Source organism: Rattus rattus, chromosome 13, assembly GCF_011064425.1.
Source record: "Rattus rattus isolate New Zealand chromosome 13, Rrattus_CSIRO_v1, whole genome shotgun sequence".
NCBI lineage: Eukaryota > Metazoa > Chordata > Mammalia > Rodentia > Muridae > Rattus > Rattus rattus.
The window spans coordinates 24,061,156-24,178,655 of NC_046166.1; the positions used below are offsets into that span (position 1 = coordinate 24,061,156).

The 117,500-nt window shown below is 44.7% G+C and overlaps 2 protein-coding genes and 2 pseudogenes across 2 annotated transcripts; 3 read left to right on the forward strand and 1 right to left on the reverse strand.

Moving 5' to 3' along the window:
• Positions 1-57,149: 57,149 nt before the first annotated feature.
• On the forward strand, positions 57,150-66,485 carry Apela (apelin receptor early endogenous ligand). Its single transcript, XM_032918810.1, has 3 exons — positions 57,150-57,461; positions 58,748-58,837; positions 65,915-66,485. The coding sequence occupies exons 1-2, from the start codon at positions 57,386-57,388 to the stop codon at positions 58,834-58,836; spliced, it is 165 nt and encodes a 54-aa protein (XP_032774701.1). The 5' UTR covers positions 57,150-57,385; the 3' UTR covers position 58,837; positions 65,915-66,485.
• An 8,718-nt stretch (positions 66,486-75,203) lies between these two features.
• Positions 75,204-76,276, forward strand: LOC116914984 (annotated as a pseudogene).
• A 10,946-nt stretch (positions 76,277-87,222) lies between these two features.
• Positions 87,223-88,577, forward strand: LOC116914985 (annotated as a pseudogene).
• A 2,966-nt stretch (positions 88,578-91,543) lies between these two features.
• Positions 91,544-111,269, reverse strand: Tmem192 (transmembrane protein 192). Its single transcript, XM_032919163.1, has 6 exons — positions 111,137-111,269; positions 102,828-102,974; positions 99,566-99,830; positions 96,034-96,168; positions 94,739-94,841; positions 91,544-91,874 (listed from the first exon to the last, which is right to left on the reverse strand). The coding sequence occupies exons 1-6, from the start codon at positions 111,161-111,163 to the stop codon at positions 91,751-91,753; spliced, it is 801 nt and encodes a 266-aa protein (XP_032775054.1). The 5' UTR covers positions 111,164-111,269; the 3' UTR covers positions 91,544-91,750.
• Positions 111,270-117,500: the final 6,231 nt, after the last annotated feature.

Consider the following 117,500-nt stretch of genomic DNA (forward strand, 5'->3'; position numbering starts at 1 on the left):
AAAAAAACGAAACCAAACCAAAGGCCATCACACATCACGGGATGATTCTGTTTCGTTCCATTATAGATAGATAAACCATAGAGATTGACCGGCAGCTGCCAAGCAGAAAGGTTAACTTCTGAGATAGCAGGGGAGTTTGGGGTGAATGTCTTGTTCACATCCTGAAGCTAATGATGAACTCTTCACTGTACATGTTGTAAGGACTCACTTGAACCCTTCTACCACAAAACCAGCTTGACCTTATAAAACAAGTAAGTTAAAAAGTGTTTTTCAAGCACATAAACACTGTCTTAGAGCATTATAAGAATGAATTCTGAGGGTTGAGATGTCCGGCATCAAGGGAACACTATCTAATCCCACATTTTTGGTGAATTCTCATATCAATTTCAAATAAATTCACATGAAATGGCAAACATATAAGCAGAGGGCCAATGAGATGCGTCAGCATGTAGGGTCCACTAAGACTTGACAGACAGTGTTTGATGTGGGACCAACACGGTGGAGCAAAGGACCAACTCCATGAGTTGAACTTCTGACCTCTACACTTGAGAGCTGGAGGGAGGTGCCCGTACACTCATGCACAACCCATACAAGTGAACGTGTGTGTGTGTGTGTGTGTGTGTGTGTGTGTGTATGTGTGTGTGTGTGTGTGTGTGTGTATGTGTGTGTGTGTGTGCGTGCATGTATATACATATATGTGTGCATGAATATACATGTGTGTGCATGAATATATATATATGTGTGCATGTATATAGTATATGTGTACATGTATATACATATGTGTGTCTGTGTCTGTGTGTGTGCATGTATATACATATATGTGTACATGTATATACGTGTGTGTGTGCATGAATATATGTGTGTACATGAATATACATATGTGTGCATGTATATACATATGTGTGTGTGTGTGTGCATGTATATACATATATGTGTGTGTGTATGTGGTCTAGTGGGTTTTATCTGTGAACAACGTTTGCTGAATTTATCTTTGAACAAACACAGATACAGTTATCATAAATATATAATTGGAGTTTCTACTCCGTCTTAGATCATTAGGTTCCCAGATAAAAGACACAAAAAACCTTTCTGTTTATGAAGTAGAGCTGCGATATCAACCTCTCACCTCTCAGTTCTTAGTCTCTCCTATAATAACTCCGAGTTATAATTTGCTATGTTCCATCTGGGCTGCTTTAACTCCAATTGGCCGAGTCCTCATGACCAAATTTTCATGACTCACTTACCCCATGGCATTTCTCCTCTCTCCACCTCCTCTCTCTTCTCCTCTCCTGGTCTTACTCTGACCAAGTCCAGGAACCAAAATTCTGCCTACATCTCTTCTGCCCAGCTACGGGCTGTAGGCATCTTGATTCAACCAACAGCTTTAGAATTAAGGGCGTGATTACACAGCATCACTTGGGGTATGCGAGGATTTCCCGTGTCCCTGGGGCAACCAGATCTCGGGGACAGTATTCAGCACTGCATTCTATTTATTGCATCAGAGTATCAGTACATAGAAGGTTTCTCTGTGTAGCCCTGGCTGTCCTCTGTAGACCAGGCTGGCCTTCAACTCAGAGATCCACCCACCTCTACCTCCCAAGTACTGGGTTAAAGGTTTGTGCCACCCCAGAGGGGGATCTTATAGCAAACATGTCAATGAAATAAATTTAGAGAGGTCTTTTTGTTTCATTTTGGGTTGTTTTTTCAAGACAGGATTTTTCTGTGTAGCCCTGGACTGTCCTGGAACTCACTCTGTAGACCAAGCTGGTCTCAAACCCCAAGATGCCGGTCTCTGCTTCCTGAATGTTGGGATCAAAGGTGTAAACCACCACTGCCCAACAAGTTTATAGATTTCCATTTGAAAAAGAATTCATCCCTTGAATACTTTAGGAAGTCAGTATGTATAGACATTTTCTTTTTATTTATATGAACCTACTCAGAAAAACTTCAAAACTTCACATTGGAGAAGCCACGTTCTTGACTTTAGGTTAGCCAGGACATATGCTTTAACATTGAGGAAAGACCTGGGTTCCCCTCCCAGAATCAAAAACACGAGTTTTTAAAAATTAACTCTCAAAGTACAGCTTTAGTGGCAGGAATAAGTAGGATTTCAGACATGACTTCCCCTAGATCATCCATAGTAAACCCTTCTGCCCACAGTCTGCTAACAGGCAAAACATGGTGGCCCTAAAATCAAGCAGGGAGTGCCACGCTAGCTACAAAGAGAGCTGGGGTCAGGAGAGCAGCTGGGAAATAGGCCTAAGACTGTAGGAGCTGTAACCAGGCAGGACTTTCTCAATGTTCCCGGAGAGAGGTAAGATATATGGCTGGTGGACAAAAGACATTCCGAGCTAGACACCAAGACCACCAGCCTTTGAGTCACAGACTGACTAACGTCTCCTTTCTCAAGCTCTGCCCACGCTTCAGAACAATGAACAATTTTATCTTTGGCAAATAAAATCATTAAAATACCACTGGATCTTGGTATTTTTGTCAAACATGTTACATGTCCAGAGAAAGTACTCCTTTTGACTCAGAAAACACCATTCGCTGAGCATATGAAAGCTTTTGAAACGTAGCTTAATGACTGTAAAGGGGAAGTTAGATACTTGATAACGAATTTCATAGGAACAGCAAACAGCTACGAGGCCAAAGGACAGAGGATTAAAGCTTGGGCAGACTAGAGGAGGCTGCTTCGAGTAAGATCTGTGAGTGTTTCCCTTCCCGGAGGACTGCTGAGAGGGGTGTGCCGTGGCCGACTTCACTGGATTGATGGTGTGTATCTTTGGAGTCCTGTGTTTTTAAGCAAGGCACAAAATGAAGCCATCTCTGCTACCATCGGCCGTTCTATAGACATTGCCTGTCTGGGGGCTTTTGACTTGTTTTTACTTCTCTGTATATTACAAATATCTTTTTAATTTTTTTGAGACGATGCCTCACAATGTAGCTCTGGCTGGCCTGGAACTCATGGAAATCTGCCTCCCAAGTGCTGGGTTGAAATGCATGCACCACTATGTCTGGCATAAATTTTTACTTAGTTTTGATTGTGTGAGTGTGCATGTGTGCATGCATGTGCAGATGCGCATGTGTGCATGCATGCGCAGGTGCACACATACCACAATGACAGTGTGAGGTTGGAGGACAGGTATCGGGAGCTTCCTCCTTCTTCCTTCCTTGCTAAGGTAGGTCTATCTTCTTGTTTCTGCCTGCTGTGGTAACCCACCACATCTGTGTTAACAGTTTACCTCTTCCAGGGCCAGCCATCTTGCTGGCCTTCGAAAGCTAGTTTGCTGGAGTGGCACACTCCCTTAATCCCAGCACTGTGGGGAGGCAGAGGCAGGGGGATCTCCTGAGTTTGAGGCCAGCCCGATGTACAAAGTGAGTTCCAGGACAGCCAAGGCTACACAGAAAACCTGTCTTGAAAAACAAAAGAGAGGGGTTGGAGAGATGGCTCAGTGGTTAAGAGGAACTGACTGTTCCTTCAGAAGTCCTGAGTTCAATTCCCAGCAACTACATAGCGGCTCACAATCACTTATAATGAGATCTGATGTCTTCTTCTGGTTGTCTGAAGACAGCTACAGCATATTCAAATACATAAAATAAATAAAATGTTTTTTTTTTTAAAGAGAGAGCAGAGAGGAAAGAAGAAAGGAAATATATAATACCATAGTAAACTGGAATTAAAGCTACTAGTCCCTAGACAACCCTAGGGAAGATACTAAATAGAGTGCCAAGATTTTTGTAACTACCAAGAAGTGTTAAAGCATGAGTTCAAGCCAGATGTAGTATGGGGACAAGTAGAACCTTATCACCAGAAGAAAAACTGGCAAGGTTGAGCGATTAAAGAACCCTAGGCGGGTTTGGGGATTTAAGCGCAGTGGTAGCGCTTGCCTAGCAAACGCATAAGGTCCTGGGTTGGTCCCCAGCTCGAAAAAAAAAAAAAAAAAAAAAAAAAAAAAAAAAACCCTGGCAATTCTTATAATTGAGGACAGTAGGTGTTTGAATCTGCTCCCGGTCTGGGTTTTGTTCTGGAGTATGTGCCAACAACACCCTACATAAGGACCCTGACAACTAGTCATGTCGCATAAAGCCCAGAGTTCTCCATGCAAACAAGGTATCTAGGTGGGCCTCGAGGGTTTAGCCAATAAGCTTCCCTTTCTGGACTTTCTTTCTTGCTAAAGGTATTTAATCTCTGGTCCACCTTGTATGCACCATTTTCATCATGAATAAACAGTTTGGACCAGCAAGGACTGTTTCTCTTATCAAGAACCACCAAGGAGGAAAGCCTTGAGTCACACTGCCTAAGTGTCCAACAGAAGGCCCCTCCAGATTCACTCCTCAAGGTCTCTAGCACAGTGTCTGGGTGCCCAGGAGTTTGGGGACCCAACCTCAGTCTCAGCCTGTGCTGTTTCTCACTCGGGCTGGGATCTCCATCCTAGGCTGTCTTCTGCCTCCCCTGAGGGGTGTCAGCATTCCTCCAGCTGGCTGGGAGGATGGGACGTAGCCTAACTTCCCTGCATTTCCTGCCTGAGCAGTTCCGAGATCACACACCCCAGTTGTGAGGCAAAACTTGGAACCACACAGGCATGTGTGCTCTCATAAAATAAATGAATAAAATGAAATTTAAATAAAGAAAAAAAAAAACTAGCCAGGCATAGCATGCCTTTAATCCCAGCACTCAGAGGCAGAGGCAGGCAAATTTCTGTATGTTTGAGGCAAGCCTGGTCTAAAAAGCAAATTCCAGGACAGCCAGGGCTACACAGAGAAACCCTGTCTCAAAAAAACATAAATAAATGGGCAAATAAATAAATACTATATTTAGAGACTGGAGGGATGGCTTAGCCAATGAAAGCACTTGCTGCTCTTGCAGAGAACCCAGGTTCAGGTCCCAGGATCTACATGGCCACTCACAACCATTTGTATCTCCAGTGCCAGGGGATACGATACATGCCCTGTATCGTCCTCTGAGGGCACTGAATACACATGGTGCACAGATACACAAGAGGCACAACACTTGTACTTGTAAAGTATGAATAAATAAATGCTGTAGGACCACAGTCTTTCCCCAAACACACACACATACACTCACACACGTGCACACATTCCTTTGTTTTCCTGTATACTAAACCCATAGCCAATTTATAAAAGAATTAATAAAACCACAAAAACTAATTCCAACAAGCTGCTGCTGATGGGAAAAAAAATTACAAACCAAATACTAGTGTCTAGTCCTAAACTGAATGGTCGTGCATCTATCATTCCAGCTGTTAAGAGATCTAGGCAGGAAAATTACATTGAGTTCTAGGCCAGTTCCGAACTACAACATGAGATGCTTTTATTTATTAAAAAAAAAAAAAAAAAAAAAAAAAAAAAAAAAAAAAAAAGCAATGGACAGGAAGTGTGATGGAAATTATCAAGACAAATTGTTTACATGTATAAAAATAAGGATAATCTGGTGGAAATGCTTTTTTTTATTTTTTTAAAGATGTTTTTTAAATAGGCAAGTACTCTACCATGAACATGCATGTGCCTGGGTGAATTTCTGTGTGCCATGTATGTGGTAGGAACCAATGGAGATCAAAAGAGAGCATCAGAGGCCTCTGATGGACTGGTTGTAAGCTGCCAGGTTCAGCTGGGAGCTGAGCCTGGGTCCTCGCAATAATCAGTAAGAGTTCTTAACTGATGAGCCATCTCTCCAGCTCTCACCAAGTAGCCCTAGCCAGCCTGAAACTCACTACGTAGACCAGGTTAACCTCAAACCCAGAGATCCAGCTGTCTCTACCTCACAAACGCTTGGATTAAAGACAGCACCGCCAGGCCAAGGCAGAAAGAGTTTTACAAATTGGTTTGCTTGGCCAGGTGTGGTGCATACTCCCAGCACTTGGGAGACGCAGGCAGCAGGACCTGGAGTTTACGGTCATTCCCAGCTGTACAGTAAGTACCAGACTAGCCTGGGCTACCTGAAACGCTGTGTCAGCAACAACAAAAATGATAATTTTAGGATTTCTCCCAAACATCTGCATGGGGCTGGGGAGACGGCTCAGCAGTTGAGAGGACCTGGGTTCTCTTCCCTGTGCACGCACTTTATAACTTTAGCTCCAGGGTCTCCCATACCTTCTTGTGCCTCCTTAGGCAACAGCAGACAAATGGTACACAGACACGCATTCAGGCAAAACACTCATACACATAAAAATAAATAAATAAATATGAGATGCCATATGACTGAAACTACAATCTGAAATCTGAACTCTTATGAGCTAAATAAACGCTTTGCCTGGCATTATGCTGAATGACTCTATATTTAAAAGTTCTTTTTAAAAGGATTGCTCTTCAAGTAATAACACAAATTCTAAAATTAAATTATTTACACGTTTTTACAGATTGCAAAATCCCTGTTAAAGTAATCTAATAAATGGTGCCATATGAGTAACTTTCTTTAAGCAACTCCACATGAACTTGTAAATTCTTAAGGCTACAAATGAAGTTAATTAGCATCGATTTTGACTCTCATTACTCTCGTAACCATGGTTTCTGAGAAACAAAAGAAAACCTCAATGAGAACAAAGTCAAACTTTAACAAGAAAAATAAAATGCCTAGGGCTAGCATTGTCCAGTTAAATAAGAAATAACTTTATTCATTTGTTTGGAGTGAGTGTGTGTGTGTGTGTGTCTATGGGTGGGTGTGTGTATATGTGTGTGTGTGTGTGTATGTATGTGGGTGTGTGAGTGTGGATGTGGATGTGGGTCTAAGTGTGTGTGTGTGTGGATGTGGATGTGGGTCTAAGTGTGTGTATGTGTGGATGTGGATGTGGGTGTAAGTGTGTGTGTGTGTGATGTGGATGTGTGTCTAAGTGTGTGTGTGTGTGTGGATGTGGATGTGGGTGTGTGTGTGTGTGTGTGTGTGTGTGTGGGTGTGGGTGTGGGTGGGTGTGGGTGTGTGTGGGTGGGTGTATGTGTGTGTGTGTGTGGGTGGGTGAGTGGGTGGGTGGGTGTGTGTGCATCTGTGCTAGCTTGGAGCTTATTATGTAGCTTAGGCTGGCCTCAAACTCATAAAAGTCCTGTTGCCTCATTGGCCTCAGTGCTGGGATTGCTCACCAAATGCACGCAGTCCAGGGATTCACCACCATAGCCCCACTCTGTCCTCTTCCTCCGTCAAGGGATAAAACCACATTGTAACCAGGGCCTCCAATAACTAAAGGCAGTTTCTACTTTTTTTCTCAGTAGTTAACTTTGTTTGTTTGTTTGTTTGTTTGTTACAGATGAGGACCTCCACCTAAAGGAAAAGAAAAGGAAAAGAAAAGAGTTTAAAAAGAAAAAATGCTCAGAGGAAGAACACAGAATTGAAACAATGTAACCATGACCCCGGCCACCTGTGAATGCACAGAGGCTCCCCTCAGAATGCCTGCTGGGATTGCTCAAGGCCCCCAAGACCAAGGACATTAAAACAGTCTTCAGATCATAATCACTAGGACTCAACACGGGGAACCGGGCTTCCTACTTTCTTTTTGACATCCTTGTCCCAAGATATTTATAATGCCGATTATGAGCGCTTGCTGTAATAAAAAGGAATACAGTTGAAGTAAAATCTTTCAAGAAAGAGAAAATATATGTATTATAATCTAACTAGAGACAAGAACAGTCTCAGTGGTAGAGTACTTGCCCAGCATGCTTAAGACTCTGAGTTTGATCTCCAGCTCTGACCAAAAATAAAAAGGAGGGGGTACATAAATAAATAAATAGATGGGGTGCTGGTGAGATGGTTCAGTGGTTAAGAGCACTGGCTGTTCTTCCAGAGGTCCTGAGTTCAACTCCTAATAACCACATGGTGGCTCACAACCATCTATAAAGGGATCTGATACCTTCTTCTGGCCTGCAGCTGCTGTACATGCAGAACACTCACACACTTGAATGAATGAATGAATGAATGAATGAATGAACAATGATCTTTTAAAATTACGTACATATGTATGTATCTGTATGCACATATGTTCACATGAGTGCAGGTGCCCACAAAGGCCAGACCCCCACAGCCAGAATCACAGGAAGCCGAGTCACCAGGATGTTGAGACCTGAACTCAGGTCCTCTGCAACACAAACGCCCTTAACTACTGAGCCACCGTGCCAGCTCCAAGAACAAGACTTTGAAACTGCTTTCCTTTCAGCTGGATATGCACAATGTGATTCATAAGCTACAATTCTTCCGTTGTAAAACTAAAATCAACTATGTCACTGCTGCTTCTGTAAGAAAGACTTCATTATAGAACTTACTAAGGACTTCTGAAATAAATACTAAAGACAAGACTATATTTTCTCAGCCCAAATGTAGAAATTTGAAGTGTCCCTATCAAATAGAAACATTATCATTGCTTCAAAAATTTTAAGGCCTAAAGTGATAAAGTTCACAGACTTAAGGGTCCTTGAGCAGAGGCTTTTTAAGTGTTTATTACATTTCTTTCCTTACTTATTTTGCATGCATGTGTGCATGCACGTGACTCAATTTGTGTATGGAGATCAGAGAACAGATTGCAGGAATGGGAGACTGAACTCAGGTCGGCAGCTTCGTGGCAGACGCCTCTAGCTGCGGTCCCGTCTCAGCTCCCACAGATGAGCTTCTGCGAAGCAAAGTGAGTAAGCATGTAAGGGGACCTGACATTCTTTACCCTTCTACTTCCTAAGATTTCAATCTCTATGTTTATCATGACGGTGGATATTAAGTCCTTACAACTGGTGGATATTAAGTGTTGGCATTATCACAGAGACAGAAAGAAGGCGTGAGATTGCCAACCATGGCCAACTCTCCTGAAGTGAGACTCACACACTCACACATATAGGTCTCCATGGCTGGCCACAGAGTCCCAGCCGTGTGAGACCCACTCACTGGGTCCCTCTCTGCTCTGTGCTTCCTGTACTCAGACAAGATTTAATACAAATGGAACCCTACCCTATGTTGATAGACATAGAACTATGGACCGACTATTTAGCAGACTTAACCAATTAGTTCTCAGGTCAGAATGCCAAAAAGTTCAACGTACTTGCTACATAGAAAAGGTGGGGGGGATATTACATTTTTTTAAGACACCCAGAAAGTAGAACAGTGGTGCATGCCCATAACCCCAGCATTCAGAAAGAGGAGGCAGAAGGATCAGGAATTCAAATTCACCTTTAATACATAAGGAGTTTGAGGCTAGCAGTGGTGACAAGAGACTCTCAAATAACAAACAGAGCAGACAAGCAGAGATAAGTCTGGGTCTTTTCCACCTTTTCTGACTGCTACAGGATTAATTCTCTTCATTTCGATGTTCCCCCTGAAAGACCAGGATAGGAGAGACCTTGGCAGGGTTCTTAAATAAGAGATAGCATGGTATCCTATGCTGGGGACAAGTGCAGCTGAACAAGACTTTAAGACTGCCTGTGTTGGAAGGCCTTGACGTCCCCTTTAAGTCCACCAGGTATGATGATCTGGCAAGCAGAATGACCTAAAACACTGGCCACTGACCAGTCCACTCCCATCACCTTATCTTACTTCATACTGTGTCGACTGGAATGGGAGGTACTTGGCAATTCATGAAGAGCATCGTCAGGATAGATTTGGAGAGAGATGTGAGAAGAGGTCTTTCTAACATTCTATGGGATGACACCTAAAACCTTGGGCTAAAGCTGGCCATGGTGGAACATGCTTTAGATGTGGCAGCAGGAAGAACAGAAGAGCAAGGTCATCATCTTCAGCCATGGGGGAAGTTAGAGGACAACCTGGATTAAACACCATACACACGCGAGTGTACGCGCACACACACACACACACCACACACACACACACACACACACACACACACACACACGAAAAACTCAAATAAAACCATGCAATGGGGTTTGGTGTTTACTGCAACTCTCAGGCCTTAGGGAGTCTACATCACAAATTTACTTATAAACATGAAGATCCAGTACATGTGTTTTTTCCCTGTGTGAGGGAATATTCGAAATAGGAATCCTCTTTGAATTTAATCACTATTAATAAAAACAAAGTTCTCCTGACTTCAGAGCAACATTCAAATGGCCAAGTACTAAACCATGAAACTGTGGCTCGGTTGGGCTACCACTGCCCCGGGGTGGAGCTCTTCTTACTGTCTCCATCCTGTGAAGCATTTAAGAGGCAGTAAACAAAAGCTAAGAGTTGGAGAAATATGATGGCCAGGCATTGTATTTAAACAGGGGCCTCTCTCATGTCCACGCAGAGAGCAAGCATCAAAGACAGAAAAATGTTTGCACAGATAAGGGAAAGATCCACCAGGACAATGAGACCACAAGATAGGAAAGAGCCAGGGACTCTAGAGTAGGTGTCGTGTTCCCAGTAGGTAAACACTTTATTTGTGCTTTACAATAGACAGAAAAGCATTCTACTGTGTGCTCTGCTCATTCCTCACTCTCGGTGATTTAACTGAGTAAAGGCGAGCTTGCCCTAAATTTGGGAAGAGAGGTCAGAAGCAGAATTTACAGGTTAGCCTTTTTCCTAGAAGCCTTTGCATGCCAGGTATCTGTGACCTAATGAAACACTGAAATATGCGGAGTCCTCCATACTGACTCTTCAGTGTCCACTGGAACACCATGTGCAACGGTGACAACGGAAGCAAGTTTGAAGGAGAGTGAAACTGCCTATTCCTTGTTTGTGTTACCTGAACACAGAAAAAGAGGAAACTCCATGGGCTGTCAAAATGGCTCAGCAGGTAAAGGGGCTTGCCGCCAAACCTAATGACTTGAGTCTGATCCAGAAAGAGCAACGTGGTGAAGAGAACTGACACACATGCAAGCTGTCTTCTGACTGACACATGACCACACACACACACACACACACACACACAATATTCCAGTCCCCTACTCTCATCAGAATGCCACATGAGCTCCCTGAATTTCTACAGTGAGGTCATCCTCATTTGTATCTGTCTCCTGGAATTTCTGTTTCTTCTGAAGTATTCTTTGCTTACTTATGTAGGTTCTCAAAGATTCCCCCTCCCAAGATTCCTCCTACATTGATAGCAGCCAAATGTGGACTCAAGAACCAGAGAGCAAATACAAACCACCTTGTTGTTGTTTTGAGACAGGAGAGGATCTCTTTACATAGCTCTGGATGTACTGGAACTCACTATGTAGACCAGGCTAGCCTTAAACTCAGATCTGCCTCTGCCTCCTCGGTGTTGAGATTAAAGATCATTATTGCCATACCTGGCTACATACTATGTTTAAAAGGTAGAACAATAGTGAACTCAATAAAGTTTAATTCCAGAAAACAATGCATCACGTTTGCTCATGTCAATGAAAACTTCCATGTACTGTGCTGCACTGTTGATTTGGTCTATACGTGCCTAATGTCCTTTGCAAAACTGTGTCTTACAGAAGGCAAGGTTTTACTCCCTGAAACAGCATTTAGTTCCTTGATGTCTAAAAAATATGCAGTTAAGATTAGCTAATTGATAGACTTAGTATCTGTCTCAAAAGACCCTCCTCCTCTCCCTCCTCCTCCTCCTCTCCCTCCTCCTTCTCCTCCTCTCTCTTCCTCCTTCTCCTCCTCTCCCTCCTCCTCCTCCTCTCCTTCCTCCTCCTCACCAATTAGTTGTTTTTGCTGCGTTGAGGCTGGGAAGAGAAGGAAAAGGAGGAGGTAGTGGAGGAGGAGGGAGAGGAGGAGGAGGGGGAGGAGGAGGAAGAGGGTCTTTTGAGACAGATACTAAATCTATTAATTAGTTAATCTTAACTGCATACTTATTAGACATGTAATCATGCTGGATTTCAACTTCAATGTGCCTAAGGATGAGCCCTCAAACTTCTGAGCCTCCTTTCTCCACCAATCCTGGTACAGGGGCCGCTTAAATACCTGGTTCTCTAGGTTACATTCAATGTTTATCACATTTTATTTTAGAATTTGAGGAAAATCAGATTACATTCATCTTTGTTATAACTTTACCCATTAAAGTTGTACTGCTCCCAGCAATGGGCCAGAAATTGTGCAGTGCAACCTAAGGGGCATGGACAGGATAGCCTTATAGAGTGCTGATCTTTTGGGGAAATGCTTCGTAAACACATAACACACTGTGGTAAGTATATATAATGGCAAAAGTACAGTGAACCTGGGAGGATCTGGGAAAGTTCAGAGAACAGAGTAGAAAAACATGATCAGAAAATGTTCTACTAGAAATAACAACTCAGACATACATACAACACACACATGCACATGCATACACACACACACACACACACACACACACACACACACACGACATTCTCCTGTCATTTTTTTCTTCAGGCCTTCATACTAGCTAAATGCACTGGGTATGATTATCAACCAAAATAAAGGGAATGATATTATTTTTTTTAAAAAAAGATTTTAAAGTGGCTTAATTTTTTTTTTTACAAAGGTTGGTTTTATGTTTGTGTGCATGTATGTGTGTGTTTATCTGCAAGTGGGTATACGTGAGTGAGGTACCCTTGGAGTCCACAAGAGGGAGCTATGTCCTCGAAACCTGGAGTTACAGGTAGTTGTGAACCCCCTGACATGGGTGCTGGGAACTGACTCAGGTTCTCTTCAAGAACAGCAACCTCTGTTAGCCACTGAGTCTCCCTGCAGCCCTCCTTCCTGTCCTCTCCCACCCCCCCCCCCCCCCCCCCACCCCGCTCTTCCTTTCCTCTAGCCTTGGGTCAAGAAAGCTTTTAACAGATAACTTTAAGACACATTTTGAATAAAAGTTGAGGAAAGACTGGATGACCCTGGGCTATTCTGGAAGGAAATAGAACGAGTTTTCCTGTCAACTCGCCTGTCTACAGCCTGGAGCCCTTCCCATACAGGAAGCCTAGTGTTGTAAACTGAGCGATGACTAAACTCACAGCCCTGACAGCCATAGAAAATGCCCTTCAACACTGAAAACATTCTCTTGTGCTGGGATGAAAACACGCAGCACGGGTGCTTTGCTTTTGTTGTGATTTGTTGTGGTTTACGTGATGTAACTCAGCTGCAGCCATGCGGAAAACACATTTCAACATCCTGCAGATCCAGTTGTTCAGGCTCTCTCCATGGTGTCCTTCCTTCAGTTCTAAGTTGGATGGCAACACTCTCTATTGCCTCAAAGAAAGCTTCGGTGTCTCAGAAATGGGTGGGGGTCTGGGAGTGATCTGTTTTGTTTAGATTTTCAAGACAGGGTTTCTCTGTGTAGCCCTGGCTATCCTGGAACTCACTCTGCAGACTAGGCTGGTCTCAAATTCAGTGATCCACCCATCTGCCCATGAGTCCCCAGAGATTAAAGACACGTGCCACCATACCTGGTCTAACAATGGTAATTTTTATTAAGTATCCAATGTATCACCTTTAGTATTAAGTCTTCTGTGACCTATTTACACAAGGAAGTGTTGTGGTCTGCCCTGGAGTTATCTGTATTTTGATGCTAATTCCACGGCCCCAAGGACAGCTGCCTTGTCACTACTCAGGAATCAGGTGACTTCACCAGAACCTTCTCCCCACTGAATTTGTAAAGTACAGGTGAGGGGCAGGTACAGGACAGAAGGAGGCTTGTCATTGGAGGAGAAGGAAGGATGGGCGGGAGAGAAGTTTGAAGGAAGAGGAAGAGAGTGGAACGGAAAGGAGGAAGAGACAGGAGGGACAGAGAGAGAAGCCATGGCAGATGATATTAAGATTCTGCTCTGTGTACTTACAGGTTGTTATTAATGTTCCTAAGGGATGGATGGTGCTGGGCTTTGTATGTTTAGGTGGGCAATTATATCTTATCAGTTGGCTCAAAGATTATTGTGTTGTGTGTCCTTTTATGTGAGGGTTTGAGTGTAGGAAAGTGTGCGGTGGCTGGAGACACGGCTGCCGCCACGCAGTTGGGATGTGTTTCCGCCAAGATATCTAGCAGATACCTTGGGGCACTGCCGTGTCAGACCTACTGAGGTAAAAGACAACCATACTTTTTTTATTTTTTATATTTTTACAACAACAAGGAAGTTTAAATCAATATTGAAAACACCTGAATTAATTAATCCTAATTTCTTGATATATTTTGTTGCATATAAAAAAAGTGTCTTAGTCAGGGTTTCTATTCCTGCACAAAACATCTGACCAAGAAGCAAGTTGGGGAAGAAAGGGTTTATTCAGCTTACACTTCCATATTACTGTTCATCACCAAAAGAAGTCAGGACTCAAGCAAATCAGGAAGCAGGAGCTGAAGCAGAGGCCATGAAGAGATGTTACTCACTGGCTTGCTTCCCCTGGTTTGCTCAGCTTTCTTAAAGAACCCAGGACGACCTGCCCAGGGAATGGCATGACCCACAACAGGCTGGGCCCTCCCCACTTGATCACTAATTGAGAAAATGTCTTATAGCTGGATTTCATGGAGGCATTTCCTCAAGGGAGGCTCCTTTCTCTGCAATAACTCCAGCTTGTGTCAAGTTGACACACAGCCAACACCAAGTTTCAGTTAATATTTTCTATGTTTTGAGTTGGATACTGATGGCTCACACCTGTAGTACCAGAACTCAAGAAGCAGAGGCAGGCAGAGCTCTGTGAGTTCAAAGTCAGCCTGATCCCTCAGAGCAAATTTTAGGACAATGAAACACAGAGAAACCCCATTTCAAAACACCAAAAAAGGAAAAGAATATTTTTTCTTCTTTTTCCAGTTTTCCTAAGATGAATTATATTTTGTCCCTTCAACACTACTGATTATAAGGGTCATATTAAAAATCAAGCAACAGCAAGGGAAGATGACTCATACCTTTAATCCCAGCACTCAGGAAGCAGAGGCAGTATCATAGTTAGGGTTTTACTGCTGTGAACAGGCACCATGACCAAGGCAACTCTTATAAGAACATTTAATTGGGGCTGGCTTACAGGTTTAGGGGTTCAGTCCATTATGATCAAGGTAGGAACATGGCAGAGTCCAGGCAGGCATGGTGCAGTAGGAGCTGAGAGTTCTACCTCTTCATCTGAAGGCCCCTAGGAGAAGACTGGCTTCTAGGCAGCTAGGATGAAGGTCTTAAAGCTCAAGCCCACAGTGACACCCCCACTTCAACAAGGTCACACCTACTCCAACAAGGCCACATCACCAAATAATGCTTTCTACTCCTTGGGTTAAGCATACTCAAACCACCACAGGTAGATCTCTGTGAGTTTGAGGCCAGCCTAGTCTACAATAGGGAGATCTGTCTCAAAAAACAAAACTATAACAGGAAAACTAGCTTTATTCCACACACCAAAATAAGCCATGATCTCTCCTTATATTTAGCCTTCCTCCATTCCTTTATCTTTTCACATACTTTTTAAAATGCAAAGAGTTTTAGAGACCTAATCCATCCACTTTTCTTGCCTCTTCTGTCACCATCTGTCTTAGTGAGGATTTCCATCTCGGCATAAAGAGACACCACGAACAAGGAAACTCTTATAAAGGACAACGTTTAATTGGCTTACAGGTTCAGAGGTTCATCCATTGTCATCTAGACGGGAGCATGGCAGTGTTCAGACTGGCATGCTGCAGGAGGAGCTGAGTTCTACATCTTCACCTGAAGGCAGCTAGGAGAGGACTGACTCCCACATGGCTAGGAGAAGGTCTCGAAGCCCACCCCTAACACACTTCTTCCAACAAGGCCAAACCTACTCCAACAAGGCCACACCTAATACTGCCACTCCCTCGGCCAAGCATATTCAAACCAACACATTCCACTCCCTCGCTCCCATGGGCTTGTTCAAACACAAGTCTGTGGGACCATGGCTAAACATAGCATAATGCAAAATACACTTAGTTCAACTTCAAAAGTTCCATGGTCTATCACAGTCTCATCAATGTTAGCAAAGGTCACAGTCTCGTGTTTCTGCAGTTCTGGTCCTTCCTTCTTAGTAATGCCTTCTGCTTAGCCTTTTTCTACCATTCGCCTCTGTCTGGCCTTTTGTACTTCCGGTCTCTGGAGTTGACCCCTCACTGGTAGAGTAATAGAGGGCCATCTCTCATGAGGACAGCTGAGGAGCCTCCCCTCTGTGGTCCGCATGTCCGCACCGACTCTCTTCCCTTTGCTGGTTGCCATGGAACCCGAGTGACCTTTTCAAAACATCTGCTCCTGGGTCTAGAGAACCGGTTCAGAGGTTCAGAGCACTTGTGTCTTTCAGAGAATTCAGTCCTTAACATTCACATGGTGGTTCACAGCCATCTGTAATTCAGGTCCCCAGGGATTCCTGGTCCTTTTCTGTCCTTTGCAGGCATCAGGCATACACAAGAGACACGGACATAGAATCAGGCAAGACAGTCAAACATCTAAAACAAAAGTAAATCTTTCTCTTTTTCATCTGCTCAGTAAACACCTAACTTCCTGTCACCCCATCTACCCCTCCTACACTCCATATCCTACCAGGTACCCTTCTGCCTCGATGGTCAAGTTAGAATCCCTGAAAGTCACCAACAAGACCCTGAAAAAAATCTGATACCTAAGAGATTGCCACACACATCTCAGGCTGGGCTCCTCTTCCCAGGCTTGGCCACACTGACCTTCAAATCCCTTACTCGGCACCAGGCCTGTCCTGTAATACTCTGGAGGACAGCTAAGAATACAGCCCAGAAGAGCATTTATAATTTTATAATACTAGAGGGATAGTGGTTGCCCTGTATTATTTAATTGTTTGTTTCATAACACAATTGCACATGTGTTTGTTTTGCTTTAGAGGTGTGTGTGTGTGTGTGTGTGTGTGTGTGTGTGTGTGTGTGTGTGTTTCCCTACATGTATGGTAGGATGCCCATGGAAGTTAGAAGGTGTCATAGTTTGAATATTCTTGGCCCAGGGAGTGTCACTATTTGGAGGTGTGGCCCTGTTGGAGTAGGTGCGTCAATGCGAGTATGGGCTTTAAAACCCCCATCCTAGCTGCCCGGAAGTCAATACTTTTCTAGCAGTCTTTCTATGAAGACATAGAACTCTCAGCTCCTCCTGCACCATGCCTGCCTGGACACTGCCATGCTCCCACCTTGATGATAATGGACTGAACCTTGGAACCTGGAAGCCAGCTCCCGTTAAGCTTTGTCCTTCTAAGAGTTGCCTTGGTCATGGTGTCTCTTCACAGCAGTAACTGTGTCTAACTGAGACAGAAGGGGTATGTGAGAATCCCCTGTAACTGTAGTTGTACAAGACTGTGAACCACCATACAAGTGCTAGGAGCTGAGCCCAGCTCCTCTCACCGAGATCCGTAAGTGCTCTTAACTGCGAGCCGTCTCTCCAGTCCTATTACAGTTTCTTAACATGAACTCTGCAAACACTAAGGCCCTGGGAAATGGCTCGGTCAGCAGAGCACTGTAGTTCAGGCACGGGACCTAGGTTCCATCCTCAGCACACGGGCCAAGGGCTGCTCCAGTGGCCACACTGGCAATCTCAGTGCTGGGAGGATGGAGACAGGAGGATTCTGTGACATTGCTGGCCAGCCGGGCTACTCCAACCAGGGTGCAGCAGGCCAAAAGAGGTGCACAGCATCTCCAAAGAAAATAACCAAGGCTGTCCTTTGGCTACACACCCACGCACTGTTTACACAGGCATGCGTGCACACAGGCGTTCAAGGAAAAGGTGGGAAGGCTGGGGTAGGCTGCTGTACGTATGGCTCATGCTTTCTTATCCCTGAAATGTTCGTGTCTACTTGGGTGACTCAGCTCTTTAATTTTTTTTTCACATTTTCATATTTGTATGGGATATGTGTGTCTGTGTTATGTATATGTTACAAAACGTAAACATTTAATCAATACAGAGCAACCGCTATCCCTCTAGTATTACAAGTTCTCTTCTGGGCTGTATTCCTAGAGAGCATGGGTACATGCCCTAACACATGCATGGAGGTCAGAGGTTATCTTTCCAGGGACCTAACTCAGTCCATTAGGCATCTGGGCAAGTACTTCTACCTGAAGAGCTATCTCAACAAGCCTGGTTTCTTTTTTCTTTCTTTAAATTGTTTTGTTTGGTTCTTGTTTTGGTGTGGGGGACCAGCTCTTTCGGCTCTTACCATGTAGTCCTGGATGGCTTTGAACTTACTGTTTAGCTCAGACCAGCCTAGAACACATGCTGATTCTCCTGTCAGCCTCCAAGTACTGGGATTGTAAGTGTGGGCTCACACCCAGCACTGATTCATTTGGAGCTCTTTTCCATAGACTCCGACGCTCTATGCTTTTAATACAACTCTAGTAGATTTGGGGTGATTTTCTGCAGTCCTGTGGTTTGAACCTAGGGCCATGTCCTCCATATCTCCTCCACCACTCCACCATCCCCTGCTGATAAGAACTCCAGCTGACAAGTCTGTCTTCACTTTTCTTCCTCTCCCCTCCCCGCTTCTCTCTCATATAATCTCACCCGACCCCAGCTGGCCTAGAACTCCTATGTAACTGAGACGAGACTTGAACTCCTCCTGCTCCTTGGATCTCGATCCCCAAGAACTGAGCTCACAGGTCTGTGTCTCCAGGCCCAGGGTGGCCCTTACCTCTGCCGCTTCGCAGATGCTCTCCGTGAAGCGCATTTGAAGCCCAATTGTACTCAACAATCCTGTATTCGGTTCTGCTTCTGAAAGCGTGAGATGAGACCCACTTTGGAGGAGAGCAAAGCCGAAGCTCATGGGCAGGCTCTCTCTAACGTGCGGTTCTCATGAACCTCTTTATGATCAAAGGAAGCAGAAGCATGAAGGCAGACAGGGGAGCAGCTAAGTGGGGGGAGCCTGGCCCCCAAGTGTGGGGGGACTTATCGGAACCTCACCTTGTGAGACCATCCTGAATGAGTAGTTAAATGGCTCCCAAAGAGGAAACAGACCTTGAATTATCTGAAGAAACCAAGACCACCATTAACCTGAGCTTTGATGATCTGGTGTGCTACTGGGTAGGGAGCAGAACAGAGATGGGGGCAGGGGAGATCTTTTTCTCTCTTCCTGAAGAATGAGGGCCTGAAGCTTTTCCAAGAGCTAAGGCATTGCAGAAGGCCCTCTGATGTCTTATCAGTGTTTACTCGCCTCTGTTGGTTAATGGTGGTCACAGGGAGGACGGCCAGATAAACTCTCACCATTGTTTCAGTGTCTCTAAGGGAAGCGGCAGGAGGTCTGAGAATGTAGGTCAAAAGACATCTAAGTGATTGGACAGAGACAGTATACAGAGGCTACGGAGACCAAAAGTCACTCCGTGTACGTATTAATTGAGAGTTTCTGAGGAGTGCTTTGGGGTCAAAGGATCGTATCAAATAATGAACTCTATAGCAAAATATTCACCTTCATTTTGTTTTGCTGATGGAATAACCGTCATGATTTATTTCCTCTTTTAAATCATGGTAAGTATGATGATACTGAACATTGGAAAGCAGGGTCTTCTGGATCTAGAAACACATTCTCCTCTGACTTTGATATCAGATGTATGGGCTGTGAAGATGCTCCAGTGTGAATAGTGCCTGTACCAGGAGATGCTCAAGTGCTACTGGGTTACCCTCCTTTCAAAGCTCACTGAGAAAAGTCTTTCTTTCCAATCCCAGTGATTTCTTTTTAAATTCTAGACTTTGGAGGTTTATCAAAGAAAACAGTAGTGTTCTTTTTTACTCTTTTGAAAGTGAATCTAACCAGGTGTGAGAGCTCAGACTCTAATTACAGAACTCTGGAGACAGAAGCTGGAGAATGGCCACAGGCTGAAGACCATTGTGAGCTACACTATTGAATTCTGGGCCAGCCAGAGCTAAATAATATCTAGCCTGGCCTTGGGAGAGGAAAAAACAGCAGATACCCTACCTCAACCAAGATGGAAAGTAAGAAGGAATATCCACGATTGCCATGAGACCGCCACACATGTGCCTTCACATACACATGTACACATGTGTGCCCACACACACACACACACACACACACACACACACACACACACACACACAAAGATCAAAGATTAGTAAACTTTAGCTCAGTGAAGGAAAGCTTCAGACTAAGTATTTCAGACGATTATGGGGAAGAAAAATCTAAAACATTGAACTTTACATTTTACTTAGATGTTTAGTGGTTTGAATAAAAAAAAATGTAAGCCATTTTGTTATTTGTTTGTTCTTCCAGAAAGGGTTTCTCTGTGTAGCCCTGGTTATCCTGGAAATCCTTCTGTAGTAAAAGAAACTCAGAGATAGTCCTGCCTCCAGAATGCTGGGAATGAAGGCGTGTACTACCACATCCAGGTAAAACTCTGGTATATTAATAAAGCAAAAATATATACAAACATATAATTTAATCTGGAAAACAATTTCCAGAGTATTTCCTAGTTTGGTTTATGGTTTATTACATAAAAAAAAAAAATCTTGTACAAGATCCTGGATTCAATCCCCAGTACTAGATAGATGATAGATAGATAGATAGATAGATAGATAGATAGATAGATAGATAGATAGATAGATAACATTTTATTTCCAAAGCCAGGTTCTCTAGCAGGAGGACTACAAATTCAAAACCACCAGGGGTAACATAGTGGGATATACACATCTTAAAATAAAAATAAAAATAAAAATGAATCTTGTGGTTTGCCCTGAAGTTATCTGTATTATGATGCTAATTCCACTGCCCCAAGGACAGCTGCCTAGTCACATACTCGGGAATCAGGTGACTTCACCAGAACCTTCTCCCCATTGAATCTGTAAAGTACAGGTGAGGGGCAAGTACAGGATAGAAGGAGGCCTGTCATTGGAAGAGAAGGAAGGTGGGTGGGAGAGAAGTTTGAAGGAAGAGGAGGAGAGTAGAGGAGAGAGGGAGAGATGGAGACAGGGTGAGAAGCCATGACAGGTGATGTTAAGATTCTGCTCCTGTAGGGTTGGGGATTTAGCTCAGTGGTAGAGCGCTTGCCTAGCAAGCACAAGGTCCTGGGTTCGGTCCCCAGCTCCGAAAAAAAGAAAAGCAAAAAAAAAAAAAAAAAAAAAAAAAAAAAAAAAGATTCTGCTCCTGTGTATTACAGGTTATTAATGTTCCTAAGGGATGGAGGTACCGGGCTTTGTATGTTTAAGTGGGCAATTATACCTTACCAATTAGGTCAAAGGTTATTGTGTTATGTGTTCTCTTATGTGACAGTTTGAGTGTAGGAAAGTATGTGGTGGCAAGAGACAGTGGGCCGCCGCGGAGTTGGGATCTAGCAGATATCTTGGAGCACCATGGTGCTGAACCTAGCAGGATAAAAGACAACCGACACTTTTATTATTTTTATATTTTTACAACAGAATCTTGTTTTATAGGTTTGTATATCTTGAGTTTTACAAAGAAAGATGGTGATTATAACAGGGAAATCTTGTTTTCACTTACTCAATAACTCAATACATACTAGTAGTTTCAGAAAATGGAGTCGGCAAATGTCATAGCTTCCATGATGTCCTAACTTATTACTTCCGTTGTATACTGACAGACTAACAGAGTTCTGGGCTCAATATTCTGCCCTGTGATAAAAGTGAAATACTAATGAATACGGCACTCTGTGCACTATGCTTTAAGCTCACAGAAGGCATGAATCATGTTTGAACCCATCACAGCAACAATTCCCACATGACATCTAACAGTGTTTGAAAAACAGTAGTTCTCCAACTTAGCAATACTTTTTTTTTGTTTTTTTATTGGCTCTTGTGTGTATGTGTCTGTGTGTGTGTGTGTGTGCACATGTGTGTATGTGTGTGTCTGTGTGTCTGTGTGTATGTGTGTGTGTGCGTATGTGTGTGTGTGCGTGTGTGTGCATGTATATGTGAATGCAAGTGCTTAAGCTATGGCTGTTTGTGGGGATATAGTTCCCTTCTACTATATAAGTCTCAAAGCTCACACTAGGGTCCTCAGGGTTGGTAGTGAGCACCTTTAGCTCCTGGATATCTCACCAGCTCATAGCACTATTAACACTATTTGCATTGTCAGGAGACCTTCACAAGTTGCTGGGCCTCTCGATTCATCTCTGAATCCACCTATTAGAGTTTGGTTTGCGGGAGGTGATATATTATGATGCACCAAATCTTACGGAAGTAAGTAAAGGGGTAAGGGTAGCTGAAACATTTCTCCCAAGATTAGGTTTAAAATTTTGAGAAGAAGAACTCAGTCCAGAGTAGAGGTAAAACTGATATGAAAATTGAGTCATGAAGATAGATTATTTGTTGATTATCCAGAAGACCTCCCAGGGCCCCATGGAGACAAAGAAAAACAAGAATGACTCTAATACTTTTAGGGGCCTAATGTCTTAGCAGAGGCTGCATCACAATCTAAAGATATAAAATATTCTAGGGGTGTAACTCAGCTGGGGGAGTGCTAACCTGGCTTGCACAAACCCCTGGGTTGATCCCCAGTGACACATAAAAACAAGGCAAGGTTATCCTCAGCTACATAGCAAGTTTGGGGCTAGCTGGGGCTACATGAGACCTTGTGTCAGAAAGAAACAAGAAAGGAAGGAGGGAAGGAAGGCAGGAGGGAGGAAGACTGGTTGATTTTAAGGTGTACAATACTTCTTATAGAGACTACAGAGATGCTTTCATGCTTAAGAGCCCAAAACCCAAATATAGTTCCCAGCAGCCATGTCAGGCAGTGTACAAACATGTCACAAACTCCAGCTCCAGGGCTCTGGTATCCTCTGACCTTCCCCTGGGTATCTTTACTTGCACACATGGACACCCACATAGAAACATACCTGCTCAGAAATACAAAATAAATCCTCTTCGTAATCTTTGGCTAAGAGCTCTTGTTCTTGCAGAGGCCCTGGGTGCCATGCCCAGTGCCACATGGTGACTCCCAACAATCTACAGTTCCAGTCCAGGGGACCTGAGAGACGCTCATGAGCACAGGCAATGACAGCGAAGCACAGATAGACACGCGGGCAAAATGCCCACACACATCAATAAAATAAACCAGTCTTTTCTCACTCTTTTTTTTAAAAAAACACATTTATTTATTTATGTATTTATTTATTTATGTATTTGAGTACACTGTGTCTTCAGACACATCAGTAAAGGGCATTAGATACCATCACAGATGGTTGCGAGCCACCATATGATTGCTGGGAATTGAACTCAGGACCTCTGGAAGAGCATTAAGTGCTCTTAACCCATGAGCCATCTCTCTAGCCCTCTTTCTCAGTCTCTCTCAGACTCTTTCTGTCTCCTTCCTCTCTCTCTCTCTCTCTCTCTCTCTCTCTCTCTCTCAATCTTTAAAATACTTGTTATGAAAGTGGCCATTTCCCTATGTGCTGTTTGGGGAAACCCCAACGATTGTTCTTCTGTCTGGGAAAGCATCCTTTTCTAGAACGTTAACTCAGGTTGAGGATAGACCCCAAGGTCAGCCCCCAGCCCTGCCAAAACAAAGCAATAAAACACAGACTGTGACCAGTCTCAAGCCTCTCTTTCTAATATTGTACTTCAACAGCAGCATTTATGTTTTCAGCTGTTATCACAATCCCAAAATTCAAGAAGTCTGAAAATCATGCTTCATCTTCCTTCATGAGACATGGGAATCTGAAAGAGTAGTAAGATCTGACTTGAAGCCATTCACAGTCTCTCCTCAGCTGGAGGACTACTAGAACTCTAACATCAACGTGGTCAGCAGGGCGGTGTGCAGTTAAGAATCTTGAGTCCACACCAACTCTGCTGCTGTCTTTAAGACCACAGACCTATCTTTGCTTCTTCCTTCCAAGAAAGCACAGAGACCTCAACTCACAGGTATCCCTGATATGGTCTTAAAGTTTAAATCCCGAGCGACAGGCACACAAAAAAAGATGTGTAAATGGTCACGTCATCAGTTCCGTCTCAGGAACTGTCTTGATAGTCTCCCTGTAGCCTCTAGGCAAATTGAGTCTCAATGATGGTTTTGTTATTTAAATTCACCATTTTTATTTAAAAATAAATAAATGAATACAATTTGATCGGACTGCGTATGTTCTAATTTATGATTTTTTTTTCTTCTTCAGAACTATTCCTTCATTCCACTGTTAAACAGACTTTCTTCCATTTATATCATCGGCTGTCTGTATGCATCGTAGATAAACAAAGGGATTTCTGAGGATCATACAGATGCAAACAAAATAAGCCCCTTTCCTCCTTCCCATACAGTCAGAGCAACAGGGAGATCGTACTTCTAAAACTGGGAGAGAGAGAAGCATGTCAAAGCACTGTGTAAGCAAAGCCTGCAGCTAACAAGCCTAGGTGCAATACCAGTCTTAGTCACATTTAACGTATTTAACTGGCAGGACTGGGCTGGACCCCGGGAGTATTATTTAACAAGCTAAGGTGCCTTTCAACGGCCAAATTGCAGGTCACGTGACAGGAAGAGAAGGGAGCAATGAGCCTCTGTAACTACTTTGCAAACCATTGGAACTCGGTTTTATTGAAGCTGTGATCACTCAGCCTCACAGGACATGACCACAGTTCTGTTTACTTTGGGTTGCTTTCCTGCTTTCTCCTCAGTGCTCTTCTTCTTCTTTAAAAATCTCTTTTCATTTTACTCAGTGTCGTCTAGACAGTAAGAGCAAGATGGTTGGCCTCTGAACGCCTCTCAGTCGAAAATCACTGCAGTAGTCTCACAGCCGGAATGCTGTCAAGGGAAATTTACCCAGAGAGTTTGGGAAGAATGAGAAAGAAAGAAAGAAAGAAAGAAAGAAAGAAAGAAAGAAAGAAAGAAAGAAAGAAAGAAAGGAAGGAAGGAAGGAAGGAAGGAAGGAAGGAAGGAAGGAAGGAAGGAAGGAAGGAAGGAAGGAAGGCAGGCAAACAAGAAAGAAAAAGAAGATCTACCACCTTAGCCAGAAAAAAAGCGCTGGGGATATGGCCGAGAGGTACCCAGCATATGTGAGGCCCAAGGTTCAATCCTTAGTTCTATAAGTAAGTGAATAAATAAATAAATAAACAAACAAACAAATCTTTAATTGAGCTATTGAGATGGTTCAGTTGATAAGAACAGACGGTTGCGCACCCCAGCATCCATATCCGAGCAGCTCATAACAGCCTATAAAATTCCAGGTCCAGGGGGATCCCAGATGAGATATTTTCCATTACCTGCACTCACATGATATACACATAATTAAAACTACGTCTTTTAAAGCATGGAGGCAGATGTAGCTGCTACTAACAAGAATTGCATTTACGTCACTCAGGAGGCATCACTGCTGTGTTGGAGGGACAAGGAATGCACAAAATCACGCCAGGCAACGCAGATTTCCTAGGGGACTGGGTAGATACAAAAGGCTGCCTCTGAGCAGGGACAGAAAGAGGCACAGGGCATGGAGGCTTGGGCTTTATAAAGGGTATGGCACACCAAGCATAGGGCCAATATGCGATCGTGGTGACAGTGTGGTCGTTGGCACTAAATCACTGAAGGCAGGCCTGGAATGTGTGTGGTTCCCCACTTACCAACAACTGTCATAAGCCTATGATAGAAAACTAAGTCTTTCTGCCTCCTCAGTGCCACATTAAAAGTCTGTGCCACCTTACCAGGCCCAGAAAACAAAGTCGTGAGAACAGATTGGTTTTGCTCCTTGCCTTGCAGTCATTTTTTACATTGGGCAGTTTTTATACATGGGAGGGAAAGCAACTTTTTGACTGAGCAAGAATTACCTTTATTTCAACATCCACTGGACCTCACCTGATCGAACTACGGTCCATGCTGGGGTTGATGGACCAAACAACCATCTTGCTCTAATTACACAAGACAGGAATGTGACTGTGGTGTCCCCACCAGAAAACTATATCCCCAAGCCCTATTAGTGTTCCTTGGGTAACCTATGTGCATAGCTGTCAGCCTACAGTTGGGCAGAGGCCACTCAGTGTTTTGAAGAATCATGGCATGGGATCCACAAAGCAGAACAGAGAGAAAAGTCTAAACGGCAAGAACAAGATTAAAGTGATTAGCCTGTGTGTCAGCTCTGCCAAGATGATCTCTAACAACCATTTTAGAGGCACTGTGCTTTGTTTTGTCTTTAGGATTTATTTATTTATTATGAGTGCTCTATCTGCATGTACACCTCCATGCCAGATCATATTATAGAGTTGTGACTCACAACGTTACTGCTGGGAATTGAACTCAGGACCTCTAGGAAGAGCAGCCAGTGCTCTTAACCACTGAGCCATCTCTCCAGACCCAAATGCACTGTCTTTGTTCTCCCCCAAATCAATGTAAGTCAAGTTACAAATTCCTATTATCTGCAGGGGCTTTTTTCATTTTTTTTTTTTTTTAAATCCACATTGGCTTCAGTCTACAGGAAACACTCTGACTTGCAGCCCAAGTGACAAGCAGGAAAAACCATGAGTTTTTTTACTAAAAACATCTTGGTCCTACATTATGCAGGGAAGGGAAATCTTATGACTTCATGAGAGGGAGGCAGGGCTGAGGAAGTTTTAGCCTGTCGTTTAAACATCTGGGAATCCACATAGAAATCTTCTTAAGTTGGGAAGTCACATTTCCCTTTGCTCCTTTGGCAACTGTAATATTTACTTAGAGCGCATTGTCCACACATGGCCAGGCTTACATTATTTTCTTCTCACAAACTTAGAACTGCATATTCTGTAAGCCATATATATAGCTATGCCCTTATTAGGATGGCCAGGGTGAGCTAGAGTTGCAATGCAGCTAACTGCACTATTCAGCCTGATATGCAAATGAGGGTTCCATGTATTCTCTCTCATCCCCGTCCCTTTCTGGCTACTCAGAGAGGCTTACTCCAAGAGCCTACATTTTAGCTTTTCTTCTTTTCACCCCTTAAATGACAACCCTGCCTAAAACCGTCAAAAAAAATTACTTTGTTTTTATTGTTTGTTTGTTTTTCAGAATAAGCAGGGCAAGCAATGAATAGCACCAAACTTCTGGGCACCAACTGGCCATGCGTTTCTCATTTGGCCTGAGCTGCTTTGACAAAGCGCTCCTGGGTGTGGGGTGGGCCGGTGTGAGGAATCTCATCAATGGACTTGAGGGATTGATTAAGCATTCTCTCTGCCCTGTGATGCATCTTTTATTAGCCTTCCTGACGTTTCCTTGGTCAATCTTCTCGTTGTATCTCTCTGTGTACCTTTGAGAGCTAATCTGCATTTTACAAGCCCACTTCTTGTTCAAGGAGAACATAAAAAGGAGTTTTGTGTTTTTGTGCAGGGTTGGTGATAGAATTGGGGATGGGAATGGAATCTATTGAGGGTTTAGATTTCCCTCCCCTCTCACCTTCCCTCCTCAGGATGGGAAAAGCCAAAAGCTGTGGCTGGAAGTGAATCTCTTGCTCTCCCAGTGCTCCACAAGCAGAACTTTTCATTCAGGCCAAACACTGAACGGAGCTTCAGGAGTCATGTGGAAGAGTTGGGGGAAGGATGGAAGGACCAGAGAGAACGGGACTCCATAGGAAAAGCCACAGAGTCAACTAACCTGGACCCTTAGGGCCTCCCAGACCCTGAACCAACCAAAGATCGAATAAAGGCTGACCCTAGGCCCCTGGGCACACATGTAGCAGATGAACAGCTTGGTCTTCAAACGGGTCCCCCAACAACTGGAGCAGAGCTGTCCCTGAATCTGTATCCTGCCAGCCTGTGGATCCAGTTACCTTGGCTGGGCCATCTTATATGGCCTCAGTGGGAGAGGATAACAAGGGAGGGGGATACCTACAGAGGGGCTTCCCCTTCTCAAAGAAGTGGAAGGAGGAGTGGGGGGAAATCTGCAGGGGGTACCTGGAGGTGAGGAGGAGCTGATAATGGGGTATAAAGTGAATAAATTTAATAAAAATGTAAAAAAAAAAAAAAAAAAAAAAGACAAAGACCCTCCAGGGTGGCAAAGGGTTAAGCCCACAGCTCTACACATCACAACATATCTCTTCAGGAAGCCTAGAGATGCCACTGTGCCAGCTTAGAATGCTCAAGAACCAGGAAAGTTTTTTTCCTAAACACCGAAAGGGGCTCGATTTATTATGGAATGACACAAATCGGAGCTAGAAGCAATACTTCACAGGAGGATAGTTCAAATTGACTAATTAAAAAAAAATAACTATTTAAAATCTGTCCTTTTTAAAATTTAAAGAAAATGCATTTTTAAAGGTAAATCTATCCAGTCAGCCTTTGGGGGTTGATCTGCTTTGTTTTGTCTGTCTGTCGGTCTCCTTTTTGAGACAACATCTTGGCCTGAATGCGTTGTGGAGCCCAAGTCTCCCTCAAACTCACACTCTTCCAGCCTCGGCCTCCCAAGTGCTGGCCCCACAGCCATGCACCACCAGCCCAAGCGCTCAAAACAGCTTTGAGCCGCCAGCCCAATCCCTGACTGCGAAACAAGTGCACCTTATCTAAACGCAAAACTGAATTTAAAAACCCACCTACCCTGAAAACTAGAAACTTGCACTGTTCGGTGAAATAAAGGGTTAACTCAAGATCTAAAGAACGGAGGCAAAAAATTCCAGACCCGCTAAGTCTTACCTCCCACAGGATAAAATTTAATAGCAAACAAATCGTGTCATTTAAAAAATACTTCTTTCCTGCAGAGAGTTGCAAATTCACTTCCTACAGGCCTTTGTTTTGCTCCTTTTATCATGCTACCCTATGCTAACGGGTCCCAAAGCCAGGACCGGTGTTCTGCATTTCAGAAGGGTTCTCTGAACGCTAGTTAAAATGCCTGTGTGAACTGCAGTCTTGAGAATTCTGAGTTCCCTGGTCACAGCCTCAGTGCTGAAGTTCACTTGAGAATTCACATAGGAGGAGAGAGCAAGCCAGTGATTACTTTATTTCCTTAGAAAGGTAAATGTGTTTTTTTTTCTTTAGTATTTTTTAAAGATCTATTGATTTATTTAATTTATATGAGTACACTATAGCTGTTTTCAGACACACCAGAAAGAGGCATCAGATCCCATTACAGATGGTCGTGAGCCACCATGTGGTTTGCTGGGAATTGAACTCAGGACCTCTGGAAGAACAATCTGCTCCCAACTGCTGAGCCATCTCTCCAGCCCTAGTATTTTTTTAAAGCATGCTGTTCTTGGATCATTTAGCTGACAGCCACTAAATGAATAAAATTAGTTTTCTCTTTTCCAGTAAAGTTTACTTTGGATGACAAGACATAGAATCTGGTCATGATCTCACTGTATAGACTGTCCTGGAGTTTACTGCGTATGCTTTATACCTTACACCTGGGCTCCCTGTCTATACCACCATTCCTCAGGGCCCATTTGAAGCACTGAATGCTGATCTGTTTAGTGGACTTATAGACCCTGTAAGAAAAGCTAAAAATCACAGATCTATAATGTTGTCCTGGTGGGAGATCTCCCTCTAACTTTAAGACTCAGAAGTTTCTGTAGGATTTCTTGAGAGTGAAGATACTAACTGAGACCATTAACTCTGACAAAGTGTGGCTTCCAAAGCAGACGTGCAGGTGGCTGGTCTGTGTGAGACTAAATCTAAGCACGCCCGGGATTTACTAGCCTGGGGATGCAGTTCAGTTGGTAAAGTTGGTCACGGTGTAAAGGAGACCCTGAGTTTAGCTCCCACATCACATAAACTGGAGATGTTGGCAGATGTCCACAATCCCAGCATTTAGGAGGTAGAAGCAAGAAGATCAGAAATTTGAGGTCATCCTCAGATACATAGCTTGTTCAAGGCCATCCCAGGATGCACAAGATCCTGCCACAGAAAAGGATTTCCTTCCTTTGGATGTCACTTCTCTTTCCCTTGATTGAAATGGCTGGTGGGATCATGACTTTCCACATGAAGGACCAGACTACCATTCCTACCTAGGACCCAAACTGTCACTACCTACGGACAACCAACCAAGTATCTATACTCATTCCAATACATGAGGGTGAGTTGAGGATATGGATCAATTGGTAGAATGTTTGCTAGCATGTACAAAACCCTAGGTTGGAATGCCCAACACACCACAAAGAGCACGGTGGCATACACATGCAAATCCCAGCACTCAGTGGTAGAGGAAGTTGGTTCCTAAGTTCAAGTGTGAATGAGTTTGAGGCCAGCCTGGACTACAGGAGCCCCTGTCATAAGAAGGTCAAGCAAACTAACAACAGAAAGATATAGATACATGATAGGCTAGAACCAAATTCTGAATCTGCTCTGTGGGTAGAGAGAGGGCAAAAAGGTGGCAGAGCAGTAACTGCTCCTCCAGAGGACCTGGGTTCAATTCCTAGAACCCACATGGCAGCCCACAACCATCTATAATTCCAATTCCAAGAGATCTGATGCCTTCTTGTAGCCTCCTGGAACACTGAATGTATGAGGTGCATGAACATTCATGCAGACAAAGCACCCATACACGTAAAATAATAAAAACAAAACTTCTGAAACAATCTTCTCTTAGATGTTTTTTCTTGGTTTCCCCAAGGCAGGGTTTCTTTGTGTAGCCCACACTATCCTGGAACTCATTCTGTAGACCAGGCTGGCCTTGAACTCACATAGATGCAACTGCTTCTCTCTGCCTCCTGAGTGCTGGGATTAAAGGTGTGCAATACTTCCTGGCTATCAGCTAGGGTTTTACTGCTGTGAAGAGACACCATGAACATGGCAACTCTTATAAAGGAAAACACTGAATTGGGGATGGCATACAGGTTCAGAGACTTAGTGCATTATTCTTGGTGGGACACATGGTGGCAGGCAGGCAGACATGGTGCTGCAGACATAGCTGGGAATTCTACATCCGGCTCCAAAGGCAGAAAGAACAAAGAGTGATACCTCAAAGCCCACCTCCTATGACACACTTCCTTCAACAAGGCCACACCTCCTAATAATGGCCCTCCCTGTGAGCCTAAGGGAGCCTTCTTCATTCAGACCACAACAGATCTGTTTGACAGGATTGAGCTCACAAGGCTATTTCCTAAACCGGGTGCTGATTCTCAGAAACTCCTTTCCTTTATTCACGTGTGTGTGGTATTGCTGTTAGTGAGAAAGGCTCTCCCTATAGTCCTGTCTGCCCTCCAACTCATAATGGTGAGGAAGCTGGCCAATTTACGGCACTAGTACGTTCTCAGTGTTCCAAGTACTGGGATTGCAGGTGTGGGTCACTGCATTCAGCTTGAGTCACTTTCAGTATTGACCCCCCTGATAGTCTCAATGGCTCTGTCACACAGGAACCAAGCATGGTCACTCCTGCCTTTAATCCAGCACATAGAGGCAGAAGCAGGCAGATCTCTGGGAATTTGAAGTCAGCCACATCTGTGGAGTGAGTTCCAGGACAGCCAGGGCCACATAAAGAAAGCAGGTCTCAAGAAAAGAAAAAAACAAAGTTATCATCCCCAATGACAAGGACTTTTTGAGAAAAGAGGATGTGGAGGGTGTAGTCCAGGTAGCTGAGACTCACAGAGCTGAAGCCAGGAATCTGAGAGACAGCGTCAGCCATTCAAGGGTTGTCTTGAGTCGTATGTGCTGAGCATGAAAACTACTGCTAAAGACTAGACATTTCAAGATTCTGGACGCCATCAATTGATCAGATAAGGATTAGGTGGCAGGGCTGAGCTAGAGCTTGGATGGTGGCCTGCTCACCCAGCCTACAGGAAGCCCTAGACACATAAACAGGTGTTGAGTGCATGCCTAGAATCTCAACACTCAGTGGTTGAAGGCAGGGGAGTCGGAGGCTCGAAGTCATCCTCTACAACATATCCAGTTACAGATCAGGTGGGGGACACTTGACATTTGCCAAAGGCCAGTGAAAACAAGAGGAAAAAGTAAAAATGAGTGGGAAGGGACTGAAGAGCAGTCCTGGCAGATGGATCCCAGCGGGGAAGGGCGAGAGCATCTGTCATGAAGGCAGAAATAGCAGGAAGACAGGGATCCAGAGCCGAGATGAAGGCACGCATGACTGTGTAGAAAGACCGGGTTTTGCTTTGCAGGTTGCTAGGAGTCCAAAGGATTTTTTAAAGTATTAAAGTGGCGTGTTAGGTTGAGTTGCGTTCTAATCAACCCAAGATGAATTTAATTTAAAACATAAATCACACACACTCCCTTTTGTTATTTTTTTAATAGTACCCAAACTATTCAGTGTCGAGGTAAATTTCTTTCGAATGACATATTACATGTTTTTAGAAATTCTTTGATTAGATGTGGTTGCAAGTGTATCTATAATCCGAGCACTCTGGAAGCTGAGGCAGGAGGATCATGAGCTCAAGGCCAGCCTGGTCTATATAGCAATAACATCAAAAAGCCAAAGAAACGGGGTGGGTGGAGGAAGGGAGGAAAGAAGAAAGATTTTTGAGTGGAATAATGAACTTTGTCTCAGGAAAGAATCTATCTGTTGTCTCCATACCATGACACCATCATCAGAAAATATAATTTTGGGGTTGGGGATTTAGCTCAGTGGTTAGAGCGCTTGCCTAGGAAGCACAAGTCCCTGGGTTTGGACCCCAGCTCCAAAAAAAAAAAAAAAAAAAAAGAACCAAAAAGAAAAAAAGAAAGAAAATATGATTTTTATTCTTTATGATTTTGTATAAGAAAGAAATAGCACCTCACTGCTGTTTTAAGTTGTGTTTACTGAACGTTTAATGGGGACATACTTTTTCACACATAATTTCTCATAGCTATTGTCCTACGTTCCTTACTTCACTGTTAGGGATGTTTTATTAGAGTTGAAAATAAAGTTACGACACGATGTCTTAAAACCTCAACTTTAAGTCAAACTTTGAGTCGTTCCTTGACTATTTCATTATCAGCCCAGACTGAAAACTCTAAGCTTTTAAATCCATGCATAGATTTCTTTCTATGCAGCACGGCCAGGAAGAAGCCTACAGAACTCAGTCACAGGAGGGTGGGAGGGGAAACTCCCTTCTGCATGCAGTGTTAAGTCTCACAGGGAGTCTGTCCTGCGATGTCTCATTAGCCAATTATTCCAACACATACCGTCTGCTGGCATGCTGTGGGGAGCCTTTGTGTGTACCAGGTACAAACATCATTTGTGAGTTTTAATCTTGGAGAAAGGCACTGTACACACATTAAACACAATACTGAAGGGAAAGAGAAAGGAATTGGGGCGAAACACACCAATTTTGGGTTCTCTGCAACTTAGCTCTGGTTTAGTCTTCAAAGATATTAAAACGCTGGTTCTAATTAAATGCCTATCTAAACATCTCACAAGCCCTAGAATGGAGGGGAAAGCATAATGTTATTTTACTGCAATATAGGAAGGAACAAACTTTGTCTTAGAAGGACTAGACAGAGAATGTTTCAAACTTTGTTGCAAATGATTCTACTTTGCTGTCATACTAAGAAAAACAGAAACAAAAACAAAACAACAACAAAAACAAAAAAAAAAACCCCATGGCTATGTTCTAGCAAAATTATATTAAAAGCCTCTAAAGAATTGTACTTTCAAAGAGTTTCCACATGTGGGAGCTGGATGGCTCAGTGGTTAAGAGCACTGACTGCTCTCTCTTCCGTAGGACCCAGGTTCAATTCCCAGCTTCCGCATGGTAGCTCACAACACTGAAACACTAAGACCTGATGCATTCACACAGATATACATGCAGGCAAAGCAGCAATGCACATAAAATAAAGATGGGTGGGTGAGTGGGTGGGTGGATGGATGGATGGATGGATGGATGAATGGATGGATAGATAGATATCCAATAAAAAAAGGAAAATAGATAGATAGATCGATCAATAGATGGATGGGTGGGTGGATGGATGGATGGATGGATAGATAGATAGATAGATAGATAGATAGATAGATAGATAGATATCTAGATAGATAGATAGATAAAATTTTCACATGTAACAAGATTCTATTCTTATTTTAATTTCTTTCAAGTACTAGGAATTGAGCCTAGAATCTCATGCATGCTAAAAACACATACCTGACCGAGGAACCACATCTCAGTCCTTTAATGACTTTCCACCATATAAAAGGAGCAATCAAGGCTAGAGATGACTCAGTGGGTAAAGGTGCTTGCCTCCAAGCCTGAAGGTCAGAGTTCAACTCCCAGAATTTATCCTGTGGTTTCCACACAGATGGACTGTGGCCTACGGGGACACACAAAACAAAAAGAAATGAAAGCAAAAGTTATTCTCAGCACTTTGATTGCACAAAAACGAGCCCCGGGCTGGTGCCTGCAGTCTGATGTAACAGGCTGCCTATTTATTTTTTAAATAAATCAGCATTTCTGGGGGGCTTTGAAGGTGAACAGCTCATCCTGTTCCCAGACTGAAGACATAATCCTACAAACCACACAGAGGACAAACTACAAAGAGCAGATGACCTCTAGTGCCTCTGAGTTAAAGGTGGCGCTGAATTCAAGTATTCTAGCAATCCAGTAGACTCCACTGATTTCAAAAGACAATGACGGAATCGTCATCTGGAGTGGCCATGGTGTATCCCTGTAGTCATCCTAATACAACATCGGTCACCACAAGCTCAGACCAGCTTGAGCTGTACAAAGAGTTCAACATTAACTACAAAGTAAGTCCTTGTCCCAAGAAAGAAAAAAAAGGGCTAAGAAAGTTTTGTCTACGTACGTCAGTGCTTGGCAGAAAGATGAATGTTCATGGATAAGGCCCAGGAGGGGAGCTCATAACTGTCCTATGAGCAGCACCATAAGATATGATAATGGCGGCAAATTACTGCAACTCTCTAGACTCACGGCTCCTCCTCTGTAAGATAAGGCCATTAAGTTAGGGTGAACCTGAGCGTCCTGTCAGCTGTGAGACTTCATCAAGTCTATTTAGTTACAGCATCCAGCCAGCCCATAATCTTAGAATTGATGGGCCCCGAATGTGGAGTAGATTTCCGAATGACTCCTGACGGTTGCTCTGCCCTTCACTAATGTGTCCTAGCTTGTGTGCATCCACACACATAAAATAAATAAAGTGTAAAATAGTATAAAATAAAGTATAAATTATATAAGATAAAGTACATATTTTATAGTATAAAATATATAAAATAAAGGTTATTTCTACGCCTCTGATCCCTATATATTTTTTAAAATATTTATTGTGTGTGTGACAGGAAGCCATGAATGTGTCAGAGCGCATCTGTGACATAGGAGGACAACGGGAGGGCATCATTTCACTCCTCTCAGCATAAGGAACGGAACTCTGGTCCTTAGGTTCTGCGGCAAACGCCCTCCCCACAGAGCTTGTTGGCCCATGATCCCCATATTTAGAAAGAAAGAAATCTAAGTCGAGTGTGGTATTGCACGCCTGTAATTGCAGGCAGCAGAAGGAAGGTCATATAAACAAACAAACACAAAGCCAGGCGTGGTGGCACACATTTTTAACCCTAGTTCCTCAGAGGCAAAAGTGAGTTCCAGGCCAGCCAGGGCTACAGAACGAGACCCCCGACTCAAAATTATAATAATAAGATTAATAAGTATCCATGGTCAGGTGTGGCCGTACTTTTGGGACGTGGGAGGTACAGGCAGGCTTTACGGGTGCAAGGAGAGACAGGTCAGCATAGTGAGTGCCGGCCAGGGCTACAAAGTGAAACCCTACCTCAAAATACAAGAACACGAAGGGAACTGGAGGAGGGCAAAGACTGTAGGCTCTTTCATCGTAGATGTGAGATGGATATGAAACAGGGATAGGGGAAGTGTGAAGGGTCACTCTCTTTATTCCTTTTTCCCAGGCTCGTAATAGTTTTCACTTTCATTTTTGTACTTTATGTGAAATTGGACATCTCTTTTATATTTCTTTCTCTTTTCCCCCTCTCCCTCCTTTCTTCCTCCCACCCTCTACCTCCCGTGAGTATTTTGTTCCCCCTTCTAAGAAAGACTGAGCATCCACACTTTGATCTTCCTTCTTGAGCTTCATGTGGTCTGTGAATTGTTTCTTAGGTAATCCAAGCTTTTGGGCTAATATCCACTTATCAGTGAGTGGAAACCATGTGTGTTCTTTTGTGATTGGGTTACCTCACTCAGGGTGATATTTTCTAGTTCCACCCACTTGCCTAAGAATTTCATGACGTCATTGTTTTTAATAGATTTTTTTTAAGCATGTGCACGCATTCATGCATATATGTCCGTCCATCTCTGTAGGAGTTTGTACGTGAGTGCAGTGCCTGTGGAGGTCAGCATCATTAGATCCCCTGGAGCAGGAGTTACAGGCAGTGGTAAGCCGCCCAATGTGGGTGCTGAGATCTGAACTCATCCTCTACAAGAGCAGTACACACCCAACTACTGAGCCATCATCTTTCTAGCCTCCAGCATGAGAAATTCTGAGGTCTCTAGTTTTTGTAAGACAAGACCATGATGCCATCAAACAAGGCAAACCATCTGAGGAAAACATTGCTGACCTATTGTAAATCAGGCTCAGAAGAGAGACTCTGCATTTGCCCCAGAAAATATGAAGTAGACCATATATTACATCATTCATGACTATAGACAATTTTATCATGAACGACAATATAAACCAGGTATGGTCTTGTAATCTAGCATTTGGGATTCGGAGGCAGAGAGATTACTGAGAATCTGAGATCAGTCTGGGCTCAGAGTGGGACTGTCTCAACAGCGGAAACAAGAAGCTCAGACTAGGAGGGCAGCTCAGTTGGTAAAATGCTTGTCTAGCATGTGTGAAGCCCTGGGCTAGACCCCTAACACTGCATTAATTGGATGATGATGTCACACACATGTAACCCTAGCACACAGGAGGTAAAGGCAGGAGCATCACAAGTTCAAGGTCATCCCTGGCTACACAGAGAATCAGAGCCACGCTAGGATGCATGAGACCCTGGCTGGAAAGGACAGAAAGAAAAGAGCAGGTACAGAAATATTGGGGATGAGTTCAGCACAGCTTGCTGGTCTCTTCAGTTTCTCAGTGACTATCTCTACTTTATGAATGGGAAAACAGCAAAAGAAAAGAATTAAAGGGAAGGTAGTTCAATGAGTAAAACATACACATACACATGCACATACATGCGCATGCATGCACACACATGTATACATGTGTACACATGCACACATGTGCACACACATGCATGTACACACAGATGCATGCACGCATGTACACACACATACATATGCACTCATGCATGCACATATACACACACTCACACACTAAAGATAGATACCCAGAACCCATGTAAAACTAGATACAAGAGCGAGTGCTCCCTGCATGCCCTGTGTAGGGATAAGCAGGTGAACAAGATGAGAGGCAGAGAGAGAATCCCTAACCCTGTGGCTGCCCACCCAGGCATTCACAGTGGCCAAGAAAAAACCCTGATTCAAACAATGTGGAAAGTGAGGACCAAGGCCTGGTGTTATCCCTAACCTCCACATGCATTCAACAGCATGTAAACATCCTAACTCCTAAAAAAAACCACACACATACCACACACAAACACACATGCAAGCGCGTAGACACACACACACAGACACACACAGACACACACACACACACACACACACACACACACACCTATATAAATCGTATACACAGAGGGACAAAAATAAAAGTTTTTAAAGCAAGCCTAAGAATGAGTAAGTCATTTAACAGTTAATCACTGTGGACCACAGTCTTTGGTTTCCAGACTATAATTTTAAATGCTTTCCTAAAGAAAGAATTCATCATGCTAAATATCTACCATGTTTTACTGCGTAAGCTGCACTTAGATTATTTTTATTACATACTAAAACATGTTTTATGAGAAAATGATAAAAGTATATATAATAAATTTGTATTCTTACCATCCAAAAATCAAATATTACTAAAATTTTGTATATATTTCTCCAGATATAAGCATACTCCCTGTATATAATTTATGTATATTGTGATCTTCAACAAAATGAGTTTATGTTTTGTAACCTACTTTGGTTGTTTTGTTTGTTTGTTTGTTTGTTTGTTTGTGTTTGTTTGCTTGTTTGAGACAGGATTTCTCTGTGTAGCCCTAGTTGTCCTGGGATTCTCTCTATAAACCAAGCTGGCCTTGAACTCAGAGATCCATCTGCTTCTGCCTTCTGAATGCTTGGATTAAAGGTTAGTGCCAGGCCCTAATTTATATACACACACACACACACACACACACACACACACACACACACACACACACTGTTGAAAAATAGAAACAGATTAATGGCTAAGCAAACAAACAAGAAATCATCTCTAAACAGGATGGAATTGAGGACCAATACCCTATGTTGTCCTCTCACCTCCCCACACACAAAAGCTGTTGGCCTTCAAAGCCAAAGAGATGAGTCACCAACTCACACCTCCACACTTCTAACTTCAAGTTTGCGTGTATGAGGCAGCAGAACTCCCATCCATAAAGATGTGTGTGAGACACAATCACAAGATGTGTGTGAGACACAATCACAAGATTTTGCCCATTTCCCCCTCCACTGAATATTACTGCCACTGTGACACAGAACAAAGGATTCTCCCCAGGCCGTGAGAAGCCCACGGTTCTCACTCCTCCCTTGACTCCTATTTGAAATATTCGCCATAAAGTAATTCAAATGAACTGACAGCTAAACAGAAGACACCTGGGAACAACTGCCCAAAAGAGCTGTTGTTAACCTCATCTAAACATAAGTAAACAGAGCAAATAACAGCTTGAAATATTTAGTTTAACCCTCCATGAACGCTCCGGATGTGAGACTCGTTTGTGCTGTAATTACCTCCCATCTCCTAGGCACGAATTCATCACTTCAAACATTTCCCAGTAGAGCAGCCCTCCCTTCCATTCATCTCAGAACGGTTGAAAGAAAGAAAGAAAGAAGAAAGAAAGAAAGAAAGAAAGAAAGAAAGAAAGAAAGAAAGAAAGAAAGAAAGAAAGAAAGAAAGAAAGAAAGAAAGAAAAAGAAAGAAAGAAACAAACTATGGCTTCCGGAACTTTGTGCAACCATCTATAAAGACCGGCTTGCAATTTTTCCAACCGTTTATCTCCACTCCCACCTCTTCTAATATAAGAGAATTGTGTCTTTCAAATGCAAACCAGGTATACAAATCCTAAGATTTGAACTCCGTTCTTAATGTGGATGCTGAAACCAGGGAGAAATTTCAACGTTTTACTTTGGAATGTGGCTTAGCAGAGGCTGCAAGGCATTAAAGGCAGTGCAGAGCTCAGCACCTGTTCGGGAACGCTTAATGAGAAGCAGAAGGGAGTCCTTCAGCCGTGAATTCGGGCAATTTTAAATTATTACCAGTAATGGGCCTGAAAGCCATTATAATGAAAAGTATGGGGTTCCGTACCCTGGAATTTATCTCATAGCAACTCCACGGAGAGGCTGGAGGTTTGGCTGCCTCAGCAAAAAGGACCAGGAGTCCACAACTGCCTTTTACCGCAGTAGCCAATCAGGGAGGACACAGCCAACACAGGGAGATGCTTCCTCCTCCGTTCAGTCATGGTCTTCACATGTGAGAGGCAAACTAAAGGCAGGCACAGTGGCAAACACCTGTAATGCAGGCACTCAGGAGATAACTCGGGAGTTCAAGACTCTCCTTGGCTATATTCAAGTTCTAGGCAAGACTGGGCTTAGTGAGACTCCATCTCAAAGGCCAATCAAGCAAAGATTCCAATTCAGGCTTCAAAGTGGTAGTGCACACCTGTAATCTCAGCACTCGAGAGCTGAGGCAGAAGATCAGAAGTTCAAGGACAGCCTGGGATATGTAGGTAACATCCTGTCTCAAAACAAGGGGCTGGAGAGATGATCGGCAGGCAGTTAAGAAACCTTTCTGCTCTTCCAGAGGACCTTGGCTTGATTCACTGCACTCTAATGGCTGGGTGTCTTAGTTAGGGTTTCTATTGCTATAATCAAGCACCATGACCAAAAGGCAGGTTAGGGAGTTAAGGGTTTATTTGACTTATACTTCCACAGCACTGTTTATCACTGAAGGAAGTCAGGGCAGGAACTCAAACAGAGCAGGAACCTGGAGGCAGGAGATGATGCAGACGCCATGGAGGGTGCTGCTTACTGGCTTGCTCCACATGGTTTTGCTCAGCCTGCTTCTCAAAGAACCCAGGACCCCTAGAATGGCACCACCTACCAGGTCCTCCTCTATTGATCACTAATTGAGAAAATGCCTTACAGCTTGATCTCTCAGAGATCTTTCCTCAATGGAAACTTCTTCTCTGATGACTCTAGCTTTTAAGTTGGCAAAAAACCAGCCAGTGCCATTTACAACTGCCTTTAACTCCAGTTCCAAAGGATCCAATACCCTTCTCTGACCTTATTGGATGGACACACACACACACACACACACACACACACACACACACACACACACAAAATAAAATAGATGTTTTTTAAAGTCTCATCAAAAAGATGTTATCTCTCTGTATTTTATGACTTTAGCAACAGCAACAAAATAACACACAAGTTAATTTAAAAAATCCTATCTACTGTCTATGGCAAATGTAGGAACTGAGACTGTGCTTAACAGTGAAATCCCGGCTAGACTGAGAAGGGAGACATAATCCCTATCTCTACTGAAGGAACCAGGAACCCTCTCCTGGGAGCAGAGGGTAGAGGAGAGAGGTCTCTGCTGACTTTCAGAAAGCATTTGCTAAGCCCCCACACATGTCCTTCTGGGAGAGAGCATACAGAACAATATCGAGTTCACCTTTACAAAGTGTGGAGTCAGTTAAGGACCTCAGAACTCCTGAAAAAGGAAGTCACCCATTCTGTTCAGTCACCTTAACTGTCCTCCTTCCACTCTCTCCTCTCACCTTACACCAGGCAGGCGAATCGAGGAGGAGGAAATGAGCTGAGAGCCCTGTAAGCGAGACTCAAGAATTCTTGCACCCTGCGAGACAGCAGCTATGGAACTGGCAAAACATTCAGCCACCACAAAGTCTGATGCCCTGAATTTGATTCCTGTGTCTACCGGGTACAAGGAGACAACTGATTCCTGTAACTTGTCTTCAACCTCCACAGAAACACTACACACTCACATATTTCAACTAATTTATTTTTAAAAATCCCTCTCATGTTCAGTCGTTCACCCATCAGCCATTGTCTCAATTTTAATATTTCTAAAGATTCATTCTCATTATTTTTACTTATGAGTGTGAATGTCTGTGTGGGGGTTGTGCATGAGTGTAGACACCTGATGAGGCCACAAAAGAACATCACATCCTCCAGAGTTTCAGGCTGCTGTGAGTCACCTAACTTGGGTGCTAGGAACTGAACTCAGGTCCTCTGGAAGAACAGAATGAGCTCTTAACCACAAAGCCATCTTTCTGACTCTCAACCCTATTTTCTTCCAGAACAGGGGATTGAGTTTTGGGCCTTGAGCGTGCCAGGCAAGTGCTCCCTTAGCCCTTCAGTCTGAATTCGAGTGTAGTAGACAGACCACTAGGAAACAAAGCAAGCATTCAGCTCATAGGCCTGGTCCCTGAGTATTCTGTGTACCCTCTCAGCCTGCTTCAACCCCTTCCTGACACACCATATACTCACTCACACAGGAAACATTTAATTCCTGAGGTGGAGTTAAAATTTGCACCCAAATCTTTCTGATTACAGATCTTAGGACTCTTAATCACTACATTATACTGTCTCCCCTGAAATAAAATGGGATAGCCACGAATCAAAATTAATGAGAAGAGGAGACGGGAAATAGAAATGAGAAATGCATGCAGAACTAACCAAATTCTTCTCAAACAGGCAAATTCCATTCCCATGTGAAACATGTGGCTGGCGTTTCCGGCTGCATACACAAAACGTCGCTGTAAATGAGTCAAGAAAAAACGTTTTCTGTGCTACATGTGTCCCAGCGTCAGGGTGATTATGTTATCGCCTGGGACCGGCTGCTGCCGATCACTGGAGGAGGTAGGGATTCCAGTGCTCTTTTATTTTATTTTATTTTTCCACCGGAAAATACAGTTCGGCCTTCTCACAGGAAACAAGTACTTCTTGATTTAGTGGGCTAACTGTAAATATGCAATGTACAAAGAAAGAGAGAGATACAGGCATGAGCCACTTGGGGAAAGATCTATTATTATCTGCATTCCAAAGTGGGAAAGTGCTGCCCTTTAAAGGATAGTTACGGGGCATGGCAAGAATAATTCCATTTGATGGGGGTGAGGGCTATCATCATCCAAGAAAGCACAGGAGGCTTCATATCTGTCTTATATCAAGCGAGGTGCTCTCAGACTCATCATTAATGTCCATCCGATCAAATGGAAAAGTTTAGGAGACAAAATAAAAAGATGGATAAATGCGTTTGGGTAGTGTAAAATCATGACGTTTAATACATTTAAATAAGTATGATCTGCTGTCTGGTTTTGTGTCAACTTGACGCAAGCTGCAGTCATCAGAGACGAAGGAGTGTCAATAGAGAAAATGCGACTGTAAGACCAGGCTGTAGGCAGGTGAGTAATTGATGTGGGACTGGTCCTGGGTTCTATAAGGAAGCGGACTGAACAAGCCATGAGGAGCAAGCCAGTCAGCAGCATCCTCCATGGTGCCTGCAGCAACTCCTGCCTCCAGGCTCCCATCCTGCTTGAGTTCCTGCCCCCACTGCTTCTGAGAACTGTTACATGGAATTTTGAGTGAAATAAACCCTATCCTCCCCAAGTTGCTTTTGATCATGGTATTTCATGACAACAGCAGTAATCCTAACTTAGACATCCAGCTCTCTCAAAATGTCTGGTACTAAAATAGCATCATTAGCCTTAATCCCAGTGCTTGGAAGGCAGAATCAGGAAGATTTCTGTGAGTTCAAGGCCAGGTCTACAGAACTAGTTGACAACTTGATCTACACAAAGAATCTTAAAAGAAACAAAACAAACAGAACAAAACAACTCAAACAAAAAGAACGTAGTAGCTAAAAGAAGTATAAAATTATTTGTTGTGTTGTTAATATTTTTGTTGGCACTGTGTGACAACAGCCAAATCTGTTTCAAGATATTTTATTCTGTGATATATATATATATATATATATATATTCATAATGAAATTCATTCTTTTGTACTCTATTTTTTTAAATAAAAAATATTTAAACCAGGTGTAATGGCTATTCTCAGTTGTCAACCTGACTGTATCTGGACTGAACTACAATTCCAAAATGGAGGGCACACCTGTGATACCCATCTTGAGGCAGGAAGACAACAGTATTGGTCCTGATGCTGAGGCTAGAAGACACAGACTTTTGATCCAGATGTTGAAGCAGGGTAACACATGCCTTTAAACCAGATCTTGGGACACATCTTTAACCTGGACCATACCTTCTGCTGGAGGCCTATATAAGGACAATTGAAGATGGACAGTTCATTCTCCGCCTGCTTGTCTTCACATTTCCAGCACACCCATTCCTTCGTTGGTGTTGAACTCTACTTCTTTGGAATTTCAGCTTATATAGAAAAGTCAGTTGAGACACTCAGCCTTGTGTGACTGAGCGACTACTAGATTCTTGGACTTTTCCATTCACAGTTGCCACCGTTGGGTTAGTTGGTCTGCACCCTGTAAGTCATTCCAATAAATTCCATATAAATGATTGATAGATGGTAGATAGATAGATAGATAGATAGATAGATAGATAGATAGACGATAGATTGTTCTATAAGTTCTGTAACTCTAGAGAACCAGGCCTAATACACCCAGTATGGAAATACATGCCTTTAATCCCAGCAATTGGAGGTGGAAGCAGGAGAATCAGGAGCTCCTAGGCAACATATACAGTAACCTTGAGGCCTGCCTGGGCTACATGGGACCCTGTATCAAAATAAAGAACAAAGGAGAAGAAAAAAGAAAAGAAGAAACAAGGTAACGTCTTGCTCAGTTAGGAAAGTGCTTTCTTAGCATGCGTGAAGTCTGGGTTGCCCCTAATCCCACCCCCTGCATTTACATTTGTTTCAGATCACATGTATTGAAAAATAGAAACAGCTTTCCTGCTGAATAACACAGTGTGGGGTTGAATAAGTCTGGGAGACTCTTACTCAATGATATGGTTCAATTCACGACCTTTATCTCTGTGCACCAGCGAAAACTAAGAAGTTGAACCCTGATCTTGAGCTGTGTGTGGGGACTATTTTTCAATCAGCTAGAGAGCATTAGCTGTGCTTATTAGCTTGCTGGCTTGCTTGTTTAAGACACATCTTAATGTGTAGCACTGGCTGGCTTGGAACTCAGAGCCAGCTTGCCTCTGCTTCTCTAGTTCTGGGATTAAAGGCATGACAAGGTTTGTCAGAGTGTCTTAAGGCTGGGTATTATGGGATAAAATGTAGCCAGACTCCCACTCTTAGGCCAATAGCCCTCCATACAAAATGTCAGCTCAACAAGCAACACGAGCATCAGAACAGGGGCGGAGGGACATCCATTCATTACAGATGGGGGCAGCAAGAGAGCAAAGAAAGGAAAGGACACTCCAAAATGTTGATAACAGTATCTATCCCAAAGGAGGTGGCCATTATTTCATTCTTTCCCACACCTACATTTTATGAGTCTAGTGTCTAAAAATATGGAGTGAGTACAGAAAGATTTATGGTTTGAACCAGGCATGGTGGCACATGTCTGCAACTCCGGCATTTGAGAGGTTCAGGCAAGAAAATCTGGATTTTTTAAAATTGCATGTGTGTGTGTGTGTGTGTGTGTGTGTGTGTGTGTGTGTGTGTGTGTGTAAGGCTGTTTACATGCCACAGCGCACATGCAGAGATCAGAAGCTCTCTCTTTCTGCATTGTGGGTCCTGGGGAATGAACTCAGGTTGTGAGCCTTAGCACACACTCCATACACAATGCTCTACACGCAATGGAGCATCTCACCAGCCAGAGATCGGGAGCTCCACATTTACCTGGGCTACATGAGGTCCTCATGTAGCATCTCAAGTAAACAAAAGCAAAGAAACAACAATCTGTGGGTCAAATACTCAAATGTAAAGAAAACCACTTAGATGATGGTGATCGTTCCCACTGCGCAGACAAGTCACTGTCATACTCAAGTCACTGTTGAACACCACATGTTTAATTCGTCCACTGATTTAGACAATGTCAAGAAAGTACAGGCAGTTTTGGCAACACAGAATAATAAGTGAACTACAGTAGTTCCTGTGGGGTTAGAGCCACAGCTCAGTGGTTAAGAGCACGATCAACCTTCCACCAAAGTTTGGTTCCCAGAACCCACATGGAGGCTCAAAACCGCTGGTAACCCAGTAGATCACCAGATGGACACGCACGTGGTGCCTATCCATACATAAGTACCCATAGGCAAAGCAAACAGGCAAAACACTCACACAGTTAACCATAAGGAAACAATTGTTTCTTTAAAAACAGTTCCTGGCGTTTAAACTTTAAGTTTTCTTAAAAGGTTAACGTTTTAAAGAAAACAAAAAGAATACAAACCACAACAAATTAACAATGTGTTTATTGTAATTGGAATCACACTTGGAATCACAGCATAGACTGGAGGGCCTGTCTCAGGTTCAAAGACAACCTGGGCTGCATAGGAAGATTACCCCCACCCCCTACCCCAAAATTAAGATTGTGATCATGGAAAGAATATTGTTGTAAAGTTTTATTTACTTTATATCTGTGCATGTTTTGCCTGCATGGATGTCTGTGTACCCTGTGCATGCCTGGTGCCCACAGAGGTCTGAGGTGTTGGATCCCTTGGAACTGGAGCTATAGATGGTTCAGAGCCACCATGTGGGTGCTTGGAATCAAACTCGGGTCCTCTTCTATGCCGTGCCATCTGTCCTGCCTCTGGAAAGGAGTTTTTTTAATGTTTGGATTTTAAATATCTCTACAAAAGCCCCTATTTCTGTTAGATGTGGGTGCATTCACTCAGCTGCCTTGTTTACTTGTTTATCCAATTCTTAGAGCCAGTATAGTCCACAGTCCCATTTAATTCCCTATAAACATCCACACCGACAGCCTTAGGACAAAGACATTCAATGCCCTGATGCTGCAGGCTTCAATCAACCACAAAATTAGGCCCTTGCACAACTCCAAAAAGGGCATTCTTCACAGGCACGGACGGCCGCTCGCCTGGGAGAAGGCCTAGCATGCTTTGGGTTCAAAGTGCACCTTAAAAAGTATAGCAACACTCTCTCAGCTGTTTTTTTTTTTTTTTCTTTATCTTTTATGTCTTCCTTTTAAGAGACACCAATCTCAGGCAGGCCAGGGGTGGAAACAGAGGCAGGCAGATTTCTGTGAGTTCTAGGCCAGCCTGGTCTACAGTGCAAGTTTCATGACATAGAAAAACTCTCTAAGTAAAGAAATAAGCAAACGAACAATTGAATAAACGAAGGGACAAGAAGGTGGAAAAGAGACACACAGACAGACAGAATCTGAGACAGTTGTAGTGGTGGTTTACCCCTATATTCTCAGGATTTGGGAGACCAGGAATTCAAGGGTCAGAGCCAATTGGTTACATGAGACCAGAGAGAGACAAACACAGAGTGTGTGCGGAGGTAGGGGAAGGTAGTTAGGGAGACAGACAGAGAGACAGCCTGGGGTAATGAGGTGTGAGAACCGAATGGTCCTTTCCAGGAGATCTCTGCTCTTACTCTAAAGCTTCCTCAGAGGTCTCTGCTTAGCCTCTCCTTTCCCCTGTAGACCAGGCCCCACCCCCTGTTGTATGGGAATTGCATTTGCAAAGTAGGTCTTCCCCAAAGCAAACAAATAAAGAATCTGTTAGATTCCTTCATCCCAGCTTCTGGTCCAGCTCGCCCTTTGTCTTCCTTCCCCTTCTCCTCTGTCCTCAGCAACCCTTGTTCCCCACTTTACTCTTTGCCTTTTGTAATGCATAGATGGCTGCTGACCGGAGACATCACTTGTCTCTTAGTCTTTGTCTGCCTCTTTCTCAACGGATCCGCTTCTTCCGGAAACAGCAGATGGTCAGTGAGAAGAGCCATCCTCAGCTTTCGTGCAGAGACAGGGCAGGCTGACCAAAGCTAGAAGTCCTGAACCGTCACTGCAATGGCAGGAGTAATCGGATCCTGCCTTGGGGGCTTTTACAAAGAACTTCATTCCCAGGTAGTGTTCGGCTTTCGGTGAGCAAAGAAAAGCCAGAGCGCACACTTGCCATTGTGGACCCGAATGACCCTTTGATACCTCAGTGCACCAGGCTGAAGCTTTAAACTTGGTTTGTTATAAAGTAACTGGATGTTTAAAATAACATACAGGATAGTATCCTAACCTCACCGCGCAGTTTCTCTCCCTTCCTTCCTTCCTTCCTTCCTTCCTTCCTTCCTTCCTTCTTCTTTCCTTCCTTCCATCCATTGTCTTTTCAGGTAGGGGTTCACTGTGTAACCCTGGATGGTCTTGAACTCACAGAGCTCTGCCTGTTTCAACAACACGTGTACAAACTCAAAAGCAAAAACATTCGTAAACACATACACAATATGGCAGCAAAATGCTCCTACCACCTAATATATTTTATTTACCACCTAATAAATTTTATTTTTAAAAGATTTATTTTAGGGACAAAAAAAAAGATTTATTTTACATTTGTATGGGGGCCTATATTTGTGAGTGTGGGGTCCCCGGAAGCCAGAAGATAGAATCCCCTGGGGCTATAGTCAGGTGGCTCTGAGTCACCTGAGAGAGATGCTAGGACGGAACTCCAGTTCTCTGGAAGGGCATTCTTAACCGGAGTGTAATCTCTCCTGCCTCACACCCAAATATACTCGAGACAGGAAGCTTTGGCATACTCAGTTTTTCCTCACAAAACATAGCAAAATTCTTGTATCGACTAAGTGCTCATTTCACATTTGTTGAATGAATTTGGGGGACTCTCAAAAATTTTCAGCTGGGTTTTTTGAGACAGGGAGTCACTGTATAGCTATCCTGGAACTCAGTGTGTAGACCAGGCTGGTTTTAACTCCCGCTGACCTGCCTGCTTGCGCTTCCTATATAATATATAATATAATAATATATAATATATGATATATAATATATTATAAACTTAATATGTGTGTGTGTGCGCGCACACGCGTGTACGAATGCAGGGGCCCACAGAGTCTAGGGTATCTGAATCCCCTGGAACTGGAGTCGTAAGTGGTTCTGAGCTGCCTGGTATGGATGCTAAGAACTTTGAACTCAGGTCCTCTGAGAGGACTATGTACTCTTGAGCACTGAGTCATGTCTCTAGCCCCTCAAATAATGCAAAGGTTAGGGTGTCAAGATATCGTGGTCCATGCTTTAATCCCATCACTTGGGAGGCAGGGGCAGCAGATGTAAGTTCTAGTCTGTATATTGAATTAGTTAGCCCATATATCGAATCCCAGGCTAGCCAAGGCTAAATAGTAAGACCTGATCTCATGAGGCCCTGTCTCAAAAACGGGAAAGGATAAATCATAGAGTTTTGTAATCCCTTCCATGCAATTTTTTTTTTTCTTTTTTTTTTTTTTTTTTTTTTCCGGAGCTGGGGACCAAACCCAGGGCCTTGTGCTTGCTAGGGCAGCGCTCTACCACTGAGCTAAATCCCCAACCCTGCATGCAATTTTAAAATGTTTTATTTATGTGTATGTATGTATGTATGTATGTATGTATGTATGTATGTATGTATGGTTGCCATGGTGTGGGTCCCTCTGAGGCCAGAAAAAGACATGAGATCCTATGGAGCTGGAGTTACAGATGGTTGTGAGTCTCCTAATGTGGAGGCCAGGAATCGAACTCAGATCCCTGGAAGTGCAACCAGCTCTGTTAACCTCAGAGCCATCTCCTGCCCTCCCTGGCTTTTTAAATGAAGAGCGCAATTCGGAAAAACAATTTGCATTTTCTCTTTTGACTACAACCAAATGCCTTAGTGACAGAAGCCAGGACAAGAAAATCACAGCTCCTTAAGCCCTAAGGTCACAGTGTGGCATGGATTATGTCACACCTAGCTGCTTTCAATTTGTCTCAAACTGAACCTCCAAGCTTAAGATTCACACAGAGGTTCTTTCTGTTATCTGCCTAGAGCTAAACACTCAGACCTTCAGACTCTAGAGTTAAACAAAGATGAGAATTCCACATATCGTAAAGCCACTAAAGAATTTTGACAGTTTCTTAGGAGTTTTATATCATGTGCAATTATGTAATTTATATCATATAATTTATATCATTTCATGATAATTATTGCCTAGGAGTGACTGAGGTTTATGATGAAAAATTCCTGAGACTGTTTTTGATTAAAAACAGAAAAAAAAGCCCATGAGTAAAGTTATAAGCAGGAAGGATGAGGGTAGGCCCAAATATGTCTGACTGTAGCGGACTTTCTTCTAGTCGGCAAGTTCATACTGCATGTGTGTGTTGCATGTGCATGTACGTAGCATGTATATGTGTGTATGTGTGGAAGCCAGAGGACAACCCTCCTCAAACACACATCATCTTAACTTTTGAGATAAGGCCTGAAATTCTCTACCACAGGCAAACCGACAAGCAAACCCCAGGGAGTCTTTGTATCTCCACTCCTTTACCCATGGGATCGCAAGCGCACGCTGCTGTGCCCAGTGTTCTACAGGGGTCCTGGGAACCCAAACTCACCCCCCACATTTGCCCAACAAGCCTTTGACCAAGTAAGCCATCTCCACAGACACACCAGAATGACTTTAAATCTAATTTGTTCCTCACTAGAATATTGTGTACAGATTCCTAATCTTGCTTACACTGTATCATTGTAACAAAAAGATCTTGGTTAGCCCTTCTAGCTCAGTTGGCTTGATGTGAATCACTCGGAGTGTCTCACAGATGTTACAATTATTATTTTTATATGTGACAAAGTGGGGAGTCTATTATACCCATGGACCACATTGTTCTTGTCAGGTTTGCCAGATATATGAGGCTTAGAAAGATAGTCATATTCTCAAAAGTGTGTCCTTTCTTTTTGGCATTATGGGTTCTTGAGAAAATATATGTTTTGGCTCAGATCTTAACTTGATGCTGCATTTATGTTCAGTGATGTTTTTTCAACCAGCACATGTGCCCAAGAAGATCCTGGGAAAATTTTTGAGCAAGTATTGTACTGAGTAAATGTTTTTACCACACTCAATACTCTAATTTTATATATTTTATGATATCTCCAACATGTCTAATTTGCCATTTCCTCTAAGCAGGGAGGATGCCAATTTTGATTACACAAGTTTTCAAGGTTTCCATTTCTTATTTTTTTATTCTACCCTCTCTCAGCGTGGGCATCCTCATTGGTGCTAGTTTGGAACCCAAGAATGTCAGTAGAAAATTAAGATCAGTTGGAGGCCTGGTTAAATGGCTCAGTGAGCAAAGGGGCTTGTTGCACAGGCCTGGCAAACTGAGAACCAAGTCCACACTTGTCCTCTGACCACCACAAATGCCCATGGGCCCACACATCATGAACCAGACACAAAACAACCATGATGGTGGTGGTGGTGGTGGTGGTGGTGGTGGTGATGATGATGATGATGATGATGATACAAGAATTGATAAAACCTGAGAGAAACTACTGACCATCATTGGTGTATACATGCGCAAGCACGTCTGCCCAGACATGAGCCAATACCCTCAGCCTTAATTTCTGCCTCTGTTGCCTGGTGTTCTCAGTGTTTATGGTTGAATGCCTCTTTCTCCTCCTCTTCCTCCTCCTTTCCCTCCAAGTGTTTCTTCAAGTTTGCAGAATTTTCCACAGCAAACTATCTCTCACTGTCCTGGAACTCATTATGTAAGCATACTGGCTTCAACCTCACAGAAATCCCCCTGCTTCTGTCTCCTAAGATTAAGTAAGGCATATGAAAATTTATCCATCTCAGTATCGTTTTTCCTATAAGGACAGATATCACATTGGATTTAAGAGTCACCCTACTGCTGTGTGGTCTCAGTGTTAATTATACCTGCAAAGATCCCCTGGGGATGTAGCTAAGTGGTAGACCTAGCATGTACAAGGCCCTAGCTTGTACCTAGCATGTACAAGGCCCTAAATTCTATCCTGAGTGCCACCCAAACAAGCAACGACTCCATTTTCAAATAAGGTCACACTCTGTGTTTTTTAATTGTTTATGAGAAAAACAATTAATTAGGGCTGACTCATAGGCTTAGAGTTTAATCCATTATTATCATGGCAGGAAGTATGGTGGCATACTGGTGGACCAGCAGGCAGCAAGAAGAGAAAGACAGTGGGCCTGGCTTGAGCATTTGAAACCTCGAAGCGCACCCTCCAGTGACACACCTACTCCAACAAGGCCACACCTCCTCATAGTGCCACTCTCTGGAGACCCAAGATTTAAACACGAGTCTATGGGAGCCATTCCTATTCCTCATCACACTCTGAGTTCTAAAGATTTATTTTTTTACTTCATGTATGAGCACACTGTCACAGTCTTCAGACACACCAGAAGAGGACATAGGATCCCATTATAGAGGGTTGTGAGCCACCATGTGGTTGCTGGGAATTGAACTCGGGACCTCTGGAAGAGCAGTCAGTGCTCTTAATCGCGGAGCCATCTCTCCAGCCCCACACTCTGAGTTCTAGAGTGACATAAATTTTGAAGGAACTCTACTGAACTTTATTCAAGAAATAGATTGTTAATGTATCCTTAAGAACAGTATTCTTTGAGGTTATCCTTCCTGTATACAATGACTTTTAGTTCTTTCATTGCCTTGTCTTACCCTGTCCTTCTCCCATGGAAACCTTTCTTGTTCCTGGCTAGTTCTCATCCTGCCTCCCTGCCTATGTCTGACTGGTGAGTTTAACTAGGGTTGCCGGATGAGATGGGGAATCGGGGATACTTGCTGGAGCACGGACAACCTCTAAGAAGCTACACCACTGAACTAAGTGGTACCCTTTTCCTCAGCCACCATTAACTGGCAATAGTCCCTCAGGGAGGGGCGGGACCCCAGTAGGCCTTCTCCCTTCCATGATGAGATGTTGAGGGACACCTTGTGTGGATAACCACAGTTGTGGTGAGTTCGCGAGCTTATCAGTCATGTTATGTCCAGAGGACACTATTTGACGGCCTCTCCTCCAGCCTTTGTTACCTTTCCAGCCCCTTTCCACTGTATTCCTAAGTCATGGGGTTGGGGTGATAGCATACCACCCGGCAGTCACATTCTCCATACTTCCTTCACTGATGACTCTGTCGGAACTCTACACTCCATTGCAACTGAAGCTTCTCTGCTATCCTCTGACAAAGACTGAGAGTTGCATTACGCTAGGGGTAGATAAAAATCTAGATAACCGTTTGGATATCTTTTTTTTTTAAAGGGAGGATCTATACATAGCTATCGAGCCTGGAAATCCTATGTGGTAAAGAACAGCCTTGAATTCTTTCTCCCTTTTAGCACTGGAATTAAAGGTATGCTCTACACATCCAAGAAATACCCTCATTTTTATGATCTTTTTTTGTGTTTTTTAAGATAAGGTTTCTTTGTGCCCTAGTTGTCTTGGAGCTGGCTCTGCTGTCCAGGCTGGTCTCAAACTCACAGAGATGGCCTGCCTCTGCCTCCCAAATCCTGGGATGAAAGGTGGGTGCCCCCATGCCCATCGGACCCTTATTTTTATAATGGCTTCAGTAAGCTACTTTTAAAGTAGGAACTAGAATTTGCACCTTAAAGAAGAAAATAGAGCAAAATGGCTGGAAACTCAGATCATGGAATTGACCCCTATCCACTCTTCCTCCTTAGCTATCAATTCCTTCATCAAGTAAGGGGTAGATCCCACGAAGTAACTCATGGAATATATTTAGCACAGTGTGTCCCCAGGGGGACAGTGCTTTTGGCTCACCTGCTGGAGGCTGGCCTGTGTGGGGACTAGCGTGGAATTCGCCATTTCATACGGCTGGGAGCTGTGCAGGGCCACACGCACCATTCCGACTCCTCCTTCCTGACAGCATTTCTCCACCCCTGATTGCTCAATGCCAAGATGAAAGATGCATTGCCATACATCCAGGCAAACGCTGGTCACATGACATTGTTCCTCAGTGCCTGGCTTTTCGGAGGTCCACCAATTCTATACTCGTGTGCTATTGTATGTGTACAAATAACTGCTGAAGGCAAGCATAGTTAGACCCATTTTTCTTTTCTCTTTTGGGTTTCCTAAACAGTGTTTCTCTGGGTAACCTGGCTGTCTTGGAACTTGCCCTGTAGACCAGGCTGGCCTCCAACTCAGAGATCTGCATGCCTCTACCTCCCAAGGGCTAGGATTAAAGGATTACACCACCACTACCAGCACCAGCACCACCAGCACCACCAGCACCAGCACCAGCACCACCACCACCACCACCACCACCACCACCACCACCACCACCAAGCACTGCAATTTTTCAGAAATACTTTAAACTATATAAACAAATGTCTACCACCTCACAAGTTTAGTCTATTCCTTCGCCAAACCTTTATAACTCTACCAACAGAAATTCCAAGTATTTAGCTAGGCAGAGTGGTACAGACTTGTAATCCCAGCACACAAGAGATGCAGGTAGGAGAATCAGGAGATAAAAACATTGTAAACTGGAATCTACAGTGTCTTTGCAACCCCTTGTCTCCAAATAACAGCAACAAAACACAAGCCAGTATTTTTATCTGTATTTGTGTGGCAGTTTGTTGTTATTTAATCAATTTTAACACTTATATACTCATTTAGTGTGTGTGTGTGTGTGTGTGTGTGTGTATGAGTGTGTGTAAGAGAGAGAGACAGAGAGAGACAGAGAGGTGAGCACACGAGAGCACACAATTGCTACTGTGTGCTTTTGGACGTCAAAGGATAAGGTTCAAGAATTCTCTCCTTTTGCGTCATGGATCCTGGGGATGAAACTCAGGCTGTCAGGCTTGGCAGCAAGCCTTTACCACTAAGGCACCTCAGAGACTTCATTGCCATTTGTGAGGCAGTGGTCAATAGTCTTGGAGGCTACAGAGGACAGAGGACAACTAGGGCTTTATTGAAGTCCACCAAGAGAAAACTATTTCTTCCTTTCCTGGTCAAAACAACAGAACCCACCCCTGTCCCTGGGTAACCCATGCCGTTCTGACTAGCTCCAAAGATTGGAACATTATATCCCATTATTATTTCCTTCCTTGGGACTTAGTACATCTGTCAACCATCAGGCCAAAGGGCTACACCCCAGGAAAGTTGATTCACCTAAAGCCATACTAAGGAAACAGAAATGGGAGGAATAGTTATTTCCTCAATGAGATATACACTATCCTTCCAGCACCCGCTCCCCTACACTTGTTCGAAGAGCTGTCACGTAAAGTGCCACCATCCACCGCTCTGAGTCACTCACTATGGCCTTGAACTTAGAAAGATGCAACTGCCCCTTCTTTTCTTTCATTACTTTTTTTCTAACCTACTTTGGAACCTGATACTGCTTCCTGTGACACTCGGGGCTCCTTTGCTCGACCCAATCATCTGCTATGGGGCTGCACACAAATGTCATGTTCTCTCTCTCTCTCTCTCTCTCTCTCTCTCTCTCTCTCTGTCTCTCTCTCTGTCTCTCTGTCTCTCTCTCTCTATCTGTGTTGTGTGTGTATGTGTGTGTATGTGTGTGTGTCTCTGTGTGTGTGTGTCTCTGTGTGTGTGTATCTGTGTGTGTATGTGTGTGTCTGTGTGTGTGTCTGTGTGTCTGTGTGTGTATGTCTGTGTGTGTGTGTGTTCCTCTTCTGGGCATCTTCCAAGATTTACATCTTGCCTGTCTTGTCCTTTTGTCCCCCCTATACGCAAATAAAACGATCCTTGAGCTTCCCTTCATCAATTCTGCTGTAAAATTCTTTTATTAACCAGGCTAAGAATTCATGAAAGGGAACCTCAGTTTCTCCAGAAAGAACAGGGTCTCTCTATAATCCAAGCTGGCCTGGAATGCCCTCTGTAGGCTAGAATGGCTTCCAACTCATTAATATCTGCCTGGGCTCTGTCTCCCCTGTTGGACTTAAAGGTAGTGCCCCACATATGGAATTTCTCTTAAACCAACACTTGCTGTGTAGTTTAGGCCATTATTTCAACTATAAAAAACTCTGCACTAGGCTGAAGAGACAGCTCAGTAGTTAAGAGTACTCTTCCTGAAGGCCTGAATTGTGCTCTCTGCACCAGTGTCAGGGTAACCAACTGCCTGTAACTTGAACTACAGGTGATACAACGCCCTCTTCTCAGCTTCTTGGACACACACACACATACACACACAGCATACAGACAGACAGACAGACAGACACACAGACAGCACACATAGAGAGCATACATACATAAAGACAGACAGACACAGCATACATAGCATAAATACAGACACACACACACACACACACACACACACACACACACATGCAATTCTTTGTTTTTTGTTTTGTTTTTGAGACAGCATGTCTCTGTGTAATCTTAGCTGTGTCCTGGAACTCCAGGCTGGCCTCATACTCTCAGATCCACCTGACTCTGCCTCCTGAGTGCTGGGATTAAAGGCATGTGCTACCACACCTTAAAAGGTGTGCCTTAAAGTTTCTTAAAAAAAAAAAACCAAAAAAAAACAAACAAAAAAAAACAAAAAAAAATAAGCAAACAAAACAACCCAACAACAATAAATATGAAATAGGACTGGAGAAGTGTCTCAGCAGTTAGAGCAGGAGCTGATCTGTCAGAGGACCTGAGTTCATTCTGGTACACACACACACACACATACACACACACAGGCACACACACACACATACATATATACACACACACAGGCACACACATACATACACACACAGGCACACACACACATACATATATACACACACACAGGCACACACATACATATACACACACATACAAACACACACATACACACACACACACACACACACACACACACACACACACACACACACACACACACACAAACACACACACACACACACACACACACACAAAAACACACACACACACACACACACACATATATACACACACACAGGTACACACACACACACACACACACACACACACACACACACACACACACGGGCCTGTAACTACATCTCTAGGGGCCTGATGTCCACTTCTGAACTCTGGGAGCACTGCATACAGTGCTCAGACATACATACAGGCAAATAAATAAATAAAACCTATCTTTTACTATCTATTTATCTATTTATTCTACCTATCTATTTATCTACCCACCTAACTATCTTCTATCATCTAATTTTGAGACAGGGTCATTCTGTTATGCAGCCTTGGCTATACTGGTACTCACTCTATAGACCAGGCTGGCCTGGAACTCACAGAGATCTGCCTGCCTGTGACTTTTGAGTGTTGGGATTAAAGATAGGTGCCACCACACTTGACTTTAAATAATTTTTTAAAAGACATTTTAGAGAATTTTTTAAAATTCTATATAATCTTCAATAACTGGTCAGATATGGAATTTTACAGACTGATTTGTAAAATCAAAATAATTTTCGCATTTCAAACCTTAAGAAGTCCAAGGTTGTGTGTGACCACCATCTGACTTTAAAGATGCCCAATGGAACAAAATTCCTGACAATTCACAATCACTTACAAGTGCTCTCTGGTCTACTTATATTTCAACTTATATTTCTACTTATATTTCAAATTGTAACTACATTTCCTTCTGAGTTAGAATTACAGTAATTCTCATTACGACAGCTTTTAATTACAGGTAAGAAAGCCCTTAGGAGGTATGGGTGGGCGAGCAAGACAAAAACTAGACTGCTTTTGCTTCTTCTGACTGTTGGAGGTGAACGGCAACGTTCTTGCTCCATCTATAATCCGGTCCCCGTGCCGGTGATGGTTACCTGACACTCCACCATTGCAAGTTTACAGCAGAGCGCTGATGTTATGTCTGTGGCTTGCCCGAACTGCTTTTTGAAAACTCTCGGATGCTCGCAGATGAAAATGATCTCTCCATCACTTTTTACATTGTGCATAAACGAAAACATAAACACTTTACAGATTTACTTCTGAACATTCTAAACTCCAAGAATCTCTGGAGATGGGAACCCACACGCATTAAGCCATTTGGAGATTTAATATAAATCGGCACTGCTTTGTAGTAGCTTTGGCAGAGAGGAAGTGCTCCAACACAGAGACCATACAGTTGGGAATCTTAAGTTAGGGCTCCAGCATTCCTTCTGCAAGAGGACAAAAGGGAGACTTCCCGTCCTTACCACTGGTTTCGGCATGTGGGACCAATATGGGCAATGCAAAGTTTAAACAGATGCAGTGCAGGGGAGAGGAGGCAGGCAGTGCCTTATTTTACATATTTCTTCACAAACAGATTGAATTGGAATCTCTCTCCTTAGAGCTTTGCGGAGGAAACTTCCCGCTGAAGTTACTGCGAGCCTGAATGGTCCATTTCACCAATATTTGCTTATGGAAATAAGGGGGAGTGGCAGGGGAGCCGCGGAGCGGAATGGAGGCGGGGCTTGCGGCTCCGGAGCTCTGGCCGCAGCCCCGCGCACCAGTAACCTTGTCTGATGTGATCATTAACCTTTTCAGGAAAAAGCAGCTGGCAGCCCTCTGAGGTCTGGCCATAGGATGTGGGGTGAGCCGGACAGATACTGCCCAGGCGCTTTACAGACAATTTCTTTACTTGGAGAGCTATTGTTCACTTGCGTGTAAAAAGAAAAACAGCAAAAAAGGAAAAGAAGAAAAGAAAAAACAAAAGGAAAGAAAAAAGAAAAGAAAAAAGATGAGATTCCAGTCCTTTTTTTGGGTATTTTTTATCTTTGCGATGAGTCTCCTTTTTATCACGGAAGAGAAATCAGGTAGGTCTCTGAAATAATTGCTTAGGGTAACTTGTTTGCCTGTTTGTGCTTCTGTGTTTCTAAGTGTGACTGTTTAACCTGAGGACGATTTAGGTATACTTAAAGTTACTGAGGGAAATATATAGGATTTCTGAAGTACATTAGCTATCTCATTGTGGGATACTATTTGGGCATTTTCTTCTAAGTGGCTACATTTTGAAATATTGTTATATATTTTACAATTATTTTTCTAAGAAAATAATTTTCAAAACTATTGTCCATTCATACAAGTAAATAGACCTGAGAATGTGGGTCTACTAAGAAACCTAGATTTTTAGGTACAATGCAAAATCTAAATAGGTTTATCAAGAGAGCATGCATGTTGCTGATTGGAGGAGGGCATTGTAAATTGAGGTAGCCAAAATCATGATGTAAGAATGTGAAATGATAAAACTGGTCCACTGGTTGCCTGCAATCTCTGGTTATTTAACTACACAGGACAAGGTTTTATTTGTTTGTTTATTATTGTTTGTTTTTTATCATTATGACATTTAAGGCAAAGACATAAAATGTATGTATGGTCAAATTTTTAAAAAAAAAATTTTTTTAAAGGACTGTGTCTGCTCTAAGTTTTTTGACAGATAAAGCTGCAGAATCCAGTGTCAACCAAAAGATGACAACAGTCACATCCAAGGGTGTCAGTAGGGACCAGATAAAATGTTCCTTTGGTTAGATGAAGATGGTGTATCTTGGCTGGAAAGTGAACGGCTGCTTTTAATTAGGACTTTGATTGCTCTGAGGTTATTCAAATGGTTCCTTTTACGTATGTAGGAGGAAAAACAGCTACAAGGTAGCCAGTCCTCCTTTGCTGCAATAGCAATGGCTACTCAATCCAAACATCGGATCTCTAGTTGTCTAAAATACAGAATATCCTGGGCAATGTTCTTGTAAAAGAACTGCCATTGATTCCCTAAAGAAGCGAACGGATGTGGTGAATCAAACAAGTCCAGGAGGCTGTCACCGCCGAGGTCTAATGCCGACACGGGTGTTAGGGATGTACCTGTGTGTGTTAGGGATGTACCTGTGTGTCTGTATCCCCGTGATTTGTTTACAGTTTAATCCCAGATGCAAGAATAACAAACAACCTCAGAAACTTTTGCTGTGCAGATGGTGCCACGCTCTGCAGATACAGTGATAGTCCTCCTCCCTCTTCCTCCCTCCTCCCCCCTCCTCCCCCTCCCCTCCTTCTCCTCCTCCACCCCCCCTTCTTCTTCTTCCCTAATTGACCTTATTTCTCTTTTCTTCAGTTAATTTTCCCAGAAGAAGAAAACTATACAGACACAACTGCTTTCGCCGGAGATGCATTTCACTTCATTCTCGAGTGCCCTTCCCATAAGGTATTTTTGGATAGACCCCACCCCCACCCCCACCCCCACCCCCACTCCCACCCCCAACCCTGTGCCCCAGCGCCCCGCCCCGTGCTCTCACATAGGTAGTCCTAGTTTGTGACAGAATCATGACTTACAGTAATGTAAAAGTGTAAGAGCTGCACGCATCACATATGGAAGGGTGAAAGGAAGAAAAGGGGCTAGATTGATAGTGGGAGGACGCTGGCGGCTGTCGATCCGAACGACAGCTATATGAAACCAATACACTGTGCATGATTTCAAGAAAACCAAGCTGTGGGGTGGGGTGGAGGATGTAAGCATAAAAGTCTCCCTACACATGGATTTAGAGAACACTGGCTAGAACAAGCACGTATCCTATTTAGAGCAGTGTGGGCTTGAAAGCATTTGGAGATTTTTAACCCGACCTCTTGACAATGACAGGACAACCTTAATTCTTCAAGCTTAATGTACAGAATCAACTTAATAATATCAACAGCTGGACGGCTTTTCAGACTTGTTCACAGCGATAGACTGGATGGTTGCATCTTTCAGAAGAATTTTGCTCACCCCCTCTGTGTCTCACACTAAAAGGCTGGCGATTTCTCCAGCATACCTCCAGCAGTCACAGTACTATATGACTAGCTTTGATTAGTCCCAAGTGCGGCCCATGGTAGTCCAAAAAAAAAGAAAAGAAAGAAAGAAAGGAAGAAAGGAAGGAAGGAAGGAAGGAAGGAAGGAAGGAAGGAAGGACGAAAGAAGAATTAGACATCCACTTGTAATTAACATTAGCTTTTTGGTTCTTTTAAAGTATGTCTTGAGAAAGATAAATAGTATCTAATATCGAGATACCCCCACCACAACCACACACACACACACACACACACACACACACACACACACACACACACACAAGCTGGCTAAGGCACACAGGCATTTGCTAAGTTAGCTTATTCAGTTGGTCTGTGGACTGTAGCTTTTACGAGCCTATTCACTGTGAGTAAAGAATGGTTGCTTCAGACTATTGTTTAATAGGAGCTTTTCAAGCCCAGGGAAAGCCTTAGAGGGGGAAGAGAAAGAGCAAGTCAGTAATGAACATCTATCAGCAGAGGGGACAGAAAGATAAGGCCTTCCTTCCGTGCACACATCTGACGCACACTGCTCTTTACCGTCAGTTATGAAGAGTCCCGTAAGGGAAGCTGGAGAAGTGCAGTCGGAGGCTCCCGAGAGGCTACCGAGTAGTGGTTGAGAAGGGCTTTCACGGGGCTGAATCTGTTAAAGCCTTGTCCTTTGGAGTGTGTGGATCTGCCTCACCTTGTAAGAAGACAGCAGTAAAATGTGTTTGGGGGAAGTGAGGGAGTTGCAGATTCACCCCCACCCCCACCCCAGCATTCCTCCATAAATAACAAAGACATGGGGGTGGGGGGTGTTTCACAGTAGCAAAAGAATTCCCATATATACAAAGAAGATGCCCGGAAAAATACAAACACAGGTCCCGTAGTTAGCCCCGTTTATCTTGGCTTTCTGCACAAATGCCCTACTATAAAAATCAGGGCGGTAAGGAAGCTTGATAAAGCGGTGCCATTTGACTGGTCAAAGTTAAGGGAAAGTTTGACCCAGACGCCAGGTTTACGAACCCAAGGGAAATTTGAATAAAACCAGTGTAGGCCTGCTAATAGCAGGGATCCTTGCTAAAAGAGAGCTGGGGGCTCTGTAGCCTGTTCAGGTTACTGCATCCATTTACCCAGTGTTTACGTTAGCTCTACATCCAGTACACAAACGTCACCTGTCGGAATCCGGTAATTATTATAAGAGCCTATGGAAGATAAACATTAAGATAACTTCCCAAGGCCCTGCTCCGCCAGTACCAATTGTAAGTCCCACCTTGGCTTTGAGGACAATTCTTGAGGGACCTCGGCTGTCACTCTTTCACATTGGAAATGTTGTAACAAAGACGATGAATACTGGGTGACATAAGCCTCCATGGACTCAGGTAGCAGAGATCGAATCGATTCTTCCTCTCGTGTCTCCACATTTTCTACATGCTTTACATGAAATCCCACGTGCTCATCTGACTCAGGACCCAGTAAGAGTGCAACCGGGTTGCTAAGGTAAACAAATTGACCGCAGCCGTGTTGCAGATTATTAACCTCTGGGGGTTGAGACTTTCAGCTCGTCTAACAGAATGCCTATTATCTTTCTTCTGTTCATTTAAAATGCCCGCCTGCGGTGTTCCTGCTGACCCTCAGAGGACGCCGAGCCTTTAAACTGACTCAGTTAAAGGTGCTGCGTGCGGCACATCTCCTTGGTATATCTCGTTTTTCTCACGGAAATACTTCTGCTCTAAGAGAATTCGTCTATGGGAAGGCAAGAGAGGGGGTGCCAGGAAATGTAAGCTTTGAGATGATGTGAGAGGGTAAAGACAGTTGGGGTGCAAGGTTCCAGTGACTTCCTTTTCCAACAAACCTCCGGACTGCAGTGTTTTCACTTAGAAGCATTCACTTCGTAACTACTCGCCCATTACACAGACTCTTCGATGACAAGCACAGCACATCTCCATAGTACAAAATGTATTCTAAGACTGTAACACTAGCAAAGCAAAAGTCCCCCACCCTACCCTGTGGCCCGTTTTTCACTTCTCAGAGATGGTGGCTATGAAAAGATTTTCTTGCTAAAATTGCTTTTTAATGTATCATATCTTAAGTTGCTTTTTTCTCAGCCAGATGTTGTGGCATGTACCTCTAATCCTAGCACTTGTGAGGTAAGGTAGGAGGACCAGGACTAGCCTGGGCTACGTGAGACCCTGCCTATAAATACTAATTCTCATCCGCCTAGCTTAGGTTCCTTGGCACATTCAAGATGTGCTTCTAAGTCAATGTGGTAGCCTACACGTGTACTTCTTGTACTTGGACAAGATCAGGGTAAACCTGGGCTACATGACCCCCCTGCCTCAAAAGAACTAATAATAAGAAGCAAATAAATATAAAATATAAGTAATAAATCATTGCCATCACCTTGTCCATTTACCATGTGCTTCTAAACCAGGTAGGGCAGTCCACATCTATAATCCCTGAGGTGGAGGCAGGGAGATCTGTAGTTCAGGGTCAGCCTAAGCTTCCTGCGAGCCAACCTCAAAAGAAAGTGTGCTTGTTATCTCCCCTTTTCTCCTATTCTTCTCTTCAAGTAATCATGGTATCCTTCCAAGCATGGTGGTGCATCCATTGAGTCCCAAAACCGAGGAAACAGAGGCAGGTAGATTTCTGGGAGGTCCAAACCAGCCTGGTCTTCATAGTGAGATCCTTTCCAGAATAAAAAATAAGGTTTAAAATGGTAGTATCTGACTCTCCTGACCCAGCTGCTGCGCCCCTCCCCCTCGAATCTGTCCCAGTCTTCCTCGTTCCACTCGGCACTGAAATCCAGCTCTGCCTTTGGCGTAGAATTCCTTTCCAAACCGGTGTGTCCACTGTCCACCATGCAGAGTCTCTGCTTGGGTGGGGCCCGTCCTCTCCCGTTGGTGTTCTCCGAGAAGAATGCTTCTACCTCCTTTAGCACCTGTGTGCTACACCTTCTGACACTTCTAGTTCGTGTGTGTGTGTGAGTGTGTATGTGTGTGGGTGTGTGACTGTGTTGTGTGTGTGAATGTGTGTGTGTATGTGTGTGTGTGTAGGTGTATATGAGGTGTGTTTGTGAGTGTGTGTGTGTATATGAGTGTGAGGAGTGTGTGTGTGTGTGTGTGTGTGTGTGTGTGTGTGTGTGTGTGTGTGGTGTGTGTGGGGGCAGGGTTTGGAGTGGGTTTCTGTGTTTGTGTGTGCTTGCACATGTGGAGAAAAAAAGTTGGTGTTTGGTATTTTCATCAATTGCTCTCTGAGGCAGTCTTCTGGTGTGTGTGTGTTGGGTGTGTGTGTGTTGGTGTGTGGGTGTGTGTGTGTGTGTGTGTGTGTTATGTGTGTGTGTTTGTGTGTGTATGTGTGTGTATGTGTGTGTGGTGTGTGTGTGTATGTGTGTGTGTGTTTGTGTGAGTGTGTGTGTGTGACTGTATGTGGATGGTGTGGATGGAAACCAGGGCCGTAGCATGCTAGGCAAATGTGCTATATGCCGGGTTCATTTCTTTTCCCTCCCACCATCTCTCTAGGAGCCAAGACTTTGTGCTTGCTAAGTGTTGGGTCACCAGGTTAAATCTCCCAAGTCCTGTTTTGTTGTTGGCTTTGTTTGGGTTCTGTTGTTGTTTTGTTGTGTTTTTGGATTCACTGAGGTCTCAGATGGAGACTAGAAAGATGGCTCTGAGGTTGAGAGCATGTGTACCATCGGATCTCCTGGAACTGGGCTAACAGCGTTTGTGAGCCACCATGTGGCTGCTGGGAATTGAACTCAGGACCTCCGGAAGATCAGCCAATGCTCTTAATCATTGAGCCATCTCTATAGCCACTAGTTTTTATTTTTAGTTATGGCTAGGGATGTGTGTGTGTGTGTGTGTGTGTGTGTGTGTGTGTGTGTGCATGACTGTGTGTGTTTGCATCTGTATTTGTGAGTATATTTATGTGTGAATTTGTGTGAGTGTGTGAGTGTGTGTATGTGTGTAAAACAGAGTTTGTGCATGAGCTGGAACTGAACCTGAAGGCCAGGTTGTGAGCCTCCTGCTGTAGGTGCTGGGAGCCAAACCGAATCCCTCCTGGACAGCAGCCATGTTCTTGTGACCGAGTCATTTTCTCCTGCGATGGTTTATTATTAGTGGTTTGCCTGCATGTATGTCTGTGTAAGGATATCCAACTCCCTTGAACTGGGTTCTAAACAATTGCGAGCTGCCACGTAGGTGCTGGAATTAAACCTTGGTCCTCCATAAGAGCAAATAATGTTCTTAACCTCTGGACCATCTCTCTAGCCTATTATTACTACTACTACTACTACTACTATTACTATTATTATTTAAACAAATGTTTCAAAAAAAAAACCAAAACAAAAATAACAGCAGCAGACATTTCAAGTGGTTCAGGCTGGCATTGAACTCCAAATCCTCCTCCTTTCAAGTACAGAGAATACAGACATCACCACCACCACCCTCTCATAGAGTTTTCTTGTTAAACTTTTAAAGCCATTTGTCACACTCCACTTTGTTTCTTTAGATTTTTATTGGTATTAGGTTAGAAGCCACCCTGAAGACAAGATTTGTCCCTTTAATTGTGGGATGCAAACCTTAATATAAATGATCTGAAGAGCTTGCATAGGGGTTCCCGTGTGCACTGTAAAACCCGTAGCATATCCATGCAACTAGAATGGAATCAAACGTAGAAAAGCTTTGTTGTTGTTGTTGTTGCTGTTGTTTGAGACAGGTCTCAAAATCCAGCCCTGGATAGCCTGGCACTCACTATGTAGACCAGGCTGGCCTTCAGCTCACAAAACGACACTGGCCTCTGCCTCTTGAGCGCTGGGATTGTGAGCATGTAGCATAAGCAGCTGGAAATGACTAATTTTCAGTCAATCCAGTGCTCCTGCCCAGAGACAATCCTTAACAAGTCTAATAGATAGTTAAAGAAAACTTTTTAGCGGAAAATCCAATTTATATAGAAATAGATGGATAATTGCAATACATGTTTATAATAAACCTGTCACTGGTTTATGCACATGACATATGCATCCAAAAAAATCTGCCTGCCATTAAGGTGAATAATGAACTCTTTATAAGTCAGGCTACACCCCTCCCCCCTGCTTACTCCTCCCATCTTGCGTAGACTCAATTTGCCTTAAGCTCACAGTGCTGTGGGATTACAGACTTGAGCTTCTTTTGGTTTATTGCTTTGAGGAGTGTGTGTGTGTGTGTGTGTGTGTGTGTGTGTCTGTGTGTGTCTGTGTGTGGGGGTGGGGGGTCTATGTGTATGTCTGTCTGTCTGTGTGTGTGTGGGGGTCTGTGTGTGTGTCTGTCTGTGTGTTGGGTGCAGAGGGTGCTGCTGTATCTTCCTGCTGGTCTTGTAGTCACAGGACACATATTCACCACATAGCCTTGTACTTCTGACTCTCTGGTCTCTATCCTTCAGGTGCAGTGGTTACTACATCTTTCTCTATGCTTTTTTTCTCTGTTGCCTGGCTGACCTTGAAATCCTGGGTGTGAGTGGCACTCCTGCCTCAGCCTGGGGTTGTGGGTTCATGTTCCTGCCAAAGCATGGCTATGCGCCTTGTGCCCAGCTCCTAAGTGTCTTAGTCATTTTTTTTTAATTAGTCAACGATTACAACCAGGCGAACTGTGTTAGAACCGGGCACAAATGCGTGGAATGTTACTGCGGCCAGAGAATTCCACAGTCGGTTGGAAACTTTCATCTCAGGTCTGTTGTGTTTGGCAAGCTATTGCGGTTCTCTGGTGAAACTGCCTCTTGGCCCCCCACAGAAACTATTCCTTACCTTCTCTATCCCTTCAAATTCCCAAGTCTTACCTTCTATAAAGATCTAGTCTAATATCTTACATCACTGGGGGAAAAAGTTATCAGGTGATCCTAATCTACCCAATTCCCCTATGCCCTGTTCATCCTTACTCTCTTTTTGCTGCTATGAAAGGAATGGCCTTTCCTCCATCGGGGCCACGGTACCTGAGCCTCTCACTTTGTCCTCCTCCTTTTTCTCTTTCTTTGGGCTGGATGTAAGCACGAGGGTTTAAATGCTAACGAGCCTGCATCCTAAAACAAGCATAGCTGCAGGTCTGTGTGCCTCTCGCTTGTGTGCATCTCGGCATCTCATGACTGGTCAGCAGTTATGACTTGAATTTAAACCCTAAGACCCATAGGGTGGAAGGAGAGCACAGATTCCTTTGAGTTGTCCTCTGGCCTCTGCTCTGGGGAGCGTCCTCACCTTTGGTTTTTGCTTTCTCCTTTGTTGAAAGAAACTTTGTTTGCTAAATTATCACTTGTAGGGGATAGGGAGATGGCTCTCAGGCTCAGGGCCACCTGTAACTTCACTCCTATGGGAGTTAATGTCCCCTTCTGCCCCCTGCAGGCAAAGCCCCCCCACACACTGAAGGTAATAAAGTTTAAGCATAGGTAAACTGATGTACTGTACGGCAGCTCTTACTATACCGTGTTTGTCTCTTCCTTGCCTCCCAAACAGAAAGTCACTGATCTCCTTGGTTACCAGAAGAAGGGTGAAAGCAGACATACCCAGTCACCTGGAAAAAGTCCTCAGGATGGCAACAGTGCGGCAGCTTGGGAGTTACTATGCGACAGAAGCTGTTAAAGTACCTTGGATGGCTTTTCAGATCCAGAGACTGCTCTTCCTGGATTTTCTTCGATAAGAAAGTAATAGACGTGGAAGACAGGCTAGACTAAAGCACACTCACCTGCCTGAATAACAATCTCTCATCCATTTCTGCACATTATTTGCATATAACATATGCATGATCCACAGTGGTGGGTTTCATGAAGGCATTTACATACAAGTACATCGTGTCCTGTGACTATCTTTGCACACATGTACATCACATTACACTATTTACACACACGTATGTCATGTGCACTATTTACACACATTTACTTTCCCCTTTCTCTCCCTTCACCCTCCTGCTGGTCCCTTTCATTCGCCTGGACAGTTGTGCTTCTATTTTAACGGCATGTACACATGAATGATTTTATTGCACATCATTATTCTGACATGTATTAAAAAGAAAACTACTTTAATATTATATTTATGAGCTCATTTATTGTGTGTGGATGGGTGCTTCTGTGTCATGATATTGTGTGCAGCTCAGAGGACAACTTCCAAAAGCCAGTTTCCTTCTACCATGTGGAGCCTATGAATCAAAGCAACATTGTCAGGCTTGGCAGCAACAACTACCTTCTGAGAAATCTCACCAGCTCAGGAAGGACTGAGGAGCTCGGTAGAGCACTTACCTAGTGTGCCCAAAGCCTGTTTACCAGAACTGAATAAAATGAATAATGATGGCAAGACACCTACCATGCCAACATTGATATGTGTGTGGTCCACATTTGCCTCCAGATTCAGAAGGAACAGGCAGGAGAATCAAAAGGGTCAAGGTTATCTCTGGCCTATATAGTTTGGGGGACATCCTGTGCTATAGGAAACCCTGTCTTAAGTAACTGGAAGTTAGGCTGAATGTGGTAGCACCTTCCTCAGCTGTGGAGGCTGAGGCTGGCAGACCCGAGTTCAAGGTCAGGTTAGTCTACACAGGGAGTTCTAGACCAGCCTGGGCTGGTAGGAAGACTTACCTCAAGGAAGAAAAGAAAATATCAAAATTTAATTTAATTTATATTCCTACAGTTATCAATTTTATATGTTTGGATTTTTTTATGTGAAATCTAAAATCAGTTGCAGCCTAGACATGGCGGTGCAGACCTAAAATCCTAGTTCTCAGGGGCTGGAGATAGGAGAATCAGGAACTATCAACCTTTAAAAAGAAGGAGGAAGGAAAAGATCACTTGCATTGCTACCATTTTATATTGTTTTAATTAAGGCCTTCTGAATGTATGCTTTTATGAGCAATACCCATTTAAGGCTGTAGAAGTAAAGTAACAATTGTAGGTACCCCTGGGCCTGTAAGCCAGCTTCAATTTAATGCTGTCCTTTATAAAGACGTGCCTTGATCTTGGTGTCTCTCATAGCAACCCTAACTAAGACACTGAGGCAGGAGGATTGATGTGAGTTTGAGATTAGCTTGGGCAACACAGTTCTAGGCCTGCCTGTCAGGGTTTCAGATAAAAAAAACTTACCTCAAAAGCAAACTAACAAACAAACAAATGAATAGAACCAAGCACCCACCACCACCACAGAACAACAACAAAAGCCCAAAACAAAACAGACAAACAGACAAACAAAACTCTGTCTCTTAGGATGGAAGAAGATAAACAAATGTTTAGAACACGCCCTCTCTTGTTTATGGTATCTTTAGATCCAAGATGGAGATGCAGGTAGTTACGAGCCTCTTATCGTGGGTGCTAGAAGCCAAGTTCCAGTCCTCTGCAAGGGCAGTAGAAATGCACAGAAACCAAAATAGAAACGGTTGTAGTTCCTCACATTTGCTCAAGTCCTTAATGAGTTTTGAAAAACCGACAAATAAAATCCTCTAAACTTATAAGTTGAAAGAGAAGCAAGATATATTTCCCTTGTAAGATATTCAGATGTGAGGCTGAGAGATGGCTCAGCAGTTAAGAGCTCTGGTCGCTCTTCCAGAGGTCCTGAGTTCTATTCCAGCAGCCACATGGTGGCTCACAGCCATCTGTAATGGGATCTGATGCCCTCTTCTGGCCTGCGGATGATCAGGAAGACAGAACACACATACACTAACTAAACTAACTCCTTGTGAAGGAGCCGGGAGAGCGCAGCCCAAGACAGCTGAACAACAGGTACAGGGCAGCCGAGGTAGAATGCAGGATGTAGCAAGTGATAACTCAGAATTATCGGCGGGAGGTGGATCAACCGCGTGGAGGTTAGGAAGTGGCCCAGTTGTTGCACTGTATAAAGCATATCAAGATATCAAGATATAAAGGCTGTGTGTGTGTGTGTGTGTGTGTGTGTGTGTGTGTGTGTGTCCTTCAGTCAGGAACGTAAAGCATTGTTGCATACAACAAGTCTGCCATGCGTCCTTGCAAGGAGACGGATCCGCTACAGCCAGGTGGAACATCAGAGAACGGAGCAAGGTTACAGAGCATCGATGAGTAACAGGCATGAAAGATAGTTCTCGCCTGAGAGGCTAATTCATACAGTGATAAAGTTTGCAGGCTCGGTGGAAGAGGAAGCGGTGAAAGATTGCCCCAAACTCTCTATTCTGGTGAGGAAGCAACTGTCAGTTACCAAAAGCGATTGGTCCAGGGGGCTGTGGATTTCCCTCCTTCAGTAGAAGGCTTGTGTAGCACGTACAACGGCCAGGGTTGGACCCCCAGTACCATGTAAACACTGCTAGATGGTCCATGCCTATAATCTCAACATTGTGGGGTAGAGCTAGGAGGCACAGAGACAAAACCAGCCTGGGCTACATGAGATCTTTCCTCAGACAAAGCCTAAGGACAGTTGAACCAGGAGAATACATTAATGCTTAAAATTCAACTCTTAAGTTAGTGATATAGACCGGACTCGTCCTGTTGCAATTCCTGAAAAGCATGATCAGCTTTTCTAGATGCATTGCCACTCAAACAGGACTTTATCTGAAGTAATTTGTTAACCTAGAAAAAAATCACACATATTTATTTTTGTGTGCATGTGCACGTTTGTGGGCGCTCACGAGCCACAGCACGCACACGGAGGTCCGTAAGTCTCGGGTTTTTCTCTTCGGGATAGAGAAATTGCTTCAGTCCGGTTGATAATTTGAGTGTTAGCCAGGCGAAGTGCTGGAGGCTGCAATCGTGGTTCTTGGAAAGTTAAGGCAAGAGGACGAACGCTAGGGGTTAGAAAGATGGCTCAGTGGTTAAGACCACCTGAAGTCCCATTCTCCAGCATCTACACAGTGGTTAACTCCGGTTTTGAGGAATCTGATGCCCTCTTGTGGTCGCAGTGAGTACTGCATGACGCATCCTGCATAGACATAAACAGGTAGGCAAAACACCCACATGCATAAAACTAACTAAATCTTGAAAATAAAAAAAAAAAAATAAAAAATAAGAGAAAAAGTTTGAGATTAGCCTAGGCTGCAAAATGAGAGTCTACACACACACACACACACACACACACACACACACACACACACACCACACACCCCAAATGGATAGGTACTGGGCTTGGCATGGTGACACATGCCTTTAATCCGGGTTCTCAGGAGGCACACTCAAGATCTCTGCTCGCTTGAGGACAGCTCTTCTATAGAGCAAGTTCCAGGATAGCTGGGCTGTACAGTGGTATCCTGTCTCAACAAAACAAAATCAACAAAACAGTGTAAGTGGTGTGACTGGTACAGCACTTGCTACCAAGTCCCCGGGAAACACGGTGGACCTGAACACTTGCACACTTACACACACACATGAGGAACTAGGACTTTATCAATACCATATCATCACTTCTCCAGTTCACACCACTTTCTGTCTAACTGCTAGCTTTTATATTATTAATTTTACTGTTTGCTTTGTTTTGTTTTGGGTTGAGGTTTTTTGTTTAGTTTTTTAGGGTTTTTTTTGTTGTTGTTATTGTTTTGTTTTTTGGTTTTGTTTTGAGACAGGTATGTTCTATGAGTCCTGGCAGTCCAGGATCTCACTATGTAGATCAGGCTGCCCTTAAACTCATTGAGATCTACCCGTATCTGCCTCCCTTCTTGGATCTTTTAAGGGCATCAAAAGATTTCTTTCAGTTCTTTCTAGATGTCCTTTCAAGATTCAGATACTTCCAGACATGGTGGTATTGCTTTTAATCGCAGCACTCAGGAGGTGGAAGCAGACCGACCTCTGAGTCCAGGGCTAGTCTGATCTATAGCTCAATTTCCGGGACACCCAAGGCTACACAGTAAGACCTTGTTTAAATAATAATAAAAATACCAGGTTTAATTTTTCAGCATTAATGATTTTTATATGTGTGAGTGTTTCACCTGTATGTCTGTCTGCACCATTCTGTCTTTCTGGCACTCTTGGAAGGAAGAGAAGGGCATCACATCCCCCAGAATTGGAGTTACGGTTAGTGTGAGCTACTGTGTGGGTGATGGGGACCCAATGTGGATCCTCTATAAGAGCAGCAAATGCTCAAGCCATTTCTCCAACTCCAGACATTACATCACATTTAAATTACTTCACTGTCTTTCCCTTCCATTTGATGATGATGATGATGACGACGACGATGACGACGAAGCCCTACAGAGCCTCAGGCATTGACTTGGCCATCTCAGCATCTTGATTTCCCTATGTAGGGTATGTCCCTATTTCCTGATAGTGTTCCCGAAGGACCTCTTTCAGCCCTTTGGGAACCAAATTACTCGAAGCCAAGATTTTCACAGGCTCTGCTCAGCCACAAAAACTTTTTACCCTCAAATGTCTCCAACCATCTCATAACCAACCTTCTACCCTGGTGAATTTGAACTTTAGAATGGATCAAAACTCCACAGAAGGGTAGACTGCCCCACTTGCTGGCCCATTAAGAGGGAAACTGTGAGGTGCTGGTTCCAGTTCTGTTGTTACCTTGCCTTGTCCTCCAGGCCCTGTGAAGTAGTTTGCTGCAGAGCTCTCCTCTCCAGAGACAAAGGGTTTTGCTTTTTTTTCTTTTTTTTCTTTTACAGGCTGGATGTGTTGTTTTGTTCTTTTATATCTAGCTATGTCATAAGGTAATAGATTCGCTCCAGCGGGTCATGGTCTTTTCTTAGTTCTCACAATAGGATGTGTCTCTGGGCCGGGAAGGTGCAGTTGAGTACAATCATCTTCTCTTTAGCTTCCTTTCTTTCCCCTGCCCTTCAGGGAAACTTCACCTGTTTTAGGAAGCTGTGTCAGCTAGATACTCGACTCTAAGGTGTTGGCAAGAATCCTGCCCTTAATTTTAGCTAGTTTAGATCCTTCCGGTTTGCCATGGTGACATCATTTCCTTTGAACCACCTCATCTATGTTGTCAAAGGAACAAGTCCATGTTCTCTGAAAGGCCCACAGAACAGATTCAGTATCCCTTTATCCTTGTCTTTTTTTATGAATTAATGAAAATGGCCATTCTAGACCAAAGTAAGTTTCTAAATCAGCCTGTAGCCCTAATATGGTCCTCTAGCTGCCCTCAAAAACAAACCTACTGTAGCAAGACTCGGAGAAGGAAGGAATTAAATGATTGTTTCGTTGGATTGGCCATTTTTAGGGAAGCCACCCGCTGCTCATCAGGCACAATGCAAGCAGAGAGAGGTATTGAGCATGCGCAGTCCCAATCCTCCCCAACTTCCCAAGGAACCGCCCACCATCGTATAGGCAGGACCAGACCACAAGCAGGAATGGCCCACGTATGCACAGATACAGTGTCTGGTGTAAGCTGCAGAACCCGCTATTTCTACTGCTTGTCTGACAGAATTTATGATTGGGCTGAGATTAACTGTTTTTCACTAAAATGTTGTATAAGTAGTTGTGGGCTGAATGTGAGTGCCCCCATAGGCTTGTGTGTTTGTCCCCCAGCTGTGATGCTATGGGGGAAGGTGGAGTTCCGATAGAAGATACTCAGGGGCAGGGCTTGAGGATTTCTACTCCAACCCATTTTATGCTCGTAGCCACTCCAGTTTCTTCTGTTTGTGGGAGAACGGAGGGTACGTGAAGATCAGAGGACAACCTGTGGAAGTTGTTTCTTGCCTCAGAAGTCTCTCTGACTTCCTGGCTGCCTTGAAATTCATTATGTAGACCAGGCTGACCTCTGATCCTGAGATCAAATTGCTTCTGCGACCTGCTTTCCAACTCGGTGCTTGGATTATAGATGTACACCACACCTGGCTGCTTTCTGCCATTTCTGTTTTGGTTTGGTTGGTTGGTTGGTTGGTTGGTTGGTTGGTTGGTTGGTTGGTTGGTTTGTTTGTTGGTTGGTTGAGACAGGGTTTCTCTATGGAGGCTCAGCTGTCCTGAACTACCTTTGCAGACCAGGATGACCTCCAAGTCAGAGATCTGCCTGCCTCTGCCTCCCAAGTACTGGGATTAAAGGTGGCTGCCACATCCCAGCTCTGCCTTCCACCTTAAAAACCTTGTATTTATTAATTCATGTGTCTATATGTGGGTGTATGCATGCTATGGCCCAGGCGTGGAGATCAGAGGACACCCTGCAGATGTGGGCTCTCTTCTTCCACAACGTGGGTCCCAGGGGTTAAACTCAGGTTGTCAGGTTTGACGATAAGTGCTTTAAGCTGGTAAGCCATTTTTCCAGCCCACCACCTGGGTTGTTTGGGATTCCATTGTTTAGTTTATGTGTGTGAGTGTTTTGCCTATATGTATGTTTGTATGTATGTATGTGTGTGTGTATATATGTATGTATGTATGTATGTATGTATGTATGTATGTATGTATGTATGTGCACCATGTGAATGCCTAGTGCCTGCAGAGGCCAGAAGAAGGAATTAAAGGAGTCAGATCCCCTAGAATGGGATCCTTTTCGTTTGCTTCCATTTGAGTGCTGGGATTGAGCCCTCTCTCTGCAAAAGCCCTCTCTCTTAACCACTGAGCCGTCTCTCCAGTCTGTGCCCCCACCACCACACACATCCCCCCTTGCTTTTTGAGTCAGGGTCTCTTGTTTCTTCTGTTGCACAGTGAACTACAGGCTTGCCGACTCACAAGCTCTAACCACCTGCTTCCACTCCCCATCTCCCTGGGAGGTGGGACCCCAGGCACTGCATCTGACAGTTGTGTGCCTGCTGGGGATAGAACTCAGGTGGTCTGGCTTGCGGTGCAAGTACTTTTACACATTGAGACACAGACCCACTCTGATCGGCATTTTTAGTTTCAATAATTATTTTTTTGTAAATAAAATGTTTAAACTTTTTAGCGCACATGGTGTTTTGCCTGCATGTGTGTCTGTGTGAAGGTGTCAGATGTTGGAGTTACAGACTGTTGTGAGCTGCCAAGTGAGTGCTGGGAACAGAACCCAGGTCCTGCCTGCGTGTCTGCATGAGGGTGTCAGATGCCCTGGAGCTGTAGTTAACAGGCTGTTGTGATCTGCTGTATGGGTGTGGGAGTTGAACCTGTGTCCTAGGGAAGAGCAGCCCCTGGTACTCCCAACACTGAACCCTCTCTCCAGCCCTGACTGGTATTTTTGTTTATAGGTTTTTGCTGTTTTTCTTCTTCTAGATAGGGCCTCACTTACTTCAGGTTGTCCTAGGACTCACGATGGAGCCAAAGCTGTCTTGAGTTCAGCGTCATCCTGCCTCTACCTCCCTAGGGATGTCAATGTAGAGTTCCCGATCACAATCATTTTTTTTCCTTATTGTTTTAAATTTTTATTTATTTCATTGCTTTGTAGCAATGAAAAACTGGGTAGACTGACCTGGTGGTTGGTCTAGAAGGCCAAATCCCCAGTCCTCTTGTGTCGGCCTCCCAAATCTGCAGTTACAGGGATGCACACTAAGCCCGGCTTATAGTGCTGGATTTTGTGCTTTGCTTTGTTTGATGCTGTGTTAAATGTATTCATTTTATTTTATGTGCGATAGGTGGTTTGCTTGAATGTATGTATGTGTACCTCAAGTGTGTCTGCTGTCCCCCCAAATTCAGACTATCTGATGGTTGCTCAAAACTGCCTTTCTGGACAGTTCAAGTGGCAGGAAGGGTAGGAGAAACCGCCCTCTAGATTCTTCCAGAACACACTGATGCAGGAGAGACTGACTGTGCCCCACTCCACGGTCCCTAGGTTCTGGAAGAAGTCCTTACAGATAGGACAGTGAGCCTCTGCTTGGAGATCTGCCAGCCCTGCAGCAAGCTCCATTGAGACTTGAACAAAGGGTGTGGGAGAGGACACCCTGCTTCTGGAAGGCCTGATCGCCAAGAAATGGAGTTGTAGATGGTCCTAAGCCAACCTGTGGGTGCTGGGAACTGAACCGTGGTCCTCAGCAAGAAGAGTCAGTGCCCTAACCACTGGGCCACTTCACTGGCTTATGTTGCTGATTTTGCTTTTGCTTTTGCTTTGGCTTTGATTTTGATGTTTGATTTTGAGGGTTTCTTTGTATAGCCTCATTTATCCTAGAACTAGCTCTGTAGACCAGTCTGGCCTCAAACTCACAGAGATCCTCCGGCCTCTGCCTCCCCAGGGCTGGTACTAAAAGGGTGCGTGTACCATCACTTCCCAGTATACATGTTGCTTGTTTTGTTTTATAGCTGATTTATGAGTTAAATCTGTGCAGTAGAAATGCCCTGTATTTCCCTGTATTGAAATTCCTTTAATCTCTAACTTTGCCCAATGATTTTTGCACTCATAGTTTTTATCGACATTTCATTCAGTGCATGTGGAATGTGTGTGCTCTCGAACAAGTATGTGCACATAGGTATCACCATGGAGGCAAGTTGCAAGAGTTGGTTCCTTCCATGATGTGGGTCTCAGGGGCTGAACTTGATCCCATCTGCATAGGGTTCTTATGTGGGTGCTTTAATACACAGGCGATCACAAAGTCTGCTGTTTAAACTTCTGTCTCTTACCTCATCCATAGGAAGGACTTAGTTCCTTGGAGGTGAGGCGCCTTTCTTGAACAAGAAAACTTTGCTTGACTTCAGGTCACTGAGCTGAGAAAGCAACAGCCTAGTTGACATGTCCTGACATACAGTAGGCTGTGGGTGCTGCACCCTGCCAGCTGACTCTGGTGCTAAGGTACACAGGACTCAGCGAACTTTTAGAGGCCACCATCAACAAGGCACTGAAGCTCAAAGCTAGTCAGTCTTCCGGAGCTAAGGGAGGACTGGTGCTTGCTGGTTTTGAGCTGCAGAGAGTCTGGCCTTCCAGAAGAAGGGTGTTCTTGTCCACAACCTTCATTCAGGGCTCAATGGAGCTTGCTGCAGGGCTGGCCAATCTCCAAGCAGAGGCCCACTGTCCATCTGTAAGGACTACTTCAAGAACCCAGTGACCATGGAATGTGGGCATGAAGTCTGTCCTTCCTACATCAGTGTGTTCTGGAAGGATATAAATGGTGGTTTCCCCTGCCCTTCTTGTCACTTGAATCATCCAGGAAGGAATTGTTGAGCAATCAGCCACCAGGTGAATGGATGGGCGTTACCATGCCCGCCCCCAAAAAAGAGCAGTAGGGAATGGCAGGAAGGGAAGCTTTCAAGTGGGGAGACACAGCAGGCTTCCTGTCCGCTGCACAGCTTCCCCCCAAGTCACCTTGTTGTGCCCATGGAGAACGCCTTCTCTGCCATAGGAAACAAATCGACTTTTCCATTCAGCTGTGGAGGAAAGCAATTGCCACACAGGGGAGGAGATCACTAAAACTGAGAAAAAGAGAAGAACACAGAAGAGAAGAAATGATATCTCAATGTGAACAGTAGAGATGATTTCCCCAGGATGAACGAGAGAAGATTCTTGGGCAGTTACAAAGCAAAGAGATGAATGGGTTAGCCAAACTAAAAAACAAACAAACAAACAAAAAAAAACAACCTAGCGAAATTACCAGGTCACGCCTCTTCATTAAAGCATCTGTTAAAAAGGATAAAGAGTAAGAGTGTATCAGACCTGGCATTGCTGGCAAGCGTTACAGAATCGTATGAGAGAAACAAACACTCGAGATGGCCTGAGATTGCCTCAGTAAAACTGAGAGGATATGACTACAAGTTGCCTCTACCGTATTCTGACTTAGACAGAATTATCAAGCGATTTCAAGGTGATGGAATTCTGGATCCTGAAACAGCAAGCAATAGACTTAGTCTCAAAGGATAAAAACGCTGATCGATATGGGAATAGGGGACGATATCCTATAGCACACGAAGATTTCGTTGTTACCCTGCCATTCTGGGATCTGAGGGAGATAGCTTAGACAGACAATACTGGTACGATGATTGTGGCTTACAGAACAGTCTGGGCTCTATAATGACATCCTATAAAATACAATACATACAATAAAATAAAAGCCTGTGCTCCCAGCACTCATGGACGTAGAGCTAATGTTGAAGACTCTCCTCAGACACATAGCCAGTTCTAGGTTAGCCTAGGCTACAAGAGACCCAGGCTCCAAAAAACAAAAAAGAGCAAAAAGCAAAACAAACAAACAAACACCCCAAACTCACTTGTAGTTGTTGGGATTAATATTTTGATCCTGCAGTTTGTGACTGAGATATGGCAGAAAGTACTGGTAATTCCTGTTCCTTTCAAATTGGTGGTAGCCTCCAACAACGTAGGTCTAGCTGTACTCATATGAACCCTTCATGTTTCTGTATATGTGCAAGACGTTGGTGGGAGAAACAAATTTATTAAGACCAACATGCCGGGTGTGGTGGTGCACACCTTTAATCCCAGTACCAGGGAGGCAGAGGCAGGTGGATCTCTGTGTCAGAAGCCAGCCTGGTCTACATAGAGAGTTCCAGGCTAGCCAGAGTCAAAGTGAGACCCTGTCTCAAAAACTAAAAATAAATTTTATAAAGTGACCAACATGCCAGATTCTTGTTCTTCTTCCACATTTACTTCATAGGCAAAACTGAGAGAACTGTATTTGGCAGAAGCAGATGGGTTGGACATAATGCCCCACACCTAATCCCAGCATGCAGGAGACAGAGGCAGGGGAATTGCTCCAAGTTCTAGCCTAGGTTGGGGTACATGGAAGAGCCTGTCTGAAAACGAGTTTATTCAGGCAGCTCTCACTTCATGAACTGGGACCCGCACTTGACATGTCTTAGGCTATCTGTCCTCACCAGAAGGTCAACTTAGGCTTTTCCGTGTGGATTACCTCTGGGTGCCTTTTGACCCTCTGCATTTTCATTTGTGTGCATGCATGTTCACCAGTGTGCACACATGCAAAAGTCTGGCATGGTGTGCAAAGCTCAGAAAACGTGTTAGATCCTCTGGAGCTGTAATTACAGGTGATTGTGAGACTCCAGACTGGAACCCTTTGGAGAGAGCAGCAAGCACACTTAAACCACTGAACCATCCCCCCCTCTATAATAACATCCCAACTGCTGCCCCTTCTCCCAGTCACCCTCACACAGTTCCTCCTCGCTCCCCCTCGCCTCTGAGAGTGTGCCCTCTACCCCCAGTATCCCCTTACCCTGGTGCATCAAGTCTGCAGGATTAGGCACATCCTCTCCCACTGAGGCCAGACAAGGCAGCCCTCTGTTACATATGTTTTGTGATGGGGATAGGGTGGGGGTGGGGTTAGTCTCTGTATGCTCATTTGCTCATGGTTCAATCTCTGGGAGCTCCCAGGGGTCCAGGTTAGTTGATTCTGTGGTTCTTCCTATGGGATTGCCATCCCCTTCTGTTCCTTCAATCCTTCCCCTAATTCTCCCATAGGTGTCCCAACCTCCGTCCAATACTTAGCTGTGAGTATCTGCATCTGTCTCAGTCAGCTGCTGGTCGAGCCTCTCAGAGGACAGCCATGCTAGGCTCCTATCTGCAAGCACAACATAACATCACTAGTAGTGTCAGGGTTTAGTGCCTGCCCATGGCATGGGTCTCAATAGCCGACCACCGGTGGCCATTCCTTTAGTCTCTGTTTCATCTGTGTCTCTGCATTTCTTACAGACAGGACCAGTTTTTCGTTGAAAGTTTGAAGGTGGGTTGGTGTTGTGGTTTGCCCTGGTGTTATCTGTATTCTGATGCTAATTCCGTTGCCCCAAGGACAGCTGCCTAGTCAAGTACTCAGGACTCAAGTGACTTCACCAGAACCTTCTCCCCATTGAATTTGTAAAGTACAGGTGAGGGGCAGGTACAGGATAGAAGGAGGCCTGTCATTGGAGGAGAAGGAAGGTGGGCGGGAGAGAAGTTTGAAGGAAGAGGAGGAGACAGGAAGAGAAAGGAGGAAGAGACATGAGGGACAGAGAGAGAAGCCATGGCAGGTGACGTTAAGATTCCGCTCTGTGACACATGAAACTCAAGACGGATGATCAAAATGTGAATGCTTCACTCCTTCTTTAAAAGGGGAACAAGAATACCCTTGGCAGGGAAGAGAGAGGCAAAGATTAAAACAGACACAGAAGGAACACCCATTCAGAGCCTGCCCCACATGTGGCCCATACATACACAGCCACCCAATTAGACAAGATGGATGAAGCAAAGAAGTGCAGGCCGACAGGAGCCGGATGTAGATCTCTCCTGAGAGACACAGCCAGAATACAGCAAACACAGAGGCGAATGCCAGCAGCAAAACCACTGAACTGAGAACAGGACCCCCGTTGAAGGAATCAGAGAAAGGACTAGAAGAGCTTGAAGGGGCTCGAGACCCCATATGTACAACAATGCCAAGCAACCAGAGCTTCCAGGGACTAAGCCACTACCTAAAGACTGTACATGGACTGACCTTGGACTCTGACCTCATAGGTAGCAATGAATATCCTAGTAAGAGCACCAGTGGAAGGGGAAGCCCTGGGTCCTGCTAAGACTGAACCCCCAGTGAACCAGACTGTTGGGGGGGAGGGCAATGGGGGAGGGTGGGGAGGGGAACACCCATAAGGAAGGGAGGGGGAGGGGATGTTTGCCGAAACCGGAAAGGGAATGACACTCAAAATGTAAATAAGAAATACTCAAGTTAATAAAAAAAAAAAGAAAAGAAAAAAAGATTCTGCTCTGTGTATTTACAGGTTATTAATGTTCTTAAGGGATGGATGGTACTGGACTTTGTATGTTTAGGTGGGCAATTATTTCTTATCAATTGGGTCAAAGGTTATTGTGTTGTATGTTCTTTTATGTGTAGATTTAAGTGTAATGGAGTGTGGGGCGGCTAGTCTGGGCCGCCATGGAATTGGGATGTGTGCTTCTGGCAAGATATCCAGCAGATATCTGAGGTGCTGGACCTAGGGGGATAAAAGACAACCACACTTTTTTTTATTTTTTTATATTTTTACAACAACAGGTTGGTGTCCCCATCCCTCCCCTGGGGGTCTTATCTGGCTACTAGAGGTGGTCCCTTCAGGTTCCATATCCCTACTATTGGATATTTCTGCTAAGGTCACCAGCACTGACTCCTCCACTGAACCATCTTTCTGGTCCGTTAAAATATCATTATTAAACCTCAACTTTTCTTCATTAAAAAAAAAGATACCACACACAGGCAAAGCCTACAGGGCTACAAGGCTGCGAGTCTGCCCAATTTTCCGAATTATTCAGAAAAGTATAACTTGCATTTCTTATTTCTATATTGTAAGCATATATTCCTTAACAGTTTGTGTTGCATGCACATGTGTGTCTGTGTCCGTTGCCATCATCCCCCATCTCCCCCACTCCATCGAGTCTCTTCAGTCACCCCACAACCTCTGCCACATTTGGAACATTTTGGTCTTCCTTGTGCTCTCTGTAAAGCTCCCCTTTCCATCAGGCATCTGCTTGCCAGCCACCAGTCCGATCTCCATGCTAGCTTTTGTGGAACGCCTTTTCCTTTCTCCCCTCCCTTTGCCGCCTCTAGGCAGCTGCTCACCTGCCCCAACGGTTTGCTTCTAAGCTCTAAATATGTTCTTGTGATTCCAAAAAGATACTTTTTTCTTACTGTGTATCTCATATAAGAAAGAAATTTGCGAATTTTTAAGCCTTCATTCTCAGAATTAACCTCTGAGCTGAAGATGGTGAGACCACATCATGCTTCTTTCTATAAAGTTAAACAATTAAGCAAAATAAATTTAAATGTATAGAAAATTTCAAGATATGCAGAGCTCCTGTTTATTTTCCAGATAGATTCACATGGTCTATTCATCAGCACTAAGTAGCTACTGTTTATGTAGTAACTTTTGTGGCAGACATATTCGTCTAAGTTCTCTTGAGCTCAAACCTAGTCTTGTAGAGTCCCAGTACTCCTGGGCATACACCCAAAAGATGCTCCAACATACAACCAGGAAACACGCTCCACTATGTTCATAGCAGCCTTATTTATAATAGCCAGAAGCTGGAAAGAACCCAGATACCCTTCAACAGGGGAATGGATTTAGAAAATAAGGTACATCTACACAATGGAATACTACTCAGCAATCAAAAACATTGACTTCATGAAATTCATAGGCAAATGGAATGAACTAGAAAATATCATCCTGAGTGAGGTAACCCAATCACAGAAAAACACACATGGTATGCACTCACTGATAAGTGGATATTAGCCCAAAAGCATGGATTACCCAAGATATAATCCACAGACAACATGAAGCTCAAGAAGAAGGATCACCAAAGTGCAGATGCTTCACTCCTTCTTAAAAGGGGGAACAAAACTATTCATAGGAGGGGATATGGAAGCAAAGTTTGGAGCAGAGACTGAAGGAATGGCCCACATGTGGCCCATATATATACAGTCACCAAAACTAGATAAGATTGATGAAGCTAAGAAGTGCATGTTGACAGGAACCATATATGGATCTCTCGTTAGAGGCACAACCAGAACATGTCAAATACCAGCAGCAAACCACTGAACTGAGAACAGGACCACCGTTGGAGGAATTAGAGAAAGGATTGAAAGAGCTGAAGGAGCTTACAACCCCATATGAACAACAATGCCAACCAACCAGAGCTCCCAGGGACTAAACCACTACCCAAAGACTATACATGGATTGACCCAGGGCTCCAACTGCATATGTAGCAGAGGATGGCAGTGTTGGGCACCAATGGAAGGGGAAGTCCTGGGTCCTGCCAAGGTTGGATCACCAGTGTAAGGGAATGTGGAGGGGTAAGAGGGGTGGTGGATGAGGAGGGGAACACCCTTATAGAAGGGGAGAGGAGGGAATAGGAGGCTTATGGACAGGAAACTGGGAAAGGGAATAACATTTGAAATGTAAATAAAGACATATCCAATAAAAAATATGTGAGTAAAAAAAAATAAGTTAAAAAAAAAAAAAAAAAAAGAGTGGCCACCCTGGGCCTGGTGGCTCAGGCTTGTGATTCCAAACACTCATGAGGCTGAGATTGTGATTGTGTGGGTCAAGAGGGACGGCTAGGACACTTTTCTATTCTACAGTGTAAAGACACAGGGACTGCAGAGATAGCTCAGTGGTTAAAGTCACTTGCTGGTCTCGCTCATTCCGGACGTGGCAGCCCACAACCGACTTTAACTCCAGTGAGCACCAGGCTCACACATGGCATACATGCACGCATATAAACAAATCTTAAACACAGAAAGTGCACTGTCCGTCTGAGTGTACAATCCCAGCACTTGGGGGCTGAGGCAGGAGGACTAAGTTCCAAGTCAGTCTGGGCTAAATGGGCAAACTAAATTCCCGGCCAGTTTGGGCTACAGTGATATTTCAAGGGATATCTCTGAAAGATAAGGGGTCTTTTGAGAAGACCATGGGCCAGTGAGACAGCTCAGCTGGGAAAGATGTTTGCCATACTGGTCCAAGCCGGAGGACCTGCGTGTGATCTCAAGTATATGCATATAAAGATGAAAGGAGAGAACCAATTTCAGAAAAATTGTCCTCCAACCTCCCACCCCATACGTGCACCATGATGCCTATGCCCAGTGCTGGAGGAGTGTGTAGGCAAGCCAGAGGAAAAGCTCAGTGCTACAGGCTGGAGCAGCACCCCTGCCTCAGCTCCCCGACTACTGGGAGTACCTGCACCCTCTAGAGGCTTCTGCTTCTGCCTCACGGTAAGTTATTACACTCCAGTGACTTTAAACCTGTCACTTAACAGAAAACTCTGTCACACTGTGGAGTTGCTCAAATCTCTAAGTGCCTTGGAAGTGTTCAGGATCTCTGCAGAGTGTCAATGCTGTCTGCTTCTGCCAACTGCCTTACAGCCTCTTTGGAAGAGAGTTCTTCCTGTCCCTACATCTTAAGGTCTCCTTCCTTCCGAAGGTCTGTCCAGGGTCAGTGATCTGAGTTCTGCCTGTACCTCAGTGGAGCCTAAAGGAAGCCAAGTACACCCCCTCCCCTTAAGTAGTGATTCTAAGGCGGAAGGGTGAGGGGTCAGTTAGGCAACCCAGGTGTCCTTGTAGATGGGTGTGAGGTTTAAGGCCACAGTGTGGAGGGGCCCACCGAACTTTCCAGTAAAGGAACGAGGCAAAGGACAGATGCCTAAGGAGTTTTGCTGGAGTAAAGAAACCAATGGTGCTTCACGAAGGGGGCGAAGTAGGAGGGGGAGGAGCAGGTGGTGGGGAGGAGCGGTAAGGGGAGGAGGAGAGGGGTAAGGAGGGTTGGAGTTTGGGCTGGAGAGTGGGATGGGGTTAGGGGATAGGGGGTAGAGGAGCAGGTACAGTCTTGAGCTCCACGAGTTGAAATGGCACCCTGATTTTGTCTTTGGAACTGTGAACCTGGAGATGTCAGCCACAAGTGCAAGCAAGGTGCCCACAGCACCCTGTCTGACTGCTAGAAAACATCCTGGCAAGAGAGAAATGTTCAGCGGTTGTTACTGAGGTTTTCAGAAGAAATGCCTAGCCTAGGTAGGTCCAGCAGGCTAGCTCCACTCTAACCACTTGTTTCCACCATATACAAGTGAACGGAACCAGGAACGGTGAAGAACAGGGCTGGAGATTGAACCCAGGTGGGGTAGCTCAAGGCTTTAATTCTGGCCCCTAGAAAGGAAAAAGAATCCAGACTTGGAGGTCATCCCTCTGCTATTAATTTATTAAATTAATTGCTGAAGTCTGGGCATGTAAATGAGTTGGCAAAATGCCGGCTCAACATTCAGGGAACCCTGAGATATAGATGTTTGGTAGAGCAAGGACCAGGGTTGGGCATGGACGTACATAATTAATTGGCCCTGGTTGAGGTGTGTCTGGTTAGCCAATCTCAATCTTGCTTGTGTAACATCATAAGCCCTCACCATCGTCACTCTTGAGAGGATCAAATATGGCTCTTGGAAGATGATCACTCATGCTCCAGGGTGCAGACTCTCACCATCTTGGAAGACACTGTTCTCATCTGGTGTGTGTACGAGTGGGGGTTCTGTCCTTCGAGGTTTTGGTCTTCCTCGAATCCAAGGTGACTCAGTTAGGGCAAAGACTTTTTATTTACACCTTTAGCCAAAAAGATACAGGATGAAGATAGAGAAGATACCACAGTTTCCTTCATTTCCATATTTGTGCACAAAAGGCAGGATTCAGTGCCCTCTACAAAAGAGGCTTCCAAATACTTCTGTTACTATTAACACTTACTCAGACTTGTTTGTTTTTGAGAGAGAGTCTGGATAGCCTGGAGTCTTGAACTTGGAGAGATCCTCCTGTCTCTGTCTCCTGAGGGCTGGGATTAAAGGTGTGGGTCAATATACCTGGTGCGCGCTCACACACACACACACACACACACACACACACACACACACACACACACACACACCAAACAGGGTTTCTCTGTGTAGTCCTGGATGTCATTGAACTTGCTCTGTAGACCAGGCTGACCTGGAACTCAGAGATCTGCCTACTTCTCAGTGTGCAGCACTTAACATTTCTTAGAGGGGACTAGGGATGTCTCCATTGGTGAAGTGCTAACCTAGTAGCATATCAATTAGCAACAGTATCTTCCTATATATAAGAAGCCCACAGTTTGATTTCCAGCATTGCTCACACCTGCCTGTAATCCCAGACGTTGGGTTAAGAACACAGCTTCTGGTTTAGCTTGAGCTATAAGAACTTTCCAACTTTCTTTTCCCTGCCCCTCACTCCTCCCACTCCCAGGAAACACTGATTTTTTCTGAGTGGAGTTCTCGTGGCTTGCATCTTTTGCATAAATGTGTGGAACACATAGGGTATTGCTTTTGCTGTGACCCTAAGGTCAGAACAGATTGTTCACAGTAAGTGGGGAACTGGGGCAAAATGGGAGGCAGAGAGGCTGGGTTTCCTGAGGCTTCTCTGCATCAAAGGGGAGAACTTCTGTTTGTTGTGGCTTTTGATACCTCGATGCTGAAAAGACACCTTCATGAAGTCAGAAAGGACTAATGACTGTTTGGCAACAGCACTTGGGGTGCTGTGAAGGGAGGCTGTAAATCCCTCTTCCAGGATTTTACAGAGACGAATGGTTTCTGTTCAAAGCCAGAGAGAGAGATGGGGAGGTATGATCAGAGTCCTGATATGGTGCTAATTGATATGGTGCTTATGTCTGAAGTGCCTGAACCTACTTAATTCTTCATTACCCAGAGCATAACTCTTCTGGTTGCCCACAAAGGACAGACTGAGGCCGCTAGAGGCTAGTAGCTTGTCCAAGGTCACAAAACCCACAGAATGCCCAAAACATAATTGACCAAAACTCAAATTCAACAAATATGTATCCAACTCTGGATAGTTAGTGAAGAAACAGATCTGGACACAAAGAATGTTATTTTTGGCAAAAGGAGGTGTCTGATTATCTGAGAGTTTCTGTTGCTGTGGTGAACACCATGACCAAAAGCAAGCTAGGGAGGGAAGGGTTTATTTGGTTTATGCTTCCACATCACTGTTCATCACCAAAGGAAGTCAGGACATGAACTCATACAGGGCAGGAACCCAGAGGCAGGAGCTGATGAAGAGGCCACAGAGGGGTGCTGCTTACTGGCTGCTTCTCTTGGCTCGTTCAGCTGCTTTCTTACAGAACTCCGGTCCGCCAGCCCAGGGATAGCACCATTCACAATGAGCTGGGCCCATTTCTTAATCACTAATTAAGAAATGGTCCACGGGCCTACAGTCCTACAGCCTGGTCATACGGAGGCATCTCCTCAGTTGAGGCCTCCTCCCCTCTGCAGACTGTAGCTGTGGTAAGTCTAGCCAGTACACTGATGGGTCACAGTAACGGGATTAAAATGGAACTGGATGAGTGACCTCCAAATTGGAGGAGCCCAGAAAGGAGGTGCTGAAGCCAGGTCCTGCTGGATTTAACCCTTGGGGCTAACGCAGTGTGCTTGCTTCTCTCTGCCGTTAGTGTCCCTTGGTCACTAGTCCTTCTAGATTCTTCTGAGGAGTTTTAAACTATCGAGCTGACTAGCTGGCACATGCCTGTAATCCCAGCACCCAGACTAGGCTGGCTACACAAGGGGTAACGCAGAGCGATTTGTCTCAAGATGTTTTTGTGAAGTGCTAGGAGGACAAGCACTCTACCTGAACATCCATGCCCTGCACCCTGGTTTCCATGTTTGGGGACTGATTGCACACATGTAGAAGTCAGAGAACAACTTGTTAGAGTCATTTTTTTTCCCATCATATGGGTCTGGGGATTGAACTCAAGTCTCCAGGCTCAGGAGCAAGCACCTTACCCTTGGTATTCTTTTCTCACGGGTCATGACATCTTTTGTTAATTCGGTGTCAGGACAAGGTCTTTCCATGTAGTCCTGACTGGTCTGGAACTCCATGTAAACACTGGGTTGAACTAGCTTCCACCTTCTGCCTCTGCCTCCTAACTCCTGATATTACATTTGTGTACCACCACACCACATTTGTGTGGTTTTTGGGGGTGTGGGGGCAGGGTCTCAAATAGTCTATATTGCCCTCAAGTTCACTAATAGCCAAGGTTTGCCTTGCATTTTCCCCTTGTGAAGCTAAATCCTCCAGGTAGTGACATTTTAATAGTAAATGCTTACGCTGGGCGTGGTGACATATATTTTTAATACTAGCACAGGGGAGGCAGAGGTCAACCTGGTCTACATAGCAAGTTCCAGGCAAGCAAGTGAGAGGCAGTGAGACCCTGTTTAAAGGAAAAGAGGAGGAGGAAGACGAGGATATGAGCAAATACCGAAAACATTTTTGAAGGATTGTTTGTTCTGTTTCTGTTGTTGTCACTCCTACTAATATTATTATTGGTGGTAGTGGTGGCGGTTTTTGGTTTTTTGAGACAGGGTTTCTCTGTGTAGCCCTGCCTGTCCTAGAACTCACTCTGTAGACCAGGCTGGCCTCAAACTCAGAGAATCTCCTGCCTCTGCCTCCCTCCCGAGTGCTGGGATTAAAAGGGTGCACCCCCACTGCCACCACCATCCGGCAAACCCAGAAACAAACATGAAAAATGAAACCCACATTGTATGAGGTGTTTTTAGAAAACAGAGGAGGAGATAGGGTGGAAGTAGCCAGGTCGTCCTCGTTTGCCTGACTCCAGGAGTTTGGCTGGTGGCTCGGATGGAACTCGGTCCTTGCATTTTTTCCTAGATGTAACTCTGGTTGGGCCAAGCTGCATTTCATCTCTGTCATCATATGACAAAGCCCCGCCCAGTGGTCCCTGGCTGCAATCCAAGCACCCAGGAGCATTCCCTCCAGTCCAAGGTAAGGCTAGGTTATGGCTACACACACAGGCGTCAAAAGATCCAAAACAAGTGCACGTGTTTCAGCCCAGCACTCCGGAGGCAGAGGCACGTGATCTCCGTGAATTCGAGGACAGCCTGGTCTACATAATAATTTTCAGGATAGCCAGAGCTACATGGTGAGACTCTGTCTTGAAAAGACGAAACAAATAGACAAAACCATGGGCTATCGCAGTTTGAGGAGTGTTTTCTTAGCATGCTTGAGACTGTGTTCCATCCCCAGCAGGACTCTGTGACCCCAGCCCTCTAATTTCAGCACTTGGGAGGTGAAGCCCGAGACTCAGGAGTTAAAGAGAGGGCTATTTAATCAAGACTGGGCTGTGCCTGGTTTATTCTTTGTCCTTCCCATAGCTTTGCCTGGAGCGACCGCTAAACACATGGGCTGTGCGGCCAAGTGGGCAGAGGAGTTAGGGCTCAGTATTACAGGCTTGGGAATGACAGGCTGGGAAGGAAGTGTAATGCCACCCTGAGTTTACCGGGAGCCAGGTATTGAATGGGACCATCTGGAGTAAACTTTTTCTCATTTTTTAAAAAGAAAAGTACTTTTTACTCAAACCCACTGTGAGTTACCAGAGTTCAGAAGAGTAGCTGGCGTGTGCTAAGACCTCACTGGCAGCTGGAATTATCCAGTGTAGTAGAACTACAAATGATCCCAGGCGGTCACCACTCTGGGAATCCAGGAGGCATCAGTGGGGTGACAGCTGTTTCTAGGACGGACTGTGAGAACTGCAGGACATGTGAGTTTGATTGTCCCTAAAGGGCACCCCAGAACCAACCTTCAGAAGGAAGCACACCTGGGTCCAGACCTTTACTCCCAGCCTGATGGCACAGGCTGAGGTCTTGGCCAGACTCCAGAAAGAGACCAGATGTCCCATCTGTCTGGATGACAGGACAAAACCAGTCACCATCGAGTGAGAACACAACTTCTGTCAGTCTGCATCAAAGACTCTGGGCAAAGCATCAAGCTATGTTCTTCTGTCCTGTCCACTGATACCAGTGCCAACACAGGACCTGCAGAAGCAATGCCCTGCTGCTCCAAGAGGAGCAAAAGCAAGATGCAGGAACCGAGCACCAGTTGCGAGAAGCATAACCAGTTCTTCAGCGTCTTCTGTGAGGACCTGCAGCTGCTGCGTGACCAGTGCGCCAAGGCACTATAAGGTGACACCCAGTACAGAGGCTGCCTCTCTCTGCAGGAAAAACCTTCAGGGCTACATCAATATCCTGAAGTGGCAAGTGGAAGAGGTTCAAGACTTAATAAGTGTGCAAAATAGAGCAACGCTGGCCCGGAGGGAGCAAGCAGAAGCGTAGAGGTCGGAACTAACTTCTGAGTTTGAGCAGCTCCTCTGGTTTCTGCATTGTGAAGTGCAGGCAGCATTCTCCGGGTTAGAGGAGGAGGAGATAGAGAAGAAACTGTTTGGTAACATAGCAGCATTAGAATGCTATGGTTCCATGCTCAGAGACCTCCTGAGCCAGGTGATGCTGACCGGAGGGCTCTCCAAAGCTAAGGTGCTGTTCACGGTCAAGGATTTTTACCTGAAGGCCACGAGTCGTCTCATCAGCCCAGCCATTTTCCCATTCAGTTAAGAAGAGAAGGGCTGGAGAGATGGCTCAGCCGTTAAAGGCTAGGCTCACAACCAAAAAGAAGAGAAGCATACAACTTCCCTCTCCAATATTCCGCCCTATGGAAGGTTATACAACAATTTACAGACCATGTTACTCTAGACCCGAAAACGGCCCACCCCAACCTGCTTATTTCTGAGGCTAGAATATGTGTAACATATACAAAGGAAAGGCAAAGTGTGCCTGGTTTTCCAAGGTTTACCAAGAGCCCCGTCGTGTTGGGGATTCCACGTTTTAATTCTGGGAGACATTTCTGGGAGGTGCAGGGAGGAAAGAAGCCGGAGTGGGCAGTTGGCATCTGCAAAGCTGACTTATCCATCGGGGAAAGGCGGTCCCCTATCCTCCAGGATGCTGGAAGATTGTTTGACAGGGGGACAGCTTCGATGTCTCAAGAGCTGATCCAGACTCTCAGCTGAAGCATTGTTAAACAGTGCCAACCGAGGACTAGGAAAGTCCAGGGCAGGGAGAAGTCCATTTTCCAAGGACCTTCACTGTCAGGCCTTTAGTTTTGAAAACAAATTATGCATATGTAACATCCAAATCTGTGGTCTAGATCTCTGGGGTAGGACAGATGGCTCAGTGGATAGAGCACTGGCTGCTCTCCTAGAGGATCCAGGTTCAATCCCTTGCGACCCCATCAGTAACTCAAACCACCAGTACCACCAGTTCCAGGGGACTGAATGCCCTCTTCTGGCCTTCTCAGGCAGCAGACATGCACATGGTGCACAGACATGCATGCAGGCAAAATATTCACACTCATACCATAAAATGGTAATTTAGAATATAGCTCTCCGACTGCTGAATTAAAACATAAGTGTTCGGAGAAGAGAGAGTGGGGATGATCAGAATCAGACATCCTGGGGCCAGAGTGATGGATGGCTCAGTGGTTACCAGCACTTAATGCTCTCCCAAAGGACCTAAGTTTGATTCCCAGCACCCACATGGTGGCTCACAGCCACCTGTAATCTAGCTCTAGGAGATCTGACACTCCTTTCTGTTCTCCATGGCACCAGACATGTGCCAATACAGGCTTATAGCAAGCAAAACATTTACGCACAGCAGAATTAAAACTAAAACCGTATTTAAGACTAAAGGGGCTGAATATGTAAATCAGTTGGTAGCACACTTGCCTAGCATACACAAAGCCCGAGTCCAACTCCTATTCCACAGAGAGGACAAGGGGGCGGCAGGGGGGATTGTAATCCTAGCACTTGAGAGGCAGAGATAGAAGCATCAGAAGTTCAAGATCACTCTTGGGTACAAAGGGAGTGTGAGGCCAGCCTAGGCTACATGAGACCCTGTCTCATTCTTAGGTACAAAAGGAGTGTAATGCTAGCCTAGGCTATACGAGACTTCTTTTTCAAAAGACAAGAACAATAAAAATAAGTCGCACAAGAATATCCCAGGAGAAAGATAAGCAAGGGATCTGGGATGTATTTCATAAGAGTTCTCAAAGGCTCCAGATCTGGAATAAGTACCAATTTCATGCATAGTCGAAGGAAAGAACAGAACTCCATCTTCTGCAAGCTCCGTATGCACATCTACCCAGCCCCTGGAAACTGGTGAAGTATAATGAGGCTTCAAGGCATGAATGTTCTCACTTTTTGGAGAGTCAGCTCTATTACCAGACGACATGTATATGCTTATGTTGGAGGAAGAAAACATTTAGGTTATTCCAGCAATGGCTGTAGCTAAAGAAAACAGGACTTCACTGTCCACAGGCCAGGATCGAGTGAACAGTCCTGGCCAGTCATGCTGCACGCATCTCATCCCCACAGAACCGTATGGCTCTGCAAGTAGCCACTGAGTAGTTAAAGCCTGCGACCTGCAGAACAAAGAACTCACTAGTAAGCCCTCAGAGAAGAGTGCTTCTCAGCTAAGCGTGAGATCACACCCTGATCTCACCAACTGGGAGGTGGGGAGCCAGAGAATCAAGAGTTCGAGGCTAGCCTCAGCCACATCATAAACGACAATCTCAAAAAACAAACTAACAAACAAAACAAACAACAACAACGAAACAGTCTTTCTAAGGTGAGCATAAAAGTGCCAATTAAAAGGAGCTCTAAAAGTGGAGAAATAGTGCCACGTAGAAACGCTTCATTTTCACTGCCAGAATTATCTATTTAATAATACCTATACATGAATTGACTTGACATTTAATCCCATCAGTTTTTAACTATAACCCAAGACCAAAAGTATCTATTCACTAGACAATTTAAAAGTTCGTACTTGTGTGACGTGTGTGCATGATACATGTGTATCAGTACATGCACCAGAGTGCCACGTCAAGAGTCTGCGGATCAAGGACAATGTCCAGGAGCTGGTCTCTCCTCCACCAAGAGTTCCTGGGATCAAACTCAGGTAGGTTATCAGGCTTGCATAGCAAGCACTTTCCTCCTGAGCCATCTTACCAGCGCTACTTGGTCAAAGTTCAAGCCACAGATGGTCTCATTCTTATACTTAAATCCATTCTTTAAGATTTATTTACCACGTACATAGTACAAAACACGCATGTATGTCTGCACACCAGAAGAGGAGACCAGATCTCTGGCTCACCTGGAACCCAGTATTTGGACCGGATCTGCCTCAAACTTCCTGTATCTGCGTCCAAGTGGTAGGATGGCAGGTGAGCCCCCATGCTCAGCTGACTAAACTTACTGTTCAAATCAAGGTAGAACACAGAGATATATGGAAACTCCTTAAAGAGGGGCAAAAATAAAGTGCAAGTGGCAGATTATTTCCTAAGTCTTTAACTTTCACTGATGGAAGGCCTTACGGCGTGACAGGCATCACCACTTCACTGCCCATTGGCCCAGAACGTCTTTGCACTTTACTTTTCAACCACATCCACTGTAGAGCTTGCACAGTACATGTCCTGCTGAGATCTTGGTCCTGTAATGTAGAAAACGTTTTGTGTTTTTGGACAAATTCTCGTTCTACAGGCTGGGCTGGCCTCAAGCTAGTGGTGATCCTCCTGCCTCAGCTTTTCAAGGGATGCGATTACAGGTGTAAGTCATCATGACTGGCTGAAGGAAATTCTTTATAGAAACTGACTCAGAGCAGAGTATTTGCCTATCATGTGGGTTTGGTCCCCAGCTCTGGAAAACAAGCAAACAAGCAGAAAACAGCTTAGAGGCCTCTCCCTCATCCAACATGCCCATACACATATAAATGCATGCCAGACTCTTTAGGAGAAAACTTCAACCACAGGAAATAATGCCCTCTCTCAGAGCTTAACTGTGGCAGGAACTTACTGATGTAAAACCCCGTTTCCAGCAGATTGTCATGTAACACTTCCTTGATAAAGAACCACGTTACCCCGGGGTTCTTAAACTATACCCTGGATTCCAGAAAAGTCAACAAGTTAAATTATTCACAACATAGAAAACATTCTCAAGTTTTCCAGACCTTTATAAGCCGCTCGGAGGCCCACCCCCGCCTCTGGGACACACGCCACATTCTACACAGGTAGAACTGGATTCAGGTTCCCAGCGCACACTGTGAACGTGACTCCTGCAAGGCTGAGGTTGCGTGGTAGCCATGCAGCCAGGCGGTCTGCAGTCACTGTGGCTCAGGCAGTGGCTAATGCCCCTGAGCCTCTCACGTCCTGGCTGGCTGAGTCGCCAGCTCCAACAACCGCTTACTCAGCAGGGCGTTGTGTCGCTTCAGGTACACGATTATGTCCCCTTGCTTTTCAACAATTTCTTCTAGGCTTGAAACAGTCCTGCGGAATTCGAGACATAAGTGGGTTACACGAAAGCACCAGCACTCTTTGGTCTCATTCCAATTCTCAGTGGCCTTCACTAAGGCACGCTTTGCCCAGTGCTTTCTCTCAGGTTTAATTCCCCAGGGATATCCCAACACCAGTCTTTCATGAATGAACTTAGTGACTTCTGCTCTGGAAATCAACCTGCTTAGTACACGTTGCCTTTATTTATTTATTTATCTATTTATTTTTTGTTTTGTTTTGTTTTTTGGACCTCAGAAAAGGCATTTAAGTTCTTACAATTTAAAGTCAACACATGAACTGGGAGATGTTGGTGCCTTTAATCCCAGCACTTGGGAGGCAGAAGCAGGCGGATCTCTGGGAGTTCAGAGTCAACCAACTTCCAGAACAGCCAGGGCTAATTAGTGAGACCCTGTCTCAATGGCCAACCCATTCCTGCAAAAAAAGCCCCATCCTAATGTGTAGGGCATGAATGTGACAACTAATCTTGGTTGTCAACTTGACTACATCTGGGATTCTCTCAAACTCAAGCAGGTGGGCACACCCATGAGGGAGTTTCCTTAGTTGGATTATGGAGGTGGAAGACCCACTCTCTAAATCTAGGCTACACTTCCTGGTGGCAGCCCCATAAAGGACACGATGGAGGAACTTCTGCTTCTCGCCTGCTTCTCACTGGCATTCCGTCTATCCTGCCCTTGAGCCATTCCTTCCTGGTACTAGAACTGACTTCTTCAGGATTCCAAAATGGACTGAAAATTGGCAACTCTCTAGGATGTCTCTGGGAGTCCAGAACCATGTTGGGACTGCTTAGACCCAGTCAGACACTAGTCTTATGGACTAAACAACAACCAGATCCTTGGCCTTTGTGCCCAGAGACAGCCATTGTTGGCTATCAAAAACATACATACATACATACATACATACATACATACATACATACAATGGTCTTGTTCTAAGTAGCTCTGACTGTCTTGGAACTCATACCCTGGACTACACAGAAACACGGCAAGAGATAGGTGGATCTCTGTGAGTTGGAGGCTAGCCTGGTCTACATAGTGAGTTCAGTACTCACAAAGCTAAAGAAGAGGGTCAGGTGTTTGAGTCTATCCTGGGCTACATAGCAACACAGCCAGATCCCAGGACTCAGTAGGCTAAGGGAAGATGCCAAGAGTCTCCCCTGGGCTATATAGGCACACAGCAAGCAGGAGTCTAGTCTCAACCCAGGGGAGACGTGATCCTGAACCCATACAAACACAGAAAGAGCAGGGGTTTCGCTCTGCTCTTCCCCCTCCATCGTCACATCACGCATGTCCGTTCTCTCAATCTGGGGAATATTACAATTTCAGGCTAAATCTGCATTCAGAATATACATATCACTATACAAATTAATTTTTCACAGCTAAGCTAAGGTAAAGTCTACCGTTATACTTCATATATAAACTTCTATTTTCCTGAGTAATACTTGCTCATTTAAAAATTTACATGGATTTTGTTCTTGAATGATTAAGAATTTTTTGATTCTTTGTGAGTTTCATGCCATGCTCCCCAGTCTTGCAACCTCTCCCCCCAAAAAAACCAAACAACCCTCACAAAAACAACAACAGAAACCCATCTCGTTGTGAATGTAGTGTGTCACATCTCATGTAGTGTGACACACACCAGCTGTAGTGTGTTACAGTGTGTCACACAGTGTAAGTTTTTATCCAAACATCTTAACTGGCAAATGTTCACTACAGTGAGTCATGGGTCTGGTCCGAGGCCACTAGCTTCTGCTACACTGTCAATACTGGATCCTTAACAGGACTCCTCCTGGATATCCTGTTGTCCTGTCATGGAGATCCTGCAGCTTTGGACCTGCAGGACAGGCCCCTTCAGGAATTCCAGATGCTGTGGTGGTTTGAATGGGTATAGTCCCCATAAACTCCTATGTTTGAATGCTTGGCCTATAGGGAGGGGCACTATTAGGAGGTGAGGCCTTGTTACAGGAGGTGTGGCCTTGTTGGAGGAAGTGTGTCACTGTGGGGGTGGGCTTTAAGATCCCCTATGCTCAAGTTATACCTAGTGTGGAACAGTCTAGAACTCAGCTCTTTCTGAAGCTCCATGTCTGCCTGCATGCCGCCATACTTCTCGCCATGGTAATGGACTAAACCTTTGAACTGTAAGTCAGCCCCAATTAAACGTTTCCCTTTATAAGAGCGGCCACAGTCACAGTACCTATTTACGGCAATAAAACCTAACTAAGAAAAGATAGGGTAAGTGATTGTGTGGGCCTGGTGGTAGCTGGGCTGGCCAGCTCTATTATAAACAATCTACTTTTCCAGTAATGAAGGCTCGTTAAAAACTTATGCTAGAGCTGGGAGTCCTGGGGCATACCTCTGATCCTAACTGGTAGAGACAGGAGGATCTTTGTGAGTTCAAGGCCAGCCAAGACTACGTAGTAAGACCTTGTTTCAAAACAACCAAAAATACTATGAATGGTTTACAGGAAGAAAAATGCTTACTTCTCTGAAATAAAATTCTTTCTGCTGGCCTCAAAATTGGGGTCCTCCCACCTTAGCCTCTGTGTGTGTATGTGCGTGTACATATGTGTGTGAATGTGCATGTGTGTGTGCATGCATGTGCATATGCATGTGTGTCAGATGCTAGGGACGGACCCTGAAACTCATACATATAGCCTCTGACTACATCCTTAGCTTTTATAAAAACAAGAAAATTACTTATGTCAAGATTTTGCTAAGTTGCCTCAGCTAGGGACCCACCTCACCTCTGCCTCTCAAGTAGCTAGGATCACAGGGGCGTACCATCAGGTAAGTGAAGGAGGAAAAGTTAATCTCGACGTTTACTGCCAATTCAATTCTTACCTGAAGCCAGTTTCTGAGGCAATATTGCTGGGGTAAGCATAACATTTTTCTTCTTCAAGTACATCAGGCTGTGGCTTGGCTTTGTTGAATCTCCTAATCTTCACTGAAATAATAAAATCATCTTCAGTCATTACCTATTTCTGCAGAACTGGCTATATTCATTTGTCCACATTACACTAACTTGTTACTCTTTTGCATAGATAATATATATGAGATTGCATAATGAGTGAACAACTTGAATATGCATACTTTTCAATGTACACATTTCAAAGTCTTCTAAGAAAGGACTAGTCACAGGGACTGTCAAGATTATCATTAGTAACAAAATAACAATGACGAAACAATAGGTGACCATCACAACATATGAGGCTCAGCTTGACTCTCCTAGACAGATGACCCACTCCCCTGACCACATCATGAAGTGGGTACTTTGTTTTTTCTTGAGACAGGGTCTCACTCTGTAGACCAGGCTGGCCTGAAATTCAAGAGACTCGCATGGGTTTCCCTTCCAAGTATTGGTTGGGATTAAATGTGTGTGCCATTGCCCTGGTCTTTGTTTTTAATTTAGATGCCAAATTTATATGCAGGGTCTAAGGTGCTGACTCAGCTATAATCCCAACACGTGGGCAGCAAAAGCAGGGAATTGGTTGTGAATTCAGGGCCATTCTGGTTGCTATAACAGCAGCTCTCAACCTGGGGGTCTTTGCTTCTTCAGGTGTCAAATGTCTCTTTCACCGAGATCGATTAGATCTCCTACATATCATAGATTTACATTACAATTAATAACAGTAGCAATGAGAAGAACTTTATGGTTGGGGTCACTACAACATGAGGAACTGTGTTAAAGGTCACAGCATTGGGAAGGTTGAGAAGCACTGCCTTGTGGGAAGCAAAGATGTTGTTTTGTTTTCTAAGAAAGCTTGGCTTCCGTTGGCTGAAAATTCTGTCTTATTTAAAGGATTTAACATTCTATGCATGTGTGTCCCTGTGCTTTCTGGAGGCCAGAGGCACCAAGCCCCTGGAGTGAAGCTCCTGTCCATTGTGAGCTGCCTGACATGTTCAAGGTTCCCAAAAATCTATGAACAGTACTGGTGTAGAAATTGACTCACTGGTAATGGCTTTCTCTTGCTGTTGGTCTGAAAGCAGAGTGGCCGGAAGTGGTCATAGTCAGTGACAGGGATGCTAAAGGAGTCCTCAGCTAAGGGGGAGGCGCTCCCTAAAATAGCAGGCTATGCTTCTCTTCTGACTACAGAAGAGAGACAGGCAGAGCACAGGACAGCGGCTTCCATTCTTACCTGTATAGAGGACCAGGCAGCTCAGGGAACAGATCAGCTCCAGGGCCAGAACAGCCAGAATGAGCTCAAGGTACAGCTTGTTGGGCTCAGGGAAAGAGTACTGCACACAGAGGAGGAGGAGGAGAGCTGTGTTGCCTAAGGAAAGGAGGGAAACAGAAATGGGACACAGCTCTTCATTTAACCTTCATTTGGCCTGCTTTCCATAAGTTGTCATCTGTCTGTCTGTCTGTCGCCATCCATCCATCCACCCACCTCCAATTTCATTAAGCCCTTGTAGTAATTTCCTACATGAAAGAACTGGGTTGTTATATACAGCAAACCCATAAGATCAACAAGAGTTTATGCTAATAGGGGTAGGCTCTACACGGCCTAAACATGAGTCCAGTCACCAGAGAGACCAGCAATCAGTGGAATTTCTGCTCCATTGGCCAGACTTGGGGAAGCTCAAGAGGTTGGAAATTAAAATTCATTAAAAAAATATCTGGAAAGCTGGCTATATAGGTTGACTGGTAGAATTTTGTCCAGCATGAATGACAGCCTAGGTTCAATCCCCAGAGCCACATGGAATCAAAGACAGGAACTGTAAACCCTGAATTCAAAAGGTAGAGAGAGGCAGGAGGATGAAGCCTAGATAACAAGTTTGAGGCCATTCTGGGCTACATGAGACCTCATCTCCAAAACACAAGGAGTTAAAAGTTATCCCAGTGGTAAGACGTTTGCCGGGAAGTTCAATGCCCTGGGTTTAGCCTCTAGCACTACCAACAAGAGCAGAAAAACCAAAGAATCTGACCTTGTTTTAAAACTAAGGAATGATTTCTTGGCTTTATAGAATTATATCATTACTAAACTGACTTCTTTTGGTTCTTCTGAACATGTGAAAAAATATTATTATTGAGATAGGGCTCCAACATAATGTAGACTGGCCTTGAATTCACTGACCATCCTCCTGCCTCAGCATCCTGAAGGCTCAGGTTTCATCATACCTAACTTAAAGTCAGATATGAAAATGGTAAAGACCAAATAATACCTTGGTGAATTTGAAAGCTATTATTTACAGGCTTTCAAAAACAAACAAACAAAGAAACAAACAAAGAAACTATTATTTCCAGATCATTCCTTGAGAGTTTTCTTTACTCTCATATGGTCACATACGGTAGGTAAAATGGTTATGTTTCTGTTTTTATTCTAATGTTATGGGGACATCTTCTGGTCACACAGCGGCTATACATCAGTTAGAACCTGCGATCATCCATGTAGAGTCTGGGAGTAATAACCACTACGCTGTGCTCTCTGTCTGCTGAGTGTATTGCTTTAGCTGCCGCTCAGACCTCTGTTGTGTGGAAGAGCTTGTGGGTTACCCTTTGGTCATGTGCTAACAGAATATAGAAGAAAACTCAATTCTGTCTAACTTACAAGCCTTTTTTTTCTAAGAAGGTCAAAATTTAACATTGTGCCAAAACTCCCTAGTTCAGTTCAATTTCATTCAATTAAACCTCTGAAAACCGTACATCAATTGAGAGAGGGAGGCTAGACCCTGTGTGTGGTACTAATCTTGCCCTGACTCAGGACCCGTGCAGCTCCTGTTGACGGTAGGACTGTATGTGTAGGCACCAGCAATTCAACCATGGCCCTTGGGAAAGACAGCCAAGTATTCCATCACAAGCGTATCTTGAGTCCCGTTTATGCCGAGTTTTGTGACAGGGATCTTTCTAATAATCATGATGGTTTCAATGGCCCCATAGACTCACAGGGAGTGGCACTATTTCTTGAGTACAGCCTTCTTGGAAGAACTGTGTCACTGGGGGAGGGCTTTGAGGTTTTGGATGCTCAAGCCAGTCCTAGTGTCTCTCTTCCTGCTGTGTGCGGATCCAGACGTAGACCTCTTGTCTCCTTCTCCAGCACCATGTCTGCCTGTGTACTGCTCTGCTTCCTGCCATGATGACAGTGGACTAACCCTCTGACCTGTAAGCCAGTCCCAGTCAAATCTTTCTAAGAGTTTCTGTGGTCATGTCTCCTCACAGCAATCGAAACCCCAACTAAGACACTAATGAAGAAGGTAGAAAAGTTCAATTATGAGATACTGATTTATTGGTTTATGTAGTGACTTGCTTAAAGAACTGTTTGTACTGCCCGTTTGCCAAGTATGACTTTCACTTGCTACCCGGAACAATGACCTGTTTTGGTCTGAACACACTGACCTGGAGAAACAATGGGCTGCTGCCTTTAAAAACCTGCTACCACTCATGTACACCTCCATAAAGTCACCTGTGGTTTTAGAGTATTAAACAGGAGTGCAGCCAGGTAGCGGTGGTGGTGATCACACACCTTTAAACCCAGTACTCTGGAGGCAGAAGCAGGTGGATCTCTGAGCTCAAGTCCAGCCTGGTCTACAGAGTAAGTTCCTGACAGCCAGGGCTACACAGAGAAACCCTGTTCCAAAAACCAAACAAAACCAAACCAAAACAACAAAAAACATGAGAGCAAACTGGACCCAGGACCAAGGCTTTCCCAGAGCTATCTCAACGTTGGTCCCTTGCTAACATCTTCTCCCCACTGTCACTGGTGTCTGAGTGCTTATTCCCGAAGCACGGGGATAATTTTTACCACGATACTGAGTTACCCAGAATAACAGTCTGCAGCTCCAGCAGGCCTGACTCAGCCTTCCAGGTAGCTAGACTTACCAGGCACAGCTTAAAACACAGTGGTTTACGTTTTCTGTTTTGAATAACACAGCTTATTTTCCTGTTTCCTAACAACTTACTATCATTTCCTATAGCAAAAGATTTCATTTTAAAAATCCTTTTTAGGGGAGGGTGAGTTTTGGGTTTTGTTGTTGTTTTGTTTGAGTGTTGGTTTATTTGTTGAGATAAGGTCCTAGGTCCACCATGGCTTCAAACTTGCTTCATAGCCGAGGCTGGCTTTGAACTCCAGGGCCTCCTGACAACACCTTGGGGAGGTTTTCTAATCCTTTCTAATCTAACCTTTTCTCAGACTGCCAAAGAGCAGCAGCACCCTTCCTCCTTGAGCAAATGAGAGAGCTGATAGCATAAAGACAGAAAGTTCTACATTTAGAAAGGGGACATACTAGTATCACTTCCATAGCAAATACAAATTTCAAATGAAAATTAAGGCTGTATGCCCAGGATGGTGACACACACCTATAATCCTAGCACTGACTTGGGAGGCAGAGACAGAAGGATTGTCACGAGGTGGAGGCCAGCCTGATGGAAAAGAGTCCTAGGAGTGGCCAGCCTATAAGACACAGTGAGATCCTATTTCAAAACAACCATGGAGACTAATGTAAGAGGAGCTTCAAGAGGTGGTGGGACATAGCCCAGTGGCAAAGTGCTTCCTTAGCATGCCCCTCCTTCTTCCCACCAAAAGAGAAATTCAGAATAGGGGCTATAAACATCTCACTCTCAAAAAGAGAATATATTTGCTTATAAACTCAATAAAATCAAGTTCCATGTGTCCTTTTTGGGGTCATTTTTGGCACTCAAGCCACAGAGCAGTTGAGAGACACGGTATTTACCAGAAGAGTGGATGGTGAGGGCCAGTGCCTTGAGATGCCTCGTGGACCGGTAGATCTGGGAATAGCCTCGGCTCCGGACTTTCCTGTGGTGATACTGGATATAGCGTTCAAAGAGCAAATGCAGAATCCACAGGATAACTTTCCCAAGGATTATGGCCGTCTGAACCTTCAGTGGGCTGGTGTAGTTCTCTGGGCACTTGTCTTCATTGGGATCAGGGTACAAACACAGCACACCCGTTAGAAATGCTAACGTGACAAACACGACCTGGTGGAGAGAGAAGCACAGGGTTCACGGTAAATGTGAAGGTTTCAGTCAGGGACCGTGAGGCGGCTCTGCGGGGAGAGGCACTGGTCACCAGGACAGACAGACAACCTGAGTTTGACTCTAGGATCGACACAGCAGAACAAGAGAACTGACTCCTGCAAGTTGTCCCGACGCCTCTGTGTGCTGTGGCACAGACACCTCCACGCACACAGGTGCAACTACGCACTCACACACCCACGTGACACAAATCCTAACAAATACAGGCACTGGCATCTCCTAAAAGTCCCTCTGCCTTCCGAGATCCCATGCTGCTTTTTAAAGATGCATTTATCTTTATGTGCACTGGGGTTCCGCCTGCACGCGTGTCTGTGGAGGGTGCCAGATCCCCTGGAACTGGAGTCACAGAGTTGTGAGCTGCCACGTGGTGCTGAGAACTGAACCTGGGTCCTCTAGGAGCACAGCCAGTGCTCTTAACCTCTGAGCTGTCTGTCCACCCCATGCTATTCTGTTCTTACAAATGATTTGATTTTATTTTAACCAAAAGCATTATAAAAATTTGTAGAAGCTGAGCAGAGAGGCACATCCCGGTAATCCTAACCCTCGGGAGGATGGAAATTCAGATTAGCCTGGGCTACGTGGGCAGATTGCAATCACAGGTGAAAAAGAACATGTAGGAAATCACAGACAACAGCACAAATAAGAGAGTAAAACCACCCTAGATCCCAATTAATGTGGAGGTTTTGTCTTTCTCATTCGTGAGTGTGCGTGTGCATGAGTGTGCGTGCGCGTGAGTGTGCGTGTGCGTGAGTGTGTGTGTGTGCGTGTGTGTGTGTGAGTGTGCGTGCGTGTGTGTGTGTATGTGTGAGTGTGTGTGTGTGTGCGCGTGTGCGCGTGTGCGTGCGCGTGTGACTTTACGGGTTCAGTCCCCTGTCCCCATGTCACGTGGCTCACTGACCCAGCCCCAGGGGCCCCGTACTCTCTTCTAGCCTCCAGGACACCTGCCATCCTCCTCACCACATAATTAGAAATACATATATTTTTAATTTTTTTTAAGATTTATTTATTTATTATATATGAGTACCCTGTCGCTGTCTTCAGACACACCAGAAGAGGGCATCAGATCCCACTACAGATGGTCGTGAGCCACCATGTGGTTGCTGGGATTTGAACTCGGGGCCTCTGGAAGAGCAGCCAGTGCTCTTAACCGCTGAGCCATCTCGCCAGCCCCATATTTTTTAAAAGAACTAATGAAAGCACGGTTTAAAAGTTTACTTCCCGGAGCCTGGGGAGACGGCTCTGTGGTTAAGCACATGTGCTCCTGTAGAGGACCTGAGTTCAGTTCCCAGCACCCTTGCTGTTAGGCACTACCCCTAACACCAGCTGCAGTGGGCTCTGACATCTCTTACCTCTGAGGACACCAAAACACACATAATAAGAAGGAAGGAAGGAGAACAAGTATCTAAAGAGATCGGCAAGAATGTAAACAGGGCCAGGGTACAGGGAAAGACTCTTATTTATGGCTGACCAGGCTGAGAATCACTTTTAGGAAAGGTTTGGAGATATCTTGACTCGAGTAATTTGGAAATACCTTGATTCAGCAACCTTCCTTTAAGGACTTTACCCCTCAAACACAATTCAATAGCCAGCACGTGGAAAGCAGAAACAGACGGGTCTCTGAGTTCTAGGCCAGCCTGGTCTCTATCATGAGTTCAAGGTCAGGAAGGCTACAGAGTGAGAGCGTGTCTTTAAAGGGGGGGTTAAAAAGCACTCCATGCGCATGTCCAAGTAGCTGAAGGGATTGTCAGCCACTGGCCCATAGCTGGTCACTACTGATGAACAGAGGCCCGTAACACAGAAAAGGGGTGAACTGAGGAGCAGTGCTCAAATGCAGCATGCAGACAAGTCAGCAAGATGCAGGGCACGCTAGAAGTGTACTCTCCAACCACACTAGTCCTCTGGAGCCAGCCTTAGGCATAGCCCACCTTCTAGTGGAGAGGGATGAATGGGGGCTTAGAACAGGAGGAAGAGTATTAAGACTAAATAAAGATGAAATTAATTAATTAGTATGGATTTGTATATATGCTGATCTCTGCATGAATTTAGCAAAAGGCTAAGGTCTCACTATGCAGCCCAACTGACTTCTAACTTTTGATCTTCCTGCCTCTGCCTGCTAATGCTTGTTTTTTTGAGCTAGGGTCTCACTGTATAGCCTTAACTGGCCTAAACTTGACTTGTAGCTCAGGCTGGCCTTGAACTCACAGAGACTGCCTGCTTCTGCCTTCCGAGTGCTGGAATTAAAGGCTTGCGCCACCATGCCTGGCTTTATTTATGTCTTTATTGTGCTTGTGAGTGTGCACTTTTCAACAGCATGAATGTGGATGCCGGACAACATATCCAGAGTGGGCCCTCTCCTACTTCATGTGGCGGCAGTCTTCATGGACCAGCTAGCCTGGAATTCAGGAGCCGAAACAGTAGTCCTCGGGATACCAGGTAATTTGTGATTTCTTAGTATGTTAAGCAACACTGCCATTCACAATGCTGACATGTGTGCAAACATCTCTATAATACATCTTTCTTTTGATATGTAAGTATAAGCACAAAAATTTGTACAAAAATATATACATTTAAAAAACCTGATAGATACAGCCCAAATGTCCCCGAAGAGCTATGTATTGTATATGTGTGCCCATGTGTACGTAGTTGGGAGTCAGAGGGCAACGCGGGTGCTGTTCCTTGGAGACATCCTTGTTGTTTTGCTTTGGAGATGGGGGTCTCTCATTAGGATCTGGGGGGCTCACCTCTATTAGGTTAGGCTGTGTAGAGAGTCCCTGGGATCCTCCTAGCTCCACCTCCCCATGGCCAGGAGTGTCCCCATCCGTCCCCAGGTTTGTACTGGTTGTTGGAGGTAGAACCCAGGTCCTCAAGCATCTCGTGACTGGACTCTCTTCGCCTCCACGCTGGTGTGCTTTAAGAACACGAGCTCTGCAGTGAACTTACGTGTATAAGCAACAGAAGATTCGCTATGGTGACCGTGGGAAGAGGATGGAATCTGGGTCTAAAGTGAGCGTGCAGGGAGTGGTGTGGGAGAGGCTGGGTGTCCAGAAGCGGGTCATCATCTGTACTTTGTAGGATATCCAAGGAACCCTGTGAGGGAAAAACACACAAGTTACAGGCAAGCATTCTGCATCCCGTTTCTAAGACGCATCAATAAAGCATTTAAAAAGAAGAATGAGCATTTTTGGCCGTTTGAGATATTCTACGGTGAAGGCTGTCGTAGAAACGTCACGTAGCACACTCTGGCCTTCCACTTGTGACAGTCCTCCTGTCCTAGCCTTCAGAGTGCTGTGACCCCAGGCATGCGTCACCACACTGGAGCTGTTGAAACTATGCTGTATGATTTCTGTGTCTGTGTGTGGCACACAACTGTGATGCCAGTTCTAAGACTAAGACAGCGTCGTCCAGAATCCGAAGTTAGTGTGGGCAACAGAGCTCCTTCCAGGCCAGCCTAGAATACAACCCTTTCTCTAAAAAACAAGACGAGCTGGGGATACAGCTGGAAAGCAGCATGCTCCCCTGGCTTATGTAACACCCTAGGTTTGCTCCCCAACATGGCAAATCCCACAACTGGAAAGGGCTGGGTATGGCTCAGTGGTAGGCAGCGGCAGCTTCCCTGACACACGTGAGGTCCTGACTTGGATCTCTACCCCCACACACAAGACAAAACACTGCACATATCAGAGGCCGAACAGACCCGCCTAAAGCCAACTTTGAGATTTCCCCTTTAGGAAATGATGCAATATGACTTGGTGAAACTTTAATTTTATTTAGTTTTGTCTGTTTGTTTTTTGAGACGGGGTTTCTCTGTGTAGCCCTGGTTGTCCTGATACTAGCTGTGTAGATCCATCTGACCTCGGACTCACAGCGATTCTCCTGTCTCTGTCTCCCACCCAAGTGCTGGGATTAAAGGTGTTCACCATCACTGGGTGGCTGGACAAACTTCTATTAAAACAGAATCCTTCGCAGAGGTCTATCTGCCTCGTGAGTGTAGGGACTAACAGTGTGTTCCTCCTGGCCTGAGACAGGGTTTATACTCGCTGTACCTCATGATGATTTTGAACTCACTGTGTAGGCAAGACTGGCTCCCAACACATGCCATGGAAGAACTGAAAGAGAGAGAGAGAGAGAGAGAGAGAGAGAGAGAGAGAGAGAGAGAGAGAGAGAGAGAGAGAGAAAAGAAACTGGTCTTGCTATACAGATATACAGACGGCCTTTAACTCAGAAATCTCCCCCTGCTTCTCCATCATAAGTCCTGGAATTAAAAGGTGTGTGCTGCCAACATAGAAGTAGTTTTGTTTCATTTCATTTTCTTTCTTTCTCTTTTTGTTTATAAGACAAAGTCTCTCTACATAGCCCCAGCTGTTCTGGAACTCACTATGTAGACCAGGCTGTCCTGGAACTCACAGATCCACATGCCTCTACTTCTGAAGTGCTAGAATTAAAAGTGTGCTATGCGCCATCATGCCCAACTATTTCATTCATTTCTGTAACTCCAGAACAAAGTCATACATGACGTTAATTTAAGCAATCCATTTTTTTTATTGTCATAAAGTCTCCCCATTTTGCTCAGGCTGGCCTCAAACCCCTGAGCCACAGCAATCCTCTCATCCCCAAACTTCAAGTGCTGAGATTACAGCATGATGTCCTGCTTCAACCTATTTCATCAAACCTTTGAAAGGCACAGCTGGAGCAGAGCCATGGTGATCCAGCACCCACCTCTGATCCAGCACTCAGGTGCTGGGGAGGGAAAGTCGTTCTGTTCTGGAGTATGGCGGCTGATAGACAGACAGCACATGCTCCAGTAGACGGCCGCAGACCCATGCGCATGCAGGCAACACTAATTAAAGCTCAGTGGGTTATGGGAAAAGAAGAGCAGCACTGAGGGGGAAGAGTGGAATTAGAGGAGCATGGGGGCAGATGTGCTCAGTTTATATACCGCACACACAGATAGCTCAGGCTGGCCTCACATTCACTATGCGGCTGAGCTAGCTTTGAACTCCTGACCCTCCTACCTCTAACCACTGGGACTGTAGGCATGCACTCCCACACTAGGCCTCAAATGCGATCATTAACCTGTCTGGTGCCCTACAGTACTTTGAAAAGAGACCTCACTAAGAGTGTCTAGTAGAGGGGATGTAGCTCACTGGTCAGGGGCTCACCTTGCATGTGGGAGGGGCTGGGGCCTGTCCCCAGCACCACCTATCTCTCCCAAAGGTGACTAAGACAAGCGATTTAAATAGAAATATTCTAAGTACCAGGAGCAACATTACCCAGTGGAACCATCAGGGAGACACCAGTGTAAGTCTCCACAAAACCATCCAGCTGTTGGTCACTAAAGCAGCGCACCAATGTCGAGTCCTGGGTGGTACCCTAAAAATCCCAGCCACATTTAAAGGTGCCGTTTCTGCAGTCACGTTGCTCCTCGTTCTCTGCTGCAGACAAGTAAAGTATATCTCAGTCTCAGAGCTTTACTAGACACTGCTATGTGCAGGAGCAGTGCCAACTGCCTAGAATCTCAGCACCCGGGAGGCAGAGGCTGCAGAACCCATGTCTATTGAAGGCTAGCCTGGGCTACATAGTGAGTTCCAGGCTAGCATAGGCAAGATATTCAAGATCCTGTCTCAAAAAGAATAAAGTATGGGAGGCAGTTTGGTTCCTAGCACTGACATGGTGGCTTGCAACCATCTGTAACTCTAGATCCTGAGTTCCAGGGGTCAGGCATGTACATACGCATACAAGCGCGCATCCAAACACTCATATAGCTAAAGTAAATCTAACACACACACACATACACACACACCATACACACACACATACACACACACCATACATACACACACATACATACATACACATACACACACACATACACACATACACACACACATACATACATACACATACACACACACATACACACACACACATACACACACATACATACACACATACACATACACACTCACAATTTATTTTTTAAAGACTAAGAAGTAAGATGGATGATAACAGCTCAGAGTCAGAGCTCTTACCTAGCACGTGTGAAGCCCTGGGTTCAACACTCAGTACTAGATTTCAATATGGGACTCTAAGGTGTCACCCAGACTTGGATGCTGCTGCTGCTTGACTTTCAGACTGAACACCTCATGCTGCTATTGTGCCGTTCATACTCAATACAAAGAAGCTCCCATTCTGTCTGCCACAATCTATGGTGTGATTTTGCTTGTGTTTGGGGTGGGGGCAGGAAATCTCTCTAGAGACGTGTGGCTGACCAGGAGCTTGCTGACTTCAACTCAACTTGTGGCGAGCCTCTTGCCTTTGCATCGTCACCAGGCTGGCTTACAATTCTAATTCCCATCAGGGCTCCTTCCTGGACACCCAAGACCTGGAGCAGGTCACTGCTGTCCCCGACGTAGTATGTGTGTCTCCTTGTCATGCGAGGCAATAAGGACTTCCCTAGTTTTTGTTTTTTCCTTTTGTCCAAGGCCTATTTGTCCATCCTTCCTGGTAGAGAACATTAGACTAATTCCTCGTCTGTCACAGGGACTCACTCGGCAGACACTGGTGCAGGAATCTGGATATGGTCCACATCTATCTTTACAGGTCTCCACGGCTCACGCAGCAGCACAAAGGCTCATGGGAAGAAATTAGGCCACAGGGAGGGGGGTCAACTGTGACCAGAGGTCGTTAGAGCTGTGGCTTTTGGGATAGGGAGTTCCCAAGTTAAACCAAGACAAAATTCAAGTCCCCTTGTTTCCAGGCTATGGGGAAGTTACGTCCACCTCTCTATTTGTTTCCTCTTTCTTTTTTAAGATTTATTTTTTATTTTATGTGTACGTATTGTACATACACCACATGCATGGAGGTACTCAATGAGGCGAAAAGAGGGCATCAGGACCCCTAGAGAAAGTTGTGACGCCGGGGGTGGGAGGGTTGGGGGAGTCGGTGTTGGAAATTGAACCTGAGTCCTCTGTAAAACTAACGAGCAATCTCTCCAGCTTCAATTTCTTCCTGTCTGAAAAAGACACTAATAAAAATTTAGGGGGGCTGGAGAGATGGCTCAGTGGTTAAGAGCACTGACTGCTCTTCTAGAGGTCCTGAGTTCAAATCCCAGCAACCACATGGTGGCTCGCAACCATCTGTAATGAGATCTGATGCCCTCTTCTGGTGTGTCTGAAGACAGCTACAGTGTACTTATGGGGTTGGGGATTTAGCTCAGTGGGGTTGGGGATTTAGCTCAGTGGTAGAGCGCTTGCCTAGGAAGCGCAAGGCCCTGGGTTCGGTCCCCAGCTCCGAAAAAAAAAAAAAAAAAAAAATTTAGGAAGATTTAAACAAATTACTACACAAAAAAACCTGCTTAGTACAGCACTTGGCTGACTGAGTGATCTGTTATTCTCTTCTCTTTTAATTTTTTTTTGTTTTTCAAGACAGTATTTTTCTGTGTAGCCCTAACTGTCCTGAAATTCACTCTGTAGACCAGGCTGGTCTCAAACTCAAGAGATCTGCCTGCCTCTGCCTCTAGGAGAAACCTGACTTGAGCCATTTTACACACACACACACACACACACACACACACACACACACACACACACACACACACAAAAACCCTGCTGGTCTTGAACTCACTACAAAGACTGAACTTGCTGTGAATTCACACAGACCCACATCTTTCTTCCTTCCAAGTGCTGGGATTAAAGAAGGAGGCCACTAAGTCTGACCTCTATATTGACCTCTCCCCTCGACTCAAAATGTGGCCCATGCTAGTCTTGAGCCCAAGATCTTCCTACCTTCTTTTCCTGGGATGTGTTTATTTATTCTACTAATCGGTTATTTTCTGCCCCTGGGGGCTGAACCTTAGAGCAGTGCTCTGTCACTGGGACACATGCCAGCCTCTATGAACTCTCGTTACTCTCCTGTTCTTTACGTGATCTCTGATTTCTGACACCCTTCCTACTCTGTCTCCGAGTTCTCTTGGTCTTCTGCTAGAACCTTTCAGTATCCTGACCTGAGGAGTCTTCCTCGATGCTCTCAAGAGGTCTACAATAACCCTCAGGTTTATCCTCACAAAAGCTGTGAGTACTTCCCCATTACCCTCAGGTCAGAACCCGAATGCTTCACCAGGCTCGCTGCGCTCTGGAAGAACTCTACACTACACTTCCAGCCTGAGCCTTCATTTCTCTTCTTCATGTCCCGAGCTCTCAGGAAACCCCTTCCATCTCTACACCACTCCTACCTGTCTCACCACCTTCTCCTTGCTTAATTCATTTCTCAACTTGTCATAGGACAAGTTGTAGCTCTAAAGTTTTCTTCTTTTTTCTTTTCTTTTCTTTCTTTCTTTCTTTCTTTTTTTTTTTTTTTTTTTTTTTTTTTGGCGGTTTTTCAAGACAAGGTGTCTCTGTGTCATCCTGGCTATCGTAGACCCTCACTAGGTAGACCAGGCTGGTCTCAAACTCAGAGATCCACTTGCCTGTTTCCTGAGTGCTGAGATTAAAGTGGGAGCCACCACTGCCTGGCTTGAATCATTTTCAATCAACTTATCGATCAACTTTTCTATTTTCTTACAAGTCTCTCCCCACCACAAACCTAGGACCACATGAGTGATACACAAATGCTCTAACACTGAGCTATACCCCCAGAACCCCAAATTACTCCTTCATTTCCTTTATTTTGGCCGACAGCTCCCTAAGACCAAGGGTGACCTTAAGTTTAAGATTCCTTCCCCTTACTTCCTCAGTGCTGGGATTACAAATGTGCTACCATGCCTGCTTTCTGTGGTGCTAAGGATTGACTGAGCTCAGGGATGTGTGCATGCTAAGCAAGCAAGAACTCTACCATGCTCGCCCAACCCATTCCCACGACTTATGACTGAGTTACTACCAAAGAATTCAGCTATTGTTTTGGTCCCTACACTACCTCTTCATTTTCTTCCCCCAGTAACTCCTTCCTTTGGGGACCTTGTCTATGGTGTATTAAGTCTTACTAGGATCCAGGTATAGTGGCACGCAGAGTTTATAATCCCAGCATGTGGGAGACTGCAGGAGGATTACCGTGAGCCACAGGCTAGCCTGAGTCACCTAGTGTGAGCCTGTAAAAAACCAAAATTCATGTGGGATATCTTTAAATATTTCCCCTCTGCCTCTCCTGGTCTGAGGGTTGTCATACAACAAAAGATGGTTTGTAGACAGATCTCAGGTAAGGTCACAGCACCATATTCATGTCAGAGTACATACTTCGAAGGTGTGTCTATGTTTTCAATTGTTAAGTCTGTACCAGCAGAGAGCTAAATGCTAGGATTCTGGTCTTCCCATTTCTATATCCCATTACTGGGTTTCTATTTTTGTAAATATTTGCTCTTCCTGCTCTGATCTAGAATTGTATCTAGTTGGCTGTTATAAAGAGCTGACAGCCAGTAGTTAGGCAGGAGGTGGAGGGTGACTTTTCCAGGAGAGAAAGGGATTCTGGGAGAAGAAATCAGAGCTGAGGGTTTCAGACAGCAGACAAGGTAATAAACAGAGGCGCCTGAGCTGAGCAGAGGTAGAGCTGGCCACATAGCAGGACACAGTGCCAGGATTAGGTTAGAGTAGCTAGAAGACTGCCCTCAATGAAAGGCCTAAGCTTTAAAATATTAAAAACTCAGTGTCATTATATTGCTGGCGGGTGCGAGCTAGGCCTGCAATACACTCACCCCAGTGAGGACTCTAAAATGCCTCCTATTACTTAAGACCCTTTGAGCTGCCTTTGTTTGGGTCCTTCAGAGGCCTGGGTGTTCATTCATCCAAAGCTGCAACAAGTCCTTGTCTTTATAAACGAGCCATTCATTCACTAACTCGCTTAAGCACCTGGGCTTGCAACATAGTCCATGTACAGCTCACTAAATGTGCACTTTGTTATCTACAAAATACCAAAGGCAGGCAACCTCCTTAGGTCCATAGGTTCAGCTACTTCATTGTTGGTGAAATAACCATCCCCGATTGTTTGCCGAAAGAAATATCCAGGACTGTATTTCTGAAAGATCCAAGAACTCCAGGGCAGGTTAGCACCGAGAAACACTGCTTGAGTTTTTTCTAAACCACTCATTTTCCTCTTATTTATTCCTTCCAGAAATTGTCAGTCCATGAAATCTCACTCTTAAATTTCAAAAGCAATGCGCTATGCTTTAGATTAGTTCCATTGTTAGAAACATATTTCATGGAGAAAATTCAACTAGCTAGGTGGCAAGGTACTCCCACCATCGAGGCATTAAAATGGGCTGTCAGGGAACAGTTAGGCAAACTTAAGGCCAGGTTAGACTATATAATGAGTACCAGGCCAGCTAGGGCTACCTAGCACGTCTATAATAAGTAAATAAATGACTGCAGGACCCAAACACACAAGAATCTAAGCTCTTACAGTTCTGGAACTTTTTTTTTTTTAAATGTAAGACCATGATAATGTTTTTATTAGTTATTAGCTCAGGTCATTGTGCTAACGTAATGTCAGCCTTGCATTTCTCAAGGGCAGGACTTTTATTATGCCAATAGACAAAATAGTTTGTTCTGGAAACAAATGCAAATTTCCTCTCAAAGTGTCACCCCCCCCCACCTGATTTCAAATTAATCAGTGTCTTAATGAGTTCATAAACTCAAGATTTTTCCAATTGTATTATCATTCTATACTGGCTACACCGCGAAGTAGGCCACCGGGAACTTTTTTTTTTTTAAAGCAAGCAGGCATGTATCTTAGATTCAAACATCTTTCTGTTCCTATCATGCCTACATTCAAAACACATGATACACTTATGCTCCAATCTGCGTTTCCGGGAGATGAGAGCTACAGGTCCGCCCGAGGGAGGCTATTAGCCCAAGCACCAGTGTCACACCAGGAACCCGGTGCTCTCCAGTCGCAGCAGGAGGGCCCACATAAGCCGGGTCACCCCGGGCGTAAAAGTCTGCCTGTCAGTCTTTCCCAGGAAGGACGGATCAGGGTAGCGAGCATCACGTGAAGCTCTCATTTCCGGAACCAAAGACGCGCACTGCACGTGAGCCGCCGACTGAAGGGTCCCCCGCGCCAGCCCTGCCGTGTCCCTCCGATCACACAGGAAGACGCTCCCAGAGTCCGCGGTCCCCGCCCGTCGCGTCACCCCGCACCCCGCACCCCGCGTCCCCGATGGTGGAGCCGCTGCGACTCTGAGTAGCTCCCAGCCCGCTGTCTCCGCCCCCTGAGCTCAGCACAGGAAGCGGGATGGCGGCGACGGGGCTCGGCGCCTCACTCACGTCCTCCAGCCTACCGCCCGCCGCCATGACCCGCCGTCGCGGGCCGATGCCCCGCCAGCCTGACCTCTCCACCAGCGCCCGGGCGCCGAGGGCCCGGGACAGTCGCACCTACTTGGACCTGCGCGCCCCGCCCCGGACACACCCACCCTGCGCCCGCCCCGCCCCTAAGGCCACGCCTCTCGACTTAGATCAGCCGATCAGAAGCCAGGGGTGTGGCCCTCCCTTCAGACTCCTGCTTTGGGTGTCGGTCTAGCCCAGGCGGTTGTTTCGGGAGATTCATCCGTTTCTCAGAGATTTGGCAATTAAAAAAATGAATTTCTAGAGCAACCATTTAAACCATGTTTCGTCAACTACTTCTCTTTAAACATTAACTTATTTCTGTTGCGTAGTTTTTGTTTGCAGCGATAGCTCTGTGTTTGGAAAAAGACGCAGTAAAAATTGTAATTCCACCTGTAGAGGGACTGAACTAGAATAGATTCTAATTTCTATAACAAATTTACAGTTGTCTCCACAGGAAATTCCTGTACCTTTTGTTGTTCTTATTGTTTTTGTTGTTGTTGTTGTTGTTTTTAGGTATTCTGTTTCTGTTTTTTCTTTCCCCATCTCTTTTTCTGTCCTTTGATTATTTTTGGTTTCGGTTTTGCTTTTTGAGACAGGGTTTCTCTACATAGCTCTGCTGTTCTGGAACTCACTATGTAGACCAAGATGGCCTTGAACCCTCAGAGATTCACCTGTCTTTGTCTCCCCTAGTGGAGTGCTCAAATTAAAGGCTTGTGTCACCACTATGTGAATCCCGGGCTTGGTAGCAAAAGCCATTGGTTAGTCCTTATTTTTTTTTTTTAAATTAAAACAAGGTCTCAAGTAGCTCACGCTGACCTAGAAATTGATGTGCGTTGAAACTGACGTTCAATTCCTGATCCCCTTGCCTTTGCACAGTGAAATCTGGCATTGTTAGTACACACCACCCACCTGACAAGTTGTTTTGTACATACAAAGTATTTTAAAATTGTTTTTATTTTATGTGTTTCAGTGTTTTATTTGCATGGGGGGCTGTGCACTGTGTGCATGCCTGTCGCCGGGGGAGGCCATACGAGCTGTTGGATCCTCTGACGCTAGAGTTCGACAGTTGTTCTGGGAATCCAACCCAGGTCCTTTGGAAGAATGGTTAGTGTATCTAAGCAGCACTGGGGCATCTCTGCAGCCCAAGTTTTACACACACACACACACACACACACACACACACACACACACACACACACACGCTGAATCACACTGGGGAACTGGGGGTGGTAGCACACACCTGTAGTCTCAGGACTTAGAAGAGGCAGAAGGATCAAGAGTTCAAGGCCAGGCTTTGCTCTATAGTAGATTAGAGGCCTGGGTCACAGGAGACTACCTCATGAAGAAGTAAAGAGGGAAGTGAGGAAGAGTCCGTAATGTCTGTGGGTGAGGAGGAATTGGGAAGCAAAGGTGTCATCAACACGGAGCACACTGGGCCCCGAGGACAGTGGCTAGACTTGTCCGTTGGAAAGAATGCCTGTCCTCCTGTCCTGGAACAGCTAGCTGAATCATATTGGTTCCTTCCTCTCCCTAAAACCAGCTTCTCTACAGGCCCTGGAAAGGAATAGCCCTGAAATCCTCAAAGGACATTTCCTTATGTGCTGCACAGTTTTAACTGGACTTTGCTCTTTTAAATAAGCGTTTACTGGCGCCTGTTAATTATATGTAATGACAGGTTTCACGGTGGCATTTTCACACGTGTTTATAAGGAATTTGGCTTATATAGCACCCATTGCCTTCTCGTGTTCCCTCCCACTGACTCCCTCTCCTTTCCCAGCTAGTCTCCTTTCTGATTTCACGGCACCAGTGTGGAATGTGTGTGTGCGTGCTCCAGCATGTGCATGTTTGTGTGTGATGTACTGAGTTTAAGGTTTCGTACTCACAGGATCATGTGTCACTTACCAATCACCTCCATTCCTAAAGAATCTCTCTCTCTCTCTCTCTCTCTCTCTCTCTCTCTCTCTCTCTCTCTCTCTCTCTCCTTGATTTAATTCTTTATTGAGTAAGAATACAGAAAGTCAGGCCGTTGAGTGGCTTAGCAGGTAAAGGTGCTTGCTTTGAAAGCCTGACCTGATGACTTGAGTTCAATCCTCAAGACCCATGAAAAGTATCAGGAAAGGGCTGGAGAGATGGCTCAGTGGTTAAGAGCACTGACTGCTCTTCCAGAGGTCCTGAGTTCAATTCCCAGCAACCACCTGGTGGCTCACAACCATCTGTAATGGGATCTGATGCCCTTTTCTGGTGTCTGAAGGTAGTATCTGTCTGCTCACATGTGTAAATAAATAAATCTTTTTTTTTTTTAAGTAGCAGGAAAGAACCAAGTCCGCAATGTCATCCCCTGACCTCCATCTATGTACACCAAACCACGGACACCCTGCCCCTCCAATAATAATAAATAAAAATATCTAAACATATTTTAAAAATAAGGAAGGTTGAGTTCAGATCCAGTTTAGCTGAGTTGGACTTTTTTTCTTTTGTGTTTTGAGGCAGAGTCTTATGTCGCCTAGCCTGGCCTCCAATTCATTCTGTAGCTACAGATGACCTTGAACTCCTGATCTTGTCTGGCAAAGCCTTCACACAGCCCAGCTGTGAACTCACAGTCAATAGGAGTTGGGTTCAAAGGAAAATGACGGCATGGGTAGGAGATTCTACTAGAAGACGGGGTGGGGGAGCACGGGATGCAAAAGAATAGGTTAGCAAGGTATGAGAAGGATAAAATGAGAGTTGTGGTAAGGAGCAGAACAAACAGGGTTCGTGTGCAGTCGCTGAGAAGACATAGGTCAGGAAGGCTGGGGCATCAGACTGGGCAACCACCCTCATTCTCTGAGTATTTCCCATCCGTCTGTCCTTCCTTTCTTCCTCCTTCCTCCCTTCTTGACATCTTTCCCTTTCTTTGTCTTGTCATCTCTTTTTATGTTTTTCTTCCTCTTCAGCACAGACACTTATGGATTCAGGCTGTCCTTGACCTTGCTGTATAGTAGACAGGATGACCTTGAACTCCTGATGTTCTTGTTTCTATTGCCCAAGCACTGGGATTACAGCGAGAGCCACTACACCAGCTTATCACATAGCTCATTATTATCTATATTTATTATTACTACTGTGTGTGTGCACTCACGGACATGTGAACACGTGCGTCCGTGTATGCACACTACGCCATGTGTGCAGGGCATGGTTGGTCATCTCTTGTATGGCATGCACTTTTATTGGCTTAGCCATAGTGCCAGCCATGTCTTACAGTTTTAACAAATCATATCCTGAGCACGTTTTCTTCTCAGTCTGCCCTCCTTCCAGGGCAAACCAGGGCCGAGCAGAGAGCCTCAGAATCACCAAACTCAACTTAAATTTGACTTCCAGCACTTTCCTTGTCTGTAAAGTGGATAGACCGACATCTATAAAGGGAGAACGAGGGCTGACGGTATAGATAAGTGGTAGAAGCTTGCCTCTTGGGGTAGAGGAAGCGTGGCTTCAATCTCCAGCACTGAAAAAGAAATCTTTTCTTTGCATGAGATTGCCACACTCGAGGAACTCACGAAACTCTAGCTTCCTTCCGGGCCCCTCCCCCTCCCCGTCTCTCCACTTCTCCTTATTATAAATGGCTGCGCGGAGGGGCCAGGTGCACATAGTGTTCTTCGGGGGCATCCAGCGCTGCACTGAGTGCAATTACGTATTTAATAAATGCCTTTTGATTAATCTCAGCATCGTCCTAAGCAAGCGAAAATCACTCTGCTCAATCTCCCTGATTAGATGTTTTTCCCCTGGAAGAAGTTCAGGCGGCACCGGTGCTAACCCCAGTACCGGTGAATTTTAGCAAACCACGAGGCTTCTGTTCATCTCTCCTCAGAGATGGGATGATCACCCTCAAACCTGCCTCCCAGCCCCACCTCTGGGCAATCGCCTCTCTGGAATACGAGACCCTGCCTTTTGGTCACCGTATCATATACTTTTCTTGATTTGGAGACAGACTATCAGGAAGACTTAAGGAAGGAGGGTTTGTTTCGGCTTACAGCTCATGCACATAGTCCGTCCTGACAGGATACCCAAACAGCAGGCGCTCCAGGCAATCACTCATCTCAGCAGACAGGAAGTACAGGTGGGGGTGTAGGGTGAAGCTGGTGCTCACAGGGGCTGAGGGATGAAGCTGGGGCTCCACTCTCAGATGATGGGGATGAAGCTAGCACTCACCTTCACAGGGGATGGAGCTGGGGCTCAGCTCACAGGGGATGGAGCTGGGGCTCAGTCCAGGATCCCAGCCCGTGGAATGGTGCTGCCCATATTTAGGGTAAGTCTTCTTATTTCATTCTAATCTAAAAGCTCCCTCTACGCCTCCCCACAGGTTTGTTTCCATGGTGACGCTAAAGCCCATCAAGTTGACACTCAAAATTAATCACCACAATCATAGAGTTATGTAACCTAGAGCAAAGAGGCTGAGAACCTGAGGGCTCCTGGGCAAACCTACTGAGTGCCTTGTGGTTTACCACGCCATCACCTCACGGCAGACTGTCCTGCACAAGAAGCTCTCAGAAGTAACCTTCGTTTTCCCTTTGTTCGCCTGCCATTGCTCTTCTGCAAGAAATCAGTCACGGCCAAACGTTTGTTGATTCTGTATAACTTCCTGAAGGTCTGGGGAGGAGTGTGGGGTCTTCACCTGCTTCTGTTTTGCTGGCGATGCCCCCTTCTCTCCTCCATATATCTCTAATTGGCTAAAAACCCAAAGGAACGGTCCTCCTTTTTTTCTGTGTAGGTGTGAATTGACTGAGCAATTTCTTGATGCCTTAGCCCTTCCCCAAATAGTTTATCAAAATATTATTTGTTGTTTTACTTTTGTTTTGGGTCTCATGTAGCCCAGGTTGGACTCCAACTAAGTATGAGGCCAAGGACAACATTGAACTTCTGATCTCCTGCCTCCACCTCGCCAGTAAGTACTGGGAGTGTAGGTGTGTGTCACTAATCCCCTCAGGCCTTCCCCAACATTTCTTCCCTACAAGGGAAGAACTCTTTTCTTATTATAAGTTAAATTGTACATAATAACGTTTCAGTGCGACATTATCATGCAGGAAAGTACTGTGCTAGATCATACCCCCCAACTCCTTCTGTTCCCTTACTGTCCCCCCAACTGGTCCCCCTTTCACATTCATAGATGTGTGATGGGAGGTGTGGGGTGGAGATGTCACCAGAGTATCACCATGTGGAGATTAGAGGACAACCTCTAGAATCAGTTCTTCCCGTCCACTATTTGGGTCCCTACACCACACCAGTAGCTGCCTCCTAGATTCAAGCAATGGAGTCAAGGCAGGTCGTGGTTTACATCCTATGTTTTTGGCCACTGTGAATGATGTAGAAGCTTCCAGGCGACGGGCAAAGCACGCAGATGTTTAGTGGCGCAGTTCCTATGCCTCCCACTGAGCGGCGCTGTTCCCCTGTTAGTCAGACAGAGATAACTCTGCTGCATGCTATCAAATTCTCAGTTGCTGGCTAAGCCCTTAAGGCGATGGTCCTGTTTCCTTTCGGGGGTCTATTTGAAGAGGCTTTCAAAGTGACTTCTAAGGAAGCGTAGACTTTGAAAAGAACTTAGTGTCGCACTTGATGATAGGACGTTGATAGATCCAAATGTCTAAAGACAGAATTCAATTAATTTTTCATCTTTTTGCTGGCTTGGAACTCACTATGCAGAACAAGCTGGCCTCCTTTGGATGATTCTTCTGCCAAGTGCTGGAATTGCAGTCTCGCTACCATACCAAAAGATGGAATTTTAAAATGTAAGAGTTTCATGGGACAGAGTATTACACGCTTAAAAGCTCAGGCACTCGAGAAGCTGAGGCAGGAGGATCATTTGAGCCTAAAAGCTAGAGTCCAGTCTGGGTAATATAGTGAACTGGGCATTCACAGCCCATGGGTAAGGAGGAGACTTCAACTACCGGTGCCAATCTCACCATCATTAGGACACCAAGGCCAGACTTTTGAGTTCTGCATTAGCAGTCACAGTATGTCTTACTGTGAGGGGACAGAAGCAAGAAGCCAAGGGGAACCACCAAAATTAAAGAATATTTCAAACCTGTGGTTTTGAAGTATGACAGTCTAGATGACTTTACTTTTCCTTTAACAAGACCAGGAAAAAAATTGATATTCATGACATATACACTAATATCAAGCACTGCTATTGCAGTCATGAATATTACATTCATTCTGCAGAAAAGAAAACCAAGACTTAGATAAGGTAGAGGCTTTGGCCACTCAGAGCTCCAGCAAAATGTAAGCTCACACGTGAACAAACTTCTAGGCTTTTCACCACCTATGACAAGGT

Excerpts from the sequence above, each read along its gene's own strand:
- Apela (XM_032918810.1), top strand. The coding sequence starts at position 57,386 with ATGAGATTCCAGTCCTTTTTTTGGGTATTTTTTATCTTTGCGATGAGT. Across the intron at positions 57,462-58,747 it reads TATCACGGAAGAGAAATCAG|TTAATTTTCCCAGAAGAAGA; the intron begins GTAGGTCTCTGA and ends TCTTTTCTTCAG.
- Tmem192 (XM_032919163.1), bottom strand. The coding sequence starts at position 111,163 with ATGGCGGCGGGCGGTAGGCTGGAGGAC. Across the intron at positions 99,831-102,827 it reads ATCTTCTGTTGCTTATACAC|GTCGTGTTTGTCACGTTAGC; the intron begins GTAAGTTCACTG and ends TCTCTCCACCAG. Across the intron at positions 94,842-96,033 it reads CTGCCTGGTCCTCTATACAG|TGAAGATTAGGAGATTCAAC; the intron begins GTAAGAATGGAA and ends TTATTATTTCAG.